This window comes from Schistocerca serialis, chromosome 11 (assembly GCF_023864345.2).
Source record: "Schistocerca serialis cubense isolate TAMUIC-IGC-003099 chromosome 11, iqSchSeri2.2, whole genome shotgun sequence".
In the NCBI taxonomy this organism is placed as follows: domain Eukaryota; kingdom Metazoa; phylum Arthropoda; class Insecta; order Orthoptera; family Acrididae; genus Schistocerca; species Schistocerca serialis.
This window is the reverse complement of record NC_064648.1, coordinates 16,560,551-16,704,729: the sequence shown is the minus strand read 5'-3', so window position 1 is coordinate 16,704,729 and position 144,179 is coordinate 16,560,551.

The window sequence follows — 144,179 nt, the reverse complement described above, 5'->3', positions numbered from 1 at the left end:
CCACCGAAATTGCATCGGAATTAAATTCAAAAGGCACAATGCCGACTTAAGTACAAGAGGACTGACACTTTAACTTTCTATGATTTGAACCTCTCCTGTGAAGTCAGATTTAGATTCCGATGCTTCACTTCAGGTTTACTGTATCCCTTGGACCTTCTTATTGACGATGAAACACAGAAAATGCATCCGAATTTAATACAAACGGCACAATGCCGACTTAAGTACAAGAGGACTGAAACTCTCACTTTCTATGATTCGAACCTCTCCTGTGAGATCAGTTTTAGATTCCGATGCTTCACTTCAGGTTTACCGTATCCCTTGGACCTTCTTATTGACGATAAAACACAGAAATCGCATCGGAATTAAATTCAAAATGTACTATGCCGACCTAAGTAGAAGAGGACTGACACTCTCATTTTCTATGATTTGAACCTCTCCTGTGAGTCCAGTTTTAGATTCCGATGCTTCACTTCATGTTTACTGTATCCCTTGGACCTTCTTATTGACGATGAAACACAGAAAATGCATCCGAATTTAATACAAACGGCACAATGCCGACTTAAGTACAAGAGGACTGACACTCTCACTTTCTATGATTTGAACCTCTCCTGTGAGTCCAGGTTTAGATTCCGATGCTTCACTTCAGGTTTACTGTATCCCTTGGACCTTCTTATTGACGATGAACCACAGAAATTGCATCGAAATTAAATTACAAAAGGCACAATGCCGACTTAAGTACAAGAGGACTGACACTCTAACTTTCTATGATTTGAACCTCTCCTGTGAGGTCAAATTTAGATTCCAATGCTTCACTTCAGGTTTACTGTATCCCTTGGACCTTCTTATAGATGATAAAACACAGCAATTGCATCCGAGTTTAATACAAATGGCACAATACCGACTTAAGTACAAGAGGAGTGACACTCTAACTTTCTATCATTTGAACCTGTATTGCGAGTCCAGTTTTAGATACCGATGCTTCACTTAAGGTTTACTGTATCCCTTGGACCTTCTTATTGACGATAAAACACAGATATTGCATCCGAGTTTAATACAAATGGCACAATACCGACTTAAGTACAACAGGAGTGACCCTCTAACTTTCTATGATTTGAACCTCTCCTGTGAGTCCAGTTTTAGATTCCGATGCTTCACTTCAGGTTTACTGTATCCCTTGGACTTTCTTGTTGACGATGAACCACCGAAATTGCATCAGAATTAAATTCAAAAGGCACAATGCCGACTTAAGTACAAGAGGACTGACACTCTAACTTTCTATGATTTGATCCTCTAATGTGTGGTCAGATTTAGATTCCGATGCTTCACTTCAGGTTTACTGTAACCCTTGGACCTTCTTATTGACGATAAAACACAGAAATTGCATCCGAATTTTATACAAACGGCACAATGCCGACTTAAGTACAAGAGGACTGACTCTCTCACTTTCTATGATTTGAACCTCTCCTGTGAGTCCAGTTTTAGATTCCGATGCTTCACTTCAGGTTTACTGTATCCCTTGGACCTTCTTATAGATGATAAAACACAGAAATTGCATCCGAGTTTAATACAAATGGCACAATACCGACTTAAGTACAAGAGGAGTGACACTCTCACTTTCTATCATTTGAACCTGTATTGCGAGTCCAGTTTTAGATACCGATGCTTCACTTAAGGTTTACTGTATCCTTTGGACCTTCTTATTGACGATAAAACACAGATATTGCATCCGAGTTTAATACAAATGGCACAATACCGACTTAAGTACAACAGGAGTGACACTCTAACTTTCTATGATTTGAACCTCTCCTGTGAGTCCAGTTTTAGATTCCGATGCTTCACTTCAGGTTGACTGTATCCCTTGGACCTTCCAATTGACGATGAAACACAGAGTTAGCATCCGAATTTCATACAAAAGGTTCAATGCCGACTTAAGTACAAGAGGACTGACACCCTAACTTTCTATGAATTGAACCTCTCCTGTGAGTCCAGGTTTAGATTCCGATGCTTCACTTCACGGTTACTGTATCCCTTGGACCTTCTCATTGACGATGAAACACAGATATTGCATCCGAATTTAATACAAAAATCACAATGGCAATTTAAGTACAAGAGGACTGACACTCTCACTTTCTATGATATGAACCTCTCCTGTGAGTCCAGTTTTAGATTCCGATGCTTCACTTCAGGTTTACTCTATCCCTTGGACGTTCTTGTTGACGATGAACCACCGAAATTGCATCAGAATTAAATTCAAAAGGCACAATGCCGACTTAAGTACAAGAGGACTGACACTCTAACTTTCTATGATTTGATCCTCTAATGTGTGGTCAGATTTAGATTCCGATGCTTCACTTCAGGTTTACTGTAAACCTTGGACCTTCTTATTGACGATAAAACACAGAAATTGCATCCGAATTTAATACAAACGGCACAATGCCGACTTAAGTACAAGAGGACTGACACTCTCACTTTCTATTATTTGAACCTCTCCTGTGAGTCCAGTTTCAGATTCCGATGCTTCACTTCAGGTTGACGGTATCCCTTGGACCTTCCTGTTGACGATGAAACACAGAAATTGCATCCGAATTTAATACAAAAATCACAATGGCGACTTAAGTACAAGAGGACTGACACTCTAACTTTCTATAATTTGAAACTCTGCTGTGAGTCCAGTATTAGATTCCGATGCTTCACTTCAGGTTTACTGTATGCTTTGGACCTTCTTATTGACGATGAAACACAGAAATTGCATCGGAATTAAATTCAAAACGCACAATCCCGACTTAAGTAAAAGAGGACTGACACTCTCAAATTCTATGATTTGCACCTCTCCTGTGAGTCCAGTTTTAAATTCCGATGCTTCACTTCAGGTTTACTGTATCCCTTGGACCTTCTTATTGACGCTGAAACACAGAAATTGCATCGGAATTTAATACAAAACGCACAATACCGACGTAAGTACAAGAGGAGTTACACTCTAACTTTCTATGATTTGAACCTCTCCTGTGAGTCCAGTTTTAGCTTCCGATGATTCACTTCAGGTTTAGTGTATCCCTTGGACCTTCTTATTGACTATGAAACACAGGAATTGCATCCGAATTTAATACAAATGGCACAATGCCGACTTAAGTACAAGAGGACTGACACTCTCACTTTCTATGATTTGAACCTCTCCTGTGGGTCCAGTTTTAAATTCCGATGCTTCACTTCAGGTTTACTGTATACCTTGCACCTTCTTATTGACGATGAAACACAGAAATTGCATCGGAATTAAATTCAAAGGGCACAATTCCGACTTAATTACAAGAGGACTGACACTCTCACTTTCTATGATTTGAACCTCTCCTGTGAGTCCAGTTTTAGAATCCGATGCTTCACTTAAGGTTTACTGTATCCCTTGGGCCTTCCAATTGACGATGAAACACAGATATTGCATCCGAATTTAATACAAAAATCACAATGGCGATTTAAGTACAAGAGGACTGACACTCTGACTTTCAATGATTTGAACCTCTCCTGTGAGTCCAGTTTTAGATTCCGATGCTTCACTTCAGGTTTACTGTATCCCTTGGACCTTCTTATTGACGATGAAATACAGAGTTTGCATCCGAATTTAATACAAAAATCACAATGCCGACTTAAGTACAAGAGGACTGACACTATAACTTTCTATGATTTGAATCTCTCCTGTGAGTCCAGTTTTAAATTCCGATGCTTCACTTCAGGTTTACTGTATCCCTTGGGGCTTCTTATTGAAGATGAAACACAGAAATTGCATCGGAATGAAATTCAAAAGGCACAGTTCTGACATATGTAGAAGAGGACTGACACTCCCACTTTCTATGATTTGAACCTCTCCTGTGAGTCCAGTTTTAGATTCCGATGCTTCACGTCAGGTTTACTGTATACCTTGGACCTTCTTATTTACGATGAGACACAGAAATTGCATCCGAATTTAATACAAATATCACAATACCGACTTAAGTACAAGAGGACTGACACTCTCACTTTCTATGATTCGAACCACTCCTGTGACGTCAGTTTTAGATTCCGATGCTTCACTTCAGGTTTACTGTATACCTTGGACCTTCTAATTGAAGTTAAAACACAGAAATTGCATCCGAATTTAATACAAAAGGCACAATACCGACTTAAGTACAAGAGGGGTGACACTCTAACTTTCTATGATTTGAACCCCTCCTGTGAGTCCAGTTTTAGATTCCGATGTTTCACTTCAGGTTTAGTGTATCCCTTGGACCATCTTATTGATTATGAGACACAGGAATTGCATCCGAATTTAATACAAATGGCACAATGCCGACTTAAGTACAAGAGGACTGACAATCTCACTGTCTATGATTTGAACCTCTCCTGTGAGTACAGTTTTAAATTCCGATCCTTCAATTCAGGTTTGCTGTATACCTTGCACCTTGTTATTGACGATGAAACATAGAAATTGCATCGGAATTTAATACAAATGGCACAATGCCGACTTAAGTACAAGAGGACTGACACTCTCACTTTCTATGATTTGAACCTCTCCTGTGAGTCCAGTTTTAGATTGCGGTGCTCCACTTTGGGTTTATTGTATACCTTGCACCTTCTGATTGACGATGAAACACAGAAATTGCATCGGAATTTAATACAAAAGGCACAATGCCAACTTAAGTAAAAGAGGACAGACAGTCTAACTTTCTATGATTTGAACCTCTCCTGTGAGTCCAGTTTTAGATTCCGATGCTTCACTTGAGGTTTACTGTATCCCTTGGACCTTCTTATTGACGATAAAACACAGAAATTTGCATCCGAATTTAATACAAATGGCACAATGCCGTCTTAAGTAAAAGAGGACTGCCACTCTAACATTCTATGATTTGAACCTCTCCTGCGAGTCCAGTTTTAGATTCCGATGCTTCACTTAAGGTTTACTGTATCACTTGGACCTTCTTATTGACGATGAACCACAGAAATTGCATCCGAATTTAATCCAATATTCACAATACCGACATAAGTAAAAGAGGACTGACACCCTAACTTTCTATGAATTGAACCCCTCCTGTGAGTCCATGTTTAGATTCCGATGCTTCACTTCACGTTTACTGTATACCTTGGACCTTCTTATTGACGATGAAACACAGATATTGCATCCGAATTTAATACAAAAATCACAATGGCGATTTAAGTACAAGAGGACTGACACTCTCACTTTCTATGATATGAACCTCTCCTGTGAGTACAGTTTTAGATTCCGATGCTTCACTTCAGGTTTACTGTATCCCTTGGACCTTCTTATAGACGATAAAACAAAGAAATTGCATCAGAATTAAATTCAAAAGGCACAATGCCGACTTAAGTACAAGAGGACTGGCACTCTAACTTTCTATGATTTGAACCTCTCCTGTGTGGTCAGATTTAGATTCCGATGCTTCACTTCAGGTTTACTGTATCCCTAGGACCTTCTTATTGACGACAAAACACAGAAATTGCATCGGAATGAAATTCAAATGATACAATTCCGACTTAATTACAAGAGGACTGACACTTTCACTTTCTATGATTTGAACGTCTCCTGTGAGTCCAGTTTTAGAATCCGATGCTTCACTTAAGGTTTACTGTATCCCTTGGACCTTCCAATTGACGATGAAACACAGATATTGCATCCGAATTTAATACAAAAATCACAATGGCGATTTAAGTACAAGAGGACTGACACTCTCACTTTCAATGATTTGATCCTCTCCTGTGAGCCCAGTTTTAGATTCCGATGCTTCACTTCAGGTTTACTGTATCCCTTGGACCTTCTTATTGACGATGAAACACAGAGTTTGCATCCGAATTTAATACAAAAATCACAATGGCGATTTAAGTACAAGAGGACTGACACTCTCACTTTCTATGATATGAACCTCTCCTGTGAGTCCAGTTTTAGATTCCGATGCTTCACTCAGGTTTACTGTATCCCTTGGACCTTCTTACAGACGATAAAACAAAGAAATTGCATCAGAATTAAATTCAAAAGGCACAATGCCGACTTAAGTACAAGAGGACTGACACTCTAACTTTCTATGATTTGATCCTCTAATGTGTGGTCAGATTTAGATTCCGATGCTTCACTTCAGGTTTCCTGTAACCCTTGGACCTTCTTATTGACGATAAAACACAGAAATTGCATCCAAATTTTATACAAACGGCACAATGCCGACTTAAGTACAAGAGGACTGACTCTCTCACTTTCTATGATTTGAACCTCTCCTGTGAGTCCAGTTTTAGATTCCGATGCTTCACTTCAGGTTTACTGTATCCCTTGGACCTTCTTATAGATGATAAAACACAGAAATTGCATCCGAGTTTAATACAAATGGCACAATACCGACTTAAGTACAAGAGGAGTGACACTCTCACTTTCTATCATTTGAACCTGTATTGCGAGTCCAGTTTTAGATACCGATGCTTCACTTAAGGTTTACTGTATCCCTTGGACCTTCTTATTGACGATAAAACACAGATATTGCATCCGAGTTTAATACAAATGGCACAATACCGACTTAAGTACAACAGGAGTGACACTCTAACTTTCTATGATTTGAACCACTCCTGTGAGTCCAGTTTTAGATTCCGATGCTTCACTTCAGGTTGACTGTATCCCTTGGACCTTCCAATTGACGATGAAACACAGAGTTAGCATCCGAATTTCATACAAAAGGTTCAATGCCGACTTAAGTACAAGAGGACTGACACCCTAACTTTCTATGAATTGAACCTCTCCTGTGAGTCCAGGTTTAGATTCCGATGCTTCACTTCACGGTTACTGTATCCCTTGGACCTTCTCATTGACGATGAAACACAGATATTGCATCCGAATTTAATACAAAAATCACAATGGCAATTTAATTACAAGAGGACTGACACTCTCACTTTCTATGATATGAACCTCTCCTGTGAGTCCAGTTTTAGATTCCGATGCTTCACTTCAGGTTTACTCTATCCCTTGGACTTTCTTGTTGACGATGAACCACCGAAATTGCATCAGAATTAAATTCAAAAGGCACAATGCCGACTTAAGTACAAGAGGACTGACACTCTAACTTTCTATGATTTGATCCTCTAATGTGTGGTCAGATTTAGATTCCGATGCTTCACTTCAGGTTTACTGTAAACCTTGGACCTTCTTATTGACGATAAAACACAGAAATTGCATCCGAATTTAATACAAACGGCACAATGCCGACTTAAGTACAAGAGGACTGACACTCTCACTTTCTATTATTTGAACCTCTCCTGTGAGTCCAGTTTTAGATTCCGATGCTTCACTTTAGGTTGACGGTATCTCTTGGACCTTCCTGTTGACGATGAAACACAGAAATTGCATCCGAATTTAATCCAAAATTCACAATACCGACTTAAGTACAAGAGGGGTGACACTCTCACTTTCTATGATTTGAATCTCTCCTGTGGGTCCAGTTTTAGATTCCGATGCTTCACATCAGATTTACTGTATCCCTTGGACGCTCTTATTGACGATGAAACACAGAAATTGCATCGGAATTAAATTAAAAAGGCACAATGGCGACCTAAGTAGAAGAGGACTAACACTCACTTTCTATGATTTGAACCTCTCCTGTGAGTCCAGTTTCAGATTCCGATGCTTCACTTCAGGTTTACTGTATCCCTTGGACCTTCTTATTGACGATGAATCACAGAAATTGCATCCGAATTTAATACAAAAATCACAATGGCGACTTAAGTACAAGAGGACTGACACTCTAACTTTCTATAATTTGAAACTCTGCTGTGAGTCCAGTATTAGATTCCGATGCTTCACTTCAGGTTTACTGTATGCTTTGGACCTTCTTATTGACGATGAAACACAGAAATTGCATCGGAATTAAATTCAAAACGCACAATCCCGACTTAAGTAAAAGAGGACTGACACTCTCAAATTCTATGATTTGCACCTCTCCTGTGAGTCCAGTTTTAAATTCCGATGCTTCACTTCGGGTTTACTGTATCCCTTGGACCTTCTTATTGACGCTGAAACACAGTAATTGCATCCGAATTTAATACAAATGGCACAATGTCGACTTAAGTACAATAGGACTGACACTCTCACTTTTTGATTTGAACCTCTCCTGTGAAGTCAGTTTTAGATTCCGATTCTTCACTTCAGGTTCACTGTATACCTTGGACCTTGTTATTGCCGATAAAACACAGAAACTGCATCGGAATTTAATACAAAACGCACAATACCGACGTAAGTACAAGAGGAGTTACACTCTAACTTTCTATGATTTGAACCTCTCCTGTGAGTCCAGTTTTAGCTTCCGATGTTTCACTTCAGGTTTAGTGTATCCCTTGGACCTTCTTATTGACTATGAAACACAGGAATTGCATCCGAATTTAATACAAATGGCACAATGCCGACTTAAGTACAAGAGGACTGACACTCTCACTTTCTATGATTTGAACCTCTCCTGTGGGTCCAGTTTTAAATTCCGATGCTTCACTTCAGGTTTACTGTATACCTTGCACCTTCTTATTGACGATGAAACACAGAAATTGCATCCGAATTTAATACAAAAATCACAATGGCGATTTAAGTACAAGAGGACTGACACTCTGACTTTCAATGATTTGAACCTCTCCTGTGAGTCCAGTTTTAGATTCCGATGCTTCACTTCAGGTTTACTGTATCCCTTGGACCTTCTTATTGACGATGAAATACAGAGTTTGCATCCGAATTTAATACAAAAATCACAATGCCGACTTAAGTACAAGAGGACTGACACTATAACTTTCTATGATTTGAATCTCTCCTGTGAGTCCAGTTTTAAATTCCGATGCTTCACTTCAGGTTTACTGTATCCCTTGGGGCTTCTTATTGAAGATGAAACACAGAAATTGCATCGGAATGAAATTCAAAAGGCACAGTTCTGACATATGTAGAAGAGGACTGACACTCCCACTTTCTATGATTTGAACCTCTCCTGTGAGTCCAGTTTTAGATTCCGATGCTTCACGTCAGGTTTACTGTATACCTTGGACCTTCTTATTTACGATGAGACACAGAAATTGCATCCGAATTTAATACAAATATCACAATACCGACTTAAGTACAAGATTACTGACACTCTCACTTTCTATGATTCGAACCACTCCTGTGACGTCAGTTTTAGATTCCGATGCTTCACTTCAGGTTTACTGTATACCTTGGACCTTCTTATTGAAGATAAAACACAGAAATTGCATCCGAATTTAATACAAAAGGCACAATACCGACTTAAGTACAAGAGGAGTGACACTCTAACTTTCTATGATTTGAACCCCTCCTGTGAGTCCAGTTTTAGATTCCGATGTTTCACTTCAGGTTTAGTGTATCCCTTGGACCATCTTATTGATTATGAGACACAGGAATTGCATCCGAATTTAATACAAATGGCACAATGCCGACTTAAGTACAAGAGGACTGACAATCTCACTGTCTATGATTTGAACCTCTCCTGTGAGTACAGTTTTAAATTCCGATCCTTCAATTCAGGTTTACTGTATACCTTGCACCTTGTTATTGACGATGAAACATAGAAATTGCATCGGAATTTAATACAAATGGCACAATGCCGACTTAAGTACAAGAGGACTGACACTCTCACTTTCTATGATTTGAACCTCTCCTGTGAGTCCAGTTTTAGATTGCGATGCTCCACTTTGGGTTTACTGTATACCTTGCACCTTCTGATTGACGATGAAACACAGAAATTGCATCGGAATTTAATACAAAAGGCACAATGCCAACTTAAGTAAAAGAGGACAGACAGTCTAACTTTCTATGATTTGAACCTCTCCTGTGAGTCCAGTTTTAGATTCCGATGCTTCACTTGAGGTTTACTGTATCCCTTGGACCTTCTTATTGACGATAAAACACAGAAATTTGCATCCGAATTTAATACAAATGGCACAATGCCGTCTTAAGTAAAAGAGGACTGCCACTCTAACATTCTATGATTTGAACCTCTCCTGCGAGTCCAGTTTTAGATTCCGATGCTTCACTTAAGGTTTACTGTATCACTTGGACCTTCTTATTGACGATGAACCACAGAAATTGCATCCGAATTTAATCCAATATTCACAATACCGACTTAAGTAAAAGAGGACTGACACCCTAACTTTCTATGAATTGAACCCCTCCTGTGAGTCCATGTGTAGATTCCGATGCTTCACTTCACGTTTACTGTATACCTTGGACCTTCTTATTGACGATGAAACACAGATATTGCATCCGAATTTAATACAAAAATCACAATGGCGATTTAAGTACAAGAGGACTGACACTCTCACTTTCTATGATATGAACCTCTCCTGTGAGTACAGTTTTAGATTCCGATGCTTCACTTCAGGTTTACTGTATCCCTTGGACCTTCTTATAGACGATAAAACAAAGAAATTGCATCAGAATTAAATTCAAAAGGCACTATGCCGACTTAAGTACAAGAGGACTGGCACTCTAACTTTCTATGATTTGAACCTCTCCTGTGTGGTCAGATTTAGATTCAGATGCTTCACTTCAGGTTTACTGTATCCCTAGAACCTTCTTATTGACGACAAAACACAGAAATTGCATCGGAATGAAATTCAAATGATACAATTCCGACTTAATTACAAGAGGACTGACACTTTCACTTTCTATGATTTGAACCTCTCCTGTGAGTCCAGTTTTAGAATCCGATGCTTCACTTAAGGTTTACTGTATCCCTTGGACCTTCCAATTGACGATGAAACACAGATATTGCATCCGAATTTAATACAAAAATCACAATGGCGATTTAAGTACAAGAGGACTGACACTCTCACTTTCAATGATTTGATCCTCTCCTGTGAGCCCAGTTTTAGATTCCGATGCTTCACTTCAGGTTTACTGTATCCCTTGGACCTTCTTATTGACGATGAAACACAGAGTTTGCATCCGAATTTAATACAAAAATCACAATGGCGATTTAAGTACAAGAGGACTGACACTCTCACTTTCTATGATATGAACCTCTCCTGTGAGTCCAGTTTTAGATTCCGATGCTTCACTCAGGTTTACTGTATCCCTTGGACCTTCTTACAGACGATAAAACAAAGAAATTGCATCAGAATTAAATTCAAAAGGCACAATGCCGACTTAACTACAAGAGGACTGACACTCTCACTTTCTATGATTTGAACCTCTCCTGTGAGTCCAGTTTTAGCTTCCTATGGTTCACTTCAGGTTTAGTGTATTCCTTGGACCTTCTTATTGACTATGAAACACAGGAATTGCATCCGAATTTAATACAAATGGCACAATGCCGACTTAAGTACAAGAGGACTGACACTCTCACTGTCTATGATTTGAACCTCTCCTGTGGGTCCAGTTTTAAATTCCGATGCTTCACTTCAGGTTTACTGTATACCTTGCACCTTCTTATTGACGATGAAACACAGAAATTGCATCGGAATTAAATTCAAATGATACAATTCCGACTTAATTACAAGAGGACTGACACTTTCACTTTCTATGATTTGAACCTCTCCTGTGAGTCCAGTTTTAGAATCCGATGCTTCACTTAAGTTTTACTGTATCCCTTGGACCTTCCAATTGACGATGAAACACAGATATTGCATCCGAATTTAATACAAAAATCACAATGGCGATTTAAGTACAAGAGGACTGACACTCTCACTTTCAATGATTTGATCCTCTCCTGTGAGCCCAGTTTTAGATTCCGATGCTTCACTTCAGGTTTACTGTATCCCTTGGACCTTCTTATTGACGATGAGACACAGAGTTTGCATCCGAATTTAATACAAAAATCACAATGCCGACTTAAGTACAAGAGGACTGACACTATAACTTTCTATGATTTGAATCTCTCCTGTGAGTCCAGTTTTAAATTCCGATGCTTCACTTCAGGTTTACTGTATCCCTTGGGCCTTCTTATTGAAGATGAAACACAGAAATTGCATCGGAATGAAATTCAAAAGGCACAATTCCGACCTAAGTAGAAGAGGACTGACACTCTCACTTTCTATGATTTGAACCTCCCCTGTGAGTCCAGTTTTAGATTCCGATGCTTCACGTCAGGTTTACTATATACCTTGGACCTTCTTATTTACGATGAGACACAGAAATTGCATCCGAATTTAATACAAATATCACAATACCGACTTACGTACAAGAGGACTGACACTCTCACTTTCTATGATTCGAACCACTCCTGTGACGTCAGTTTTAGATTCCGATGCTTCACTTCAGGTTTACTGTATCCCTTGGACCTTCTTATTGACGATAAAACACAGAAATTGCATCCGAATGTAATACAAAAGGCACAATACCGACTTAAGTACAAGAGGAGTGACACTCTAACTTTCTATGTTTTGTACCTCTCCTGTGAGTCCAGTTTTAAATTCCGATCCTTCACTTCAGGTTTACTGTATACCTTGCACCTTCTTATTGACGATGAAACACGGAAATTGCATCGGAATTTAATACAAATGGCACAATGCCGACTTAAGTACAAGAGGACTGACACTCTTACTTTCTATGATTTGAACCTCTCGTGTGAGTCCAGTTTTAGATTGCGATGCTCCACTTCGGGTTTACTGTATACCTTGCACCTTCTGATTGACGATGAAACACAGAAATTGCATCGGAATTAAATTAAAAAGGCACAATGCCGACCTAAGTAGATGGGGACTAACACTCTCACTTTCTATGATTTGAACCTCTCCTGTGAGTCCAGTTTTAGATTACGATGCTTCACTTCCGGTTTGCTGTATCCCTTGGACCTTCTTATTGACGATGAAACACAGATATTGCATCGGAATCAAATTCAAAACGCACAATCCCGACTTAAGTACAAGAGGACTGACACTCTCACTTTCTATGATTTGAACCTCTGCTGTGTGTCCAGTTTCAAATTTCGATGCTTCACTTCAGGTTTACTGTATCCCTTGGACCCTCTTATTGACGATGAAACACAGAATTTGCATCCGAATTTAATACAAAAGGCACAATGCCGACTTAAGTACAAGAGGACTGACACACTCACTTTCTATGATTTGAACCTCTCCTGTGAAGTCAGTTTTAGATTCCGATGCTTCACTTCAGGTTCACTGTATCCCTTGGACATTCTTATTGACGATAAAACACAGAAAATGCATCGGAATTTAATACAAAACGCACAATACCGACTTAAGTACAAGAGGAGTTACACTCTAACTTTCAATGATTTGAACCTCTCCTGTGAGTCTAGTTTTAGATTCCGATGTTTCACTTCAGGTTTAGTGTATCCCTTGGACCTTCTTATTGACTATGAATCACAGGAATTGATTCCGAATTCATCACAAATGGCACAATGCCGACTTAAGTACAACAGGACTGACACTCTCACTTTCTATGATTTGAACCTCTCCTGTGAGTCCAGTTTTAGATTCCGATGCTTCACTTCCGGTTTGCTGTATCCCTTGGACCTTCTTATTGACGATGAAACACAGATATTGCATCGGAATTAAATTCAAAACGCACAATCGTGACTTAAGTAAAAGAGGACTGACACTCTCACTTTCTATGATTTGAACCTCTCCTGTGTGTCCAGTTTCAAATTTCGATGCTTCACTTCAGGTTTACTGTATCCCTTGGACCTTCTTATTGACGATGAAACACAGAAGTTGCAACGGAATTTAATACAAAAGGCACAATGCCAACTTAAGTAAAAGAGGACAGACAGTCTAACTTTCTATGATTTGAACCTCTCCTGTGAGTCCAGTTTTAGATTCTGATGCTTCACTTCAGGTTTACTGTATCCCTTGGACCTTCTTGTTGACGATGAAACACAGAAATTTGCATCCGAATTTAGTACAAATGGCACAATGTCGACTTAAGTACAAGAGGACTGACACTCTCACTTTCTATGATATGAACCTCTCCTGTTAGTCCAGTTTTGGATTCCGATGCTTCACTTCAGGTTTACTGTATACCTTGCACTTTCTTATTGACCATGAAACACAGAAATTGCATCCTAATTTAATACAAAAGGCACAATGCCGACTTAAGTACAAGAGGACTTACATTCTAATTTTCTATGATTTGGACCTCTCCTGTGAGTCCAGTTTTAGATTCCGATGCTTCACTTCAGGTTTACTGTACTTCTTGGACTTTCTTATTGACGATGAAACACAGGAAATTGCATCCGAATTTAATACAAATGGCACAATACCGACTTGAGTACAAGAGGAGTGACACTCTAACTTTCTATGATTTGAACCTTTCCTGTGAGTCCAGTTTTAGATTCCGATGCTTCACTTCAGGTTTACTGCTTACCTTGGACCTTCTTATTGATGATGAAACACAGAAATTGCATCGGAATTAAATTCAAAACGCACAATCCCGACTTAAGTAAAAGAGGACTGACACTCTCACTTTCTATGATTTGAACCTCTCCTGTGAAGTCAGTTTTAGATTCCGATGCTTCACTTCAGGTTCACTGTATCCCTTGGACCTTCTTATTGACGATAAAACACAGAAACTGCATCGGAATTTAATACAAAACGCACAATACCGACTTAAGTACAAGAGGAGTTACACTCAAACTTTCTATGATTTGAACCTCTCCTGTGAGTCCAGTTTTAGATTCCGATGCTTCACCTCAGGTTTACTGTATCCCTTGGACCTTCTTGTTGACGATGAAACACAGAAATAGCATCTTAATTAAATTCAAAACGCACAATGCCGACTTAAGTAAAAGAGGTCTGACACTCTCACTTTCTATGATTTGAACCTCTCCTGTGAGTCCAGTTTTAGATTCCGATGCTTCACTTCAGGTTTACTGTATCCCTTGGACCCTCTTATTGACGATGAAACACAGAAATTGCATCCGAATTTAATACAAATGGCACAATGCCGACTTAAGTACAATAGGACTGACACTCTCACTTTCTATGATTTGAATCTCTCCTGTGAAGTCAGTTTTAGATTCCGATGCTTCACTTCAGGTTTACTGTACCCCTTGGACCTTCTTATTGACTATGAAACACAGGAATTGCATCCGAATTTAATACAAAACTCACAATACCGACTTAAGTACAAGAGGAGTGACACTTTAACTTTCAATGATTTGAATCTCTCCTGTTAGTCCAGTTTTAGATTCCAATGCTTCACTTCAGGTTTACTGTATCCCTCGGACGTTCTTATAGACGATGAAACACAGATATTGCAGCGGAATTAAATTCAAAAGGCACAATGCCGACCTAACTAGAAGAGGACTAACACTCTTACTTTCTATGATTTGAACTTCTCCTGTAAGTCCAGTTTTAGATTCCGATGCTTCACTTCACGTTTTTGTATACCTTGCACTTTCTTATTGACCATGAAACACAGAAATTGCATCCTAATTTAATACAAAAGGCACAATGCCGACTTAAGTACAAGAGGACTTACATTCTAATTTTCTATGATTTGGACCTCTCCTGTGAGTCCAGTTTTAGATTCCGATGCTTCACTTCAGGTTTACTGTACTTCTTGGACTTTCTTATTGACGATGAAACACAGAAATTGCATCCGAATTTAATACAAATGGCACAATACCGACTTGAGTACAAGAGGAGTGACACTCTAACTTTCTATGATTTGAACCTTTCCTGTGAGTCCAGTTTTAGATTCCGATGCTTCACTTCAGGTTTACTGCTTACCTTGGACCTTCTTATTGATGATGAAACACAGAAATTGCATCGGAATTAAATTCAAAACGCACAATCCCGACTTAAGTAAAAGAGGACTGACACTCTCACTTTCTATGATTTGAACCTCTCCTGTGAAGTCAGTTTTAGATTCCGATGCTTCACTTCAGGTTCACTGTATCCCTTGGACCTTCTTATTGACGATAAAACACAGAAACTGCATCGGAATTTAATACAAAACGCACAATACCGACTTAAGTACAAGAGGAGTTACACTCAAACTTTCTATGATTTGAACCTCTCCTGTGAGTCCAGTTTTAGATTCCGATGCTTCACCTCAGGTTTACTGTATCCCTTGGACCTTCTTGTTGACGATGAAACACAGAAATAGCATCTTAATTAAATTCAAAACGCACAATGCCGACTTAAGTAAAAGAGGTCTGACACTCTCACTTTCTATGATTTGAACCTCTCCTGTGAGTCCAGTTTTAGATTCCGATGCTTCACTTCAGGTTTACTGTATCCCTTGGACCTTTTAATTGACGATGAAACACAGAGTTTGCATACGAATTTAATACAAAAGGTACAATGCCGACTTAAGTACAAGAGGACTGACACTCTCACTTTCTATGATTTGATCCTCTCCTGTGAGTCCAGTTATAGTTTCCAAAGCGTCACTTCAGGTTTACTGTATCCCTTGGACCTTCGTATTGACGATGAAACACAGAAATTGCATCCGAATTTAATACAAAAATTACAATGGCGACTTAAGTACAAGAGGACTGACACTCTCACTTTCTATGATTTGAACATCTCCTGTGAGTCCAGTTTTAGATTCCGATGCTTCACTTCAGGTTTACTGTATCCGTTGGACCTTCTTATTACCGATGAAACATAGAAATTGCATCGAAATTAAATTCAAACCGCACAATGCCGACTTAAGTAAAAGAGGACTGACACTCTAACTTTCTATGATTTGAAACTCTGCTGTGAGTCCAGTACATTCTATGATTTGAACCTCTCCTGTGAGTCCAGTTTTAGATTCCGATGCTTCACTTCAGGTTTACTGTATCCCTTGGACCTTCTTACTGACGATGAAACACAGAAATTGCATCCGAATTTAATACAAATGGCACAATGACGACTTAAGTACAAGAGGACTGACACTCTCACTTTCTATGATTCGAACCTCTCCTGTGAGGTCAGATTTAGATTCCGATGCTTCACTTCAGGTTTACTGTATCCCTTGGACCGTCTTGTTGACGATAAAACACAGAAATCGCATCCGAAATTAATACAAATAGCACAATGCCGTCTTAAGTAAAAGAGGACTGACGCTCTAACGTTCTGTGATTTGAACCTCTCCTGCGAGTCCACTTTTAGATTCCGATGCGTCACTTAAGGTTTACTGTATCCCTTGGACCTTCTTATTGACGATGAAACACAGAAATTGCATCCGAATTTAATACAAATGGCACAATACCGTCTTGAGTACAAGAGGAGTGACACTCTAACATTCGATGAATGGAACCTCTCCTGTGAGTCCAGTTTTAGATTCCGATGCTTCACTTCAGGTTTACTGTATATCTTGGGCCTTCTTATTGACGATGAGACACAGAAATTGCATCCGAATTTAATACAAAACTCACAATACCGACTTAAGTACAAGAGGAGTGACACTCTAACTTTCTATGATTTGAATCACTCCTGTGAGTCCAGTTTTAGATTCAGATACTTCACGTCAGTTTTACTGTATCCCTTGGATGTTCTTATAGACGATGAAACACAGAAATTGCATCGGAATTAAATTCAAAAGGCACAATGCCGACCTAAGTAGAAGAGGACTAACACTCTCACTTTCTATGATTTGAACCTCTCCTGTAACTCCAGTTTTACATTCCGATGCTTCACTTCAGGTTTCCTGTATACCTTGCACCTTCTTATTGACGATGAAACACAGAAATTGCATCGGAATTAAATTCAAAAGGCTCAATGCCGACTTAAGTACTAGAGGACTGACACTCTCACTTTCTATGATTTGAACCTCTCCTGTGAGTCCAGTTATAGATTCCGATGCTTCACTTCAGGTTTTACTGTATCCCTTGGACCTTCTAATTGACGATGAAACACAGAGTTTGCATCCGAAATTAATACAAAAGGTACAATGCCGACTTAAGTGCAAGAGGACTGACACTTTAACTTTGTATGATTTGACCCTCTCCTGTGAGTCCAGTTTTAGATTCCTTTGCTTCACTTCAGGTTACTGTATACCTTGGACCTTCTTATTGACGATGAAACACAGAAATTACATCCGAATTTCATACAAAAATTGCAATGGCGACCTAAGTACATGAGGACTGACACTCTCACTTTCCATGATTTGAACATCTCCTGTGAGTGCAGTTTTAGATTCCGATTCTTCACTTCAGGTTTACCTTATCCCTTGGACCTTCTTATTGACGATGAAACACAGAAATTGTATCGGAATTAAATTCAAACCGCACAATGCCGACTTAAGTAAATGAGGACTGACACTCTCACTTTCTATGATTGTAAACTCTGCTGTGAGTCCAGTTTTAGATTCCGATGCTTCACTTCAGGTTTACTGTATCCCTTGGACCTTCTTATTGATGATGAAACACAGAAATTGCATCCGAAATTAATACAAAAGTCACAATGGTGACTTAAGTACAAGTGGACTGACACTCTCACATTCTATGATTTGAACCTCTCCTGTGAGTCCAGTTTTAGATTCCGATGCTTCACCTCAGGTTTACTGTATCTCTTGGACCTTCTTACTGACGATGAAACACTGAAATTGCATCCGAAATTAATACAAATGGCACAATGACGACTTAAGTACAAGAAGACTGACACTCTCACTTTCTATGATTCGAACCTCTCCTGTGAGGTCAGATTTCGATTCCGATGCTTCACTTCAGGTTTACTGTATCCCTTGGACCTTCTTGTTGACGATAAAACACAGAAATCGCATCCGAAATTAATACAAAAGGCACAATGCCGACTTAAGTACAAGAGGACTTACATTCTAACTTTCTATGAAATGAACCTCTTCTGTGAGTCCAGTTTTAGATTCCGATGCTTCACTTCAGGTTTACTGTACCCCTTGGACTTTCTTATTGACGATGAAACACAGAAATTGCATCCGAATTTAATACAAAACTCACAATACCGACTTGAGTACAAGAGGAGTGACACTCTAACTTTCTATGATTTGAATCACTCCTGTGAGTCCTGTTTTAGATACCGATGCTTCACTTCAGGTTTACTGTATACCTTGGGCCTTCTTATTGACGATGAAACACAGAAATTGCATCCGAATTTAATACAAAACTCACAATACCGACTTAAGTACAAGAGGAGTGACACTCTCACTTTCTATGATTTGAACCTCTCCTGTGAGTCCAGTTTTAGATTCAGATGCTTCACGTCAGGTTTACTGTATCCCTTGGACCTTCTTGTTGACGATAAAACACAGAAATCGCATCCGAAATTAATACAAATAGCACAATGCCGTCTTAAGTAAAAGAGGACTGACGCTCTAACATTCTGTGATTTGAACCTCTCCTGCGAATCCAGTTTTAAATTCCGATGCTTCACTTAAGGTTTACTGTATCCCTTGGTCCTTCTTATTGACAATGAAACACAGAAATTGCATCCTAATTTAATACAAAAGGCACATTACCGACTTAAGTAGGAGCGGAGTGACACTCTAACTTTCTATGATTTGAATCTCTCCTGTGAGTCCAGTTTTAGATTCCGATGCTTCACTTCAGGTTTACTGTATCCCTTGGACCTTCTTATTGACGTTGAAACACAGAAATTGCATCGGAATTAAATTCAAAACACACAATGCCGACTTAAGTAAAAGAGGACTGACACTCTCACTTTCTTTGTTTTGAACCTCTCCTGTGAGTCCAGTTTTAGATTCCGATGTTTCACTTCAGGTTTACTGTATCCCTTCGACCTTCTTATTGACGATGAAACACAGAAATTGCATGGTATTTAAATTCAAAAGGCACAATGCCGACTTAAGTACAAGAGGACTGACACTCTAACTTACTATGATTTGAACCGTTCCAGTGAGTCCAGTTTTAGATTCCGATGCTTCATTTCAGGTTTACTGTTTCCCTTGGACCTTCTTATTGACGATTAAACACAGAGTTTGCATTCGAATTTAATACAAAAGGCACAATGGCGACTTAAGTACAAGGGGACTGACACTCTCACTTTCTATAATTTGAACCTATCCTGTGAGTCCAGTTTTAGATTCCGATGTTTCACTTCAGGTTTATTGTATCCCTTGGACCTTCTTATTGACGATGAAACACAGAAATTGCATCCGAATTTAATACAAATGGCACAATGCCGACTTAAGTACAAGAGCACTGACACTCTCACTTTCCATGATTCGAACTTCTCCTGTGAGGTCAGATTTAGATTCCGATGCTTCACTTCAGGTTTACTGTATACCTTGAACCTTCTTATTGACGATGAAAAACAGAAATTGCATCGGAATTAAATTCAAAAGGCACAATTCCGACTTAATTACAAGAGGACTGACACTCTCACTTTCTATGATTTGAACCTCTCCTGTGAGTCCAGTTTTAGATTCCGATGCTTCACTTCAGGTTTACTGTATCCCTTGGACCTTCTAATTGACGATGAAACACAGAGTTGGCATCCGAATTTAATACAAAAGGTACATTGCCGACTTAAGTACAAGAGGACTGACACTCTAACTTTCTATGATTTGAACCTCTCCTGTGAGTCCAGTTTTAGATTCCGATGCTTCACTTCAGGTTTACTGTATCCCTTTGACCTTCGTATTGACGATGAAACACAGAAATTGCATCCGAATTTAATACAAAAATCACAATGGCGACTTAAGTACAAGAGAACTGACACTCTCACTTTCTATGTTTCGAACATCTCCTGTGAGTCCAGATTTAGATTCCGATGCTTCACTTCAGGTTTCCTGTATCCCTTGGACGTTCTTATTGACGATGAAACATAGAAATTGCATCGGAATTAAATTCAAACCGCACAATGCCGACTTAAGTAAAAGAGGACTGACACTCTCACTTTCTATGATTTGAAACTCTGGTGTGAGTCCAGTATTAGATTCCGATGCTTCACTTCAGGTTTACTGTATCCCTTGGATCTTCTTATTGACGATGAAACACAGAAATTGCATCGGAATTAAAATCAAAAGGCAGAATGCCGACATAAGTACAAGAGGACTGACACTCTAACTTTCTATGATTTGAACCTTTCCTGTGTGTCCAGTTTTAGATTCTGATGCTTCACTTCAGGTTTACTGTATCCCTTGGACCTTTGTATTGTCGATGAAACACAGAGTTTGCACCCGAATTTAATACAAAAGGCACAATGCCGACTTAAGTACTAGAGGACTGACACTCTAACTTTCTATGATTTGAACCTCTCCCGTGAGTCCAGTTTTAGATTCCGATGCTTCACTTCAGGTTTACTGTATCCCTTGGACCTTCTTATTGACGATGAAACACAGAAATTGCATCCGAAATTAATACAAAAGTCACAATGGTGACTTAACTACAAGAGGACTGACACTCTCACTTTCTATGATTTGAACCTCTCCTGTGAGTCCAGTTTTAGATTCCGATGCTTCACCTCAGGTTAACTGTATCTGTTGGACCTTCTTATTAACGATGAAACACAGAAATTGCATCCGAATTCAATACAAATGGCACAACGCCAATTAAGTACAAGAGGACTGACACTCACACTTTCTATGATTCGAACCTCTGCTGTGAGGTCAGATTTAGATTCCGATGCTTCACTTCAGGTTCACTGTATCCCTTGGACCTTCTTGTTGACGATAAAACAGAGAAATCGCATCCGAAATTAACACAAATAGCACAATGCCGTCTTATGTAAAAGAGGACTGACGCTCTAACATTCTGTGATTTGAACCTCTCCTGCGAATCCAGTTTTAAATTCCGATGCTTCACTTAAGGTTTACTGTATCCCTTGGACCTTCTTATTGACAATGAAACACAGAAATTGCATCCTAATTTAATACAAAAGGCACATTACCGACTTAAGTAGGAGCGGAGTGACACTCTAACTTTCTATGATTTGAATCTCTCCTGTGAGTCCAGTTTTAGATTCCGATGCTTCACTTCAGGTTTACTGTATCCCTTGGACGTTCTTATTGACGATGAAACACAGAAATTGCTTCGGAATTAAATTCAAAAGGCACAGTGCCGACCTAAGTAGAAGACGACTAACACTCTCACTTTGTATGATTTGAACCTCACCTGTCAGTCCAGTTTTAGATTCCGATGCTTCACTTCGGGGTTACTGTATACCTTGCACCTTCTTATTGACGATTAAACACAGAAATTGAATCGGAATTAAATTCAAAAGGCACAATGCCGACTTAAGTACAAGAGGACTGACATTCTCACTCTCTATGATTTGAACCTCTCCTGTGAGCCCAGTTTTACGTTCCGATGCTTCACTTCAGGTTTACTGTATCCCTTTGACCTTCTTATTGACGATGAAACACAGAAATTGCATCCGAATTTAATACAAAAGGCACAATGACGACTTAAGTACAAGAGGACTGACACTCTAACTTTTTATGATTTGAACCTCTCCTGTGAGTCCAGTTTTAGATTCCGATGCTTTACTTCAGGTTTACTGTATCACTTGGATCTTCTTATTGACGATTAAACACAGAAACTGCATCCGAATTTAATACAAAAGGCACAATGGCGACTTAGGTACAAGAGGACTGACACTCTAACTTTCTATGATTTGAACCTCTCCTGTGAGTCCAGTTTTAGATTCCGATGCTTCACTTTAGGTTTACTGTATCCGTCGGACCTTCTTATTGACGATGAAACACAGACATTGCATCCGAAATTAATACAAAAGTCACAATGGTGTCTTAAGTACAAGAGGACTGACACTCTCACTTTCTATGATTTGAACCTCTCCTGTGAGTCCAGTTTTAGATTCCGAAGCTTCACCTCAGGTTTACTGATCCCTTGGACCTTCTTATTGACGATGAAACACAGAAATTGCATCCGAATTTAATACAACAATCACAATGGCGGCTTAAGTACAAGAGGACTGACACTCTCACTTTCTATGATTTGCACCTCTCCTGTAAGTCCAGTTTTAGATTCCGAAGCTTCACTTCAGGTTTACTGTATCCCTTGGACCTTCTAATTGATGATGAAACACAGAGTTGGTATCCGAATTTAATACAAAAGGTACATTGCCGACTTAAGTACAAGAGGACTGACACTCTAACTTTCTATGATTTGAACCTCTCCTGTTAGTCCAGTTTTAGATTCCGATGCTTCACTTCAGGTTTACTGTATCCCTTTGACCTTCGTATTGTCGATGAAACACAGAAATTGCATCCGAATTTAATACAAAAATCACAATGGCGACTCAAGTACAAGAGGACTGACACTCTCACTTTCAATGTTTCGAACATCTCCTGTGAGTGCAGTTTTAGATTCCGATGCTTCACTTCAGGTTTCCTGTATCCCTTGGACCTTTTTATTGACGATGAAACATAGAAATTGCATCGGATTTAAATTCAAACCGCACAATACCGACTTAAGTAAAAGAGGACTGACACTCTCACTTTCTATGATTTGAAACTCTGCTGTGAGTCAAGTATTAGATTCCGATGCTTCACTTCAGGTTTACTGTATCCCTTGGACCTTCTTATTGACGATGAAACACAGAAATTGCATCGGAATTAAAATCAAAAGGCACAATGCCGACATAAGTACAAGAGGACTGACACTCTAACTTTCTATGATTTGAACCTTTCCTGTGTGTCCAGTTTTAGATTCTGATGCTTCACTTCAGGTTTACTGTATCCCTTGGACCTTTGTATTGTCGATGAAACACAGAGTTTGCACCCGAATTTAATACAAAAGGCACAATGCCGACTTAAGTACTAGAGGACTGACACTCTAACTTTCGATGATTTGAACCTCTCCCGTGAGTCCAGTTTTAGATTCCGATGCTTCACTTCAGGTTTACTGTATCCCTTGGACCTTCTTATTACGATGAAACACAGAAATTGCATCCGAAATTAATACAAAAGTCACAATGGTGACTTAACTACAAGAGGACTGACACTCTCACTTTCTATGATTTGAACCTCACCTGTGAGTCCAGTTTTAGATTCCGATGCTTCACTTCAGGTTTACTGTATCCGTCGGACCTTAGTATTGACGATGAAACACAGAAATTGCATCCGAAATTAATACAAAAGTCACAATGGTGTCTTAAGTACAAGAGGACTGACACTCTCACTTTCTATGATTTGAACCTCTCTTGTGAATCCAGTTTTAGATTCCGATGCTTCACCTCAGGTTTACTGTATCCCTTGGACCTTCTAATTTACGATGAAACACAGAAATTGCATCCGAATTTAATACAACAATCACAATGGCGGCTAAAGTACAAGAGGACTGACACTCTCACTTTCTATGATTTGCACCTCTCCTGTGAGTCCAGTTTTAGATTCCGATGCTTCACTTCAGGTTTACTGTATCCCTTGGACCTTCTAATTGACGATGAAACACAGAGTTGGCATCCGAATTTAATACAAAAGGTACATTGCCGACTTAAGTACAAGAGGACTGACACTCTAACTTTCTATGATTTGAACCTCTCCTGTGAGTCCAGTTTTAGATTCCGATGCTTCACTTCAGGTTTACTGTATCCCTTTGACCTTCTTATTGACGATGAAACACAGAAATTGCATCCGAAATTAATACAAAAGTCACAATGGTGACTTAACTACAAGAGGACTGACACTCTCACTTTCTATGATTTGAACCTCTCCTGTGAGTCCAGTTGTAGGTTCCAATGCTTCACCGCAGGTTTACTGTATCTGTTGGACCTTCTTATTGACGATGAAACACGGAAATTGCATCCGAATTTAATACAAATGGCACAATGCCGACTTAAGTACAAGAGGACTGACACTCTCACTTTCTATGATTCGAACCTCTCCTGTGAGGTCAGATTTAGATTCCGATGCTTCACTTCAGGTTTACTGTATCCCTTGGACCTTCTTGTTGACGATAAAACACAGAAATCGCATCCGAAATTAATACAAATAGCACAATGCCGTCTTAAGTAAAAGAGGACTGACGCTCTAACATTCTGTGATTTGAACCTCACCTGCGAATCCAGTTTTAGATTCCGATGCTTCACTTAAGGTTTACTGTATCCCTTGGACCTTCTTATTGACGATGAAACACAGAAATAGCATCCTAATTTAATACAAAAGGCACATTACCGACTTAAGTAGGAGCTGAGTGACACTCTAACTTTCTATGATTTGAATCTCTCCTGTGAGTCCAGGTTTAGATTCCGATGCTTCACTTCAGGTTTACTGTATCCCTTGGACGTTCTTATTGACTATGAAACAAAGAAATTGCTTTGAAATTAAATTCAAAAGGCACAGTGCCGACCTAAGTAGAAGACGACTAACACTCTCACTTTCTATGATTTTAACCTCTCCTGTGAGTCCAGTTTTAGATTCCGATGCTTCACTTCGGGGTTACTGTATACCTTGCACCTTCTTGTTGACGATTAAACACAGAAATTGCATCGGAATTAAATTCAAAAGGCACAATGCCGACTCAAGTACAAGAGGACTGACATTCTCACTCTCTATGATTTGATCCTCTCCTGTGAGTCCAGTTTTACATTCCGATGCTTCACTTCAGGTTTACTGTATCCCTTTGACCTTCTTATTGACGATGAAACACAGAAATTGCATCCGAACTTAATACAAAAGGTACAATGCCGACTTAAGTACAAGAGGACTGACACTCTAACTTTCTATGATTTGCACCTCTCCTGTGAGTCCAGTTTTAGATTCCGCTGCTTCACTTCAGGTTTACTGTATCCCTTGGACCTTCTTATTGACGATTAAACACAGAAACTGCATCCGAATTTAATACACAAGGCACAATGGCGACTTAAGTACAAGAGGACTGACACTCTAACTTTCTATGATTTGAACCTCTCCTGTGAGTCCAGATTTAGATTCCGATGCTTCACTTCAGGTTTACTGTATCCGTCGGACCTTCTTATTGACGATGAAACACAGAAATTGCATCCGAATTTAATACAAAAATCACAATGGCGGCTTAAGTACAAGAGGACTGACACTCTCACTTTCTATGATTTGCACCTCTCCTGTGAGTCCAGTTTTAGATTCCGATGCTTCACTTCAGGTTTACTGTATCCCTTGGACCTTCTTATTGACGATGAAACACAGAAATTGCGTCCGAATTTAATACAAAAATCACAATGGCGGCTTAAGTACAAGAGGACTGACACTCTCACTTTCTATGATTTGAACATCTCCTGTGAGTCCAGTTCTAGATTCCGATGCTTCACTTCAGGTTTACCTTATCCCTTGGACCTTCTTATTGACGATGAAACACAGATATTGCATCGGAATTAAATTTAAAACGCACAATTTCGACTTAAGTAAAAGAGGACTGACACTCTCACTTTCTATGATTTGAATCTCTCCTGTGAGTCCAGTTTTAGTTTCCGATGCTTCACTTCAGGTTTTCTGTATCCCTTGGACCTTCTTATTGACAATGAAACACAGAAATAGCATCGGAATTAAATTCAAAAGGCACAATGCCGACTTAAGTACAATAGGACTGACACTCTAACTTTTTATGATTTGAACCTCTCCTGTGAGTCCAGTTTTAGAATTCCGATGCTTCACTTCAGGTTTACTGTATCCCTTGGACCTTCTTATTGACGATGAAACAGAGTTTGCATCCGGATTTAATACAAAAGGCACAATGCCGACTTAAGTACAAGAGGACTGACACTCTAACTTTCTTTGATTTGAACCTCTCCTGTGAGTCCAGTTTTAGATTCTGATGCTATACTTCAGGTTTACTGTATCCCTTGGACCTTCTTATTGACGATGAAAACAGAAATTGCATCCGAATTTAATACAAAAGGCACAATGGCAACTTAAGTACAAGAGGACTGACACTCTCACTTTCTATGATTTGAACCTCCCCTGTGAGTCCAGTTTTAGATTCCGATGCTTCACTTCAGGTTTACTCTATCCCTTGGACCTTCTTATTGACGACGAAACACAGAAATTGCATCCGAATTTAATACAAATGGCACATTGCCGACTTAAGTACAAGAGGACTGACACTCTCACTTTCTATGATTCGAACCTCTCCTGTGAGGTCAGATTTAGATTCCGATTCTACACTTCGGGTTTACTGTATACCTTGCACCTTCTTATTGACGATGAAACACAGAAATTGCATCGGAATTAAATTCAAAAGGCACAATGCCGTCTTAAGTACAAGAATACTGACACTCTAACATTCTATGATTGGCACCTCTCCTGTGAGTCCAGTTTTAGATTCCGATGCTTCACTTCAGGTTTACTGTATCCCATGGAAATTCTTATTGACGATGAAACACAGAAATTGCATCCGAATTAAATTCAAAGTGCACAATGCCGACTTAAGTGCAAGAGATTTGACACTCTAACTTTATATGATTTGAACTTCTCCAGTGAGTCCAGTTTTAGATTCCGATGCTTCACTTCAGGTTTACTGTTTCCCTTGGACCTTCTTTTTGACGATGAAACACAGAGTTTGCATCCGAAATTAATACAAAAGGCACAATGCCGACTTAATTACAAGAGGACTGACACTCTTACTTTCTATGATTTGCACCTCTCCAGTGAGTCCAGTTTTAGATTCCGATGCTTCACTTCAGGTTTACTGTATCCCTTGGACCTTCTTATTGACGATCAAACACAGAAATTGCATCCGAATTTAATACAAAAGGCACAATGGCGACTTAAGTACAAGGGGACTGACACTCTCACTTTCTATGATTTGAACCTATCCTGTGAGTCCAGTTTTAGATTCTGATGCTTCACTTCAGGTTTACTGTATCCCTTGGACCTTCTTATTGACGATGAAACACAGAAATTGCATCCGAATTTAATACAAATGGCACAATGTCGACTTAAGTACAAGGGCACAGACACTCTCACTTTCTATGATTCGAACTTCTCCTGTGAGGTCAGATTTAGATTCCGGTGATTCACTTCAGGTTTACTGTATACCTTGCACCTTCTTATTGACGATGAAACACGGGAATTGCATCCGAATTTAATACAAATGGCACAATGCCGACTTAAGTACAAGAGGACTGACACTCTCACTTTCTATGATTCGAACCTCTCCTGTGAGGTCAGATTTAGATTCCGATGCTTCACTTCAGGTTTACTGTATACCTTGCACCTTCTTATTGACGATGAAACACAGAAATAGCATCGGAATTAAATTCAAAAGGCACAAAGCCGTCTTAAGTACAAGAATACTGACACTCTAACTTTCTATGATTTGCACCTCTCCTGTGAGTCCAGTTTTAGATTCCGATGCTTCACTTCAGGTTTACTGTATCCCTTGGACCTTCTTATTGACGTTGAAACACAGAAATTGCATCGGATTTAAATTCAAAACGCACAATGCCGACTTAAGCAAAAGAGGACTGACACTCTCACTTTCTTTGTTTTGAACCTCTCATGTGAGTCCAGTTTTAGATTCCGATGCTTCACTTCAGGTTTACTGTATCTCTTTGACCTTCTTATTGACGATGAAACACAGAAATTGCATCAGAATTAAATTCAAAAGGCACAATGCCGACTTAAGTACAAGAGGACTGACACTCTAACTTTCTATGATTTGAACTTCTCCAGTGAGTCCAGTTTTTGATTCCGATGCTTCACTGCAGGTTTACTGTTTCCCTTGGACCTTCTTATTGACGATGAAACACAGAGTTTGCATCCGAATTTAATACAAATGGCACAATGCCGACTTAATTACAAGAGGACTGACACTCTAACTTTCTATGATTTGAACCTCTCCTGTGAGTCCAGTTTTAGATTCCGATGCCTCACTTCAGGTTTACTGTATCCCTTGGACCTTCTTATTGACGATGAAACACAGATATTGCATCCGAATTTAATACAAATGGCACAATGCCGACTTAAGTACAAGAGGACTGACACTCTCACTTTCTATGATTCGAACCTCTCCTGTGAGGTCAGATTTAGATTCCGATGCTCCATTTCAGGTTTACTGTATCCCTTGGACCTTCTTATTGACGATGAAACACAGAAATTGCATCGGAATTAAATTCAAAACGCACAATGCCGACTTAAGCAAAAGAGGCCTGACACTCTCACTTTCTTTGTTTTGAATGTCTCCTGTGAGTCCAGTTTTAGATTCCGATGCTTCACATCAGGTTTACTGTAACCCTTTGACCTTCTTATTGACGATGAAACACAGAGCTTGCATCCGGATTTAATACAAAAGGCACAATGCCGACTTAAGTACAAGAGGTCTGGCACTCTAACTTTCTATGATTTGAACCTCTCCTGTGAGTCCAGTTTTAGATTCCGATGCTTTACTTCAGGTTTACTGTATCCCTTGGACCTTCTTATTGACGATGAAAACAGAAATTGCATCCGAATTTAATACAAAAGGCACAATGGCGGCTTAAGTACAAGAGGACTGACACTCTCACTTTCTATGATTTGAACATCTCCTGTGAGTCCAGTTCTAGATTCCGATGCTTAACTTAAGGTTTACTGTATCCCTTGGACCTTTTTATTGACAATGAAACACAGAAATAGCATCGGAATTAAATTCAAAAGGCACAATGCCGACTTAAGTACAAGAGGACTGACACTCTCACTTTCTATGATTCGAACCTCTCCTGTGAGGTCAGATTTAGATTCCGATGCTTCACTTCAGGTTTACTGTATACCTTGCACCTTCTTATTGACGATTAAACACAGAAATTGCATCGGAATTAAATTCAAAAGGCACAATGCCGACTTAAGTACAAGAGGACTGACACTCTCACTTTCTATGAATTGAACCTCTCCTGTGAGTCCAGTTTTACATTCCGATGCTTCACTTCAGGTTTACTGTATCCCTTGGACCTTCTTTTTGACGATGAAACACAGAAACTGCATCCGAATTTAATACAAAAGGTACAATGCCGACTTAAGTACAAGAGGACTGACACTCTAACTTTCTATGATTTGCACCTCTCCTGTGAGTCCAGTTTTAGATTCCGATGCTTCACTTCAGGTTTACTGTATCCCTTGGACCATCTTATTGACGATGAAACACAGAAATTGCATCCGAATTTAATACAAAAATCACAATGGCGACTTTAGTACAAGAGGACCGACAATCTCACTTTCTATGATTTGAATATCTCCTGTGAGTCCAGTTTTAGATTCCAATGCTTCACTTCAGGTTTACTGTATCCCTTGGACCTTCTTATAGACGATGAAACACAGAAATTGCATCCGAAATTAATACAAAAGTCACAATGGTGACTTAAGTACAAGAGGACTGACACTCTCACTTTCTATGATTTGAACCTCTCCTGTGAGTCCAGTTTTAGATTCCGATGCTTCACCTCAGGTTTACTGTATCTGTTGGACCTTCGTATTGATGATGAAACACAGAAATTGCATCCGAAGTTAATACAAATGGCACAATGCCGACTTAAGTACAAGAGGACTGACACTCTCACTTTCTATGATTCGAACCTCTCCTGTGAGGTCAGATTTAGATTACGATGTTTCACTTCAGGTTTACTGTATCCCTTGGACTTTCTTGTTGACGATAGAACACAGAAATCGCATCCGAAATTAATACAAATAGCACAATGCCGTCTTAAGTAAAAGGGGACTGACGCTCTAACATTCTGTGATTTGAACCTCTCCTGCGAGTCCAGTTTTAGATTCCGATGGTTCACTTAGGGTTTACTGTATCCCTTTGACCTTCTTATTGACGATGAAACACAGAAATTGCATCCGAATTTAATACAAAAGGCACATTACCGACTTAAGTACAAGCGGAGTGGCACTCTAACTTTCTATGATTTGAATCTCTTTTGTGAGTCCAGTTTTGGATTCCGATGCTTCACTTCTGGTTTACTGTATCCCTTGGACGTTCTTATTGACGATGAACCGCAGAAATTGCTTCGGAATTAAATTCAAAAGGCACAGTGCCGACCTAAGTAGAAGACGACTAACACTCTCACTTTCTCTGACTTCAACCTCTCCTGTGAATCCAGTTTTACATTCCGATGCTTCACTTCAGGTTTACTGTATCTGTTGGACCTTCGTATTGATGATGAAACACAGAAATTGCATCCGAATTTAATACAAATGGCACAATGCCGACTTAAGTACAAGAGGACTGACACTCTCACTTTCTATGATTCGAACCTCTCCTGTGAGGTCAGATTTAGATTACGATGTTTGACTTCAGGTTTACTGTATCCCTTGGACTTTCTTGTTGACGATTAAACACAGAAATCGCATCCGAAATTAATACAAATAGCACAATGCCGTCTTAAGTAAAAGGGGACTGACACTCTAACATTCTGTGATTTGAACCTCTCCTGCGAGTCCAGTTTTAGATTCCGATGGTTCACTTAGGGTTTACTGTATCCCTTTGACCTTCTTATTGACGATGAAACACAGAAATTGCATCCGAATTTAATACAAAGGCACATTACCGACTTAAGTACAAGCGGAGTGACACTCTAACTTTCTATGATTTGAATCTCTCCTGTGAGTCCAGTTTTGGATTCCGATGCTTCACTTCAGGTTTACTGTATCCCTTGGACGTTCTTATTGACGATGAAGCACAGAAATTACTTCGGAATTAAATTCAAAAGGCACAATGCCGACCTAAGTAGAAGACGACTAACACACTCAGTTTCTATGACTTGAACCTCTCCTGTGAGTCCAGTTTTAGATTCCGATGCTTCACTTCAGGGTTACTGTATACCTTGCACCTTCTTATTGACGATTAAACACAGAAATTGCATCGGAATTAAATTCAAAAGGCACAATGCCGACTAAATTACAAGAGGACTGACACTCACACTTTCTATGATTTGAACCTCTCCTGTGAGTCAAGTTTTACATTCCGATGCTTCACTTCAGGTTTACTGTATCCCTTGGACTTTCTTACTGACGATGAAACACAGAAATTGCATCCGAATTTAATACAAAAATCGCAATGGCGACTTTAGTACAAGAGGACCGACAATCTCACTTTCTATGATTTTAATATCTCCTGTGAGTCCAGTTTTAGATTCCAATGCTTCTCTTCAGGTTTACTGTACCCCTTGGACCTTCTTATAGACGATGAAACACAGAAATTGCATCCGAAGTTAATACAAAAGTCACAATGGTGACTTAAGTACAAGAGGACTGACACTCTCACTTTCTATGATTTGAACCTCTCCTGTGAGTCCAGTTTTAGATTCCGATGCTTCACCTCAGGTTTACTGTATCTGTTGGACCTTCGTATTGATGATGAAACACAGAAATTGCATCCGAATTTAATACAAATGGCACAATGCCGACTTAAGTACAAGAGGACTGACACTCTCACTTTCTATGATTCGAACCTCTCCTGTGAGGTCAGATTTAGATTACGATGTTTCACTTCAGGTTTACTGTATCCCTTGGACCTTCTTACTGACGATGAAACACAGAAATTGCATCGGAATTTAATACAAAAGGCACATTACCAACTTAAGTACAAGCGGAGTGACACTCTAACTTACTATGATTTGAATCTCTCCTGTGAGTCCAGTTTTAGATTCCGATGCTTCACTTCAGGTTTACTGTATCCCTTGGACGTTCTTATTGACGATGAAACACAGAAATTGGTTCGGAATTAAATTCAAAAGGCACAGTGCCGACCTAAGTAGAAGACGACTAACTCTCTCACTTTCTATGATTTGAACCTCTCCTGTGAATCCAGTTTTAGATTCCGATGCTTCACTTCAGGGTTACTGTATACCTTGCACCTTCTTATTGACGATTAAACACAGAAATTGCATCGGAATTAAATTCAAAAGGCACAATGCCGACTTAAGTAAAAGAGGACTGACACTCTCACTTTCTATGATTTGAGCCTCACCTGTGAGTCCAGTTTTACATTCCGATGCTTCACTTCAGGTTTACTGTATCCCTTGGACCTTCTTATTGACGATGAAACACAGAAATTGCAACCGAATTTAATACAAAAGGTACAATGCCGACTTAGGTACAAGAGGACTGACACTCTAACTTTCTATGATTTGCACCTCTCCTGTGAGTCCAGTTTTAGATTCCAATGCTTCACTTCAGGTTTACTGTATCCCTTGGACCTTCTTATTGACGATGAAACACAGAAATTGCATCCGAATTTAATACAAAAGGCCCAATGGCGACATAAGTACAAGGGGACTGACACTCTCACTTTCTATGATTTGAACCTATCCTGTGAGTCCAGTTTTAGATTCTGATGCTTCACTTCAGGTTTACTGTATCCCTTGGACCTTCTTATTGACGATGAAACACAGAAATTGCATCCGAATTTAATACAAATGGCACAATGTCGACTTAAGTACAAGGGCACAGACACTCTCACTTTCTATGATTCGAACTTCTCCTGTGAGGTCAGATTTAGATTCCGGTGATTCACTTCAGGTTTACTGTATACCTTGCACCTTCTTATTGACGATGAAACACGGGAATTGCATCCGAATTTAATACAAATGGCACAATGCCGACTTAAGTACAAGAGGACTGACACTCTCACTTTCTATGATTCGAACCTCTCCTGTGAGGTCAGATTTAGATTCCGATGCTTCACTTCAGGTTTACTGTATACCTTGCACCTTCTTATTGACGATGAAACACAGAAATAGCATCGGAATTAAATTCAAAAGGCACAAAGCCGTCTTAAGTACAAGAATACTGACACTCTAACTTTCTATGATTTGCACCTCTCCTGTGAGTCCAGTTTTAGATTCCGATGCTTCACTTCAGGTTTACTGTATCCCTTGGACCTTCTTATTGACGTTGAAACACAGAAATTGCATCGGATTTAAATTCAAAACGCACAATGCCGACTTAAGCAAAAGAGGACTGACACTCTCACTTTCTTTGTTTTGAACCTCTCATGTGAGTCCAGTTTTAGATTCCGATGCTTCACTTCAGGTTTACTGTATCTCTTTGACCTTCTTATTGACGATGAAACACAGAAATTGCATCAGAATTAAATTCAAAAGGCACAATGCCGACTTAAGTACAAGAGGACTGACACTCTAACTTTCTATGATTTGAACTTCTCCAGTGAGTCCAGTTTTTGATTCCGATGCTTCACTGCAGGTTTACTGTTTCCCTTGGACCTTCTTATTGACGATGAAACACAGAGTTTGCATCCGAATTTAATACAAATGGCACAATGCCGACTTAATTACAAGAGGACTGACACTCTAACTTTCTATGATTTGAACCTCTCCTGTGAGTCCAGTTTTAGATTCCGATGCCTCACTTCAGGTTTACTGTATCCCTTGGACCTTCTTATTGACGATGAAACACAGATATTGCATCCGAATTTAATACAAATGGCACAATGCCGACTTAAGTACAAGAGGACTGACACTCTCACTTTCTATGATTCGAACCTCTCCTGTGAGGTCAGATTTAGATTCCGATGCTCCATTTCAGGTTTACTGTATCCCTTGGACCTTCTTATTGACGATGAAACACAGAAATTGCATCGGAATTAAATTCAAAACGCACAATGCCGACTTAAGCAAAAGAGGCCTGACACTCTCACTTTCTTTGTTTTGAATGTCTCCTGTGAGTCCAGTTTTAGATTCCGATGCTTCACATCAGGTTTACTGTAACCCTTTGACCTTCTTATTGACGATGAAACACAGAGCTTGCATCCGGATTTAATACAAAAGGCACAATGCCGACTTAAGTACAAGAGGTCTGGCACTCTAACTTTCTATGATTTGAACCTCTCCTGTGAGTCCAGTTTTAGATTCCGATGCTTTACTTCAGGTTTACTGTATCCCTTGGACCTTCTTATTGACGATGAAAACAGAAATTGCATCCGAATTTAATACAAAAGGCACAATGGCGGCTTAAGTACAAGAGGACTGACACTCTCACTTTCTATGATTTGAACATCTCCTGTGAGTCCAGTTCTAGATTCCGATGCTTAACTTAAGGTTTACTGTATCCCTTGGACCTTTTTATTGACAATGAAACACAGAAATAGCATCGGAATTAAATTCAAAAGGCACAATGCCGACTTAAGTACAAGAGGACTGACACTCTCACTTTCTATGATTCGAACCTCTCCTGTGAGGTCAGATTTAGATTCCGATGCTTCACTTCAGGTTTACTGTATACCTTGCACCTTCTTATTGACGATTAAACACAGAAATTGCATCGGAATTAAATTCAAAAGGCACAATGCCGACTTAAGTACAAGAGGACTGACACTCTCACTTTCTATGAATTGAACCTCTCCTGTGAGTCCAGTTTTACATTCCGATGCTTCACTTCAGGTTTACTGTATCCCTTGGACCTTCTTTTTGACGATGAAACACAGAAACTGCATCCGAATTTAATACAAAAGGTACAATGCCGACTTAAGTACAAGAGGACTGACACTCTAACTTTCTATGATTTGCACCTCTCCTGTGAGTCCAGTTTTAGATTCCGATGCTTCACTTCAGGTTTACTGTATCCCTTGGACCATCTTATTGACGATGAAACACAGAAATTGCATCCGAATTTAATACAAAAATCACAATGGCGACTTTAGTACAAGAGGACCGACAATCTCACTTTCTATGATTTGAATATCTCCTGTGAGTCCAGTTTTAGATTCCAATGCTTCACTTCAGGTTTACTGTATCCCTTGGACCTTCTTATAGACGATGAAACACAGAAATTGCATCCGAAATTAATACAAAAGTCACAATGGTGACTTAAGTACAAGAGGACTGACACTCTCACTTTCTATGATTTGAACCTCTCCTGTGAGTCCAGTTTTAGATTCCGATGCTTCACCTCAGGTTTACTGTATCTGTTGGACCTTCGTATTGATGATGAAACACAGAAATTGCATCCGAAGTTAATACAAATGGCACAATGCCGACTTAAGTACAAGAGGACTGACACTCTCACTTTCTATGATTCGAACCTCTCCTGTGAGGTCAGATTTAGATTACGATGTTTCACTTCAGGTTTACTGTATCCCTTGGACTTTCTTGTTGACGATAGAACACAGAAATCGCATCCGAAATTAATACAAATAGCACAATGCCGTCTTAAGTAAAAGGGGACTGACGCTCTAACATTCTGTGATTTGAACCTCTCCTGCGAGTCCAGTTTCAGATTCCGATGGTTCACTTAGGGTTTACTGTATCCCTTTGACCTTCTTATTGACGATGAAACACAGAAATTGCATCCGAATTTAATACAAAAGGCACATTACCGACTTAAGTACAAGCGGAGTGGCACTCTAACTTTCTATGATTTGAATCTCTTTTGTGAGTCCAGTTTTGGATTCCGATGCTTCACTTCTGGTTTACTGTATCCCTTGGACGTTCTTATTGACGATGAACCGCAGAAATTGCTTCGGAATTAAATTCAAAAGGCACAGTGCCGACCTAAGTAGAAGACGACTAACACTCTCACTTTCTCTGACTTCAACCTCTCCTGTGAATCCAGTTTTACATTCCGATGCTTCACTTCAGGTTTACTGTATCTGTTGGACCTTCGTATTGATGATGAAACACAGAAATTGCATCCGAATTTAATACAAATGGCACAATGCAGACTTAAGTACAAGAGGACTGACACTCTCACTTTCTACGATTCGAACCTCTCCTGTGAGGTCAGATTTAGATTACGATGTTTGACTTCAGGTTTACTGTATCCCTTGGACTTTCTTGTTGACGATTAAACACAGAAATCGCATCCGAAATTAATACAAATAGCACAATGCCGTCTTAAGTAAAAGGGGACTGACACTCTAACATTCTGTGATTTGAACCTCTCCTGCGAGTCCAGTTTTAGATTCCGATGGTTCACTTAGGGTTTACTGTATCCCTTTGACCTTCTTATTGACGATGAAACACAGAAATTGCATCCGAATTTAATACAAAGGCACATTACCGACTTAAGTACAAGCGGAGTGACACTCTAACTTTCTATGATTTGAATCTCTCCTGTGAGTCCAGTTTTGGATTCCGATGCTTCACTTCAGGTTTACTGTATCCCTTGGACGTTCTTATTGACGATGAAGCACAGAAATTACTTCGGAATTAAATTCAAAAGGCACAATGCCGACCTAAGTAGAAGACGACTAACACACTCAGTTTCTATGACTTGAACCTCTCCTGTGAGTCCAGTTTTAGATTCCGATGCTTCACTTCAGGGTTACTGTATACCTTGCACCTTCTTATTGACGATTAAACACAGAAATTGCATCGGAATTAAATTCAAAAGGCACAATGCCGACTAAATTACAAGAGGACTGACACTCACACTTTCTATGATTTGAACCTCTCCTGTGAGTCAAGTTTTACATTCCGATGCTTCACTTCAGGTTTACTGTATCCCTTGGACTTTCTTACTGACGATGAAACACAGAAATTGCATCCGAATTTAATACAAAAATCGCAATGGCGACTTTAGTACAAGAGGACCGACAATCTCACTTTCTATGATTTTAATATCTCCTGTGAGTCCAGTTTTAGATTCCAATGCTTCTCTTCAGGTTTACTGTACCCCTTGGACCTTCTTATAGACGATGAAACACAGAAATTGCATCCGAAGTTAATACAAAAGTCACAATGGTGACTTAAGTACAAGAGGACTGACACTCTCACTTTCTATGATTTGAACCTCTCCTGTGAGTCCAGTTTTAGATTCCGATGCTTCACCTCAGGTTTACTGTATCTGTTGGACCTTCGTATTGATGATGAAACACAGAAATTGCATCCGAATTTAATACAAATGGCACAATGCCGACTTAAGTACAAGAGGACTGACACTCTCACTTTCTATGATTCGAACCTCTCCTGTGAGGTCAGATTTAGATTACGATGTTTCACTTCAGGTTTACTGTATCCCTTGGACCTTCTTACTGACGATGAAACACAGAAATTGCATCGGAATTTAATACAAAAGGCACATTACCAACTTAAGTACAAGCGGAGTGACACTCTAACTTACTATGATTTGAATCTCTCCTGTGAGTCCAGTTTTAGATTCCGATGCTTCACTTCAGGTTTACTGTATCCCTTGGACGTTCTTATTGACGATGAAACACAGAAATTGGTTCGGAATTAAATTCAAAAGGCACAGTGCCGACCTAAGTAGAAGACGACTAACTCTCTCACTTTCTATGATTTGAACCTCTCCTGTGAATCCAGTTTTAGATTCCGATGCTTCACTTCAGGGTTACTGTATACCTTGCACCTTCTTATTGACGATTAAACACAGAAATTGCATCGGAATTAAATTCAAAAGGCACAATGCCGACTTAAGTAAAAGAGGACTGACACTCTCACTTTCTATGATTTGAGCCTCTCCTGTGAGTCCAGTTTTACATTCCGATGCTTCACTTCAGGTTTACTGTATCCCTTGGACCTTCTTATTGACGATGAAACACAGAAATTGCAACCGAATTTAATACAAAAGGTACAATGCCGACTTAGGTACAAGAGGACTGACACTCTAACTTTCTATGATTTGCACCTCTCCTGTGAGTCCAGTTTTAGATTCCAATGCTTCACTTCAGGTTTACTGTATCCCTTGGACCTTCTTATTGACGATGAAACACAGAAATTGCATCCGAATTTAATACAAAAGGCCCAATGGCGACATAAGTACAAGGGGACTGACACTCTCACTTTCTATGATTTGAACCTATCCTGTGAGTCCAGTTTTAGATTCTGATGCTTCACTTCAGGTTTACTGTATCCCTTGGACCTTCTTATTGACGATGAAACACAGAAATTGCATCCGAAATTAATCCAAAAGTCACAATGGTGACTTAAGTACAAGAGGACTGACACTCTCACTTTCTATGATTTGCACCTCTCCTGTGAGTCCAGTTTTAGATTCCAATGCTTCACTTCAGGTTTACTGTATCCCTTGGACCTTCTTATTGACGATGAAACACAGAAATTGCATCCGAATTTAATACAAACGGCCCAATGGCGACATAAGTACAAGGGGACTGACACTCTCACTTTCTATGATTTGAACCTATCCTGTGAGTCCAGTTTTAGATTCTGATGCTTCACTTCAGGTTTACTGTATCCCTTGGACCATCTTATTGACGATGAAACACAGATATTGCATCGGAATTAAATTTAAAACACACAATGCCGACTTAAGTACAAGAGGACTGACAGTCTAACTTTCTATGATTTACACCTCTCCTGTGAGTCCAGTTTTAGATTCCGATGCTTCACTTCAGGTTTACTGTATCCCTTGGACCTTCTTATTGACGATGAAACACAGCGTTTGCATCCGGATTTAATACAAGAGGCACATTGCCGACTTAAGTACAAGAGGGCTGACACTCTAACTTTCTATGATTTGAACCTCTCCTGTGAGTCCAGTTTTAGATTCCGATGCTTTACTTCAGGTTTACTGTATCTGTTGGACTTTCTTGTTGACGATAAAACACAGAAATCGCATCCGACATTAATACAAATAGCACAATGCCGTCTTAAGTTAAAGAGGACAGAGGCTCTAACATTCTGTGATTTGAACCTCTCCTGCGAGTCCAGTTTTAGATTCCGATGCTTCACTTAAGGTTTACTGTATCCCTTTGACCTTCTTATTGACGATGAAACACAGAAATTGCAGCCGAATTTAATACAAAAGGCACATTACCGACTTAAGTACAAGCAGAGTGACACTCTAACTTTCTATGATTTGAATCTCTCCTGTGAGTCCAGTTTTGGATTCCGATGCTTCACTTCAGGTTTACTGTATCCCTTGGACGTTCTTATTGACAATGAAGCACAGAAATTGCTTCGGAATTAAATTCAAAAGGCACAGTGCCGACCTAAGTAGGAGACGACTAACACTCTCACTTTCTATGATTTGAACCTCTCCTGTGAGTCCAGTTTTAGATTCCGATGCTTCACTTCAGGGTTACTGTATACCTTGGACCTTCTTATTGACGATTAAACACAGAAATTGCATCGGAATTAAATTCAAAAGGCACAATGCCGACTTAAGTACAAGAGGACTGACACTCCCACTTTCTATGAATTGAACCTCTCCTGTGAGTCCAGTTTTACATTCCGATGCTTCACTTCAGGTTTACTGTATCCCTTGGACCTTCTTTTTGACGATGAAACACAGAAACTGCATCCGAATTTAATACAAAAGGTACAATGCCGACTTAAGTACAAGAGGACTGACACTCAAACTTTCTATGATTTGCACCTCTCCTGTGAGTCCAGTTTTAGATTCCGATGCTTCACTTCAGGTTTACTGTATCCCTTTGACCTTCTTATTGACGATGAAACACAGAAATCGCATCCGAATTTAATACAAAAATCACAATGGCGACTTTAGTACAAGAGGACCGACAATCTCACTTTCTATGATTTGGATATCTCCTGTGAGTCCAGTTTTAGATTCCAATGCTTCACTTCAGGTTTACTGTATCCCTTGGACCTTCTTATAGACGATGAAACACAGAAATTGCATCCGAAATTAATACAAAAGTCACAATGGTGTCTTAAGTACAAGAGGACTGACACTCTCACTTTCTATGATTTGAACCTCTCCTGTGAGTCCAGTTTTAGATTCCGATGCTTCACCTCAGGTTTACTGTATCTGTTGGACCTTCGTATTGATGATGAAACACAGAAATTGCATCCGAATTTAATACAAATGGCACAATGCCGACTTAAGTACAAGAGGACTGACACTCTCACTTTCTATGATTCGAACCTCTCCTGTGAGGTCAGATTTAGATTACGATGTTTCACTTAAGGTTTACTGTATCCCTTGGACTTTCTTGTTGACGATAAAACACAGAAATCGCATCCGAAATTAATACAAATAGCACAATGCCGTCTTAAGTAAAAGGGAACTGACGCTCTAACATTCTGTGATTTGAACCTCTCCTGCGAGTGCAGTTTTAGATTCCGATGGTTCACTTAGGGTTTACTGTATCCCTTTGACCTTCTTATTGACGACGAAACACAGAAATTGCATCCGAATTTTATACAAAAGGCACATTACCGACTTAAGTACAAGCGGAGTGACACTCTAACTTTCTATGATTTGAATCTCTTTTGTGAGTCCAGTTTTGGATTCCGATGCTTCACTTCAGGTTTACTGTATCCCTTGGACGTTCTTATTGACGATTAAGCGCAGAAATTGCTTCGGAATTAAATTCAAAAGGCACAGTGCCGACCTAAGTAGAAGACGACTAACACTCTCACTTTCTATGACTTCAACCTCTCCTGTGAGTCCAGTTTTACATTCCGATGCTTCACTTCAGGTTTACTGTATCTGTTGGACCTTCGTATTGATGATGAAACACAGAAATTGCATCCGAATTTAATACAAATGGCACAATGCCGACTTAAGTACAAGAGGACTGACACTCTCACTTTCTATGATTCGAACCTCTCCTGTGAGGTCAGATTTAGATTACGATGTTTGACTTCAGGTTTACTGTATCCCTTGGACTTTCTTGTTGACGATAAAACACAGAAATCGCATCCGAAATTAATACAAATAGCACAATGCCGTCTTAAGTAAAAGGGGACTGACGCTCTAACATTCTGTGATTTGAACCTCTCCTGCGAGTCCAGTTTTAGATTCCGATGGTTCACTTAGGGTTTACTGTATCCCTTTGACCTTCTTATTGACGATGAAACACAGAAATTGCATCCGAATATAATACAAAGGCACATTACCGACTTAAGTACAAGCGGAGTGTCACTCTAACTTTCTATGATTTGAATCTCTCCTGTGAGTCCAGTTTTGGATTCCGATGCTTCACTTCAGGTTTACTGAATCCCTTGGACGTTCTTATTGACGATGAAGCACAGATATTACTTCGGAATTAAATTCAAAAGGCACAATGCCGACCTAAGTAGAAGACGACTAACACTCTCACTTTCTATGACTTGAACCTCTCCTGTGAGTCCAGTTTTAGATTCCGATGCTTCACCTCAGGTTTACTGTATCTGTTGGACCTTCGTATTGATGATGAAACACAGAAATTGCATCCGAATTTAATACAAATGGCACAATGCCGACTTAAGTAAAAGAGGACTGACACTCTCACTTTCTATGATTCGAACCTCTCCTGTGAGGTCAGATTTAGATTACGATGTTTCACTTCAGGTTTACTGTATCACTTGGACTTTCTTGTTGACGATAAAACACTGAATCCGCATCCGAAATTAATACAAATAGCACAATGCCGTCTTAAGTAAAAGAGGACTGACGCTCTAACATTCTGTGATTTGAACCTCTCCTGCGAGTCCAGTTATAGATTCCGATGGTTCACTTAGGGTTTACTGTATCCCTTGGACCTTCTTATTGACGATGAAACACAGAAATTGCATCGGAATTTAATACAAAAGGCACATTACCGACTTAAGTACAAGCGGAGTGACACTCTAACTTACTATGATTTGAATCTCTCCTGTGAATCCAGTTTTAGATTCCGATGCTTCACTTCAGGTTTACTGTATCCCTTGGACGTTCTTATTGACGATGAAACACAGAAATTGGTTCGGAATTAAATTCAAAAGGCACAGTGCCGACCTAAGTAGAAGACGACTAACTCTCTCACTTTCTATGATTTGAACCTCTCCTGTGAGTCCAGTTTTAGATTCCGATGCTTCACTTCAGGGTTACTGTATACCTTGCACCTTCTTATTGACGATTAAACACAGAAATTGCATCGGAATTAAATTCAAAAGGCACAATGCCGACTTAAGTACAAGAGGACTGACACTCTCACTTTCTATGATTTGAGCCTCTCCTGTGAGTCCAGTTTTACATTCCGATGCTTCACTTCAGGTTTACTGTATCCCTTGGACCTTCTTATTGACGATGAAACACAGAAATTGCAACCGAATTTAATACAAAAGGTACAATGCCGACTTAGGTACAAGAGGACTGACACTCTAACTTTCTATGATTTGCACCTCTCCTGTGAGTCCAGTTTTAGATTCAAATGCTTCACTTCAGGTTTACTGTATCCCTTGGACCTTCTTATTGACGATGAAACACAGAAATTGCATCCGAATTTAATACAAAAGGCCCAATGGCGACATAAGTACAAGGGGACTGACACTCTCACTTTCTATGATTTGAACCTATCCTGTGAGTCCAGTTTTAGATTCTGATGCTTCACTTCAGGTTTACTGTATCCCTTGGACCTTCTTATTGACGATGAAACACAGAAATTGCATCCGATATTAATCCAAAAGTCACAATGGTGACTTAAGTACAAGAGGACTGACACTCTCACTTTCAATGAATTGCACCTCTCCTGTGAGTCCAGTTTTAGATTCCAATGCTTCACTTCAGGTTTACTGTATCCCTTGGACCATCTTATTGACGATGAAACACAGATATTGCATCGGAATTAAATTTAAAACACACAATGCCGACTTAAGTAAAAGAGGAGTGACACTCTAACTTTCTATGATTTGAACCTCTCCTGTGAGGCCAGTTTTAGATTCCGATGCTTCACTTCTGGTTTACTGCATCCCTTGGACCTTCTTATTGACAATGAACCACAGAAATAGCACCGGAATTAAATTCAAAATGCACAATGCCGCCTTAAGTACAGGAGGACTGACACTCTAACTTTCTATGATTTGTACCTCTCCTGTGAGTCCACTTTTAGATTCCGATGCTTCACTTCAGGTTTACTGTATCCCTTGGACCTTCTTATTTACGATGAAACACAGAGTTTGCATCCGAATTTAATACAAAAGGCATAATGCCGACTTAAGTACAAGAGGACTGACAGTCTAACTTTCTATGATTTACACCTCTCCTGTGAGTCCAGTTTTAGATTCCGATGCTTCACTTCAGGTTTACTGTATCCCTTGGACCTTCTTATTGACGATGAAACACAGAATTTGCATCCGAATTTAATACAAAAATCACAATGGCGACTTTAGTACAAGAGGACCGACAATCTCACGTTCTATGATTTGAATATCTCCTGTGAGTCCAGTTTTAGATTCCAATGCTTCACTTCAGGTTTACTGTATCCCTTGGACCTTCTTATTGACGATGAAACACAGATATTTCATCCTAATTAAATACAAATGCCACAATGCCGACTTAAGTACAAGAGGACTGACACTCTCACTTTCTATGATTTGAACCTCTCCTGTGAGTCCAGTTTTAGATTCCGATGCTTCACCTCAGGTTTACTGTATCTGTTGGCCTTCGTATTGATGATTAAACACAGAAATTGCATCCGAATTTAATACAAATGGCACAATGCCGACTTAAGTACAATAGGATTGACACTCTCACTTTCTATGAGTTGAGCCTCCCCTGTGAGTCCAGTTTTAGATTCCGATGCTCTACTTCAGGTCTACTGTATCCCTTGGACATTCTTATTGACGATGAAACACAGAAATTGCATCCGCATTTAATACAAAGTTCACGACTTAATTACAGGAGGAATGACACTCTAACTTTCTATGGTTTGACCTCTCCTGTTAGTCCAGTTTTAGATTCCGATGCTTCACTTCAGGTTTACTGCATCCCTTGGACCTTCCTATTGACGATGAAACACAGAAATTGCATCCGAATTTAATACAGAAGGCACAATGCCGACTTAAGTACAACAGGACTGATGCTCTAACTTTCTATGATTTGAACCTCTCCTGTGAGTCCAGTTATGGATTCCGATGCTTCACTTCAGCTTTACTGAATCCCTTGGACCTTCATATTGACGATGAAACACAGAAATTGCATCCGAAATTAATACAAAAGTCACAATGGTGACTTAAGTACAAGAGGACTGACACTCTCACTTTCTATGATTTGAACCTCTCCTGTGAGTCCAGTTTTAGATTCCGATGCTTCACCTCAGGTTTACTGTATCTGTTGGACCTTCGTATTGATGATGAAACACAGAAATTGCATCCGAATTTAATACAAATGGCACAATGCCGACTTAAGTACAAGAGGACTGACACTCTCACTTTCTATGATTCGAACCTCTCCTGTGAGGTCAGATTTAGATTACGATGTTACACTTCAGGTTTACTGTATCCCTTGGACTTTCTTGTTGACGATAAAACACAGAAATCGCATCCGAAATTAATACAAATTTCACAATGCCGTCTTAAGTAAAAGGGGACTGACGCTCTAACATTCTGTGATTTGAACCTCTCCTGCGAGTACAGTTTTAGATTCCGATGGTTCACTTAGGGTTTACTGTATCCCTTTGACCTTCTTATTTACGATGAAACACAGAAATTGCATCCGAATTTAATACAAAGGCACATTACCGACTTAAGTAAAAGCGGAGTGACACTCTAACTTTCTATGATTTGAATCTCTCCTGTGAGTCCAGTTTTGGATTCCGATGCTTCACTTCAGGTTTACTGTATCCCTTGGACGTTCTTATTGACGATTAAGCGCAGAAATTGCTTCGGAATTAAATGCAAAAGGCACAGTGCCGACCTAAGTAGAAGACGACTAACACTCTCACTTTCTATGACTTCAACCTCTCCTGTGAGTCCAGTTTTACATTCCGATGCTTCACTTCAGGTTTACTGTATCTGTTGGACCTTCGTATTGATGATGAAACACAGAAATTGCATCCGAATTTAATACAAATGGCACAATGCCGACTTAAGTACAAGAGGACTGACACTCTCACTTTCTATGATTCGAACCTCTCCTGTGAGGTCAGATTTAGATTACGATGTTTGACTTCAGGTTTACTGTATCCCTTGGACTTTCTTGTTGACGATAAAACACAGAAATCGCATCCGAAATTAATACAAATAGCACAATGCCGTCTTAAGTAAAAGGGGACTGACGCTCTAACATTCTGTGATTTGAACCTCTCCTGCGAGTCCAGTTTTAGATTCCGATGGTTCACTTAGGGTTTACTGTATCCCTTTGACCTTCTTATTGACGATGAAACACAGAAATTGCATCCGAATTTAATACAAAGGCACATTACCGACTTAAGTACAAGCGGAGTGACACTCTAACTTTCAATGATTTGAATCTCTCCTGTGAGTCCAGTTTTGGATTCCGATGCTTCACTTCAGGTTTACTGAATCCCTGGGACGTTCTTATTGACGATGAAACACAGAAATTGGTTCGGAATTAAATTCAAAAGGCACAGTGCCGACCTAAGTAGAAGACGACTAACTCTCTCACTTTCTATGATTTGAACCTCTCCTGTGAGTCCAGTTTTAGATTCCGATGCTTCACTTCAGGGTTACTGTATACCTTGCACCTTCTTATTGACGATTAAACACAGAAATTGCATCGGAATTAAATTCAAAAGGCACAATGCCGACTTAAGTACAAGAGGTCTGACACTCTCACTTTCTATGATTTGAGCCTCTCCTGTGAGTCCAGTTTTACATTCCGATGCTTCACTTCAGGTTTACTGTATCCCTTGGACCTTCTTATTGACGATGAAACACAGAAATTGCAACCGAATTTAATACAAAAGGTACAATGCCGACTTAGGTACAAGAGGACTGACACTCTAACTTTCTATGATTTGCACCTCTCCTGTGAGTCCAGTTTTAGATTCAAATGCTTCACTTCAGGTTTACTGTATCCCTTGGACCTTCTTATTGACGATGAAACACAGAAATTGCATCCGAATTTAATACAAAAGGCCAAATGGCGACATAAGTACAAGGGGACTGACACTCTCACTTTCTATGATTTGAACCTATCCTGTGAGTCCAGTTTTAGATTCTGATGCTTCACTTCAGGTTTACTGTATCCCTTGGACCTTCTTATTGACGATGAAACACAGAAATTGCATCCGATATTAATCCAAAAGTCACAATGGTGACTTAAGTACAAGAGGACTGACACTCTCACTTTCAATGAATTGCACCTCTCCTGTGAGTCCAGTTTTAGATTCCAATGCTTCACTTCAGGTTTACTGTATCCCTTGGACCATCTTATTGACGATGAAACACAGATATTGCATCGGAATTAAATTTAAAACACACAATGCCGACTTAAGTAAAAGAGGAGTGACACTCTAACTTTCTATGATTTGAACCTCTCCTGTGAGTCCAGTTTTAGATTCCGATGCTTCACTTCTGGTTTACTGCATCCCTTGGACCTTCTTATTGACAATGAACCACAGAAATAGCACCGGAATTAAATTCAAAATGCACAATGCCGACTTAAGTACAGGAGGACTGACACTCTAACTTTCTATGATTTGTACCTCTCCTGTGAGTCCACTTTTAGATTCCGATGCTTCACTTCAGGTTTACTGTATCCCTTGGACCTTCTTATTTACGATGAAACACAGGGTTTGCATCCGAATTTAATACAAAAGGCATAATGCCGACTTAAGTACATGAGGACTGACAGTCTAACTTTCTATGATTTACACCTCTCCTGTGAGTCCAGTTTTAGATTCCGATGCTTCACTTCAGGTTTACTGTATCCCTTGGACCTTCTTATTGACGATGAAACACGAGGTTGCATCCGAATTTAATACAAAAGGCACAATGCCGACTTATTTACAAGAGGACTGACACTCTAACTTTCTATGATTTGAACCTCTCCTGTGAGTCCAGTTTTAGGTTCCGATGCTTCACTTCAGGTTTACTGTATCTCTTGGACCTTCTTATTGACGATGAAACACAGAATTTGCATCCGAATTTAATACAAAAATCACAATGGCGACTTTAGTACAAGAGGACCGACAATCTCACGTTCTATGATTTGAATATCTCCTGTGAGTCCAGTTTTAGATTCCAATGCTTCACTTCAGGTTTACTGTATCCCTTGGACCTTCTTATAGACGATGAAACACAGAAATTGCATCCGAAATCAATACAAAAGTCACAATGGTGACTTAAGTACAAGAGGACTGACACTCTCACTTTCTATGATTTGAACCTCTCCTGTGAGTCCAGTTTTAGATTCCGATGCTTCACCTCAGGTTTACTGTATCTGTTGGACCTTCGTGTTGATGATGAAACACAGAAATTGCATCCGAATTTAATACAAATGGCACAATGCCGACTTAAGTACAAGAGGACTGACACTCTCACTTTCTATGATTCGAACCTCTCCTGTGAGGTCAGATTTAGATTAAGATGTTACACTTCAGGTTTACTGTATCCCTTGGACTTTCTTGTTGACGATAAAACACAGAAATCGCATCCGAAATTAATACAAATAGCACAATGCCGTCTTAAGTAAAAGGGGACTGACGCTCTAACATTCTGTGATTTGAACCTCTCCTGCGAGTCCAGTTTTAGATTCCGATGGTTCACTTAGGGTTTACTGTATGCCTTTGACCTTCTTATTTACGATGAAACACAGAAATTGCATCCGAATTTAATACAAAGGCACATTACCGACTTAAGTAAAAGCGGAGTGACACTCTAACTTTCTATGATTTGAATCTCTCCTGTGAGTCCAGTTTTGGATTCCGATGCTTCACTTCAGGTTTACTGTATCCCTTGGACGTTCTTATTGATGATGAAGCACAGAAATTACTTCGGAATTAAATTCAAAAGGCACAATGCCGACTTAAGTACAAGAGGACTGACACTCACACTTTCTATGATTTGAACCTCTCCTGTGAGTCAAGTTTTACATTCCGATGCTTCACTTCAGGTTTACTGTATCCCTTGGACCTTCTTACTGACGATGAAACACAGAAATTGCATCCGAATTTAATACAAAAATCACAATGGCGACTTTAGTACAAGAGGACCGACAATCTCACTTTCTATGATTTGAATATCTCCTGTGAGTCCAGTTTTAGATTCCAATGCTTCTCTTCAGGTTTACTGTACCCCTTGGACATTCTTATAGACGATGAAACACAGAAATTGCATCCGAAGTTAATACAAAAGTCACAATGGTGACTTATGTACAAGAGGACTGACACTCTCACTTTCTATGATTTGAACCTCTCCTGTGAGTCCAGTTTTAGAATCCGATGCTTCACCTCAGGTTTACTGTATCTGTTGGACCTTCGTATTGATGATGAAACACAGAAATTGCATCCGAATTTAATACAAATGGCACAATGCCGACTTAAGTACAAGAGGACTGACACTCTCACTTTCTATGATTCGAACCTCTCCTGTGAGGTCAGATTTAGATTACGATGTTTCACTTCAGGTTTACTGTATCCCTTGGACTTTCTTGTTGACGATAAAACACAGAATCCGCATCCGAAATTAATACAAATAGCACAATGCCGTCTTAAGTAAAAGAGGACTGACGCTCTAACATTCTGTGATTTGAACCTCCCCTGCGAGTCCAGTTTTAGATTCCGATGGTTCACTTAGGGTTTACTGTATCCCTTGGACCTTCTTACTGACGATGAAACACAGAAATTGCATCGGAATTTAATACAAAAGACACATTACCGACTTAAGTACAAGCGGAGTGACAATCTAACTTTCTATGATTTGAACCTCTCCTGTGAGTCCAGTTTTAGATTCCGATGCTTCACTTCAGGGTTACTGTATACCTTGCACCTTCTTATTGACGATTAAACACAGAAATTGCATCGGAATTAAATTCAAAAGGCAAAATGCCGACTTATGTACAAGAGGACTGACACTCTCACTTTCTATGATTTGAGCCTCTCCTGAGAGTCCAGTTTTACATTCCGATGCTTCACTTCAGGTTTACTGTATCCCTTGGACCTTCTTATTGACGATGAAACACAGAAATTGCAACCGAATTTAATACAAAAGGTACAATGCCGACTTAGGTACAAGAGGACTGACACTCTAACTTTCTATGATTTGCACCTCTCCTGTGAGTCCAGTTTTAGATTCCAATGCTTTACTTCAGGTTTACTGTATCCCTTGGACCATCTTATTGACGATGAAAGACAGATATTGCATCGGAATTAAATTTAAAACACACAATGCCGACTTAAGTAAAAGAGGAGTGACACTCTAACTTTCTATGATTTGAACCTCTCCTGTGAGTCCAGTTTTAGATTCCGATGCTTCACTTCTGGTTTACTGCATCCCTTGGACCTTCTTATTGACAATGAACCACAGAAATAGCACCGGAATTAAATTCAAAATGCACAATGCCGACTTAAGTACAGGAGGACTGACACTCTAACTTTCTATGATTTGTACCTCTCCTGTGAGTCCAGTTTTAGATTCCGATGCTTCACTTCAGGTTTACTGTATCCCTTGGACCTTCTTATTTACGATGAAACACAGAGTTTGCATCCGAATTTAATACAAAAGGCATAATGCCGACTTAAGTACAAGAGGACTGACAGTCTAACTTTCTATGATTTACACCTCTCCTGTGAGTCCAGTTTTAGATTCCGATGCTTCACTTCAGTTTTACTGTATCCCTTGGACCTTCTTATTGACGATGAAACACGAGGTTGCATCCGAATTTAATACAAAAGGCACAATGCCGACTTATTTACAAGAGGACTGACACTCTAACTTTCTATGATTTGAACCTCTCCTGTGAGTCCAGTTTTAGGTTCCGATGCTTCACTTCAGGTTTACTGTATCCCTTGGACCTTCTTATTGACGATGAAACACAGAAATTGCATCCGAAATTAATCCAAAAGTCACAATGGTGACTTAAGTACAAGAGGACTGACACTCTCACTTTCTATGATTTGAACCTCTCCTGTGAGTCCAGTTTTAGATTCAGATGCTTCACCTCAGGTTTACTGTATCTGTTGGACCTTCTGGTTGACGATAAAACACAGAAATCGCATCCGACATTAATACAAATAGCCCAATGCCGTCTTAAGTTAAAGAGGACTGACGCTCTAACATTCTGTGATTTGAACCTCTCCTGCGAGTCCAGTTTTAGATTCCGATGCTTCACTTAAGGTTTACTGTATCCCTTGGACATTCTTATTGACGTTGAAACACAGAAATTGCATCCGAATTTAATACAAAAGGCACATTACCGACTTAAGTACAAGCGGAGTGACACTCTAACTTTCTATGGTTTGAATCTCTCCTGTGAGTCCAGTTTTAGATTCCGATGCTTCACTTCGGGTTTACTGTATCCCTTGGACCTTCTTATTGACGATGAAACACAGAAACTGCATCCGAATTTAATACAAAAGGTACAATGCCGACTTAAGTACAAGTGGGCTGACACTTTAACTTTCTATGATTTGCACCTCTCCTGTGAATCCAGTTTTAGATTCCGATGCTTCACTTCAGGTTTAGTGTATCCCTTGGACCTTCTTATTGACGATGAAACACAGAAATTGCATCCGAATTTAATACAAAAATCACAATGGCGACTTTAGTACAAGAGGACCGACAATCTCACTTTCTATGATTTGAATATCTCCTGTGAGTCCAGTTTTAGATTCCAATGCTTCACTTCAGGTTTACTGTATCCCTTGGACCTTCTTATAGACGATGAAACACAGAAATTGAATCCGAAATTAATACAAAAGTCACAATGGTGACTTAAGTACAAGAGGACAGACACTCTCACTTTCTATTATTTGTACCTCTCCTGTGAGACCAGTTTTAGATTCCGATGTTTCACCTCAGGTTTACTGTATCTGTTGGACCTTCGTATTGACGATGAAACACAGAAATTTCATCCGAATTTAATACAAATGGCACAATGCCGACTTAAGTACAAGAGGACTGACACTCTCACTTTCTATGATTCGAACCTCTCCTGTGAGTCCAGTTTTAGATTCCGATGCTTCACTTCTGGTTTACTACATCCCTTGGACCTTCTTATTGAGAATGAACCACAGAAATAGCACCGGAATTTAATTCAAAATGCACAATGCCGACTTAAGTACAAGAGGACTGACACTCTAACTTTCTATGATTTGTAATACTCCTGTGAGTCCAGTTTTAGATTCCGATGCTTCACTTCAGGTTTACTGTATCCCTTGGACCTTCCTATTGACGATGAAACACAGAGTTTGCATCCGAATTTAATACAAAAGGCATAATGCCGACTTAAGTACAAGAGGACTGACACTCTAACTTTCTATGATTTGAACCTCTCCTGTGAGTCCAGTTTTAGATTCCGATGCGTCACTTCAGGTTTACTGTATCCCTTGGACCTTCGTATTGACGATGAAACACAGAAATTGCATCCGAATTTAATACAAAAGGCACATTACCGACTTAAGTACAAGCGGAGTGACACTCTAACTTTCTATGATTTGAATCTCTCCTGTGAGTCCAGTTTTAGATTCCGATGCTTCACTTCGGGTTTACTGTATCTCTTGGACCTTCTTATTGACGATGAAACACAGAATTTGCATCCGAATTTAATACAAAAATCACAATGGCGACTTTAGTACAAGAGGACCGACAATCTCACGTTCTATGATTTGAATATCTCCTGTGAGTCCAGTTTTAGATTCCAATGCTTCACTTCAGGTTTACTGTATCCCTTGGACCTTCTTATAGACGATGAAACACAGAAATTGCATCCGAAATCAATACAAAAGTCACAATGGTGACTTAAGTACAAGAGGACTGACACTCTCACTTTCTATGATTTGAACCTCTCCTGTGAGTCCAGTTTTAGATTCCGATGCTTCACCTCAGGTTTACTGTATCTGTTGGACCTTCGTATTGATGATGAAACACAGAAATTGCATCCGAATTTAATACAAATGGCACAATGCCGACTTAAGTACAAGAGGACTGACACTCTCACTTTCTATGATTCGAACCTCTCCTGTGAGGTCAGATTTAGATTACGATGTTACACTTCAGGTTTACTGTATCCCTTGGACTTTCTTGTTGACGATAAAACACAGAAATCGCATCCGAAATTAATACAAATAGCACAATGCCGTCTTAAGTAAAAGGGGACTGACGCTCTAACATTCTGTGATTTGAACCTCTCCTGCGAGTCCAGTTTTAGATTCCGATGGTTCACTTAGGGTTTACTGTATGCCTTTGACCTTCTTATTTACGATGAAACACAGAAATTGCATCCGAATTTAATACAAAGGCACATTACCGACTTAAGTAAAAGCGGAGTGACACTCTAACTTTCTATGATTTGAATCTCTCCTGTGAGTCCAGTTTTGGATTCCGATGCTTCACTTCAGGTTTACTGTATCCCTTGGACGTTCTTATTGATGATGAAGCACAGAAATTACTTCGGAATTAAATTCAAAAGGCACAATGCCGACCTAAGTAGAACACGACTAACACTCTCACTTTCTATGACTTGAACCTCTCCTGTGAGTCCAGTTTTAGATTCCGATGCTTCACTTCAGGGTTACTGTATACCTTGCACCTTCTTATTGACGATTAAACACAGAAATTGCATCGGAATTAAATTCAAAAGGCACAATGCCGACTTAAGTACAAGAGGACTGACACTCACACTTTCTATGATTTGAACCTCTCCTGTGAGTCAAGTTTTACATTCCGATGCTTCACTTCAGGTTTACTGTATCCCTTGGACCTTCTTACTGACGATGAAACACAGAAATTGCATCCGAATTTAATACAAAAATCACAATGGCGACTTTAGTACAAGAGGACCGACAATCTCACTTTCTATGATTTGAATATCTCCTGTGAGTCCAGTTTTAGATTCCAATGCTTCACTTCAGGTTTACTGTATCCCTTGGACCTTCTTATAGACGATGAAACACAGAAATTGAATCCGAAATTAATACAAAAGTCACAATGGTGACTTAAGTACAAGAGGACAGACACTCTCACTTTCTATTATTTGTACCTCTCCTGTGAGACCAGTTTTAGATTCCGATGCTTCACCTCAGGTTTACTGTATCTGTTGGACCTTCGTATTGACGATGAAACACAGAAATTTCATCCGAATTTAATACAAATGGCACAATGCCGACTTAAGTACAAGAGGACTGACACTCTCACTTTCTATGATTCGAACCTCTCCTGTGAGTCCAGTTTTAGATTCCGATGCTTCACTTCTGGTTTACTACATCCCTTGGACCTTCTTATTGAGAATGAACCACAGAAATAGCACCGGAATTTAATTCAAAATGCACAATGCCGACTTAAGTACAAGAGGACTGACACTCTAACTTTCTATGATTTGTACCTCTCCTGTGAGTCCAGTTTTAGATTCCGATGCTTCACTTCAGGTTTACTGTATCCCTTGGACCTTCCTATTGACGATGAAACACAGAGTTTGCATCCGAATTTAATACAAAAGGCATAATGCCGACTTAAGTACAAGAGGACTGACACTCTAACTTTCTATGATTTGAACCTCTCCTGTGAGTCCAGTTTTAGATTCCGATGCGTCACTTCACGTTTACTGTATCCCTTGGACCTTCGTATTGACGATGAAACACAGAAATTGCATCCGAATTTAATACAAAAGGCACATTACCGACTTAAGTACAAGCGGAGTGACACTCTAACTTTCTATTATTTGAATCTCTCCTGTGAGTCCAGTTTTAGATTCCGATGCTTCACTTCGGGTTTACTGTATCCCTTGGACGTTCTTATTGACGATGAAGCACAGAAATTGTTTCGGAATTAAATTCAAAAGGCACAGTGCCGACCTAAGTAGAGGACGACTAACACTCTCACTTTCTATGATATGAACCTCTCCTGTGAGTCCAGTTTTAGATTCCGATGCTTCACTTCAGGGTTACTGTATATCATGCACCTTCTTATTGACGAATAAACACAGATATTGCATCGGAATTAAATTCAAAAGGCACAATGCCGACTTAAGTACAAGAGGACTGACACTCTCACTTTCTGTGATTTGAACCTCTCCTGTGAGTCCAGCTTTACATTCCGATGCTTCACTTCAGGTTTACTGTATCCCTTGGACCTTCTTATTGACGATGAAACACAGAAATTGCATCCGAATTTAATACAAAAGGTACAATGCCGACTTAAGTACAAGAGGACTGACACTCTAACTTTCTATGATTTGCACCTCTCCTGTGAGTCCAGTTTTAGATTCCAATGCTTCACTTCAGGTTTACTGTATCCCTTGGACCTTCTTATTGACGATGAAACACAGAAATTGCATCCGAAATTAATACAAAAGTCACAATGGCGACTTTAGTACAAGTTTACCGACAAACTCACTTTCTATGATTTGAACATCTTCTGTGAGTCCAGTTTTAGATTCCGATGCTTCACTTCAGGTTTACTGCATCCCTTGGACCTTCTTATTGACGATGAAACACAGATATTGCATCGGAATTAAATTTAAAACGCACAATGCCGACTTAAGTAAAAGAGGAGTGACACTTTCACTTTCTATGATTTGAACCTCTCCTTTGAGTCCAGTTTTAGATTCCGATGCTTCACTTCTGGTTTACTGCATCCCTTGGACCTTCTTATTGACAATGAACCACAGAAATAGCACCGGAATTAAATTCAAAATGCACAATGCCGACTTAAGTACAAGAGGACTGACACTCTAACTTTCTATGATTTGTACCTCTCCTGTGAGTCCAGTTTTAGATTCCGATGCTTCACTTCAGGTTTACTGTATCCCTTGGACCTTCTTATTGACGATGAAACACAGAGTTTGCATCCGAATTTAATACAAAAGGCATAATGCCGACTTAAGTACAAGAGGACTGACACTCTAACTTTCTATGATTTGCACCTCTCCTGTGAGTCCAGTTTTAGATTCCGATGCTTCACTTCAGGTTTACTGTATCCCTTGGACCTTCTTATTGACGATGAAACACAGAAATTGCATCCGAATTTAATACAAAAATCACAATGGCGACTTTAGTACAAGAGGACCGACAATCTCACTTTCTATGATTTGAATATCTCCTGTGAGTCCAGTTTTAGATTCCGATGCATCACTTCAGGTTTACTGTATCCCTTGGACCTTCTTATTGACGATGAAACACAGAAATTGCATCCGAATTTAATACAAAAGGCCCAATGGCGACATAAGTACAAGGGGACTGACACTCTCACTTTCTATGATTTGAACCTATCCTGTGAGTCCAGTTTTAGATTCCGATGCTTCACTTCAGGTTTACTGTATCCCTTGGACCTTCTTATTGACGACGAAATACGAGGTTGCATCCGAATTTAATACAAAAGGCACAATGCCGGCTTATTTACCAGAGGACTGACACTCTAACTTTCTATGATTTGAACCACTCCTGTGAGTCCAGTTTTAGGTTCCGATGCTTCACTTCAGGTTTACTGTATCCCTTGGACCTTCTTATTGACGATGAAACACAGAAATTGCATCCGAAATTAATCCAAAAGTCACAATGGTGACATAAGTACAAGAGGACTGACACTCTCACTTTCTATGATTTGAATCTCTCCTGTGTGTCCAGTTTTAGATTCCGATGCTTCACCTCAGGTTTACTGAATCTGTTGGGCCTTCTTGTTGACGATAAAACACAGAAATCGCATCCGACATTAATACAAATAGCACAATGCCGTCTTAAGTTAAAGAGGACTGACGCTCTAACATTCTGTGATTTGAACCTCTCCTGCGAGTCCAGTTTTAGATTCCGATGCTTCACTTAAGGTTTACTGTATCCCTTGGACCTTCTTATTGACGATGAAACACAGAAATTGCATCCGAATTTAATACAAAAGGCACATTACCGACTTAAGTACAAGCGGAGTGACACTCTCACTTTCTATGATTTGAACCTCTCCTGTGAGTCCAGTTTTAGATTCCGATGCTTCACTTCAGGTTTACTGTATCCCTTGGACCTTCTTCTTGACGATGAAACACAGAGTTTGCATCCGAATTTAATACAAAAGGCATAATGCCGACTTAAGTACAAGAGGACTGACACTCTAACTTTCTATGATTTGCACCTCTCCTATGAGTCCAGTTTTAGATTCCGATGCTTCACTTCAGGTTTACTGTATCCCTTGGACCTTCTTATTGACGATGAAACACAGAGTTTGCATCCGGATTTCATACAAAAGGCACAATGCCGACTTAAGTACAAGAGGACTGACACTCTAACTTTCTATGATTTGAACATCTCCCGTGAGTCCAGTTTTAGATTCCGATGCTTTACTTCAGGTTTACTGTATCCCTTGGACCTTCTTATTGACGATGAAAACAGAAATTGCATCATAATTTAATACAAAAGGCACAATGGCGACTTAAGTACAAGAGGACTGACACTCTCACTTTCTATGATTTGAACCTCCCCTGTGAGTCCAGTTTTAGATTCCGATGCTTCACTTCAGGTTTACTGTATCCCTTGGACCTTCTTATTGACGACGAAACACAGAAACTGCATTCGAATTTAATACAAATGGCACAAAGCCGACATAAGTACAAGAGGACTGACACTCTCACTTTCAAAGATTCGAACCTCTCCTGTGAGGTCAGATTTAGATTCCGATGCTTCACTTCAGGTTTACTGTATACCTAGCACCTTCTTATTGACGATGAAACACAGAAATTGCATCGGAATTAAATTCAAAAGGCACAATGCCGTCTTAAGTACTAGAATACTGACACTTTAACTTTCTATGATTTGCACCTCTCCTGTGAGACCAGTTTTAGATTCCGATGCTTCACTTCAGGTTTACGGTATCCCTTGGACCTTCTTATTGACGATGAAACACAGAAGTTGCATCAGAATTAAATTCAAAAGGCACAATGCCGACTTAAGTACAAGGGCACTGACACTCTCACTTTCCATGATTCGAACTTCTCCTGTGAGGTCAGATTTAGATTCCGATGCTTCACTTCAGGTTTACTGTTTCCCTTGGACCTTCTTATTGACGATGATACAGAGTTTGCATCCGAATTTAATACAAAAGGCACAATGCCGACTTAATTACAACAGGACTGACACTCTAACTTTCTATGATTTGAACCTCTCCTGTGAGTCTAGTTTTAGATTCCGATGCTTCACTTCAGGTTTACTGTATCCCTTGGACCTTCTTATTGACGATGAAACACAGAAATTGCATCCGAATTTAATACAAAATGCACAATGGCGACTTAAGTACAAGGGGACTGACACTCTCACTTTCTATGATTTGAACCTATCCTGTGAGTCCAGTTTTAGATTCCGATGCTTCACTTCAGGTTTACTGTATCCCTTGCACCTTCTTATTGACGATGAAACACAGAAATTGCATCGGAATTTAATACAAATGGCACAATGCCGACTTAAGTACAAGGGCACTGACACTCTCACTTTCCATGATTCGAACTTCTCCGGTGAGGTCAGATTTAGATTCCGATGCTTCACTTCAGGTTTACTGTATACCTTGCACCTTCTTATTGACAATGAAACACAGAAATTGCATCGGAATTAAATTCAAATGGCTTAATTCCGACTTAAGTACAAGAGGACTGACACCCTCACTTTCTATGATTTGAACCTCTCCTGTGAGTCCAGTTTTAGATTCCGATGCTTCACTTCAGGTTTACTGTATCCCTTGGACCTTCTAATTGACGATGAAACACAGAGTTTGCATCCGAATTTAATACAAAAGGCACAATGCCGACTTAAGTACAAGAGGACTGACACTCTAACATTCTATGATTTGAACCTCTCCTGCGAGTCCAGTTTTAGATTCCGATGCTTCACTTAAGGTTTACTGTATCCCTTGGACCTTCTTATTGACGATGAAACACAGAAATTGCATCCGAATTTAATACAAAAGGCACATTAACGACTTAAGTACAAGAGGATCGATACTCTAACTTTCTATGATTTGAATCTCTCCTGTGAGTCCAGTTTTAGATTCCGATGCTTCACTTCAGGTTTACTGTATCCCTTGGTCGTTCTTATTGACGATGAAACACAGAAATTGCATCGGAATTAAATTCAAAAGGCACAGTGCCGACCTAAGTAGAAGACGACTAACACTCTCACTTTCTATGAATTGAAACTCTCCTGTGAGTCCAGTTTAAATTCCGATGCTTCACTTCAGGTTTACTGTATACCTTGCACCTTCTTATTGACGATGAAACACAGAAATTGCATAGGAATTAAATTCAAAATGCACAATGCTGACTTAAGTAAAAGAGGACTGACACTCTCACTTTCTATGATTTGAACCTCTCCTGTGAGTACAGTTTTAGATTCCGATGCTTCACTTCAGGTTTACTGTATCCCTTGGACCTTCTTATTGACAATGAAACACAGAAATAGCATCGGAATTATATTCAATAGGCACAATGCCGACTTAATTACAACAGGACTGACACTCTAACTTTCTATGATTTGAACCTCTCCTGTGAGTCTAGTTTTAGATTCCGATGCTTCACTTCAGGTTTACTGTATACCTTGCACCTTCTTATTGACGATGAAACACAGAAATTGCATAGGAATTAAATTCAAAATGCACAATGCTGACTTAAGTAAAAGAGGACTGACACTCTCACTTTCTATGATTTGAACCTCTCCTGTGAGTCCAGTTCTAGTATCCGATTCTTCACTTCAGGTTTACTGTATCCCTTGGACCTTCTTATTGACGATGAAACACAGAGTTTGCATCCGAATTTAATACAAAAGGCACAATGGCGACGTAAGTACAAGAGGACTGATACTCTCACTTTCTATGATTTGAACTTCTCCTGTGAGTCCAGTTTTAGATTCCGATGCTTCACTTCAGGTTTACTGTTTGCCTTGGACCTTCTTATTGACGATGAAACACAGAGTTTGCATCCGAATTTAATACAAAAGGCACAATGCCGACTTAATTACAACGGTTCTGACACTCTAACTTTCTATGATTTGAACCTCTCCTGTGAGTCTAGTTTTAGATTCCGATGCTTCACTTCAGGTTTACTGTATCCCTTGGACCTTCTTATTGACGATGAAACACAGAAATTGCATCCGAATTTAATACAAAATGCACAATGGCGACTTAAGTACAAGGGGACTGACACTCTCACTTTCTATGATTTGAACCTATCCTGTGAGTCCAGTTTTAGATTCCGATGCTTCACTTCAGGTTTACTGTATCCCTTGGACCTTCTTATTGACGATGAAACACAGAAATTGCATCGGAATTTAATACAAATGGCACAATGCCGACTTAAGTACAAGGGCACTGACACTCTCACTTTCCATGAATCGAACTTCTCCTGTGAGGTCAGATTTAGATTCCGATGCTTCACTTCAGGTTTACTGTATACCTTGCACCTTCTTATTGACAATGAAACACAGAAATTGCATCGGAATTAAATTCAAATGGCTTAATTCCGACTTAAGTACAAGAGGACTGACACTCTCACTTTCTATGATTTGAACCTCTCCTGTGAGTCCAGTTTTAGATTCCGATGCTTCACTTCAGGTTTACTGTATCCCTTGGACCTTCTAATTGACGATGAAACACAGAGTTTGCATCCGAATTTAATACAAAAGGCACAATGCCGACTTAAGTACAAGAGGACTGACACTCTAACATTCTATGATTTGAACCTCTCCTGCGAGTCCAGTTTTAGATTCCGATGCTTCACTTAAGGTTTACTGTATCCCTTGGACCTTCTTATTGACGATGAAACACAGATTTTGCATCCGAATTTAATACAAAAATCAGAATGGCGACTTAAGTACAAGAGGACTGACACTCTAACATTCTATGATTTGAACCTCACCTGCGAGTCCAGTTTTAGATTCCGATGCTTCACTTAAGGTTTACTGTATCCCTTGGACCTTCTTATTGATGATAAAACACAGAAATCGCATCCGAATTTAATACAAATGGCACAATGCCGTCTTAAGTAAAAGATGACTGACACTCTAACATTCTATGATTTGAACCTTTCCTGCGAGTCCAGTTTTAGTTTCCGATGCTTCACTTAAGGTTTACTGTATCCCTTGGGGCTTCTTATTGCCGATGAAACACAGAAATTGCATCCGAATTTAATACAAAAGGCACATTAACGACTTAAGTACAAGAGGATCGACACTCTAACTTTCTATGATTTGAATCTCTCCTGTGAGTCCAGTTTTAGATTCCGATGCTTCACTTCAGGTTTACTGTATCCCTTGGACGTTCTTATTGACGATGAAACACAGAAATTGCATCGGAATTAAATTCAAATTCACAGTGCCGACCTAAGTAGAAGACGACTAACACTCTCACTTTCTATGATTTGAACCTCTCCTGTGAGTCCAGTTCAAATTCCGATGCTTCACTTCAGGTTTACTGTATACCTTGCACCTTCTTATTGACGATGAAACACAGAAATTGCATAGGAATTAAATTCAAAATGCACAATGCTGACTTAAGTAAAAGAGGACTGACACTCTCACTTTCTATGATTTGAACCTCTCCTGTGAGTACAGTTTTAGATTCCGATGCTTCACTTCAGGTTTACTGTATCCCTTGAACCTTCTTATTGACAATGAAACACAGAAATAGCATCGGAATTAAATTCAAAAGGCACAATGCCGACTTAAGTACAAGAGGACTGACACTCTAACTTTCTATGATTTGAACCTCTCCTGTGAGACCAGTTCTAGTATCCGATTCTTCACTTCAGGTTTACTGTATCCCTTGGACCTTGTTATTGACGATGAAACACAGAGTTTGCATCCGAATTTAATACAAAAGGCACAATGGCGACTTAAGTACAAGAGGACTGATACTCTCACTTTCTATGATTTGAACCTCTCCTGTGAGTCCAGATTTAGATTCCGATGCTTCACTTCAGGTTTACTGTATCCCTTGGACCTTCTTATTGACGATGAAACTCAGAAATTGCATCCGAAATTAAAACAAAAGTCACAATGGTGACATAAGTACAAGAGGACTGACACTCTCACTTTCTATGATTTGAACCTCTCCTGTGAGTCCAGTTTTAGATTCCGATGCTTCACCTCAGGTTTACTGTATCCCTTGGACCTTCTTATTGACGATGAAACACAGAAATTGCATCCGAATTAAATACGAATGGCACAATGCCGACTTAAGTACAAGTGGACTGACACTCTCACTTTCTGTGATTCAAACTTCTACTGCGAGTCCAGTTTTAGAATCCGATGCTTCACTTCAGGTTTACTGTATCCCTTGGACGTTCTTATTGACGATGAAACACAGAAATTGCATCGGAATTAAATTCAAAAGGCACAGTGCCGACCTAAATAGAAGAGGACTAACACTCTCACATTCTATGATTTGAACCTCTCCTGTGAGTCCAGTTTTAGATTCCGATGCTTCGCTTCAAGTTTACTGTATCCCTTGGACCTTCTTATTGACGATGAAACACAGAAATTGCATCAGAATTAAATTCAAAAGGCACAATGCCGACTTAAGTACAAGGGCACTGACACTCTCACTTTCCATGATTCGAAATTCTCCTGTGAGGTCAGATTTAGATTCCGAATCTTCACTTCAGGTTTACTGTTTCCCTTGGACCTTCTTATTGACGATGAAACACAGAGTTTGCATCCGAATTTAATACAAAAGGCACAATGACGACTTAATTACAAGCGGACTGACACTCTAACTTTCTATGATTTGAACCTCTCCTGTGAGTCCAGTTTTAGATTCCGATGCTTCACTTCAGGTTTACTGTATCCCTTGGACGTTCTTATTGACGATGAAACACAGAAATTGCATCGGAATTAAATTCAAAAGGCACAGTGCCGACCTAAGTAGAAGAGGTCTAACACTCTAACTTTCTATGATTTGAACCTCTCCTGTGAGTCTAGTTTTAGATTCCGATGCTTCACTTTAGGTTTACTGTATACCTTGCACCTTCTTATTGACAATGAAACACAGAAATTGCATCGGAATTAAATTAAAAAGGCTTAATTCCGACTTAAGTACAAGAGGACTGACACTCTCACTTTCTATGATTTGAACCTCTCCTGTGAGTCCAGTTTTAGATTCCGATGCTTCACTTCAGGTTTACTGTATCCCTTGGACCTTTCAATTAACGATGAAACACAGAGTTTGCATCCGAATTTAATACAAAAGGTACAAAGCCGACTTAAGTACTAGAGGACTGACACTCTAACATTCTATGATTTGAACCTCTCCTGCGAGTCTAGTTTTAGATTCCGATGCTTCACTTAAGGTTTACTGTATCCCTTGGACCTTCTTATTGACGATGAAACACAGATTTTGCATCCGAATTTAATACAAAAATCACAATGGCGACTTAAGTACAAGAGGACTGGCACTCTAACATTCTGTGATTTGAACCTCTCCTGCGAGTCCAGTTTTAGATTCCGATGCTTCACTTAAGGTTTACTGTATCCCTTGGACCTTCTTGTTGACGATAAAACACAGATATCGCATCCGAATTTAATACAAATGGCACAATAACGTCTTAAGTAGAAGAGGACTGACACTCTAACATTCTATGATTTGAACCTCTCCTGGGAGTCCAGTTTTAGATTCCGATGCTTCACTTAAGGTTTACTGTATCCCTTGGACCTTCTTATTGCCGATGAAACACAGAAATTGCATCCGAATTTAATACAAAAGGCACATTACCGACATAAGTACAAGAGGAGTGACACCCTAACTTTCTATGATTTGAATCTCTCCTGTGAGTCCAGTTTTAGATTCCGGTGCTTCACTTCAGGTTTACTGTATCCCTTGGACGTTCTTATTGACGATGAAACACAGAAACTGCATCGGAATTAAATTCAAAAGGCACAGTGCCGACCTAAGTAGAAGACGACTAACACTTTCACTTTCTATGATTTGAACCTCTCCTGTGAGTCCAGTTTTAGATTCCGATGCTTCACTTCAGGTTTACTGTATTCCTTGCACCTTCTTATTGACGATGAAACACAGAAATTGCATCGGAATTAAAATCAAAAGGCACAATGCTGACTTAAGTAAAAGAGGACTGACACTCTCACTTTCTATGATTTGAACCTCTCCTGTGAGTACAGTTTTAGATTCCGATGCTTCACTTCAGATTTACTGTATCCCTTGGACCTTCTTATTGACGATGAAACACAGAAATTGCATCGGAATTAAAATCAAAAGGCACAATGCTGACTTAAGTAAAAGAGGACTGACACTCTCACTTTCTATGATTTGAACCACTACTGTGAGTCCAGTTTTAGATTCCGATGCTTTAATTCAGGTTTACTGTATCCCTTGGACCTTCTGATTGACGATGAAACACAGATATTGCATCGGAATTAATTTTAAAACACACAATGCCGACTTAAGTAAAAGAGGACTGACACTCTCACTTTCTATGATTTGAATCTCTCCTGTGAGTCCAGTTTTAGATTCTGATGCTTCACTTCAGGTTTACTGTATCCCTTGGACCTTCTTATTGACGATGAAACACAGAAATTGCATTCGAAATTACTACAAAAGTCACAATGGTGACTTAAGTACAAGAGGACTGACACTCTCACTTTGTATGATTTGAATCTCTCCTGTGAGTCCAGTTTTAGATTCCGGTGCTTCACGTCAGGTTTAATGTATCCCTTGGACGTTCTTATTGACGATGAAACAGAGAAATTGCATCGGAATTAAATTCAAAAGGCACAGTGCCGACCTAAGTAGAAGACGACTAACACTCTCACTTTCTATGATTTGAACCTCTCCTGTGTGTCCAGTTTCAGATTCCGATGCTTCACTTCAGGTTTACTGTATCCCTTGGACCTTCTTATTGACGATGAAACACAGATAATGATTCGGAATTAAATTTAAAACGCACAATTCCGACTTAAGTAAAAGAGGACTGACACTCTCACTATTTATGATTTGAATCTCTCCTGTGAGTCCAGTTCTAGATTCCGATGCTTCACTTCAGGTTTACTGTATCCCTTGGACCTTCTTATTGACGATGAAACACAGATATTGCATCGGATTTAAATTTAAAACGCATAATGCCGACTTAAGTAAAAGAGGACTGACACTCTCACTTTCTATGATTTGAATCTCTCCTGTGAGTCCAGTTTTAGGTTCCGATGCTTCACTTCTGTTTTACTGTATCCCTTGGACCTTCTTATTGACAATGAAACACAGAAATAGCATCGGAATTAAATTCAAAAGGCACAATGCCGACTTAAGTACAAGAGGACTGACACTCTCACTTTCTATGATTTGAACCTCCCCTGTGAGTCCAGTTTTAGATTCCGATGCTTCACTTCAGGTTTACTGTATCCCTTGGACCTTCTTATTAACGACGAAACACAGAAATTGCATCCGAATTTAATTCAAATGGCACAATTGCGACTTAAGTACAAGAGGACTGACACTCTCACTTTCTATGATTCGAACCTCTCCTGTGAGGTCAGATTTAGAATCCGATGCTTCACTTCAGGTTTACTGTATACCTTGCACCTTCCTATTGACGATGAAACACAGAAATTACATCGGAATTAAATTCAAAAGGCACAATGCCATCTTAAGTACAAGAGGACTGACACTCTCACTTTCTATGATTTGAACCTCTCCTGTGAGTCCAGTTTTAGATTCCGATGCTTCACTTCAGGTTTACTGTATCCGTTGGACCGTCTAATTGACGATGAAACACAGAGTTTGCATCCGAATTTAATACAAAAGGTACAATGCCGACGTAAGTACAAGAGGACTGACACTCTAACTTTCTATGATTTGAACCTCTCCTGTGAGTCCAGTTTTAGATTCCGGTGCTATACTTCAGGTTTACTGTATCCCTTGGACCTTCTTATTGACGATGAAACACAGAAATTGCATCGGAATTAAATTCAAAAGGCACAATGCCGACTTAAGTACAAGAGGACTGACACTCTAACTTTCTATGATTTGAACCTCTCCTGTGAGTCCAGTTTTAGATTCCGATGCTTCACTTCAGGTTTACTGTATCCCTTGGACCTTCTTATTGACGATGAAACACAGAGTTTGCATCCGAATTTAATACAAAAGGCACAATGCCGACTTAAGTACAAGAGGACTGACACTCTAATTTTCTTTGATTTGAACCTCTCCTGTGAGTCCCGTTTTTGATTCCGATGCTTTACTTCAGGTTTACTGTTCCCTTGGACCTTCTGATTGACGATGAAACACAGAAATTGCATCTGAATTTAATACAAAAGGCACAATGGCGACTTAAGTACAAGAGGACTGACACTCTCACTTTCTATGATTTGAACCTCTCCTGTGAGTCCAGTTTTAGATTCCGATGCTTCACTTCAGGTTAACTGTTTTCCTTGGACCTTCTTATTGACGATGAAACACAGAAATTGCATCCGAAATTAATACAAAAGTCACAATGGAGACTTAAGTACAAGAGGACTGACACTCTCACTTTCTATGATTTGAACCTCTCCTGTTAGTCCAGTTTTAGATTCCGATGCTTCACCTCAGGTTTACTGTATCCCTTGGACCTTCTTATTGACGATGAAACACAGAAATTGCTTCCGAATTTAATACAAATGGCACAATGCCGACTTAAGTACAAGAGGACTGACACTCTCACTTTCTATGATTCGAACCTCTCCTGTGAGTCCAGTTTTAGATTCCGATGCTTCATGTCAGGTTTACTGTATCCCTTGGACGTTCTTATTGGCGATGAAACACAGAAATTGCATCGGAATTAAATTCAAAAGGCACAGTGCCGACCTAAGTAGAAGAGGACTAACACTCTCACTTTCTATGATTTGAATATCTCCTGTGAGTCCAGTTTTAAATTCCGATGCTTTACTTCAGGTTTACTGTATACCTTGCAGCTTCTTATTGACGATGAAACACAGAAATTGCATCGGAATTAAATTCAAAAGGCACAATGCCGACTTAAGTACAAGAGGACTGACACTCTCACTTTTTATGATTTGAACCTCTACTGTGAGTCCAGTTTTACATTCCGATGCTTCACTTCAGGTTTACTGTATACCTTGGACCTTCTAATTGACGATGAAACACAGAGTTTGCATCCGAATTTAATACAAATCGTACAATGCCGACTTAAGTACAAGAGGACTGACACTCTAACTTTCTATGATTTGCTCCCCTCCCGTGAGTCCAGTTTTAGATTCCGGTGCTTCACTTCAGGTTTACTGTATCCCTTGGACCTTCTTATTGACGATGAAACACAGATAATGCATCGGAATTAAATTAAAAACGCACAATGCCGACTTAAGTAAAAGAGGACTGACACTCTCACTATCTATGATTTGAATCTCTCCTGTGAGTCCAGTTCTAGATTCCGATACTTCACTTCAGGTTTACTGTATCCGTTGGCCCTTCTTATTGACGATGAAACACAGATATTGCATCGGAATGAAATTCAAAAGGCACAATGCCGACTTTAGTACAAGAGGACTGACACTCTAACTTTTTATGATTTGAACCTCTCCTGTGAGTCCAGTTTTAGATCCCGATGCTTTACTTCAGGTTTACTGTATCCCTTGGACCTTCTTATTGACGATGAAACACTGAAATTGCATCCGAATTTAATACAAAAGGCACAATGGCAACTTAAGTACAAGAGGACTGACACTCTCACTTTCTATGATTTGAACCTCCCCTGTGAGTCCAGTTTTAGATTCCGATGCTTCACTTCAGGTTTACTGTATCCCTTGGACCATCTTATTGACGATGAAACACAGAAATTGCATCCGAATTAAATTCAAAACGCACAATGCTGATTTAAGTACAAGAGGGCTGACACTCTAACTTTCTATGATTTGCACCTCTCCTGCCAGGTCAGATTTAGATTCCGATGCTTCACTTCAGGTTTACTGTATCCCTTGGACATTCTTATTGACGATGAAACACAGAAATTGCATCGGAATTAAATTCAAATGGCACAATGCCGACTTAAGTACAAGAGAACTGACACTCTAACTTTCTATGATTTGAACCTCCCCTGTGAGTCCAGTTTTAGATTCCGATGCTTCACTTCAGGTTTACTGTATCCCTTGGACCTTCTTATTGACGACGAAACACAGAGTTTGAATCCGAATTGAATCCAAAAGGCACAATGCCGACTTAAGTACAAGAGGACTGACACTCTAACTTTCTATGATTTGAACCTCTCCTGTGAGTCCAGTTTTGGATTCCGATGCTTCACTTCAGGTTTACTGTATCCCTTGGACCTTCTTATTGACGATGAAACACAAAAATTGCATCCAAATTTAATACAAAAGGCACAATGGCGACTTAAGTATAAGAGGACTGACACTCTCACTTTCTATGATTTGAACCTCTCCTGTGAGTCCAGTTTTAGAATCCGATACTTCTCTTCAGGTTTACTGTATCCCTTGGACCTTCTTATTGACAATGAAACACAGAAATAGCATCGGAATTAAATTCAAAAGGCACAATGCCGACCTAAGTACAAGAGGACTGACACTCTAACTTTTTATGATTTGAACCTCTCCTGTGAGTCCAGTTTTAGATTCCGATGCTTTACTTCAGGTTTACTGTATCGCTTGGACCTTCTTATTGACGATGAAACACAGATATTGCATCCGAATTTAATACAAAAATCACAATGGCGACTTAAGTACAAGAGGACTGGCACTCTAACATTCTGTGATTTGAACCTCTCCTGCGAGTCCAGTTTTAGATTCCGATGCTTCACTTAAGGTTTACTGTATCCCTTGGACCTTCTTGTTGACGATAAAACACAGAAATCGCATCCGAATTTAATACAAATGGCACAATAACGTCTTAAGTAGAAGAGGACTGACACTCTAACATTCTATGATTTGAACCTCTCCTGGGAGTCCAGTTTTAGATTCCGATGCTTCACTTAAGGTTTACTGTATCCCTTGGACCTTCTTATTGCCGATGAAACACAGAAATTGCATCCGAATTTAATACAAAAGGCACATTACCGACATAAGTACAAGAGGAGTGACACCCTAACTTTCTATGATTTGAATCTCTCCTGTGAGTCCAGTTTTAGATTCCGGTGCTTCACTTCAGGTTTACTGTATCCCTTGGACGTTCTTATTGACGATGAAACACAGAAATTGCATCGGAATTAAATTCAAAAGGAGCAGTGCCGACCTAAGTAGAAGACGACTAACACTTTCACTTTCTATGATTTGAACCTCTCCTGTGAGTCCAGTTTTAGATTCCGATGCTTCACTTCAGGTTTACTGTATACCTTGCACCTTCTTATTGACGATGAAACACAGAAATTGCATCGGAATTAAAATCAAAAGGCACAATGCTGACTTAAGTAAAAGAGGACTGACACTCTCACTTTCTATGATTTGAACCTCTCCTGTGAGTACAGTTTTAGATTCCGATGCTTCACTTCAGATTTACCGTATCCCTTGGACCTTCTTATTGACGATGACACACAGAAATTGCATCGGAATTAAAATCAAAAGGCACAATGCTGACTTAAGTAAAAGAGGACTGACACTCTCACTTTCTATGATTTGAACCACTACTGTGAGTCCTGTTTTAGATTCCGATGCTTTAATTCAGGTTTACTGTATCCCTTGGACCTTCTGATTGACGATGAAACACAGATATTGCATCGGAATTAATTTTAAAACACACAATGCCTACTTAAGTAAAAGAGGACTGACACTCTCACTTCCTATGATTTGAATCTCTCCTGTGAGTCCAGTTTTAGATTCCGATGCTTCACTTCAGGTTTACTGTATCCCTTGGACCTTCTTATTGACGATGAAACACAGAAATTGCATTCGAAATTACTACAAAAGTCACAATGGTGACTTAAGTACAAGAGGACTGACACTCTCACTTTCTATGATTTGAATCTCTCCTGTGAGTCCAGTTTTAGATTCCGGTGCTTCACGTCAGGTTTAATGTATCCCTTGGACGTTCTTATTGACGATGAAACAGAGAAATTGCATCGGAATTAAATTCAAAAGGCACAGTGCCGACCTAAGTAGAAGACGACGAACACTCTCACTTTCTATGATTTGAACCTCTCCTGTGAGTCCAGTTTCAGATTCCGATGCTTCACTTCAGGTTTACTGTATCCCTTGGACCTTCTTATTGACGATGCAACACAGATAATGCATCGGAATTAAATTTAAAACGCACAATTCCGACTTAAGTAAAAGAGGACTGACACTCTCACTATTTATGATTTGAATCTCTCCTGTGAGTCCAGTCCTAGATTCCGATGCTTCACTTCAGGTTTACTGTATCCTTTGGACCTTCTTATTGACGATGAAACACAGATATTGCACCGGATTTAAATTTAAAACGCATAATGCCGACTTAAGTAAAAGAGGACTGACACTCTCACTTTCTATGATTTGAATCTCTCCTGTGAGTCCAGTTTTAGGTTCCGATGCTTCACTTCTGTTTTACTGTATCCCTAGGACCTTCTTATTGACAATGAAACACAGAAATAGCATCGGAATTAAATTCAAAAGGCACAATGCCGACTTAAGTACAAGAGGACAGACACTCTCACTTTCTATGATTTGAACCTCCCCTGTGAGTCCAGTTTTAGATTCCGATGCTTCACTTCAGGTTTACTGTATCCCTTGGACCTTCTTATTGACGACGAAACACAGAAATTGCATCCGAATTTAATTCAAATGGCACAATTGCGACTTAAGTACAAGAGGACTGACACTCTCACTTTCTATGATTCGAACCTCTCCTGTGAGGTCAGATTTAGAATCCGATGCTTCACTTCAGGTTTACTGTATACCTTGCACCTTCCTATTGACGATGAAACACAGAAATTACATCGGAATTAAATTCAAAAGGCACAATGCCATCATAAGTACAAGAGGACTGACACTCTCACTTTCTATGATTTGAACCTCTCCTGTGAGTCCAGTTTTAGATTCCGATGCTTCACTTCAGGTTTACTGTATCCGTTGGACCGTCTAATTGACGATGAAACACAGAGATTGCATCCGAATTTAATACAAATGGTACAATGCCGACGTAAGTACAAGAGGACTGACACTCTAACTTTCTATGATTTGAACCTCTCCTGTGAGTCCAGTTTTAGATTCCGGTGCTATACTTCAGGTTTCCTGTATCCCTTGGACCTTCTTATTGACGATGAAACACAGAAATTGCATCGGAATTAAATTCAAAAGGCACAATGTCGACTTAAGTACAAGAGGACTGACACTCTAACTTTCTATGATTTGAACCTCTCCTGTGAGTCCAGTTTTAGATTCCGATGCTTCACTTCAGGTTTACTGTATCCCTTGGACCTTCTTATTGACGATGAAACACAGAGTTTGCATCCGAATTTAATACAAAAGGCACAATGCCGACTTAAGTACAAGAGGACTGACACTCTAATTTTCTTTGATTTGAACCTCTCCTGTGAGTCCCGTTTTTGATTCCGATGCTTTACTTCAGGTTTACTGTATCCCTTGGACCTTCTGATTGACGATGAAACACAGAAATTGCATCTGAATTTAATACAAATGGCACAATGCCGACTTAAGTACAAGAGGACTGACACTCTCACTTTCTATGATTCGAACCTCTCCTGTGAGTCCAGTTTTAGATTCCGGTGCTTCATGTCAGGTTTACTGTATCCCTTGGACGTTCTTATTGGCGATGAAACACAGAAATTGCATCGGAATTAAATTCAAAAGGCACAGTGCCGACCTAAGTAGAAGAGGACTAACACTCTCACTTTCTATGATTTGAACCTCTCCTGTGAGTCCAGTTTTAGATTCCGATGCTTTACTTCAGGTTTACTGTATACCTTGCAGCTTCTTATTGACGATGAAACACAGAGATTGCATCGGAATTAAATTCAAAAGGCACAATGCCGACTTAAGTACAAGAGGACTGACACTCTCACTTTTTATGATTTGAACCTCTACTGTGAGTCCAGTTTTACATTCCGATGCTTCACTTCAGGTTTACTGTATACCTTGGACCTTCTAATTGACGATGAAACACAGAGTTTGCATCCGAATTTAATACAAATCGTACAATGCCGACTTAAGTACAAGAGGACTGACACTCTAACTTTCTATGATTTGCACCCCTCCCGTGAGTCCAGTTTTAGATTCCGGTGCTTCACTTCAGGTTTACTGTATCCCTTGGACCTTCTTATTGACGATGAAACACAGATAATGCATCGGAATTAAATTAAAAACGCACAATGCCGACTTAAGTAAAAGAGGACTGACACTCTCACTATCTATGATTTGAATCTCTCCTGTGAGTCCAGTTCTAGATTCCGATACTTCACTTCAGGTTTACTGTATCCGTTGGACCTTCTTATTGACGATGAAACACAGATATTGCATCGGAATTAAATTCAAAAGGCACAATGCCGACTTTAGTACAAGAGGACTGACACTCTAACTTTTTATGATTTGAACCTCTCCTGTGAGTCCAGTTTTAGATTCCGATGCTTTACTTCAGGTTTACTGTATCCCTTGGACCTTCTTATTGACGATGAAACACTGAAATTGCATCCGAATGTAATACAAAAGGCACAATGGCAACTTAAGTACAAGAGGACTGACACTCTCACTTTCTATGATTTGAACCTCCCCTGTGAGTCCAGTTTTAGATTCCGATGCTTCACTTCAGGTTTACTGTATCCCTTGGACCATCTTATTGACGATGAAACACAGAAATTGCATCCGAATTAAATTCAAAACGCACAATGCCGATTTAAGTACAAGAGGGCTGACACTCTAACTTTCTATGATTTGCACCTCTCCTGCCAGGTCAGATTTAGATTCCGATGCTTCACTTCAGGTTTACTGTATCCCTTGGACATTCTTATTGACGATGAAACACAGAAATTGCATCGGAATTAAATTCAAATGGCACAATGCCGACTTAAGTACAAGAGAACTGACACTCTAACTTTCTATGATTTGAACCTCTCCTGTGAGTCCAGTTTTAGATTCCGATGCTTCACTTCAGGTTTACTGTATCCCTTGGACCTTCTTATTGACGACGAAACACAGAGTTCTAATCCGAATTTAATCCAAAAGGCACAATGCCGACTTAAGTACAAGAGGACTGACACTCTAACTTTCTATGATTTGAACCTCTCCTGTGAGTCCAGTTTTGGATTCCGATGCTTCACTTCAGGTTTACTGTATCCCTTGGACCTTCTTATTGACGATGAAACACAAAAATTGCATCCAAATTTAATACAAAAGGCACAATGGCGACTTAAGTATAAGAGGACTGACACTCTCACTTTCTATGATTTGAACCTCTCCTGTGAGTCCAGTTTTAGAATCCGATACTTCTCTTCAGGTTTACGGTATCCCTTGGACCTTCTTATTGACAGTGAAACACAGAAATAGCATCGGAATTAAATTCAAAAGGCACAATGCCGACCTAAGTACAAGAGGACTGACACTCTAACTTTTTATGATTTGAACCTCTCCTGTGAGTCCAGTTTTAGATTCCGATGCTTTACTTCAGGTTTACTGTATCGCTTGGACCTTCTTATTGACGATGAAACACAGATATTGCATCCGAATTTAATACAAAAATCACAATGGCGACTTAAGTACAAGAGGACTGGCACACTAACATTCTGTGATTTGAACCTCTCCTGCGAGTCCAGTTTTAGATTCCGATGCTTCACTTAAGGTTTACTGTATCCCTTGGACCTTCTTGTTGACGATAAAACACAGAAATCGCATCCGAATTTAATACAAATGGCACAATAACGTCTTAAGTAGAAGAGGACTGACACTCTAACATTCTATGATTTGAACCTCTCCTGGGAGTCCAGTTTTAGATTCCGATGCTTCACTTAAGGTTTACTGTATCCCTTGGACCTTCTTATTGCCGATGAAACACAGAAATTGCATCCGAAGTTAATACAAAAGGCACATTACCGACATAAGTACAAGAGGAGTGACACCCTAACTTTCTATGATTTGAATCTCTCCTGTGAGTCCAGTTTAAGATTCCGGTGCTTCACTTCAGGTTTACTGTATCCCTTGGACGTTCTTATTGACGATGAAACACAGAAATTGCATCGGAATTAAATTCAAAAGGCACAGTGCCGACCTAAGTAGAAGACGACTAACACTTTCACTATCTATGATTTGAACCTCTCCTGTGAGTCCAGTTTTAGATTCCGATGCTTCACTTCAGGTTTACTGTATACCTTGCACCTTCTTATTGACGATGAAACACAGAAATTGCATTCGAAATTACTACAAAAGTCACAATGGTGACTTAAGTACAAGAGGACTGACACTCTCACTTTCTATGATTTGAATCTCTCCTGTGAGTCCAGTTTTAGATTCCGGTGCTTCACGTCAGGTTTAATGTATCCCTTGGACGTTCTTATTGACGATGAAACAGAGAAATTGCATCGGAATTAAATTCAAAAGGCACAATGCCGACTTAAGTACAAGAGGACAGACACTCTCACTTTCTATGATTTGAACCTCCCCTGTGAGTCCAGTTTTAAATTCCGATGCTTCACTTCAGGTTTACTGTATCCCTTGGACCTTCTTATTGACGACGAAACACAGAAATTGCATCCGAATTTAATTCAAATGGCACAATTGCGACTTAAGTACAAGAGGACTGACACTCTCACTTTCTATGATTCGAACCTCTCCTGTGAGGTCAGATTTAGAATCCGATGCTTCACTTCAGGTTTACTGTATACCTTGCACCTTCCTATTGACGATGAAACACAGAAATTACATCGGAATTAAATTCAAAAGGCACAATGCCATCATAAGTACAAGAGGACTGACAATCTCACTTTCTATGATTTGAACCTCTCCTGTGAGTCCAGTTTTAGATTCCGATGCTTCACTTCAGGTTTACTGTATCCGTTGGACCGTCTAATTGACGATGAAACACAGAGATTGCATCCGAATTTAATACAAATGGTACAATGCCGACGTAAGTACAAGAGGACTGACACTCTAACTTTCTATGATTTGAACCTCTCCTGTGAGTCCAGTTTTAGATTCCGGTGCTATACTTCAGGTTTCCTGTATCCCTTGGACCTTCTTATTGACGATGAAACACAGAAATTGCATCGGAATTAAATTCAAAAGGCACAATGTCGACTTAAGTACAAGAGGACTGACACTCTAACTTTCTATGATTTGAACCTCTCCTGTGAGTCCAGTTTTAGATTCCGATGCTTCACTTCAGGTTTACTGTATCCCTTGGACCTTCTTATTGACGATGAAACACAGAGTTTGCATCCGAATTTAATACAAAAGGCACAATGCCGACTTAAGTACAAGAGGACTGACACTCTAATTTTCTTTGATTTGAACCTCTCCTGTGAGTCCCGTTTTTGATTCCGATGCTTTACTTCAGGTTTACTGTATCCCTTGGACCTTCTGATTGACGATGAAACACAGAAATTGCATCTGAATTTAATACAAATGGCACAATGCCGACTTAAGTACAAGAGGACTGACACTCTCACTTTCTATGATTCGAACCTCTCCTGTGAGTCCAGTTTTAGATTCCGGTGCTTCATGTCAGGTTTACTGTATCCCTTGGACGTTCTTATTGGCGATGAAACACAGAAATTGCATCGGAATTAAATTCAAAAGGCACAGTGCCGACCTAAGTAGAAGAGGACTAACACTCTCACTTTCTATGATTTGAACCTCTCCTGTGAGTCCAGTTTTAGATTCCGATGCTTTACTTCAGGTTTACTGTATACCTTGCAGCTTCTTATTGACGATGAAACACAGAGATTGCATCGGAATTAAATTCAAAAGGCACAATGCCGACTTAAGTACAAGAGGACTGACACTCTCACTTTTTATGATTTGAACCTCTACTGTGAGTCCAGTTTTACATTCCGATGCTTCACTTCAGGTTTACTGTATACCTTGGACCTTCTAATTGACGATGAAACACAGAGTTTGCATCCGAATTTAATACAAATCGTACAATGCCGACTTAAGTACAAGAGGACTGACACTCTAACTTTCTATGATTTGCACCCCTCCCGTGAGTCCAGTTTTAGATTCCGGTGCTTCACTTCAGGTTTACTGTATCCCTTGGACCTTCTTATTGACGATGAAACACAGATAATGCATCGGAATTAAATTAAAAACGCACAATGCCGACTTAAGTAAAAGAGGACTGACACTCTCACTATCTATGATTTGAATCTCTCCTGTGAGTCCAGTTCTAGATTCCGATACTTCACTTCAGGTTTACTGTATCCGTTGGACCTTCTTATTGACGATGAAACACAGATATTGCATCGGAATTAAATTCAAAAGGCACAATGCCGACTTTAGTACAAGAGGACTGACACTCTAACTTTTTATGATTTGAACCTCTCCTGTGAGTCCAGTTTTAGATTCCGATGCTTTACTTCAGGTTTACTGTATCCCTTGGACCTTCTTATTGACGATGAAACACTGAAATTGCATCCGAATGTAATACAAAAGGCACAATGGCAACTTAAGTACAAGAGGACTGACACTCTCACTTTCTATGATTTGAACCTCCCCTGTGAGTCCAGTTTTAGATTCCGATGCTTCACTTCAGGTTTACTGTATCCCTTGGACCATCTTATTGACGATGAAACACAGAAATTGCATCCGAATTAAATTCAAAACGCACAATGCCGATTTAAGTACAAGAGGGCTGACACTCTAACTTTCTATGATTTGCACCTCTCCTGCCAGGTCAGATTTAGATTCCGATGCTTCACTTCAGGTTTACTGTATCCCTTGGACATTCTTATTGACGATGAAACACAGAAATTGCATCGGAATTAAATTCAAATGGCACAATGCCGACTTAAGTACAAGAGAACTGACACTCTAACTTTCTATGATTTGAACCTCTCCTGTGAGTCCAGTTTTAGATTCCGATGCTTCACTTCAGGTTTACTGTATCCCTTGGACCTTCTTATTGACGACGAAACACAGAGTTCTAATCCGAATTTAATCCAAAAGGCACAATGCCGACTTAAGTACAAGAGGACTGACACTCTAACTTTCTATGATTTGAACCTCTCCTGTGAGTCCAGTTTTGGATTCCGATGCTTCACTTCAGGTTTACTGTATCCCTTGGACCTTCTTATTGACGATGAAACACAAAAATTGCATCCAAATTTAATACAAAAGGCACAATGGCGACTTAAGTATAAGAGGACTGACACTCTCACTTTCTATGATTTGAACCTCTCCTGTGAGTCCAGTTTTAGAATCCGATACTTCTCTTCAGGTTTACGGTATCCCTTGGACCTTCTTATTGACAGTGAAACACAGAAATAGCATCGGAATTAAATTCAAAAGGCACAATGCCGACCTAAGTACAAGAGGACTGACACTCTAACTTTTTATGATTTGAACCGCTCCTGTGAGTCCAGTTTTAGATTCCGATGCTTTACTTCAGGTTTACTGTATCGCTTGGACCTTCTTATTGACGATGAAACACAGATATTGCATCCGAAATTAATACAAAAATCACAATGGCGACTTAAGTACAAGAGGACTGGCACACTAACATTCTGTGATTTGAACCTCTCCTGCGAGTCCAGTTTTAGATTCCGATGCTTCACTTAAGGTTTACTGTATCCCTTGGACCTTCTTGTTGACGATAAAACACAGAAATCGCATCCGAATTTAATACAAATGGCACAATAACGTCTTAAGTAGAAGAGGACTGACACTCTAACATTCTATGATTTGAACCTCTCCTGGGAGTCCAGTTTTAGATTCCGATGCTTCACTTAAGGTTTACTGTATCCCTTGGACCTTCTTATTGCCGATGAAACACAGAAATTGCATCCGAAGTTAATACAAAAGGCACATTACCGACATAAGTACAAGAGGAGTGACACCCTAACTTTCTATGATTTGAATCTCTCCTGTGAGTCCAGTTTAAGATTCCGGTGCTTCACTTCAGGTTTACTGTATCCCTTGGACGTTCTTATTGACGATGAAACACAGAAATTGCATCGGAATTAAATTCAAAAGGCACAGTGCCGACCTAAGTAGAAGACGACTAACACTCTCACTTTCTATGATTTGAACCTCTCCTGTGAGTCCAGTTTCAGATTCCGATGCTTCACTTCAGGTTTACTGTATCCCTTGGACCTTCTTATTGACGATGAAACACAGATAATGCATCGGAATTAAATTTAAAACGCACAATTCCGACTTAAGTAAAAGAGGACTGACACTCGCACTATTTATGATTTGAATCTCTCCTGTGAGTCCAGTTCTAGATTCCGATGCTTCACTTCAGGTTTACTGTATCCCTTGGACCTTCTTATTGACGATGAAACACAGATATTGCATTGGATTTAAATTTAAAACGCATAATGCCGACTTAAGTAAAAGAGGACTGACACTCTCACTTTCTATGATTTGAATCTCTCCTGTCAGTCCAGTTTTAGGTTCCGATGCTTCACTTCTGTTTTACTGTATCCCTTGGACCTTCTTATTGACAATGAAACACAGAAATAGCATCGGAATTAAATTCAAAAGGCACAATGCCGACTTAAGTACAAGAGGACTGACACTCTCACTTTCTATGATTTGAACCTCCCCTATGAGTCCAGTTTTAGATTCCGATGCTTCACTTCAGGTTTACTGTATCCCTTGGACCTTCTTATTGACGACGAAACACAGAAATTGCATCCGAATTTAATTCAAATGGCACAATTGCGACTTAAGTACAAGAGGACTGACACTCTCACTTTCTATGATTCGAACCTCTCCTGTGAGGTCAGATTTAGAATCCGATGCTTCACTTCAGGTTTACTGTATACCTTGCACCTTCCGATTGACGATGAAACACAGAAATTACATCGGAATTAAATTCAAAAGGCACAATGCCATCTTAAGTACAAGAGGACTGACACTCTCACTTTCTATGATTTGAACCTCTGCTGTGAGTCCAGTTTTAGATTCCGATGCTTCACTTCAGGTTTACTGTATCCGTTGGACCGTCTAATTGACGATGAAACACAGAGTTTGCATCCGAATTTAATACAAAAGGTACAATGCCGACGTAAGTACAAGAGGACTGACACTCTAACTTTCTATGATTTGAACCTCTCCTGTGAGTCCAGTTTTAGATTCCGGTGCTATACTTCAGGTTTACTTTATCCCTTGGACCTTCTTATTGACGATGAAACACAGAAATTGCATCGGAATTAAATTCAAAAGGCACAATGCCGACTTAAGTACAAGAGGACTGACACTCTTACTTTCTATGATTTGAACCTCTCCTGTGAGTCCAGTTTTAGATTCCGATGCTTCACTTCAGGTTTACTGTATCCCTTGGGCCTTCTTATTGACGATGAAACACAGAGTTTGCATCCGAATTTAATACAAAAGGCACAATGCCGACTTAAGTACAAGAGGACTGACACTCTAATTTTCTTTGATTTGAACCTCTCCTGTGAGTCCCGTTTTTGATTCCGATGCTTTACTTCAGGTTTACCGTATCCCTTGGACCTTCTGATTGACGATGAAACACAGAAATTGCATCTGAACTTAATACAAAAGGCACAATGGCGACTTAAGTACAAGAGGACTGACACTCTCACTTTCTATGATTTGAACCTCTCCTGTGAGTCCAGTTTTAGATTCCGATGCTTCACTTCAGGTTAACTGTTTCCCTTGGACCTTCTTATTGACGATGAAACACAGAAATTGCATCCGAAATTAATACAAAAGTCACAATGGAGACTTAAGTACAAGAGGACTGACACTCTCACTTTCTATGATTTGAACCTCTCCTGTTAGTCCAGTTTTAGATTCCGATGCTTCACCTCAGGTTTACTGTATCCCTTGGACCTTCTTATTGACGATGAAACACAGAAATTGCTTCCGAATTTAATACAAATGGCACAATACCGACTTAAGTACAAGAGGACTGACACTCTCACTTTCTATGATTCGAACCTCTCCTGTGAGTCCAGTTTTAGATTCCGATGCTTCATGTCAGGTTTACTGTATCCCTTGGACGTTCTTATTGGCGATGAAACACAGAAATTGCATCGGAATTAAATTCAAAAGGCACAGTGCCGACCTAAGTAGAAGAGGACTAACACTCTCACTTTCTATGATTTGAACCTCTCCTGTGAGTCCAGTTTTAGATTCCGATGCTTTACTTCAGGTTTACTGTATACCTTGCAGCTTCTTATTGACGATGAAACACAGAAATTGCATCGGAATTAAATTCAAAAGGCACAATGCCGACTTAAGTACAAGAGGACTGACACTCTCACTTTTTATGATTTGAACCTCTACTGTGAGTCCAGTTTTACATTCCGATGCTTCACTTCAGGTTTACTGTATACCTTGGACCTTCTAATTGACGATGAAACACAGAGTTTGCATCCGAATTTAATACAAATCGTACAATGCCGACTTAAGTACAAGAGGACTGACACTCTAACTTTCTATGATTTGCACCCCTCCCGTGAGTCCAGTTTTAGATTCCGGTGCTTCACTTCAGGTTTACTGTATCCCTTGGACCTTCTTATTGACGATGAAACACAGATAATGCATCGGAATTAAATTAAAAACGCACAATGCCGACTTAAGTAAAAGAGGACTGACACTCTCACTATCTATGATTTGTATCTCTCCTGTGAGTCCAGTTCTAGATTCCGATACTTCACTTCAGGTTTACTGTATCCGTTGGACCTTCTTATTGACGATGAAACACAGATATTGCATCGGAATTAAATTCAAAAGGCACAATGCCGACTTTAGTACAAGAGGACTGACACTCTAACTTTTTATGATTTGAACCTCTCCTGTGAGTCCAGTTTTAGATTCCGATGCTTTACTTCAGGTTTACTGTATCCCTTGGACCTTCTTATTGACGATGAAACACTGAAATTGCATCCGAATTTAATACAAAAGGCACAATGGCAACTTAAGTACAAGAGGACTGACACTCTCACTTTCTATGATTTGAACCTCCCCTGTGAGTCCAGTTTTAGATTCCGATGCTTCACTTCAGGTTTACTGTATCCTTTGGACCATCTTATTGACGATGAAACACAGAAAATGCATCCGAATTAAATTCAAAACGCACAATGCCGATTTAAGTACAAGAGGGCTGACACTCTAACTTTCTATGATTTGCACCTCTCCTGCCAGGTCAGATTTAGATTCCGATGCTTCACTTCAGGTTTACGGTATCCCTTGGACATTCTTATTGACGATGAAACACAGAAATTGCATCGGAATTAAATTCAAATGGCACAATGCCGACTTAAGTACAAGAGAACTGACACTCTAACTTTCTATGATTTGAACCTCTCCTGTGAGTCCAGTTTTAGATTCCGATGCTTCACTTCAGATTTACTGTATCCCTTGGACCTTCTTATTGACGACGAAACACAGAGTTTGAATCCGAATTTAATCCAAAAGGCACAATGCCGACTTAAGTACAAGAGGACTGACACTCTAACTTTCTATGATTTGAACCTCTCCTGTGAGTCCAGTTTTGGATTCCGATGCTTCACTTCAGGTTTACTGTATCCCTTGGACCTTCTTATTGACGATGAAACACAAAAATTGCATCCAAATGTAATTCAAAAGGCACAATGGCGACTTAAGTATAAGAGGACTGACACTCTTACTTTCTATGATTTGAACCTCTCCTGTGAGTCCACTTTTAGAATCCGATGCTTCTCTTCAGGTTTACTGTATCCCTTGGACCTTCTTATTGACAATGAAACACAGAAATAGCATCGGAATTAAATTCAAAAGGCACAATGCCAACCTAAGTACAAGAGGACTGACACTCTAACTTTTTATGATTTTAACCTCTCCTGTGAGTCCAGTTTTAGATTCCGATGCTTTACTTCAGGTTTACTGTATCCCTTGGACCTTCTTATTGACGATGAAAACAGAAATTGCATCCGAATATAATACAAAAGGCACAAAGGCGACTTAAGTACCAGAGGACTGACACTCTCACTTTCTATAATTTGAACCTCCCCTGTGAGTCCAGTTTTAGATTCCGATGCTTCACTTCAGGTTTGCTGTATCCCTTGGACCTTCTTATTGACGACGAAACACAGAAATTGCATCCGAATTTAATACAAATGGCACAATTGCGACTTAAGTACAAGAGGACTGACACTCTCACTTTCTACGATTCGAACCTCTCCTGTGAGGTCAGATTTAGATTCCGATGCTTCACTTCAGGTTTACTGTATACCTTGCACCTTCTTATTGACGATGAAACACAGAAATTGCATCGGAATTAAATTCAAAAGGCACAATGCCGTCTTAAGTACAAGAGGACTGACACTCTCACTTTCTATGATTTGAACCACTCCTGTGAGTCAAGTTTTAGTTTCCGATGCTTCATTTCAGGTTTCCTGTATCCCTTGGACCCTCTAATTGACGATGAAACACAGAGTTTGCATCCGAATTTAATACAAAAGGTACAATGCCGAAGTAAGTACAACAGGACTGACACACTAACTTTCTATGATATGAACCTCTCCTGTGAGTCCAGTTTTAGATTCCGAATCTTCACTTCAGGTTTACTGTATCCCTTGGACCTTCTTATTGACGATGAAACAGAGAAATTGCAACCGAATTTAATACCAAAATCACAATGGCGACTTAAGTACAAGAGCAGTGACACTCTCACTTTCTATTACTTGAAAATCTCCTGTGAGGCCAGTTTTAGATTCCGATGCTTCACTTCAGGTTTACTGTATCCCTTGGACCATCTTATTGACGATGAAACACAGATATTGCATCGGAATTAAATTCAAAACGCACAATGCCGACTTAAGTACAGGAGGGCTGACACTCTTACTTTCTATGATTTGCACCTCTCCTGTGAGCCCAGTTTTAGATTCCGATGCTTCACTTCAGGTTTACTGTATCCCTTGGACCTTCTTATTGACTATGAAACACAGAAATTGCATCGGAATTAAATTCAAATGGCACAATGCCGACTTAAGTACAAGAGAACTGACACTCTAACTTTCTATGATTTGAACCTCTCCTGTGGGTCCAGTTTTAGATTCCGATGCTTCACATCAGGTTTACTGTATCCCTTGGACCTTCTTAATGACGACGAAACACAGAGATTGCATCCGAATTTAATACAAAAGGCACAATGCCGACTGAAGTACAAGAGGACTGACACTCTAACTTTCTATGATTTGAACCTCTCCTGTGAGTCCAGTTTTGGATTCCGATGCTTCACTTCAGGTTTACTGTATCCCTTGGACCTTCTTATTGACGATGAAACACAGAAATTGCATCCGAATTTAATACAAAAGGCACAATGGCGACTTAAGTGCAAGAGGACTGACACTCTCACTTTCTATGATTCGAACCTCTCCTGTGATGTCAGATTTAGATTCCGATGCTTCACTTCAGGTTTACTGTATACCTAACACCTTCTTATTGACGACGAAACACAGAAATTGCATCGGAATTGAATCAAAAGGCACAATGCCGTCTTAAGTACAAGAGGACTGACACTCTCACTTTCTATGATTTGAACCACTCCTGTGAGTCAAGTTTTAGTTTCCGATGCTTCACTTCAGGTTTCCTGTATCCCTTGGACCCTCTAATTGAAGATGAAACACAGAGTTTGCATCCGAATTTAATACAAAAGGTACAATGCCGACGTAAGTACAACAGGACTGACACTCTAACTTTCTATGATTTGAACCTCTCTGTAAGTCCAGTTTTAGATTCCGATGCTTCACTTCAGGTTTACTGTATCCCTTGGACCATCTTATTGACGATGAAACCGAGATATTGCATCCGAATATAATACCAAAATCACAATGGCGACTTAAGTACAAGAGGAGTGACACTCTCACTTTGTATGACTTGAACATCTCCTGTGAGTCCAGTTTTAGATTCCGATGCTTCACGTCAGGTTTACTGTATCCCTTGCACCATCTTATTGACGATGAAACACAGACTTGCATCGGAATTAAATTCAAAACGCACAATGCCGACTTAAGTACAAGAGGGCTGACACTCTAACTTTCTATGATTTGAACCTCTCCTGTGAGTCCAGTTTTAGATTCCGATGCTTCACTTCAGGTTTACTGTATCCCTTGGACCTTCTTATTGACGACGAAACACAGAGATTGCATCCGAATTTAAAACAAAAGGCACAATGCCGACTGAAGTACAAGAGGACTTACACTCTAACTTTCTATGATTTGGACCTCTCCTGTGAGTCCAGTTTTAGATTCTGATGCTTCACTTCAGGTGTACTGTATCCCTTGGACCTTCTTATTGACGATGAAACACAGAAATTGCATCCGAATTTAATACAAAAGGCACAATGGCGACTTAAGTACAAGAGGACTGTCACTCTCACTTTCTATGATTTGAACCTCTGCTGTGAGTCCAGTTTTAGATTCTGATGCTTCACTTCAGGTTAACTGTATCCCTTGGACCTTCTAATTGACGATGAAACACAGAGTTTGCAACCGTATTTAATACAAAAGGTACAATGCCGACATAAGTACAAGAGGACTGACACTCTAACTTTCTATGATTTGAACCTCTCCAGTGAGTCCAGTTTTAGATTTCGATGCCTCACTTCAGGTTTACTGTATCCCTTGGACCTTCTTATTGACGATGAAACACAGAAATTCCATCCGAATTTAATACAAAAATCACAATGGCGACTTAAGTACAAGAGGAGTGACACTCTCACTTTCGATGATTTGAACATCTCCTGTGAGTCCAGTTTCAGATTCCGATGCTTCACTTCAGATTTACTGTATCCCTTGGACCTTCTTATTGACGATGAAACACAGAAATTGCATCGGAATTAAATTCAATTGGCACAATGCCGACTTAAGTACAAGAGGAGTGACACTCTAACTTTCGATGATTTGAACCTCTCCTGTGAGTGCACTTTTAGATTCCGATGCTTCACTTCAGGTTTACTGTATCCCTTGGACCTACTTCTTGACGACGAAACACAGAGTTTGCATCCGAATGTAATACAGAAGGCACAATGCCGACTTAAGTACAACAGGACTGATGCTCTAACTTTCTATGATTTGAACCTCTCCTGTGAGTCCAGTTATGGATTCCGATGCTTCACTTCAGCTTTACTGAATCCCTTGGACCTTCATATTGACGATGAAACACAGATATTGCATCCGAATTTAATACAAAAGGCACAATGGCGACTTAAGTACAAGAGGACTGACACTCTCACTTTCTATGATTTGAACCTCTCCTGTGAGTCCAGTTTTAGATTCCGATGCTTCACTTCTGGTATACTGTATCCCTTGGACCTCCTTATTGACGATGAAACACAGAAATTGTATCCGAATTTAATACAAATGGCACAAAGTCGACTTAAGTATAAGAGGACTGACACTCTCACTTTCTATGATTTGAACCTCTCCTGTGAGTCCAGTTTTAGATTCCGATGCTTCACTTCCGGTTTACTGTAGCCCTAGGACCTTCTTATTGACAATGAAACACAGAAAGAGCATGGGAATTAAATTCGAAAGGCATAATGCCGACTTAAGTACAAGAGGCCTGACACTCTAACTTTCTATGATTTGAACCTCTCCTGTGAGTCCAGTTTTAGATTCCGATGCTACACTTCAGGTTTACTGTATCCCTTGGACCATCTTATTGACGATGAAACACAGAAATTGCATCGGAATTAAATTCAAAACGCACAATGCCGACTTAAGTACAAGAGGGCTGACACTCTAACTTTCTATGATTTGCACCTCTCCTGTAAGCCCAGTTTTAGATTCCGATGCTTCACTTCAGGTTTGCTGTTTCACTTGGACCTTCTTATTGACTATGAAACACAGAAATTGCATCGGAATTAAATTCAAATGGCACAATGCCGACTTAAGTACAAGAGAACTGACACTCTAACTTTCTATGATTTGAACCTCTCCTGTGAGTCCAGTTTTAGATTCCGATGCTTCACTTCAGGTTCACTGTATCCCTTGGACCTTCTAATTGACGATGAAACACAGAGTTTGCATCCGTATTTAATACAAAAGGTACAATGCCGACTTAAGTACAAGAGGACTGACACTCTAACTTTCTATGATTTGAACCTCTCCAGTGAGTCCAGTTTTAGATTTCGATGCCTCACTTCAGGTTAACTGTATCCCTTGGACCTTCTTATTGACGATGAAACACAGAAATTGCATCCGAATTTAATACAAATATCACAATGGCGACTTAAGTACAAGAGGAGTGACACTCTCACTTTCTATGATTTGAACATCTCCTGTGAGTCCAGTTTCAGATTCCGATGCTTCACTTCAGATTTACTGTATCCCTTGTACCTTCTTATTGACGATGAAAGACAGAAATTGCATCGGAATTAAATTCAATTGGCACAATGCCGACTTAAGTACAAGAGGAGTGACACTCTAACTTTCGATGATTTGAACCTCTCCTGTGAGTGCAGTTTTAGATTCCGATGCTTCACTTCAGGTTTACTGTATCCCTTGGACCTACTTATTGACGACGAAACACAGAGTTTGCATCCGAATTTAATACAAAAGGCACAATGCCGACTTAAGTACAACAGGACTGACGCTCTAACTTTCTATGATTTGAACCTCTCCTGTGATTCCAGTTATGGATTCCGATGCTTCACTTCAGCTTTACTGTATCCCTTGGACCTTCATATTGACGATGAAACACAGAAATTGCATCCGATTTTAATACAAAAGGCACAATGGCGACTTAAGTACAAGAGGACCGACACTCTCACTTTCTATGATTTGAACCTCTCCTGTGAGTCCAGTTTTAGATTCCGATGCTTCACTTCTGGTATACTGTATCCCTTGGACGTCCTTATTGACGATGAAACACAGAAATTGTATCCGAATTTAATACAAATGGCACAAAGTCGACTTAAGTATAAGAGGACTGACACTCTCACTTTCTATGATTTGAACCTCTCCTGTGAGTCCAGTTTTAGATTCCGATGCTTCACTTCCGGTTTACTGTATCCCTTGGACCTTCTTATTGACAATGAAACACAGAAAGAGCATGGGAATTAAATTCGAAAGGCATAATGCCGACTTAAGTACAAGAGGGCTGACACTCTAACTTTCTATGATTTGCACCTCTCCTGTAAGCCCAGTTTTAGATTCCGATGCTTCACTTCAGGTTTACTGTTTCACTTGGACCTTCTTATTGACTATGAAACACAGAAGTTGCATCGGAATTAAATTCAAATGGCACAATGCCGACTTAAGTACAAGAGAACTGACACTCTAACTTTCTATGATTTGAACCTCTCCTGTGAGTCCAGTTTTAGATTCCGATGCTTCACTTCAGGTTCACTGTATCCCTTGGACCTTCTTATTGACGACGAAACACAGAAATTGCATCCGAATTTAATACACAAGGCACAATGCCGACTTAAGTACAAGAGGACTGACATTCTAACTTTCTATGATTCGAACCCCTCCTGTGAGTACAGTTGTAGATTCCGATGCTTCACTTCAGGTTTACTGTATCCCTTGGTCCTTCTTATTGACGATGAAACACAGAAATTGCCTCCGAATTTAATACAAATGGCACAATGCCGACTGAAGTACAAGAGCACTGACACTCTCACTTTCCATGATTCGAACTTCTCCTGTGAGGTCAGATTTAGATTCCGATGCTACACTTCAGGTTTACTGTATACCTTGCTCCTTCTTATTGACGATGAAACACAGAAATTGCATCGGAATTAAATTCAAAAGGCACAATTCCGACATAAGTACAAGAGGACTGACACTCTCACTTTCTATGATTTGAGCCTCTGCTGTGAGTCCAGTTTTAGATTCTGATGCTTCACTTCAGGTTTACTGTATCCCTTGGACCTTCTAATTGACGATGAAACACAGAGTTTGCATCCGTATTTAATACAAAAGGTACAATGCCGACTTAAGTACAAGAGGACTGACACTCTAACTCTCTATGATTTGAACCTCTCCTGTGTGTCCAGTTTTGGATTCCGATGCTTCACTTCAGCTTTACTGTATCCCTATGACCTTCATATTGACGATGAAACACAGAAATTGCATCCGAATTTAATACAAAAGGCACAATGGCGACTTAAGTACAAGAGGACTAACACTCTCACTCTCTATGATTTCAACCTCTCCTGTGAGGCCAGTTTTAGATTCCGATGCTTCACTTCTGGTATACTGTATCCCTTGGACCTCCTTATTGACGATGAAACACAGAAATTGCATCCGAATTTAATACAAATGGCACAAAGTCGACTTAAGTATAAGAGGACTGACACTCTCACTTTCTATGATTTGAACCTCTCCTGTGAGTCCAGTTTTAGATTCCGATGCTTCACTTCCGGTTTACTGTATCCCTTGGACCATCTTATTGACAATGAAACACAGAAAGAGCATGGGAATTAAATTCGAAAGGCATAATGCCGACTTAAGTACAAGAGGACTGACACTCTAACTTTCTATGATTTGAACCTCTCCTGTGAGTCCAGTTTTAGATTCCGATGCTACACTTCAGGTTTACTGTATCCCTTGGACCTTCTTATTGACGATGAAGCACAGAAATTGCATCCGAATTTAATACACAAGACACAATGGCGACTTAAGTACTAGTGGACTGACACTCTCACTTTCTATGATTTGAACATCTCCTGTGAGTCCAGTTTCAGATTCCGATGCTTCACTTCAGGTTTACTGTATCCCTTGGACGTTCTTATTGACGATGAAACACAGAAATTGCATCGGAATTAAATTCAAAAAGCACAGTGCCGACCTAAGTAGAAGACGACTAACACTCTCACTTTCTATGATTTGAACCTCTCCTGTGAAGTCAGTTTTAGATTCCGATACTTCACTTCAGGTTCACTGTATCCCTTGGACCTACTTATTGACGATGAAACACAGATATTGCATCGGAATTAAATTTAAAACGCACAATGACGAGTTAAGTAAAAGAGGACTGACACTCTAACTTTCTATGATTTGAACCTCTCCTGTGAGTCTAGTTTTAGATTCCGATGCTTCACTTCAGGTTTACTGTATACCTTGCACCTTCTTATTGACGATGAAACACAGAAATTGTATCCGAATTTAATACACAAGGCACAATGGCGACTTAAGTACAAGTGGACTGACACTCTCACTTTCTATGATTTGAACCTCTCCTGTGAGTCCAGTTTTAGATTCCGATGCTACACTTCAGGTTTACAGTATCCCTTGGACCTTCTTATTGACGATGAAACACAGAAATTGCATCCGAATTTAATACAAATGGCACAATGGCGACTTAAGTACAAGAGGACTGACACTCTCACTTTCTATGATTTGAACCTCTCCTGTGGGTCTAGTTTTAGATTCCGATCCTTCACTTCAGGTTTACTGTATACCTTGCACCTTCTTATTGACGATGAAACACAGAAATTGTATCCGAATTTAATACACAAGGCACAATGCCGACTTAAGTACAAGAGGGCTGATATTCTAACTTTCTATGATTTGAACCTCTGCTGTGAGTCCAGTTTTAGATTCCGATGTTTCACTTCAGGTTTACTGTATCCCTTGGACCTTCTTATTGACGATGAAACACAGAGTTTGCACCTGAATTTAATACAAAAGGCACAATGCCGACTTAAGTACTAGAGGACTGACACTCTAACTTTCTATGATTTGAACCTCTCCTGTGAGTCCAGTTTTATATTCCGATGCTTCACTTCAGGTTTACTGTATCCCTTGGACCTTCTTATTGACGATGAAACACAGAAATTGCATCCGAAATTAATACAAAAGTCACAATGTCGACTTAAGTACAAGAGGACTGACACTCTCACTTTCTATGATTTGAACATCTCCTGTGAGTCCAGTTTCAGATTCCGATGCTTCACTTCAGGTTTACTGTATCCCTTGGACGATCTTATTGACGATGAAACACAGAAATTGCATCGGAATTAAATTCATAAGGCACAGTGCCGACATAAGTAGAAGACGACTAACACTCTCAATATCTATGATTTGAACCTATCCTGTGAGTCCAGTTTTAGATTCCGATGCTTCACTTCAGGTTTACTGTATCCCTTGGACCTTCTAATTGACGATGAAACACAGAGTTTGCATCAATATTTAATACAAAAGGTACAATGCCGACTTAAGTACAAGAGGACTGACACCCTAACTTTCTATGATTTGAACCTCTCCAGTGAGTCCAGTTTTAGATTCCGATGCCTCACTTCAGGTTTACTGTATCCCTTGGACCTTCTTATTGACGATGAAACACAGAAATTGCATCCGATTTTAATACAAAAGGCACAATGGCGACTTAAGTACAAGAGGACTGACACTCTCACTTTCTATGATTTGAGCCTCTCCTGTGAGTCCAGTTTTAGATTCTGATGCTTCACTTCAGGTTTACTGTATCCCTTGGACCTTCTAATTGACGATGAAACACAGAGTTTGCATCCGTATTTAATACAAAAGGTACAATGCCGACTTAAGTACAAGAGGACTGACACTCTAACTTTCAATGATTTGAACCTCTCCTGTGAGTCCAGTTTTGGATTCCGATGCTTCACTTCAGCTTTACTGTATCCCTTGGACCTTCATATTGACGATGAAACACAGAAATTGCATCCGAATTTAATACAAAAGGCACAATGGCGACTTAAGTACAAGAGGACTAACACTCTCACTTTCTATGATTTACACCTCTCCTGTGAGGCCAGTTTTAGATTCCGATGCTTCACTTCTGGTATACTGTATCCCTTGGACCTCCTTATTGACGATGAAACACAGAAATTGCATCCGAATTTAATACAAATGGCACAAAGTCGACTTAAGTATAAGAGGACTGACACTCTCACTTTCTATGATTTGAACCTCTCCTGTGAGTCCAGTTTTAGATTCCGATGCTTCACTTCCGGTTTACTGTATCCCTTGGACCTTCTTATTGACAATGAAACACAGAAAGAGCATGGGAATTAAATTCGAAAGGCATAATGCCGACATAAGTACAAGAGGACTGACACTCTAACTTTCTATGATTTGAACCTCTCCTGTGAGTCCAGTTTTAGATTCCGATGCTACACTTCAGGTTTAGTGTATCCCTTGGACCTTCTTATTGACGATGAAACACAGAAATTGCATCCGAATTTAATACAAAAGGCACAATGGCAACTTAAGTACGAGAGGACTGACACTCTCACTTTCTATGATTTGAACCTCTCCTGTGAGTCTAGTTTTCGATTCCGATGCTTCACTTCAGGTTTCCTGTATACCTTGCACCTTCTTATTGACGATGAAACACAGAGTTTCCACCTGAATTTAATACAAAAGGCACAATGCCGACTTAAGTACTAGAGGACTGACACTCTAACTTTCTATGATTTGAACCTCTCCCGTGAGTCCAGTTTCAGATTCCGATGCTTCACTTCAGGTTTACTGTATCCCTTGGACGTTCTTATTGACGATGAAACACAGAAATTGCATCGGAATTAAATTCAAAAAGCACAGTGCCGACCTAAGTAGAAGACGACTAACACTCTCACTTTCTATGATTTGAACCTATCCTGTGAGTCCAGTTTTAGATTCCGATGCTTCACTTCAGGTTTACTGTATCCCTTGGACCTTCTTATTGACGATGAAACACAGAAATTGCATCAGAATTTAATACAAATGGCACAATGCCGACTTAAGTACAATAGGACTGACACTCTCACTTTCTATGATTTGAACCTCTCCTGTGAAGTCAGTTTTAGATTCCGATGCTTCACTTCAGGTTCACTGTATCCCTTGGACCTACGTATTGACAATGAAACACAGATATTGCATCGGAATTAAATTTAAAACGCACAATGACGAGTTAGGTAAAAGAGGACTGACACTCTAACTTTCTATGATTTGAACCTGTCCTGTGAGTCTAGTTTTAGATTCCGATGCTTCACTTCAGGTTTACTGTATACCTTGCACCTTCTTATTGACGATGAAACACAGAAATTGTATCCGAATTTAATACACAAGGCACAATGGCGACTTAAGTACAAGAGGACTGACACTCTCACTTTCTATGATTTGAACCTCTCCTGTGAGTCCAGTTTTAGATTCCGATGCTACACTTCAGGTTTACTGTATCCCTTGGACCTTCTTATTGACGATGAAACACAGAAATTGTATTCGAATTTAATACACAAGGCACAATGCCGATTTAAGAACAAGAGGTCTGACACTCTCACTTTCTATGATTTGAACATCTCCTGTGAGTCCCGTTTTAGATTCCGATGTTTCACTTCAGGTTTACTGTATCCCTTGGACCTTCTTATTGACGATGAAACACAGAGTTTGCACCTGAATTTAATACAAAAGGCACAATGCCGACTTAAGTACTAGAGGACTGACACTCTAACTTTCTATGATTTGAGCCTCTCCTGTGAGTCCAGTTTTAGATTCCGATGCTTCACTTCAGGTTTACTGTATCCCTTGGAACTTCTTATTGACGATGAAACACAGAAATTGCATCCGAAATTAATACAAAAGTCACAATGTCGACTTAAGTACAAGAGGACTGACACTCTCACTTTCTATGATTTGAACATCTCCTGTGAGTCCAGTTTCAGATTCCGATGCTTCACTTCAGGTTTACTGTATCCCTTGGACGTTCTTATTGACGATGAAACACAGAAATTGCATCGGAATTAAATTCATAAGGCACAGTGCCGACATAAGTAGAAGACGACTAACACTCTCACTTTCTATGATTTGAACCTATCCTGTGAGTCCAGTTTTAGATTCCGATGCTTCACTTGAGGTTTACTGTATCCCTTGGACCTTCTTATTGACGATGAAACACAGAAATTGCATCCGAATTTAATACAAAAGCCACAATGGCGACTTAAGTACAAGAGGACTGACACTCTCACTTTCTATGATTTGAACCTCTCCTGTGAGTCCAGTTTTAGATTCCGATGCTTCACTTCAGGTTTACTGTATCCCTTGGACCTTCTTATTCACGATGAAACACCGAAATTGCATCTGAATTTAATACAAATGGCACAATGTCGACATAAGTACAAGAGGGCTGACATTCTCACTTTCTATGATTTGAACCTCTCCTGTGAGTCCAGTTTTAGATTCCGATGCTTCACTTCAGGTTTACTGTATACCTTGCACCTTCTTATTGACGATGAAACACAGAAATTGCATCCGAATTTAATACACAAGGCACAATGCCGACTTAAGTACAAGAGGACTGACATTCTAATTTTCTATGATTTGAACCTCTCCTGTGAGTCCAGTTTTAGATTCCCATGCTTCACTTCAGATTTACTGTATCCCTTGGACCTTCTTATTGACGATGAAACACAGAAAATGCATCCGAATTTGATACATATGGCACAATGCCGACTTAACTACAAGAGCACTGACACTCTCACTTTCCATGATTCGAACTTCTCCTGTGAGGTCAGATTTGGATTCCGATGATACACTTCAGGTTTACTGTATACCTTGCACCTTCTTATTGACGAAGAAACACAGAAATTGCATCGGAATTAAATTCAAAAGGCACAATTCCGACTTAAGTACAAGAGGACTGACACTCTCACTTTCTATGATTCGAACCTCTCCTGTGAGGTCAGATTTAGATTCCGATGCTTCACTTCAGGTTTACTGTATACCTTGCACCTTCTTATTGACGATGAAACACAGAAATTGCATCGGAATTAAATCAAAAGGCACAATGCCGTCTTAAGTACAAGAGGACTGACACTCTCACTTTCTATGATTTGAACCACTCCTGTGAGTCAAGTTTTAGTTTCCGATGCTTCACTTCAGGTTTCCTGTATCCCTTGGACACTCTAATTGACGATGAAACACAGAGTTTGCATCCGAATTCAATACAAAAGGTACAATGCCGACGTAAGTACAACAGGACTGGCACTCTAACTTTCTATGTTTTCAACCTCTCCTGTGAGTCCAGTTTTAGATTCCGATGCTTCACTTCAGGTTTACTGTATCCCTTGGGTCTTGTTATTGACGATGAAACAGAGAAATTGCATCCGAATTTAATACCAAAATCACAATGGCGACTTAAGTACAAGAGGAGTGACACTCTCACTTTCTATGACTTGAACATCTCCTGTGAGTCCAGTTTTAGATTCCGATGCTTCACTTCAGGTTTACTGTGTCCCTTGGACCATCATATTGACGATGAAACACAGAAATTGCATCGGAATTAAATTCAAAACGCACAATGCCGACTTAAGTACAAGAGGGCTGACACTCTAACTTTCTATGATTTGCACCTCTCCTATGAGCCCAGTCTTAGATTCCGATGCTTCACTTCAGGTTTACTGTATCCCTTTGACCTTCTTATTGACTATGAAAAACAGAAATTGCATCGGAATTAAATTCAAATGGCACAATGCCGACTTAAGTACAAGAGAACTGACACTCTAACTTTCTATGATTTGAACCTCACCTGTGAGTCCGGTTTTAGATTCCGATGCTTCACTTCAGGTTTACTGTATCCCTTGGACCTTCTTATTGACGACGAAACACAGAGATTGCATCCGAATTTAATACAAAAGGCACAATGCCGACTGAAGTACAAGAGGACTGACACTCTATCTTTCTATGATTTGAACCTCTCCTGTGAGTCCAGTTTTGGATTCCGATGCTTCACTTCAGGTTTACTGTATCCCTTGGACCTTCTTATTGACGAAGAAACACAGAAATTGCATCCAAATTTAATACAAAAGGCACAATGGCGACTTAAGTACAAGAGGACTGACACTCTCACTTTCTATGATTTGAACCTCTCCTGTGAGTCCAGTTTTAGATTCCGATGCTTCACTTCAGGTTTACTGTATCCCTTGGACCTTCTTATTCACGATGAAACACCGAAATTGCATCCGAATTTAATACAAATGGCACAATGTCGACTTAAGTACATGAGGGCAGACATTCTCACTTTCTATGATTTGAACCTCTCCTGTGAGTCCAGTTTTAGATTCCGATGCTTCACTTCAGGTTTACTGTATAACTTGCACCTTCTTATTGACGATGAAACACAGAAATTGCATCCGAATTTAATACACAAGGCACAATGCCGACTTAAGTACAAGAGGACTGACATTCTAACTTTCTATGATTTGAACATCTCCTGTGAGTCCAGTTTTAGATTCCGATGCTTCACTTCAGGTTTACTGTATCCCTTGGACCTTTTTATTGACGATGAAACACAGGAATTGCATCCGAATTTAATACAAATGGCACAATGCCGACTTAAGTAAAAGAGCACTGACACTCTCACTTTCCATGATTCGTACTTCTCCTGTGAGGTCAGATTTAGATTCCGATGCTACACTTCAGGTTTACTGTATACCTTGCACCTTCTTATTGACGATGAAACACAGAAATTGCATCGGAATTAAATTCAAATGGCACAATTCCGACTTAAGTACAAGAGGACTGACACTCTCACTTTCTATGATTTGAACCTCTGCTGTGAGTCCAGTTTTAGATTCTGATGCTTCACTTGAGGTTTACTGTATCCCTTGGACCTTCTAATTGACGATGAAACACAGAGTTTGCATCATTATTTAATACAAGAGGTACAATGCCGACTTACGTACAAGAGGACTGACACTCTAACTTTCTATGATTTGAACCTCTCCAGTGAGTCCAGTTTTAGATTCCGATGCCTCACTTCAGGTTTACTGTATCCCTTGGACCTTCTTATTGACGATGAAACACAGAAATTGCATCCGAATTTAATACAAAAGGCACAATGGCGACTTAAGTACAAGAGGACTGACTCTCTCACTTTCTATGATGTGAACCTCTCCTGTGAGTCCAGTTTTGGATTCCGATGCTTCACTTCAGGTTTACTGTATACCTTGCACCTTCTTATTGACGATGAAACACAGAAATTGTATCCGAATTTGATACACAAGGCACAATGCCGACTTAAGTACAAGAGGACTGATATTCTAACTTTCTATGATTTGAACCTCTCCTGTGAGTCCCGTTTTAGATTCCGATGTTTCACTTCAGGTTTACTGTATCCCTTGACCTTCTTATTGACGATGAAACACAGAGTTTGCACCTGAATTTAATACAAAAGGCACAATGCCGACTTAAGTACTAGAGGACTGACACTCTAACTTTCTATGATTTGAACCTCTCCTGTGAGTCCAGTTTTAGATTCCGATGCTTCACTTCAGGTTTACTGTATCCCTTCGACCTTCTTATTGACGATGAAACACAGAAATTGCATCCGAAATTAATACAAAAGTCACAATGTCGACTTAAGTACAAGAGGACTGACACTCTCACTTTCTATGATTTGAACATCTCCTGTGAGTCCAGTTTCAGATTCTGATGCTTCACTTCAGGTTTACTGTATACCTTGGACCTTCTTATTGACGATGAAACACAGACATTGCATCGGAATTAAATTCAAATGGCACAATGCCGACTTAAGTACAAGAGGACTGACACTCTAACTTCCTATGATTTGAACCTCTCCTGTGAGTCCAGTTTTAGATTCCGATGCTTCACTTCAGGTTTACTGTATCCCTTGGACCTACTTATTGACGACGAAACACAGAGATTGCATCCGAATTTAATACAAAAGGCACAATGCCGACTTAAGTACAACAGGACTGACGCTCTAACTTTCTATGATTTGAACCTCTCTTGTGAGTCCAGTTTTAGATTCCGATGCTTCACTTCAGGTTTACTGTATCCCTTGGACCTTCTTATTCACGATGAAACACCGAAATTGCATCCGAATTTAATACAAATGGCACAATGTCGACTTAAGTACAAGAGGGCTGACATTCTCACTTTCTATGATTTGAACCTCTCCTGTGAGTCCAGTTTTAGATTCCGATCCTACACTTCAGGTTTACTGTATACCTTGCACCTTCTTATTGACGATGAAACACAGAAATTGCATCCGAATTTAATACACAAGGCACAATGCCGACTTAAGTACAAGAGGACTGACATTCTAACTTTCTATGATTTGAACCTCTCCTGTGAGTCCAGTTTTAGATTCCGATGCTTCACTTCAGGTTTACTGTATCCCTTGGACCTTCTTATTGACGATGAAACACAGAAATTGTATCCGAATTTAATACAAATGGCACAATGCCGACTTAACTACAAGAGCACTGACACTCTCACTTTCCATGATTCGAACTTCTCCGGTGAGGTCAGATTTAGATTCCGATGCTACACTTCAGCTTTACCGTATACCTTGCACCTTCTTATTGACGATGAAACACAGAATTTGCATCGGAATTAAATTCAAAAGGCACAATTCCGACTTAAGTACAAGAGGACTGACACTCTCACTTTCTATGATTTGAACCTCTGCTGTGAATCCAGTTTTAGATTCTGATGCTTCACTTCAGGTTTACTGTATCCCTTGGACCTTCTAATTGACGATGAAACACAGAGTTTGCATCCGTATTTAATACAAATGGTACAATGCCGACTTAAGTACAAGAGGACTGACACTCTAACTTTCTATGATTTGAACCTCTCCAGTGAGTCCAGTTTTAGATTCCGATGCCTCACTTCAGGTTTACTGTATCCCTTGGACCTTCTTATTGACGATGAAACACAGAAATTGCATCCGAATTTAATACAAAAATCACAATGGCGACTTAAGTACAAGAGGACTGACACTCTCACTTTCTATGATTTGAACATCTCCTGTGAGTCCAGTTTCAGATTCCGATGCTTCACTTCAGATTTACTGTATCCCTTGGACCTTCTTATTGACGATGAAACACAGAAATTGCATCGGAATTAAATTCAAATGGCACAATGCCGACTTAAGTACAAGAGGACTGACACTCTAACTTCCTATGATTTGAACCTCTCCTGTGAGCCCAGTTTTAGATTCCGATGCTTCACTTCAGGTTTACTGTATCCCTTGGGACTACTTATTGACGACGAAACACAGAGATTGCATCCGAATTTAATACAAAAGGCACAATGCCGACTTAAGTACAACAGGACTGACGCTCTAACTTTCTATGATTTGAACCTCTCCTGTGAGTCCAGTTTTGGATTCCGATGCTTCACTTCAGGTTTACTGTATCCCTTGGACCTTCATATTGACGATGAAACACAGAAATTGCATCAGAATTTAATACAAAAGGCACAATGGCGACTTAAGTACAAGAAGACTGACACTCTCACTTTCTATGATTTGAACCTCTCCTGTGAGTCCAGTTTTAGATTCCGATGCTTCACTTCTGGTGTACTGTATCCCTTGGATCTTCTTATTGACGATGAAACACAGAAATTGCATCCGAATTTAATACAAATGGCACAATGCCGACTTAAGTACAATAGGACTGACACTCTCACTTTCTATGATTTGAACCTCTCGTGTGAAGTCAGTTTTAGATTCCGATGCTTCACTTCAGGTTCACTGTATCCCTTGGACCTACTTATTGACGATGAAACACAGATATTGCATCGGAATTAAATTTAAAACGCACAATGACGAGTTAAGTAAAAGAGGACTGACACTCTAACTTTCTATGATTTGAACCTCTCCTGTGAGTCCAGTTTTAGATTCCGATGCTTCACTTCAGGTTTACTGTATCCCTTGGACCTTCTTATTGACGATGAATCACAGAAATTGCATCCGAATTTAATACAAAAGGCACAATGCCGACTTAAGTACAAGAGGACTGACACTCTAACTTTCTATGATTTGAACCTCTCCTGTGAGTCCAGTTTTGGATTCCGATACTTTACTTCAGGTTTACTGTATCCCTTGGACCTTCTTATTGACGATGACACACAGAAATTGCATCCGAATTTAATACAAAAGGCACAATGGCGACTTAAGTACAAGAGGACCGACACTCTCACTTTCTATGATTGTAACCTCTCCTGTGAGTCCAGTTTTAGATTCTGATGCTTCACTTCAGGTTTACTGTATCCCTTGGACCTTCTTATTGACGATGAAACACAGAAATTGCACCCGAAATTAATACAAAAGTCACAATGGTAACTTAAGTACAAGGGGACTGTCACTTTCACTTTCTATGATTTGAACCTCTCCTGTGAGTCCAGTTTTAGATTCCGACGCTTCACTTCAGGTTTACTGTATCCCTTGGACCTTCTTATTGACGATGAAACACAGATATTGCATCGGAATTAAATTTAAAACGCACAATGCCGACTTAAGTAGAAGAGGACAGACACTCTTACTTTCTTAGGTTTGAAACTCTCCTGTGAGTCCAGTTTTAGAGTCCGATGCTTCACTTCAGGTTTACTGTATCCCTTGGACCTTCTTATTGACAATGAAACACAGAGATAGCATCGGAATTAAATTCAAAAGGCACAATGCCGACTTAAGTACAAGCGGAATGACACTCTAACTTTCTATGATTTGAACCTCTCCTGTGAGTCCAGTTTTAGATTCCGATGCTTTACTTCAGGTTTACTGTATTCCTTGGACCTTCTTATTGACGATGACACACAGAAATTGCATCCGAATTTAATACAAAAGGCACAACGGCGACTTAAGTACAAGAGGACTGACACTGTCACTTTGTATGATTTGAACCTCACCTGTGAGTCCAGTTTCAGATTCCAATGCTTCACTTCAGGTTTACTGTATCCCTTGGACGTTCTTATTGACGATGAAACACAGAAATTGCATCGGAATTAAATTGAAAAGGCACAGTGCCGACCTAAGTAGAAGACGACTAACACTCGCACTTTCTATGATTTGAACCTCTCCTGTGAGTCCAGTTTTGGATTCCGATGCTTCACTTCAGGTTTACTGTATCCCTTGGACCTTCTTATTGACGATGAAACACAGAAATTGCATCCGAATTTAATACAAAAGGCACAATGGCGACTTAAGTACAAGAGAACTGACACTCTCACTGTCTATGATTTGAACCTCTCCTGTGAGTCCAGTTTTAGATTCAGATGCTTCACTTCAGGTTTACTGAATCCCTTGGACCTTCTTATTCACGATGAAACACCGAAATTGCATCCGAATTTAATACAAATGGCACAATGTCGACTTAAGTACATGAGGGCTGACATTCTCACTTTCTATGATTTGAACCTCTCCTTTGAGTCCAGTTTTAGATTCCGATGCTTCACTTCTGGTTTACTGTATCCCTTGGACCTTCTTATTGACGATGAAACACAGAAATTGCATCCGAATTTAATACAAAATGCACAATGGCGACTTAAGTACAAGAGGACTGACACTCTCACTTTCTATGATTTGAACCTCTCCTGTGAGTCCAGTTTTAGATTCAGATGCTTCACTTCAGGTTTACTGAATCCCATGGACCTTCTTATTGACGATGAAACACAGAAATTGCATCCGAATTTAATACACAAAGCACAATGCCGACTTAAGTACAAGAGGACTGACATTCTAACTTTCTATGATTTGAACCTCTCCTGTGAGTCCAGTTTTAGATTCCGATGCTTCACTTCAGGTTTACTGTATCCCTTGGACCTTCTTATTGACGATGAAACACAGGAATTGCATCCGAATTTAATACAAATGGCACAATGCCGACTTAAGTACAAGAGCACTGACACTCTCCCTTTCCATGATTCGAACTTCTCCTGTGAGGTCAGATTTGGATTCCGATGCTACACTTCAGGTTTACTGTATACCTTGCCCCTTCTTATTGACGATGAAACACAGAAATTGCATCGGAATTAAATTCAAAAGGCACAATGCCGACTTAAGTACAAGAGGACTGACACTCTCACTTTCTATGATTTGAACCTCTGCTGTGAGTCCAGTTTTAGATTCTGTTGCTTCACTTCAGGTTTACTGTATCCCTTGGACCTTCTAATTGACGATGAAACACAGAGTTTGCATCCGTATTTAATATAAAAGGTACAATGCCGACTTAAGTACAAGAGGACTGACACTCTAACTTTCTATGATTTGAACCTCTCCAGTGAGTCCAGTTTTAGATTCCGATGCCTCACTTCAGGTTTACTGTATCCCTTGGACCTTCTTATTGACGATGAAACACAGAAATTGCATCCGAATTTAATACAAAAATCACAATGGCGACTTAAGTACAAGAGGACTGACACTCTCACTTTCTATGATTTGAACATCTCCTGTGAGTCCAGTTTCAGATTCCGATGCTTCACTTCAGATTTACTGTATCCCTTGGACCTTCTTATTGACGATGAAACACAGAAATTGCATCGGAATTAAATTCAAATGGCACAATGCCGACTTAAGTACAAGAGGACTGACACTCTAACTTCCTATGATTTGAACCTCTCCTGTGAGCCCAGTTTTAGATTCCGATGCTTCACTTCAGGTTTACTGTATCCCTTGGGACTACTTATTGACGACGAAACACAGAGATTGCATCCGAATTTAATACAAAAGGCACAATGCCGACTTAAGTACAACAGGACTGACGCTCTAACTTTCTATGATTTGAACCTCTCCTGTGAGTCCAGTTTTGGATTCCGATGCTTCACTTCAGGTTTACTGTATCCCTTGGACCTTCATATTGACGATGAAACACAGAAATTGCATCAGAATTTAATACAAAAGGCACAATGGCGACTTAAGTACAAGAAGACTGACACTCTCACTTTCTATGATTTGAACCTCTCCTGTGAGTCCAGTTTTAGATTCCGATGCTTCACTTCTGGTGTACTGTATCCCTTGGATCTTCTTATTGACGATGAAACACAGAAATTGCATCCGAATTTAATACAAATGGCACAATGCCGACTTAAGTACAATAGGACTGACACTCTCACTTTCTATGATTTGAACCTCTCGTGTGAAGTCAGTTTTAGATTCCGATGCTTCACTTCAGGTTCACTGTATCCCTTGGACCTACTTATTGACGATGAAACACAGATATTGCATCGGAATTAAATTTAAAACGCACAATGACGAGTTAAGTAAAAGAGGACTGACACTCTAACTTTCTATGATTTGAACCTCTCCTGTGAGTCCAGTTTTAGATTCCGATGCTTCACTTCAGGTTTACTGTATCCCTTGGACCTTCTTATTGACGATGAATCACAGAAATTGCATCCGAATTTAATACAAAAGGCACAATGCCGACTTAAGTACAAGAGGACTGACACTCTAACTTTCTATGATTTGAACCTCTCCTGTGAGTCCAGTTTTGGATTCCGATACTTTACTTCAGGTTTACTGTATCCCTTGGACCTTCTTATTGACGATGACACACAGAAATTGCATCCGAATTTAATACAAAAGGCACAATGGCGACTTAAGTACAAGAGGACCGACACTCTCACTTTCTATGATTGTAACCTCTCCTGTGAGTCCAGTTTTAGATTCTGATGCTTCACTTCAGGTTTACTGTATCCCTTGGACCTTCTTATTGACGATGAAACACAGAAATTGCACCCGAAATTAATACAAAAGTCACAATGGTAACTTAAGTACAAGGGGACTGTCACTTTCACTTTCTATGATTTGAACCTCTCCTGTGAGTCCAGTTTTAGATTCCGACGCTTCACTTCAGGTTTACTGTATCCCTTGGACCTTCTTATTGACGATGAAACACAGATATTGCATCGGAATTAAATTTAAAACGCACAATGCCGACTTAAGTAGAAGAGGACAGACACTCTTACTTTCTTAGGTTTGAAACTCTCCTGTGAGTCCAGTTTTAGAGTCCGATGCTTCACTTCAGGTTTACTGTATCCCTTGGACCTTCTTATTGACAATGAAACACAGAGATAGCATCGGAATTAAATTCAAAAGGCACAATGCCGACTTAAGTACAAGCGGAATGACACTCTAACTTTCTATGATTTGAACCTCTCCTGTGAGTCCAGTTTTAGATTCCGATGCTTTACTTCAGGTTTACTGTATTCCTTGGACCTTCTTATTGACGATGACACACAGAAATTGCATCCGAATTTAATACAAAAGGCACAACGGCGACTTAAGTACAAGAGGACTGACACTGTCACTTTGTATGATTTGAACCTCACCTGTGAGTCCAGTTTCAGATTCCAATGCTTCACTTCAGGTTTACTGTATCCCTTGGACGTTCTTATTGACGATGAAACACAGAAATTGCATCGGAATTAAATTGAAAAGGCACAGTGCCGACCTAAGTAGAAGACGACTAACACTCGCACTTTCTATGATTTGAACCTCTCCTGTGAGTCCAGTTTTGGATTCCGATGCTTCACTTCAGGTTTACTGTATCCCTTGGACCTTCTTATTGACGATGAAACACAGAAATTGCATCCGAATTTAATACAAAAGGCACAATGGCGACTTAAGTACAAGAGAACTGACACTCTCACTGTCTATGATTTGAACCTCTCCTGTGAGTCCAGTTTTAGATTCAGATGCTTCACTTCAGGTTTACTGAATCCCTTGGACCTTCTTATTCACGATGAAACACCGAAATTGCATCCGAATTTAATACAAATGGCACAATGTCGACTTAAGTACATGAGGGCTGACATTCTCACTTTCTATGATTTGAACCTCTCCTTTGAGTCCAGTTTTAGATTCCGATGCTTCACTTCTGGTTTACTGTATCCCTTGGACCTTCTTATTGACGATGAAACACAGAAATTGCATCCGAATTTAATACAAAATGCACAATGGCGACTTAAGTACAAGAGGACTGACACTCTCACTTTCTATGATTTGAACCTCTCCTGTGAGTCCAGTTTTAGATTCAGATGCTTCACTTCAGGTTTACTGAATCCCATGGACCTTCTTATTGACGATGAAACACAGAAATTGCATCCGAATTTAATACACAAAGCACAATGCCGACTTAAGTACAAGAGGACTGACATTCTAACTTTCTATGATTTGAACCTCTCCTGTGAGTCCAGTTTTAGATTCCGATGCTTCACTTCAGGTTTACTGTATCCCTTGGACCTTCTTATTGACGATGAAACACAGGAATTGCATCCGAATTTAATACAAATGGCACAATGCCGACTTAAGTACAAGAGCACTGACACTCTCCCTTTCCATGATTCGAACTTCTCCTGTGAGGTCAGATTTGGATTCCGATGCTACACTTCAGGTTTACTGTATACCTTGCCCCTTCTTATTGACGATGAAACACAGAAATTGCATCGGAATTAAATTCAAAAGGCACAATGCCGACTTAAGTACAAGAGGACTGACACTCTCACTTTCTATGATTTGAACCTCTGCTGTGAGTCCAGTTTTAGATTCTGTTGCTTCACTTCAGGTTTACTGTATCCCTTGGACCTTCTAATTGACGATGAAACACAGAGTTTGCATCCGTATTTAATATAAAAGGTACAATGCCGACTTAAGTACAAGAGGACTGACACTCTAACTTTCTATGATTTGAACCTCTCCAGTGAGTCCAGTTTTAGATTCCGATGCCTCACTTCAGGTTTACTGTATCCCTTGGACCTTCTTATTGACGATGAAACACAGAAATTGCATCCGAATTTAATACAAAAATCACAATGGCGACTTAAGTACAAGAGGACTGACACTCTCACTTTCTATGATTTGAACATCTCCTGTGAGTCCAGTTTCAGATTCCGATGCTTCACTTCAGATTTACTGTATCCCTTGGACCTTCTTATTGACGATGAAACACAGAAATTGCATCGGAATTAAATTCAAATGGCACAATGCCGACTTAAGTACAAGAGGACTGACACTCTAACTTCCTATGATTTGAACCTCTCCTGTGAGCCCAGTTTTAGATTCCGATGCTTCACTTCAGGTTTACTGTATCCCTTGGGCCTACTTATTGACGACGAAACACAGAGATTGCAACCGAATTTAATACAAAAGGCACAATGCCGACTTAAGCACAACAGGACTGACGCTCTAACTTTCTATGATTTGAACCTCTCCTGTGAGTCCAGTTTTGGATTCCGATGCTTCACTTGAGGTTTACTGTATCCCTTGGACCTTCATATTGACGATGAAACACAGAAATTGCATCAGAATTTAATACAAAAGGCACAATGGCGACTTAAGTACAAGAAGACTGACACTCTCACTTTCTATGATTTGAACCTCTCCTGTGAGTCCAGTTTTAGATTCCGATGCTTCACCTCTGGTATACTGTATCCCTTGGACCTCCTTATTGACGATGAAACACAGAAATTGCATCCAAATTTAATACAAATGGCACAAAGTCGACTTAAGTATAAGAGGACTGACACTCTCACTTTCTATGATTAGAAACTCTCCTGCGAGTCCAGTTTTAGATTCCGATGCTTCACTTCCGGTTTACTGTATCCCTTGGACCTTCTTATTGACAATTAAACACAGAAAGAGCATGGGAATTAAATTCGAAATGCATAATGCCGACTTAAGTACAAGAAGACTGACACTCTAACTTTCTATGATTGTAACCTCTCCTGTGAGTCCAGTTTTAGATTCCGATGCTACACTTCAGGTTTACTGTATCCCTTGGACCTTCTTATTGACGATGAAACACAGAAATTGCATCCGAATTTAATACAAAAGGCACAATGGCGACTTAAGTACAAGAGGATTGACACTCTCACTTTCTATGATTTGAACCTCTCCTGTGAGTCTAGTTTTAGATTCCGATGCTTCACTTCAGGTTTACTGTATACCTTGCACCTTCTTATTGACGATGAAACACAGAAATTGTATCCGAATTTAATACACAAGGCACAATGCCGACTTAAGTACAATAGGACTGACACTCTAACTTTCTATGATTTGAACCTCTCCTGTGAAGTCAGTTTTAGATTCCGATGCTTCACTTCAGGTTTACTTTATCCCTTGGACCTTCTTATTGACGATGAAACACAGAAATTGCATCCGAAATTAATACAAAAGTCACAATGTCGACTTAAGTACAAGAGGACTGACACTCTCACTTTCTATGATTTGAACATCTCCTGTGAGTCCTGTTTCAGATTCCGATGCTTCACTTCAGGTTTACTGTATCCCTTGGACGTTCTTATTGACCATGAAACACAGAAATTGCATCGGAATTAAATTCAAAAGGCACAGTGCCGACCTAAGTAGAAGACGACTAACACTCTCACTTTCTATGATTTGAACCTATCCTGTGAGTCCAGATTTAGATTCCGATGCTTCACTTCAGGTTTACTGTATCCCTTGGATCTTCTTATTGACGATGAAACACAGAAATTGCATCCGAATTTAATACAAATGGCACAATGCCAACTTAAGTACAATAGGACTGACACACTCACTTTCTATGATTTGAACCTCTCCTGTGAAGTCAGTTTTAGATTCCGACGCTTCACTTCAGGTTTACTGTATCCCTTGGACCTTCTTATTGACGATGAAACACAGATATTGCATCGGAATTAAATTTAAAACGCACAATGCCGACTTAAGTAAAAGAGGACAGACACTCTCACTTTCTTAGGTTTGAAACTCTCCTGTGAGTCCAGTTTTAGAGTCCGATGCTTCACTTCAGGTTTACTGTATCCCTTGGACCTTCTTATTGACAATGAAACACAGAAATAGCATCAGAATTAAATTCAAAAGGCACAATGCCGACTTAAGTACAAGCGGAATGACACTCTAACTTTCTATTATTTGAACCTCTCCTGTGAGTCCAGTTTTAGATTCCGATGTTTTACTTCAGGTTTACTGTATCCCTTGGACCTTCTTATTGACGATGACACACAGAAATTGCATCCGAATTTAATACAAAAGGCACAACGGCGTCTTAAGTACAAGAGGACTGACACTGTCACTTTCTATGATTTGAACCTCACCTGTGAGTCCAGTTTCAGATTCCGATGCTTCACTTCAGGTTTACTGTATCCCTTGGACGTTCTTACTGACGATGAAACACAGAAATTGCATCGGAATTAAATTCAAAAGGCACAGTGCCGACCTAAGTAGAAGACGACTAACACTCGCACTTTCTATGATTTGAACCTCTCCTGTGAGTCCAGTTTTGGATTCCGATGCTTCACTTCAGGTTTACTGTATCCCTTGGACCTTCTTATTGACGATGAAACACAGAAATTGCATCCGAATTTAATACAAAAGGCACAATGGCGACTTAAGTACAAGAGAACTGACACTCTCACTTTCTATGATTTGAACCTCTCCTGTGAGTCCAGTTTTAGATTCAGATGCTTCACTTCAGGTTTACTGAATCCCTTGGACCTTCTTATTCACGATGAAACACCGAAATTGCTTCCGAATTTAATACAAATGGCACAATGTCGACTTAAGTACATGAGGGCTGACATTCTCACTTTCTATGATTTGAACCTCTCCTTTGAGTCCAGTTTTAGATTCCGATGCTTCACTTCAGGTTTACTGTATCCCTTGGACCTTCTTATTGACGATGAAACACAGAAATTGCATCCGAATTTAATACAAAATGCACAATGGCGACTTAAGTACAGGTGGACTGACACTCTCACTTTCTATGATTTGAACCTCTCCTGTGAGTCCAGTTTTAGATTCAGATGCTTCACTTCAGGTTTACTGAATCCCATGGACCTTCTTATTGACGATGAAACACAGAAATTGCATCCGAATTTAATACACAAAGCACAATGCCGACTTAAGTACAAGAGGACTGACATTCTAACTTTCTATGATTTGAACCTCTCCTGTGAGTCCAGTTTTAGATTCCGATGCTTCACTGCAGGTTTACTGTATCCCTTGGACCTTCTTATTGACGATGAAACACAGGAATTGCATCCGAATTTAATACAAATGGCACAATGCCGACTTAAGTACAAGAGCACTGACACTCTCCCTATCCATGATTCGAACTTCTCCTGTGAGGTCAGATTTAGATTCCGATGCTACACTTCAGGTTTACTGTATACCTTGCACCTTCTTATTGACGATGAAACACAGAAATTGCATCGGAATTAAATTCAAAAGGCACAATGCCGACTTAAGTACAAGAGGACTGACACTCTCACTTTCTATGATTTGAACCTCTGCTGTGAGTCCAGTTTTAGATTCTGTTGCTTCACTTCAGGTTTACTGTATCCCTTGGACAGTCTAATTGACGATGAAACACAGAGTTTGCATCTGTATTTAATACAAAAGGTACAATGCCGACTTAAGTACAAGAGGACTGACACTCTAACTTTATATGATTTGAACCTCTCCAGTGAGTCCAGTTTTAGATTCCGATGCCTCACTTCAGGTTTACTGTATCCCTTGGACCTTCTTATTGACGATGAAACACAGAAATTGCATCCGAAATAAATACAAAAGTCACAATGTCGACTTAAGTACAAGAGGACTGACACTCTCACTTTCTATGATTTGAACATCTCCTGTGAGTCCAGTTTCAGATTCCGATGCTTCACTTCAGGTTTACTGTATCCCTTGGACGTTCTTATTGACGATGAAACACAGAAATTGTATCGGAATTAAATTCAAAAGGCACAGTGCCGACCTAAGTAGAAGACGACTAACACTCTCACTTTCTATGATTTGAACCTATCCTGTGAGTCCAGTTTTAGATTCCGATGTTTCACTTCAGGTTTACTGTATCCCTTGGACCTTCTTATTGACGATGAAACACAGAAATTGCATCCGAATTTAATACAAAAGGCACAATGGCGACTAAAGTACAAGAGGAATGACACTCTCACTTTCTATGATTTGAACCTCTCCTGTGAGTCCAGTTTTAGATTCCGATGCTTCACTTCAGGTTTACTGTATCCCTTGGACCTTCTTATTCACGATGAAACTCCGAAATTGCATCCGAATTTAATACAAATGGCACAATGTCGACTTAAGTACAAGAGGGCTGACATTCTCACTTTCTATGATTTGAACCTCTCCTGTGAGTCATGTTTTAGATTCCGATGCTTCACTTCAGGTTTACTGTATACCTTGCACCTTCTAATTGACGATGAAACACAGAAATTGCATCCGAATTTAATACACAAGGCACAATGCCGACTTAAGTACAAGAGGACTGACATTCTAACTTTCTATGATTTGAACCTCTCCTGTGAGTCCAGTTTTAGATTCTAATGCTTCACTTCAGGTTTACTGTATCCCTTGGACCTTCTTATTGACGAAGAAACACAGAAATTGCATCCGAATTTAATACAAATGGCACAATGCCGACTTAAGTACAAGAGCACTTACACTCTCACTTTCCATGATTCGAACTTCTCCTGTGAGGTCAGATTTAGATTCCGATGCTACACTTCAGGTTTACTGTATACCTTGCACCTTCTTATTGACGATGAAACACAGAAATTGCATCGGAATTAAATTCAAAAGGCACAATTCCGACTTAAGTACAAGAGGACTGACACTCTTACTTTCTATGATTTGAACCTCTGCTGTGAGTCCAGTTTTAGATTCTGATGCTTCACTTCAGGTTTACTGTATCCCTTGGACCTTCTAATTGACGATGAAACACAGAGTTTGCATCCGTATTTAATACAAAAGGTACAATGCCGACTTAAGTACAAGAGGACTGACACTCTAACTTTCTATGATTTGAACCTCTCCAGTGAGTCCAGTTTTAGATTCCGATGCCTCACTTCAGGTTCACTGTATCCCTTGGACCTTCTTATTGACGATGAAACACAGAAATTGCATCGGAATTAAATTCAAATGGCACAATGCCGACTTAAGTACAAGAGGACTGACACTCTAACTTCCTATGATTTGAACCTCTCCTGTGAGTCCAGTTTTAGATTCCGATGCTTCACTTAGGGTTTACTGTATCCCTTGGACCTACTTATTGACGACGAAACACAGAGATTGCATCCGAATTTAATACAAAAGGCACAATGCCGACTTAAGTACAACAGGACTGACGCTCTAACTTTCTATGATTTGATTCTCTCCTGTGGGTCCAGTTTTGGATTCCGATGCTTCACTTCAGGTTTACTGTATCCCTTGGACCTTCATCTTGACGATGAAACACAGAAATTGCATCAGAATTTAATACAAAAGGCACAATGGCGACTTAAGTACAAGAAGACTGACACTCTCACTTTCTATGATTTGAACCTCTCCTGTGAGTCCAGTTTTAGATTCCGATGCTTCACTTCTGGTATACTGTATCCCTTGGACCGCCTTATTGACGATGAAACACAGAAATTGCATCCAAATTTAATACAAATGGCACAAAGTCGAATTAAGTATAAGAGGACTGACACTCTCACTTTCTATGATTTGAACCTCTCCTGTGAGTCCAGTTTTAGATTCCGATGCTTCACTTCCGGTTTACTGTATCCCTTGGACCTTCTTATTGACAATTAAACACAGAAAGAGCATGGGGATTAAATTCGAAAGGCATAATGCCGACTTAAGTACAAGAGGACTGACACTCTAACTTTCTATGATTTGAACCTCTCCTGTGAGTCCAGTTTTAGATTCCGATGCTACACTTCAGGTTTACTGTTTCCCTTGGACCTTCTTATTGACGATGAAACACAGAAATTGCATCCGAATTTAATACAAAAGACACAATGGCGACTTAAGTACAAGAGGACTGACACTCTCACTTTCTATGATTAGAACCTCTCCTGTGAGTCTAGTTTTAGATTCCGATGCTTCACTTCAGGTTTACTGTATACCTTGCACCTTGTTATTGACGATGAAACACAGAAATTGTATCCGAATTTAATACACAAGGCACAATGCCGACCTAAGTACAAGAGGACTGATATTCTAACTTTCTATGATTTGAACCTCTCCTGTGAGTCCAGTTTTAGATTCCGATGTTTCACTTCAGGTTTACTGTATCCCTTGGACCTTCTTATTGACGATGAAACACAGAAATTGCATCCGAAATTAATACAAAAGTCACAATGTCGACTTAAGTACAAGAGGACGGACACTCTCACTTTCTATGATTTGAACATCTCCTGTGAGTCCAGTTTCAGATTCCGATGCTTCACTTCAGGTTTACTGTATCCCTTGGACGTTCTTATTGACGATGAAACACAGAAATTGCATCGGAATTAAATTCAAAAGGCACAGTGCCGACCTAAGTAGAAGACGACTAAAACTCTCACTTTCTATGATTTGAACCCCTCCTGTGAGTCCAGTTTTGGATTCCGATGCTTCACTTCAGGTTTACTGTATCCCTTGGACCTTCTTATTGACGATGAAACACAGAAAATGCATCCGAAATTAATACAAAAGTCACAATGTCGACTTAAGTACAAGAGGACTGACACTCTCACTTTCTATGATTTGAACATCTCCTGTGAGTCCAGTTTCAGATTCCGATGCTTCACTACAGGTTTACTGTATCCCTTGGACGTTCTTATTGACGATGAAACACAGAAATTGCATCGGAATTAAATTCAAAAGGCACAGTGCCGACCTAAGTAGAAGACGACTAACACTCTCACTTTCTATGATTTGAACCTATCCTGTGAGTCCAGTTTTAGATTCCGATGTTTCACTTCAGGTTTACTGTACCCCTTGGACCTTCTTATTGACGATGAAACACAGAAATTGCATCCGAATTTAATACAAATGGCACAATGCCAACTTAAGTACAATAGGACTGACACTCTCACTTTCGATGATTTGAACCTCTCCTGTGAAGTCAGTTTTAGATTCCGATGCTTCACTTCAGGTTCACTGTATCCCTTGGACCTACTTATTGACGATGAAACACAGACATTGCATCGGAATTAAATTTAAAACTCACAATGACGAGTTAAGTAAAAGAGGACTGACACTCTAACTTTCTATGATTTGAACCTCTCCTGTCAGTCCAGTTTTAGATTCCGATGCTTCACTTCAGGTTTACTGTATCCCTTGGACCTTCTTATTGACGATGAAACACAGAAATTGCACACGAAATTAATACAAAAGTCACAATAGTAACTTAAGTACAAGCGGAATGACACTCTAACTTTCTATGATTTGAACCTCTCCTGTGAGTCCAGTTTTAGATTCCGATGTTTCACTTCAGGTTTACTGTATCCCTTGGACCTTCTTATTGACGATGAAACACAGAAATTGCATCCGAATTTAATACAAAAGGCACAATGGCGACTAAAGTACAAGAGGAATGACACTCTCACTTTCTATGATTTGAACCTCTCCTGTGAGTCCAGTTTTAGATTCCGATGCTTCACTTCAGGTTTACTGTATCCCTTGGACCTTCTTATTCACGATGAAACTCCGAAATTGCATCCGAATTTAATACAAATGGCACAATGTCGACTTAAGTACAAGAGGGCTGACATTCTCACTTTCTATGATTTGAACCTCTCCTGTGAGTCATGTTTTAGATTCCGATGCTTCACTTCAGGTTTACTGTATACCTTGCACCTTCTAATTGACGATGAAACACAGAAATTGCATCCGAATTTAATACACAAGGCACAATGCCGACTTAAGTACAAGAGGACTGACATTCTAACTTTCTATGATTTGAACCTCTCCTGTGAGTCCAGTTTTAGATTCTAATGCTTCACTTCAGGTTTACTGTATCCCTTGGACCTTCTTATTGACGAAGAAACACAGAAATTGCATCCGAATTTAATACAAATGGCACAATGCCGACTTAAGTACAAGAGCACTTACACTCTCACTTTCCATGATTCGAACTTCTCCTGAGAGGTCAGATTTAGATTCCGATGCTACACTTCAGGTTTACTGTATACCTTGCACCTTCTTATTGACGATGAAACACAGAAATTGCATCGGAATTAAATTCAAAAGGCACAATTCCGACTTAAGTACAAGAGGACTGACACTCTTACTTTCTATGATTTGAACCTCTGCTGTGAGTCCAGTTTTAGATTCTGATGCTTCACTTCAGGTTTACTGTATCCCTTGGACCTTCTAATTGACGATGAAACACAGAGTTTGCATCCGTATTTAATACAAAAGGTACAATGCCGACTTAAGTACAAGAGGACTGACACTCTAACTTTCTATGATTTGAACCTCTCCAGTGAGTCCAGTTTTAGATTCCGATGCCTCACTTCAGGTTCACTGTATCCCTTGGACCTTCTTATTGACGATGAAACACAGAAATTGCATCGGAATTAAATTCAAATGGCACAATGCCGACTTAAGTACAAGAGGACTGACACTCTAACTTCCTATGATTTGAACCTCTCCTGTGAGTCCAGTTTTAGATTCCGATGCTTCACTTAAGGTTTACTGTATCCCTTGGACCTACTTATTGACGACGAAACACAGAGATTGCATCCGAATTTAATACAAAAGGCACAATGCCGACTTAAGTACAACAGGACTGACGCTCTAACTTTCTATGATTTGATTCTCTCCTGTGGGTCCAGTTTTGGATTCCGATGCTTCACTTCAGGTTTACTGTATCCCTTGGACCTTCATCTTGACGATGAAACACAGAAATTGCATCAGAATTTAATACAAAAGGCACAATGGCGACTTAAGTACAAGAAGACTGACACTCTCACTTTCTATGATTTGAACCTCTCCTGTGAGTCCAGTTTTAGATTCCGATGCTTCACTTCTGGTATACTGTATCCCTTGGACCGCCTTATTGACGATGAAACACAGAAATTGCATCCAAATTTAATACAAATGGCACAAAGTCGAATTAAGTATAAGAGGACTGACACTCTCACTTTCTATGATTTGAACCTCTCCTGTGAGTCCAGTTTTAGATTCCGATGCTTCACTTCCGGTTTACTGTATCCCTTGGACCTTCTTATTGACAATTAAACACAGAAAGAGCATGGGGATTAAATTCGAAAGGCATAATGCCGACTTAAGTACAAGAGGACTGACACTCTAACTTTCTATGATTTGAACCTCTCCTGTGAGTCCAGTTTTAGATTCCGATGCTACACTTCAGGTTTACTGTTTCCCTTGGACCTTCTTATTGACGATGAAACACAGAAATTGCATCCGAATTTAATACAAAAGACACAATGGCGACTTAAGTACAAGAGGACTGACACTCTCACTTTCTATGATTAGAACCTCTCCTGTGAGTCTAGTTTTAGATTCCGATGCTTCACTTCAGGTTTACTGTATACCTTGCACCTTGTTATTGACGATGAAACACAGAAATTGTATCCGAATTTAATACACAAGGCACAATGCCGACCTAAGTACAAGAGGACTGATATTCTAACTTTCTATGATTTGAACCTCTCCTGTGAGTCATGTTTTAGATTCCGATGTTTCACTTCAGGTTTACTGTATCCCTTGGACCTTCTTATTGACGATGAAACACAGAAATTGCATCCGAAATTAATACAAAAGTCACAATGTCGACTTAAGTACAAGAGGACGGACACTCTCACTTTCTATGATTTGAACATCTCCTGTGAGTCCAGTTTCAGATTCCGATGCTTCACTTCAGGTTTACTGTATCCCTTGGACGTTCTTATTGACGATGAAACACAGAAATTGCATCGGAATTAAATTCAAAAGGCACAGTGCCGACCTAAGTAGAAGACGACTAAAACTCTCACTTTCTATGATTTGAACCCCTCCTGTGAGTCCAGTTTTGGATTCCGATGCTTCACTTCAGGTTTACTGTATCCCTTGGACCTTCTTATTGACGATGAAACACAGAAAATGCATCCGAAATTAATACAAAAGTCACAATGTCGACTTAAGTACAAGAGGACTGACACTCTCACTTTCTATGATTTGAACATCTCCTGTGAGTCCAGTTTCAGATTCCGATGCTTCACTACAGGTTTACTGTATCCCTTGGACGTTCTTATTGACGATGAAACACAGAAATTGCATCGGAATTAAATTCAAAAGGCACAGTGCCGACCTAAGTAGAAGACGACTAACACTCTCACTTTCTATGATTTGAACCTATCCTGTGAGTCCAGTTTTAGATTCCGATGTTTCACTTCAGGTTTACTGTACCCCTTGGACCTTCTTATTGACGATGAAACAGAGAAATTGCATCCGAATTTAATACAAATGGCACAATGCCAACTTAAGTACAATAGGACTGACACTCTCACTTTCGATGATTTGAACCTCTCCTGTGAAGTCAGTTTTAGATTCCGATGCTTCACTTCAGGTTCACTGTATCCCTTGGACCTACTTATTGACGATGAAACACAGACATTGCATCGGAATTAAATTTAAAACTCACAATGACGAGTTAAGTAAAAGAGGACTGACACTCTAACTTTCTATGATTTGAACCTCTCCTGTCAGTCCAGTTTTAGATTCCGATGCTTCACTTCAGGTTTACTGTATCCCTTGGACCTTCTTATTGACGATGAAACACAGAAATTGCACACGAAATTAATACAAAAGTCACAATAGTAACTTAAGTACAAGCGGAATGACACTCTAACTTTCTATGATTTGAACCTCTCCTGTGAGTCCAGTTTTAGATTCCGATGCTTTACTTCAGGTTTACTGTATCCCTTATACCTTCTTATTGACGATGACACACAGAAATTGCATCCGAATTTAATACAAAAGGCAAAACGGCGACTTAAGTACAAGAGGACTAACACTCTCACTTTCTATGATTTGAACCTCTCCTGTGAGTCCAGTTTTAGATTCCGATGCTTCACTTCAGGTTTACTGTATCCCTTGGACCTTCTTATTGACGATGAAACACAGAAATTGCATCCGAAATTAATACAAAAGTCACAATGTCGACTTAAGTACAAGAGGACGGACACTCTCACTTTCTATGATTTGAACATCTCCTGTGAGTCCAGTTTCAGATTCCGATGCTTCACTTCAGGTTTACTGTATCCCTTGGACGTTCTTATTGACGATGAAACACAGAAATTGCATCGGAATTAAATTCAAAAGGCACAGTGCCGACCTAAGTAGAAGACGACTAAAACTCTCACTTTCTATGATTTGAACCCCTCCTGTGAGTCCAGTTTTGGATTCCGATGCTTCACTTCAGGTTTACTGTATCCCTTGGACATTCTTATTGACGATGAAACACAGAAATTGCATCCGAATTTAATACAAATGGCACAATAGCGACTTAAGTACAAGAGGACTGACACTCTCACTTTCTATGATTTGAACCTCTCCTGTGAGTCCAGTTTTAGATTCAGATGCTTCACTTCAGGTTTACTGTATCCCTTGGACCGTCTTATTCACGATGAAACACCGAAATTGCATCCGAATTTAATACAAATGGCACAATGTCGACTTAAGTACATGAGGGCTGACATTCTCACTTTCTATGATTTGAACCTCTCCTGTGAGTCCAGTTTTAGATTCCGATGCTTCACTTCAGGTTTACTGTATACCTTGCACCTTCTTATTGACGATGAAACACAGAAATTGCATCCGAATTTAATACACAAAGCACAATGCCGACTTAAGTACAAGAGGACTGACATTCTAACTTTCTATGATTCGAACCTCTCCTGTGAGTCCAGTTTTAGATTCCGATGCTTCACTTCAGGTTTACTGTATCCCTTGGACCTTCTTATTGACGATGAAACACAGGAATTGCATCCGAATTTAATACAAATGGCACAATGCCGACTTAAGTACAAGAGCACTGACACTCTCACTTTCCATGATTCGAACTTCTCCTGTGAGGTCAGATTTAGATTCCGATGCTACACTTCAGGTTTACTGTATACCTTGCACCTTCTTATTGACGATGAAACACAGAAATTGCATCGGAATTAAATTCAAAAGGCACAATGCCGACTTAAGTACAAGAGGACTGACACTCTCACTTTCTATGATTTGAACCTCTGCTGTGAGTCCAGTTTTAGATTCTGATGCTTCACTTCAGGTTTACTGTATCCCTTGACCTTCTAATTGACGATGAAACACAGGGTTTGCATCCGTCTTTAATACAAAAGGTACAATGCCGACTTAAGTACAAGAGGGCTGACATTCTCACTTTCTATGATTTGAACCTCTCCTGTGAGTCCAGTTTTAGATTCCGATGCTTCACTTCAGGTTTACTGTATCCCTTGGACCTTCTTATTGACGATGAAACACAGAAATTGCATCCGAATTTAATACAAAAGGCACAATGGCGACTAAAGTACAAGAGGAATGACACTCTCACTTTCTATGATTTGAACCTCTCCTGTGAGTCCAGTTTTAGATTCCGATGCTTCACTTCAGGTTTACTGTATCCCTTGGACCTTCTTATTCACGATGAAACTCCGAAATTGCATCCGAATTTAATACAAATGGCACAATGTCGACTTAAGTACAAGAGGGCTGACATTCTCACTTTCTATGATTTGAACCTCTCCTGTGAGTCATGTTTTAGATTCCGATGCTTCACTTCAGGTTTACTGTATACCTTGCACCTTCTTATTGACGATGAAACACAGAAATTGCATCCGAATTTAATACACAAGGCACAATGCCGACTTAAGTACAAGAGGACTGACATTCTAACTTTCTATGATTTGAACCTCTCCTGTGAGTCCAGTTTTAGATTCCGATGCTTCACTTCAGGTTTACTGTATCCCTTGGACCTTCTTATTGACGATGAAACACAGAAATTGCATCCGAATTTAATACAAATGGCACAATGCCGACTTAAGTACAAGAGCACTTACACTCTCACTTTCCATGATTCGAACTTCTCCTGTGAGGTCAGATTTAGATTCCGATGCTACACTTCAGGTTTACTGTATACCTTGCACCTTCTTATTGACGATGAAACACAGAAATTGCATCGGAATTAAATTCAAAAGGCACAATTCCGACTTAAGTACAAGAGGACTGACACTCTTACTTTCTATGATTTGAACCTCTGCTGTGACTCCAGTTTTAGATTCTGATGCTTCACTTAAGGTTTACTGTATCCCTTGGACCTTCTAATTGACGATGAAACACAGAGTTTGCATCCGTATTTAATACAAAAGGTACAATGCCGACTTAAGTACAAGAGGACTGACACTCTAACTTTCTATTATTTGAACCTCTCCAGTGAGTCCAGTTTTAGATTCCGATGCCTCACTTCAGGTTTACTGTATCCCTTGGACCTTCTTATTGACGATGAAACACAGAAATTGCATCGGAATTAAATTCAAATGGCACAATGCCGACTTAAGTACAAGAGGACTGACACTCTAACTTCCTATGATTTGAACCTCTCCTGTGAGTCCAGTTTTAGATTCCGATGCTTCACTTAAGGTTTACTGTATCCCTTGGACCTACTTATTGACGACGAAACACTGAGATTGCATCCGAATTTAATACAAAAGGCACAATGCCGACTTAAGTACAACAGGACTGACGCTCTAACTTTCTATGATTTGATTCTCTCCTGTGAGTCCAGTTTTGGATTCCGATGCTTCACTTCAGGTTTACTGTATCCCTTGGACCTTCATATTGACGATGAAACACAGAAATTGCATCAGAATTTAATACAAAAGGCACAATGGCGACTTAAGTACAAGAAGACTGACACTCTCACTTTCTATGATTTGAACCTCTCCTGTGAGTCCAGTTTTAGATTCCGATGCTTCACTTCTGGTATACTGTATCCCTTGGACCGCCTTATTGACGATGAAACACAGAAATTGCATCCAAATTTAATACAAATGGCACAAAGTCGAATTAAGTATAAGAGGACTGACACTCTCACTTTCTATGATTTGAACCTCTCCTGTGAGTCCAGTTTTAGATTCCGATGCTTCACTTCCGGTTTACTGTATCCCTTGGACCTTCTTATTGACAATTAAACACAGAAAGAGCATGGGGATTAAATTCGAAAGGCATAATGCCGACTTAAGTACAAGAGGACTGACACTCTAACTTTCTATGATTTGAACCTCTCCTGTGAGTCCAGTTTTAGATTCCGATGCTACACTTCAGGTTTACTGTTTCCCTTGGACCTTCTTATTGACGATGAAACACAGAAATTGCATCCGAATTTAATACAAAAGACACAATGGCGACTTAAGTACAAGAGGACTGACACTCTCACTTTCTATGATTTGAACCTCTCCTGTGAGTCTAGTTTTAGATTCCGATGCTTCACTTCAGGTTTACTGTATACCTTGCACCTTCTTATTGACGATGAAACACAGAAATTGTATCCGAATTTAATACACAAGGCACAATGCCGACCTAAGTACAAGAGGACTGATATTCTAACTTTCTATGATTTGAACCTCTCCTGTGAGTCCAGTTTTAGATTCCGATGTTTCACTTCAGGTTTACTGTATCCCTTGGACCTTCTTATTGACGATGAAACACAGAGTTTGCACCTGAATTTAATACAAAAGGCACAATGCCGACTTAAGTACTAGAGGACTGACACTCTAACTTTCTATGATTTGAACCTCTCCTGTGAGTCCAGTTTTAGATTCCGATGCTTCACTTCAGGTTAACTGTATCCCTTGGACCTTCTTATTGACGATGAAACACAGAAAATGCATCCGAAATTAATACAAAAGTCACAATGTCGACTTAAGTACAAGAGGACTGACACTCTCACTTTCTATGATTTGAACATCTCCTGTGAGTCCAGTTTCAGATTCCGATGCTTCACTTCAGGTTTACTGTATCCCTTGGACGTTCTTATTGACGATGAAACACAGAAATTGCATCGGAATTAAATTCAAAAGGCACAGTGCCGACCTAAGTAGAAGACGACTAACACTCTCACTTTCTATGATTTGAACCTATCCTGTGAGTCCAGTTTTAGATTCCGATGTTTCACTTCAGGTTTACTGTACCCCTTGGACCTTCTTATTGACGATGAAACACAGAAATTGCATCCGAATTTAATACAAGTGGCACAATGCCAACTTAAGTACAATAGGACTGACACTCTCACTTTCGATGATTTGAACCTCTCCTGTGAAGTCAGTTTTAGATTCCGATGCTTCACTTCAGGTTCACTGTATCCCTTGGACCTACTTATTGACGATGAAACACAGACATTGCATCGGAATTAAATTTAAAACTCACAATGACGAGTTAAGTAAAAGAGGACTGACACTCTAACTTTCTATGATTTGAACCTCTCCTGTGAGTCCAGTTTTAGATTCCGATGCTTCACTTCATGTTTACTGTATCCCTTGGACCTTCTTATTGACGATGAAACACAGAAATTGCACACGAAATTAATACAAAAGTCACAATGGTAACTTAAGAACAAGCGGAATGACACTCTAACTTTCTATGATTTGAACCTCTCCTGTGAGTCCAGTTTTAGATTCCGATGCTTTACTTCAGGTTTACTGTATCCCTTGGACCTTCTTATTGACGATGACACACAGAAATTGCATCCGAATTTAATACAAAAGGCACAACGGCGACTTAAGTACAAGAGGACTAACACTCTCACTTTCTATGATTTGAACCTCTCCTGTGAGTCCAGTTTTAGATTCCGATGCTTCACTTCAGGTTTACTGTATCCCTTGGACCTTCTTATTGACGATGAAACACAGAAATTGCATCCGAAATTAATACAAAAGTCACTATGTCGACTTAAGTACAAGAGGACGGACACTCTCACTTTCTATGATTTGAACATCTCCTGTGAGTCCAGTTTCAGATTCCGATGCTTCACTTCAGGTTTACTGTATCCCTTGGACGTTCTTATTGACGATGAAACACAGAAATTGCATCGGAATTAAATTCAAAAGGCACAGTGCCGACCTAAGTAGAAGACGACTAAAACTCTCACTTTCTATGATTTGAACCTCTCCTGTGAGTCCAGTTTTGGATTCCGATGCTTCACTTCAGGTTTACTGTATCCCTTGGACATTCTTATTGACGATGAAACACAGAAATTGCATCCGAATTTAATACAAATGGCACAATAGCGACTTAAGTACAAGAGGACTGACACTCTCACTTTCTATGATTTGAACCTCTCCTGTGAGTCCAGTTTTAGATTCAGATGCTTCACTTCAGGTTTACTGTATCCCTTGGACCTTCCTATTCACGATGAAACACCGAAATTGCATCCGAATTTAATACAAATGGCACAATGTCGACTTAAGTACATGAGGGCTGACATTCTCACTTTCTATGATTTGAACCTCTCCTGTGAGTCCAGTTTTAGATTCCGATGCTTCACTTCAGGTTTACTGTATACCTTGCACCTTCTTATTGACGATGAAACACAGAAATTGCATCCGAATTTAATACACAAAGCACAATGCCGACTTAAGTACAAGAGGACTGACATTCTAACTTTCTATGATTCGAACCTCTCCTGTGAGTCCAGTTTTAGATTCCGATGCTTCACTTCAGGTTTACTGTATCCCTTGGACCTTCTTATTGACGATGAAACACAGGAATTGCATCCGAATTTAATACAAATGGCACAATGCCGACTTAAGTACAAGAGCACTGACACTCTCACTTTCCATGATTCGAACTTCTCCTGTGAGGTCAGATTTAGATTCCGATGCTACACTTCAAGTTTACAGTATACCTTGCACCTTCTTATTGACGATGAAACACAGAAATTGCATCGGAATTAAATTCAAAAGGCACAATGCCGACTTAAGTACAAGAGGACTGACACTCTCACTTTCTATGATTTGAACCTCTGCTGTGAGTCCAGTTTTAGATTCTGATGCTTCACTTCAGGTTTACTGTATCCCTTGGACCTTCTAATTGACGATGAAACACAGAGTTTGCATCCGTATTTAATACAAAAGGTACAATGCCGACTTAAGTACAAGAGGACTGACACTCTAACTTTCTATGATTTGAACCACTCCAGTGAGTCCAGTTTTAGATTCCGATGCCTCACTTCAGGTTTACTGTATCCCTTGGACCTTCTTATTGACGATGAAACACAGAAATTGCATCCGAATTTAATACAAAAGGCACAATGGCGACTTAAGTACAAGAGGACTGACACTCTCACTTTCTATGATTTGAACCTCTCCTGTGAGTCTAGTTTTAGATTCCGATGCTTCACTTCAGGTTTACTGTATACCTTGCACCTTCTTATTGACGATGAAACACAGAAATTGTATCCGAATTTAATACACAAGGCACAATGCCGACTTAAGTACAAGAGGACTGATATTCTAACTTTCTATGTTTTGAACCTCTCCTGTGAGTCCAGTTTTAGATTCCGATGTTTCACTTCAGGTTTACTGTATCCCTTGGACCTTCTAATTGACGATGAAACACAGAGTTTGCATCCGTATTTAATACAAAAGGTACAATGCCGACTTAAGTACAAGAGGACTGACACTCTCACTTTCTATGATTTGAACCTCTGCTGTGAGTCCAGTTTTAGATTCTGATGCTTCACTTCAGGTTAACTGTATCCCTTGGACCTTCTAATTGACGATGAAACACAGAGTTTGCATCCGTATTTAATACAAAAGGTACAATGCCGACTTAAGTACAAGAGGACTGACACTCTAACTTTCTATGATTTGAACCTCTCCAGTGAGTCCAGTTTTAGATTCCGATGCTTCACTTCATGTTTACTGTATCCCTTGGACCTTCTTATTGACGATGAAACACAGAAATTGCATCCGAAATTAATACAAAAGTCACAATGTCGACTTAAGTACAAGAGGACTGACACTCTTACTTTCTATGATTTGAACCTCTCCTGTGAAGTCAGTTTTAGATTCCGATGCTTCACTTCAGGTTCACTGTATCCCTTGGACCTACTTATTGACGATGAAACACAGATATTGCATCGGAATTAAATTTAAAACTCACAATGACGAGTTAAGTAAAAGAGGACTGACACTCTAACTTTCTATGATTTGAACCTCTCCTGTGAGTCCAGTTTTAGATTCCGATGCTTCACTTCAGGTTTAATGTATCACTTGGACCTTCTTATTGACGATGAAACACAGAGTTTGCATCCGAATTTAATACAAAAGGCACAATGCCGACTTAAGTACTAGAGGACTGACACTCTAACTTTCTATGATTTGAACCTCTCCTGTGAGTCCAGTTTTAGATTCCGATGCTTCACTTCAGGTTTACTGTACCCCTTGGACCTTCTTATTGACGATGAAACACAGAAATTGCATCCGAAATTAATACAAAAGTCACAATGTCGACTTAAGTACAAGAGGACTGACACTCTCTCTTTCTATGATTTGAACATCTGCTGTGAGTCCTGTTTCAGATTCCGATGCTTCACTTCAGGTTTACTGTATCCCTTGGACGTTCTTATTGACGATGAAACACAGAAATTGCATCGGAATTAAATTCAAAAGGCACAGTGCCGACCTAAGTAGAAGACGACTAACACTCTCACTTTCTATGATTTGAACCTATCCTGTGAGTCCAGTTTTAGATTCCGATGCTTCACTTCAGGTTTACTGTATCCCTTGGACCTTCTTATTGACGATGAAACACAGAAATTGCATCCGAATTTAATACAAATGGCACAATGCCGACTTAAGTACAATAGGACTGACACTCTCACTTTCTATGATTTGAACCTCTCCTGTGAAGTCAGTTTTAGATTCCGATGCTTCACTTCAGGTTCACTGTATCCCTTGGACCTACTTATTGACGATGAAACACAGATATTGCATCGGAATTAAATTTAAAACGCACAATGACGAGTTAAGTAAAAGAGGACTGACACTCTAACTTTCTATGATTTGAACCTCTCCTGTGAGTCCAGTTTTAGATTCCGATGCTTCACTTCAGGTTTACTGTATCCCTTGGACCTTCTTATTGACGATGAAACACAGAAATTGCATCCGAATTTAATACAAAAGGCACAATGCCGACTTAAGTACAAGAGGACTGACACTCTAACTTTCTATGATTTGAACCCCTCCTGTGAGTCCAGTTTTAAATTCCGATACTTTACTTAAGGTTTACTGTATCCCTTGGACCTTCTTATTGACGATGACACACAGAAATTGCATCCGAATTTAATACAAAAGGCACAATGGCGACTTAAGTACAAGAGGACTGACACTCTCACTTTCTATGATTGTAACCTCTCCTGTGTGTCCAGTTTTAGATTCCGATGCTTCACTTCAGGTTTACTGTATCCCTTGGACCTTCTTATTGACGATGAAACACTGAAATTGCACCCGAAATTAATACAAAAGTCACAATGGTAACTTAAGTACAAGAGGACTGTCACTCTCACTTTCTATGATTTGAACCTCTCCTGTGAGACCAGTTTTAGATTCCGACGCTTCACTTCAGGTTTACTGTATCCCTTGGACCTTCTTATTGACGATGAAACACAGATATTGCATCGGAATTAAATTTAAAACGCACAATGCCGACATAAGTAAAAGAGGACTGACACTCTCACTTTCTAAGATTTGAAACTCTCCTGAGAGTCCAGTTTTAGAGTCCGATGCTTCACTTCAGGTTTACTGTATCCCTTGGACCTTCTTATTGACAATGAAACACAGAAATAGCATCGGAATTAAATTCACAAGGCACAATGCCGACTTAAGTACAAGCGGAATGACACTCTAATATTCTATGATTTGAACCTCTCCTGTGAGTCCAGTTTTAGATTCCGATGCTTTACTTCAGGTTTACTGTATCCCTTGGACCTTCTTATTGACGATGAAACACAGGAATTGCATCCGAATTTAATACAAATGGCACAATGCCGACTTAAGTACAAGAGCACTGACACTCTCACTTTCCATGATTCGAACTTCTCCTGTGAGGTCAGATTTAGATTCCGATGCTACACTTCAAGTTTACAGTATACCTTGCACCTTCTTATTGACGATGAAACACAGAAATTGCATCGGAATTAAATTCAAAAGGCACAATGCCGACTTAAGTACAAGAGGACTGACACTCTCACTTTCTATGATTTGAACCTCTGCTGTGAGTCCAGTTTTAGATTCTGATGCTTCACTTCAGGTTTACTGTATCCCTTGGACCTTCTAATTGACGATGAAACACAGAGTTTGCATCCGTATTTAATACAAAAGGTACAATGCCGACTTAAGTACAAGAGGACTGACACTCTGACTTTCTATGATTTGAACCACTCCAGTGAGTCCAGTTTTAGATTCCGATGCCTCACTTCAGGTTTACTGTATCCCTTGGACCTTCTTATTGACGATGAAACACAGAAATTGCATCCGAATTTAATACAAAAGGCACAATGGCGACTTAAGTACAAGAGGACTGACTCTCTCACTTTTATTGATTTGAACCTCTCCTGTGAGTCTAGTTTTAGATTCCGATGCTTCACTTCAGGTTTACTGTATACCTTGCACCTTCTTATTGACGATGAAACACAGAAATTGTATCCGAATTTAATACACAAGGCACAATGCCGACTTAAGTACAAGAGGACTGATATTCTAACTTTCTATGTTTTGAACCTCTCCTGTGAGTCCAGTTTTAGATTCCGATGTTTCACTTCAGGTTTACTGTATCCCTTGGACCTTCTAATTGACGATGAAACACAGAGTTTGCATCCGTATTTAATACAAAAGGTACAATGCCGACTTAAGTACAAGAGGACTGACACTCTCACTTTCTATGATTTGAACCTCTGCTGTGAGTCCAGTTTTAGATTCTGATGCTTCACTTCAGGTTAACTGTATCCCTTGGACCTTCTAATTGACGATGAAACACAGAGTTTGCATCCGTATTTAATACAAAAGGTACAATGCCGACTTAAGTACAAGAGGACTGACACTCTAACTTTCTATGATTTGAACCTCTCCAGTGAGTCCAGTTTTAGATTCCGATGCTTCACTTCATGTTTACTGTATCCCTTGGACCTTCTTATTGACGATGAAACACAGAAATTGCATCCGAAATTAATACAAAAGTCACAATGTCGACTTAAGTACAAGAGGACTGACACTCTTACTTTCTATGATTTGAACCTCTCCTGTGAAGTCAGTTTTAGATTCCGATGCTTCACTTCAGGTTCACTGTATCCCTTGGACCTACTTATTGACGATGAAACACAGATATTGCATCGGAATTAAATTTAAAACTCACAATGACGAGTTAAGTAAAAGAGGACTGACACTCTAACTTTCTATGATTTGAACCTCTCCTGTGAGTCCAGTTTTAGATTCCGATGCTTCACTTCAGGTTTAATGTATCACTTGGACCTTCTTATTGACGATGAAACACAGAGTTTGCATCCGAATTTAATACAAAAGGCACAATGCCGACTTAAGTACTAGAGGACTGACACTCTAACTTTCTATGATTTGAACCTCTCCTGTGAGTCCAGTTTTAGATTCCGATGCTTCACTTCAGGTTTACTGTACCCCTTGGACCTTCTTATTGACGATGAAACACAGAAATTGCATCCGAAATTAATACAAAAGTCACAATGTCGACTTAAGTACAAGAGGACTGACACTCTCTCTTTCTATGATTTGAACATCTGCTGTGAGTCCTGTTTCAGATTCCGATGCTTCACTTCAGGTTTACTGTATCCCTTGGACGTTCTTATTGACGATGAAACACAGAAATTGCATCGGAATTAAATTCAAAAGGCACAGTGCCGACCTAAGTAGAAGACGACTAACACTCTCACTTTCTATGATTTGAACCTATCCTGTGAGTCCAGTTTTAGATTCCGATGCTTCACTTCAGGTTTACTGTATCCCTTGGACCTTCTTATTGACGATGAAACACAGAAATTGCATCCGAATTTAATACAAATGGCACAATGCCGACTTAAGTACAATAGGACTGACACTCTCACTTTCTATGATTTGAACCTCTCCTGTGAAGTCAGTTTTAGATTCCGATGCTTCACTTCAGGTTCACTGTATCCCTTGGACATACTTATTGACGATGAAACACAGATATTGCATCGGAATTAAATTTAAAACGCACAATGACGAGTTAAGTAAAAGAGGACTGACACTCTAACTTTCTATGATTTGAACCTCTCCTGTGAGTCCAGTTTTAGATTCCGATGCTTCACTTCAGGTTTACTGTATCCCTTGGACCTTCTTATTGACGATGAAACACAGAAATTGCATCCGAATTTAATACAAAAGGCACAATGCCGACTTAAGTACAAGAGGACTGACACTCTAACTTTCTATGATTTGAACCCCTCCTGTGAGTCCAGTTTTAAATTCCGATACTTTACTTAAGGTTTACTGTATCCCTTGGACCTTCTTATTGACGATGACACACAGAAATTGCATCCGAATTTAATACAAAAGGCACAATGGCGACTTAAGTACAAGAGGACTGACACTCTCACTTTCTATGATTGTAACCTCTCCTGTGTGTCCAGTTTTAGATTCCGATGCTTCACTTCAGGTTTACTGTATCCCTTGGACCTTCTTATTGACGATGAAACACTGAAATTGCACCCGAAATTAATACAAAAGTCACAATGGTAACTTAAGTACAAGAGGACTGTCACTCTCACTTTCTATGATTTGAACCTCTCCTGTGAGACCAGTTTTAGATTCCGACGCTTCACTTCAGGTTTACTGTATCCCTTGGACCTTCTTATTGACGATGAAACACAGATATTGCATCGGAATTAAATTTAAAACGCACAATGCCGACATAAGTAAAAGAGGAATGACACTCTCACTTTCTAAGATTTGAAACTCTCCTGAGAGTCCAGTTTTAGAGTCCGATGCTTCACTTCAGGTTTACTGTATCCCTTGGACCTTCTTATTGACAATGAAACACAGAAATAGCATCGGAATTAAATTCACAAGGCACAATGCCGACTTAAGTACAAGCGGAATGACACTCTAATATTCTATGATTTGAACCTCTCCTGTGAGTCCAGTTTTAGATTCCGATGCTTTACTTCAGGTTTACTGTATCCCTTGGACCTTCTTATTGACGATGACACACAGAAATTGCATCCGAATTTAATACAAAAGGCACAACGGCGACTTAAGTACAAGAGGACTGACACTGTCACTTTCTATGATTTGAACCTCTCCTGTGAGTCCAGTTTTAGATTCCGATGCTTCACTTCAGGTTTACTGTATCCCTTGGACCTTCTTATTGACGATGAAACACAGAAATTGCATCCGAATTTAATACAAATGGCACAATGCCGACTTAAGTACAAGAGCACTGACACTCTCACTTTCCATGATTCGAACTTCTCCTGTGAGGTCAGATTTAGATTCCGATGCTACACTTCAGGTTTACTGTATACCTTGCACCTTCTTATTGACGATGAAACACAGAAATTGCATCGGAATTAAATTCAAAAGGCACAATTCCGACTTAAGTACAAGAGGACTAACACTCTCACTTTCTATGATTCGAACCTCTCCTGTGAGGTCAGATTTAGATTCCGATGCTTCACTTCACGTTTACTGTATACCTTGCACCTTCTTATTGACGATGAAACACAGAAATTGCATCGGAATTAAATCAAAAGGCACAATGCCGTCTTAAGTACAAGAGGACTGACACTCTCACTTTCTATGATTTGAACCACTCCTGTGAGTCAAGTTTTAGTTTCCGATGCTTCACTTCAGGTTTCCTGTATCCCTTGGACCCTCTAATTGACGATGAAACACAGAGTTTGCATCCGAATTTAATACAAAAGGTACAATGCCGACGTATGTACTACAGGACTGACACTCTAACTTTCTATGATTTCAACCTCTTTGTGAGTCCAGTTTTAGATTCCGATGCTTCACTTCAGGTTTACTGTATCCCTTGGACCTTCTTATTGACGATGAAACAGAGAAATTGCATCCGATTTAATACCAAAATCACAATGGCGACTTAAGTACAAGAGGAGTGCCACTCTCACTTTCTATGACTTGACATCTCCTGTGAGTCCAGTTTGAGATTCCGATGCTTCACTTCAGGTTTACTGTGTCCCTTGGACCATCTTATTGACGATGAAACACAGAAATATCATCGGAATTAAATTCAAAACGCACAATGCCGACTTAAGTACAAGAGGGCTGACACTCTAACTTTCTATGATTTGCACGTCTCCTGTGACCCCAGTTTTAGATTCCGATGCTTCACTTCAGGTTTACTGTATCCCTTGGACGTTCTTATTGACTATGAAACACAGAAATTGCATCGGAATTAAATTCAAATGGCACAATGCCGACTTAAGAACAAGAGAACTGACACTCTAACTTTCTATGATTTAAACCTCTCCTGTGAGTCCAGTTTTAGATTCCGATGCTTCACTTCAGGTTTACTGTATCCCTTGGACCTTCTTATTGACGACGAAACACAGAGATTGCATCCGAATTTAATACAAAAGGCACAATGCCGACTGAAGTACAAGAAGACTGACACTCTAACTTTCTATGATTTGAACCTCTCCTGTGAGTCCAGTTTTGGATTCCGATGCTTCACTTCAGGCTTACTGTATCCCTTGGACCTTCTTATTGACGATGAAACACAGAAATTGCATCCGAATTTAATACAAAAGGCACAATGGCGACTTAAGTACAAGAGGACTGACACTCTCACTTTCTGTGATTTGAACCTCTCCTGTGAGTCCAGTTTTTGATTCCGATGCTTCACTTCAGGTTTACTGTATCCCTTGGACCTTCTTATTGACGATGAAACACAGAAATTGCATCCGAATTTAATACAAATGGCACAATGCCGACTTAAGTACAAGAGCACTGACACTCTCACTTTCCATGATTCGAACTTCTCCTGTGAGGTCAGATTTAGATTCCGATGCTACACTTCAGGTTTACTGTATACCTTGCACCTTCTTATTGACGATGAAACTCAGAAATTGCATCGGAATTAAATTCAAAAGGCACAATTCCGACTTAAGTACAAGAGGACTGACACTCTCACTTTCTATGATTTGAACCTCTGCTGTGAGTCCAGTTTTAGATTCTGATGCTTCACTTCAGGATTACTGTATCCCTTGGACCTTCTAATTGACGATGAAACACAGAGTTTGCATCCATATTTAATACAAAATGTAGAATGCCGACTTAAGTACAAGAGGACTGCCACTCTAACTTTCTATGATTTGAACCTCTCCAGTGAGTCCAGTTTTAGATTCCGATGCCTCACTTCAGGTTTACTGTATCCCTTGGACCTTCTTATTGACGATGAAACACAGAAATTGCATCCGAATTTAATACAAATGGCACAATGCCGACTTAAGTACAAGAGCACTGACACTCTCACTTTCCATGATTCGAACTTCTCCTGTGAGGTCAGATTTAGATTCCGATGCTACACTTCAGATTTACTGTATACCTTGCACCTTCTTATTGACGATGAAACTCAGAAATTGCATCGGAATTAAATTCAAAAGGCACAATTCCGACTTAAGTACAAGAGGACTGACACTCTCACTTTCTATGATTTGAACATCTCCTGTGAGTCCAGTTTCAGATTCCGATGCTTCACTTCAGATTTACTGTATCCCTTGGACCTTCTTATTGACGATGAAACACAGAAATTGCATCGGAATTAAATTCAAATGGCACAATGCCGACTTAACTACAAGAGGACTGACACTCTACTTCCTATGATTTGAACCTCTCCTGTGAGTCCAGTTTTAGATTCCGATGTTTCACTTCAGGTTTACTGTATCCCTTGGACCTTCTTATTGACGATGAAACACAGAGTTTGCACCTGAATTTAATACAAAAGGCACAATGCCGACTTAAGTGCTAGAGGACTGACACTCTAACTTTCTATGATTTGAACCTCTCCTGTGAGACCAGATTTCGATTCCGATGCTTCACTTCAGGTTTACTGTATCCCTTGGACCTTCTTATTGACGATGAAACACAGAAATTTCATCCGAAATTAATACAAAAGTCACAATGTCGACTTAAGTACAAGAGGACTGACACTCTCACTTTCTATGATTTGAACATCTCCTGTGAGTCCAGTTTCAGATTCCGATGCTTCACTTCAGGTTCACTGTATCCCTTGGCCTACTTATTGACGATGAAACACAGATATTGCATCGGAATTAAATTTAAAACGCACAATGACGAGTTAAGTAAAAGAGGACTGACACTCTAACTTTCTATGATTTGAACCACTCCTGTGAGTCCAGTTTTAGATTCCGATGCTTCACTTCAGGTTTACTGTATCCCTTGGACCTTCTTATTGACGATGAAACAAAGAGTTTGCATCCGAATATAATACAAAAGGCACAACGCCGACTTAAGTGCAAGAGGACTGACACTCTAACTTTCTATGATTTGAACCTCCTGTGAGTCCAGTTTTGCTTTCCGATTCTTTACTTCAGGTTTACTGTATCCCTTGGACCTTCTTATTGACGATGACGCACAGAAATTGCATCCGAATTTAATACAAAAGGCACAATGGCGACTTAAGTACAAGAGGACTGACACTCTCACTTTCTATGATTGTAACCTCTCCTGAGAGTCCAGTTTTAGATTCCGATGCTTCACTTCAGGTTTACTGTATCCCTTGGACCTTCTTATTGACGAAGAAACACAGAAATTGCATCCGAAATTAATACAAAAGTCACAATGGTAACTTAAGTACAAGAGGACTGTCACTCTCACTTTCTAAGATTTGAACTTCTCCTGTGAGTCCAGTTTTAGATTCCGACGCTTAACTTCAGGTTTACTGTATCCCTTGGACCTTCTTATTGACGATGAAACACAGATATTGCATCGGAATTAAATTTAAAACGCACAATGCCGACTTAAGTAAAAGAGGACTGACACTCTCACTTTCTAAGATGTGAAACTCTCCTGTGAGTCCAGTTTTAGAGTCCGATGCTTCACTTCAGGTTTACTGTATCCCTTGGACGTTCTTATTGACGATGAAACACAGAAATTGCATGGGAACTAAATTCAAAAGGCACAGTGCCGACCTAAGTAGAAGAGGACTAACACTCTCAATTTCTATGATATGAACCTCTCCTGTAATTCCAGTTTTAGATTCCGATGCTTCACTTCAGGATTACTGTATACCTTGCAGCTTCGTATTGACGATGAAACACAGAAATAGAATCGGAATTAAATTCAAAAGGCACATTGCCGACTTAAGTACAAGAGGACTGACACTCTCACTTTCTATGATTTGAACCTCTCCTGTGAGTCCAGTTTTACATTCCGATGCTTCACTTCAGGTTCACTGTATCCCTTGGACCTTCTTATTGACGATGAAACACAGAAATTGCATCCGAAATTAATACAAAAGTCACAATGGTGACTTAAGTACAAGAGGACTGACACTCTCACTTTATATGATTTGAACCTCTCCTGTGAGTCCAGTTTTAGATTCCGAGGCTTCCCTTCAGGTTTACTGTATTCCTTGGACCTTCTTGTTGACGATGAAACACAGAAATTGCATCCGAAATTAATACAAAAGTCACAATGGTGACTTAAGTACTAGAGGACTGACACTCTCACTTTCTATGATTTGAACCTCTCCTGTGAGTCCAGTTTTAGATTCCGATGCTTTACTTCAGGTTTACTGTATCCCTTGGACCTTCTTATTGACGATGAAACACAGAGTTTGCAGCCGAATTTAATACAAAAGGCACAATGCCGACTTATGTACAAGAGGACTGACACTCTAACTTTCTATGATTTGAACCTCTCCTGTGAGTCCAGTTTTAGATTCCGATGCTTTACTTCAGGTTTACTGTATTCCTTGGACCTTCTTATTGACGATGAAACACAGAAATTGCATCCGAAATTAATACAAAAGTCACAATGGTGACTCAAGTACAAGAGGACTGACACTCTCACTTTATATAATTTGAACCTCTCCTGTGAGTCAAGTTTTAGATTCCGAGGCTTCCCTTCAGGTTTACTGTATTCCTTGGACCTTCTTATTGACGATGAAACACAGAAATTGCATCCGAAATTAATACAAAAGTCACAATGGTGACTCAAGTACAAGAGGACTGACACTCTCACTTTATATGATTTGAACCTCTCCTCTGAGTCCAGTTTTAGATTCCGATGCTTCACCTCAGGTTTACTGTATCCCTTGGACCTTCTTATTGACGATGAAACACAGAAATTGCATCCGAATTTAATACAAATGGCGCAATGCCGACTTAAGTACAAGAGGACTGACACTCTAACTTTCTATGATTTGAACCTCTCCTGTGAGTCCAGATTTAGATTCCGATGCTTTACTTCTGGTTTACTGTATCCCTTGGACCTTCATATTGACGATGACACACAGAAATTGCATCCGAATTAAATACAAAAGGCACAACGGCGACTTAAGTACAAGAGGACTGACACGGTCACTTTCTATGATTTGAACATCTCCTGTGAGTCCAGTTCTAGATTCCGATGCTTCACTTCAGGTTTACTGTATCCCTTGGACGTTCTTATTGACGATGAAACACAGAAATTGCATGGGAACTAAATTCAAAAGGCACAGTGCCGACCTAAGTAGAAGAGGACTAACACTCTCAATTTCTATGATTTGAACCTCTCCTGTAATTCCAGTTTTAGATTCCGATGCTTCACTTCAGGTTTACTGTATTCCTTGCAGCTTCGTATTGACGATGAAACACAGAAATTGCATCGGAATTAATTTCAAAAGGCACAATGCCGACTTAAGTACAAGAGGACTGACACTCTCACTTTCTATGATTTGAACCTCTCCTGTGAGTCCAGTTTTACATTCCGATGCTTCACTTCAGGTTCACTGTATCCCTTGGACCTTCTTATTGACGATGAAACACAGAAATTGCATCCGAAATTAATACAAAAGTCACAATGGTGACTTAAGTACAAGAGGACTGACACTCTCACTTTATATGATTTGACCCTCTCCTGTGAGTCCAGTTTTAGATTCCGAGGCTTCCCTTCAGGTTTACTGTATTCCTTGGACCTTCTTGTTGACGATGAAACACAGAAATTGCATCCGAAATTAATACAAAAGTCACAATGGTGACTTAAGTACTAGAGGACTGACACTCTCACTTTCTATGATTTGAACCTCTCCTGTGAGTCCAGTTTTAGATTCCGAGGCTTCCCTTCAGGTTTACTGTATTCCTTGGACCTTCTTATTGACGATGAAACACAGAAATTGCATCCGAAATTAATACATATGGCGCAATACCGACTTAAGTTCAAGAGGACTGACACTCTCACTTTATATGATTTGAACCTCTCCTGTGAGTCCAGTTTTAGATTCCGATGCTTTACTTCAGGTTTACTGTATCCCTTGGACCTTCTTATTGACGATGAAACACAGAGTTTGCAGCCGAATTTAATACAAAAGGCACAATGCCGACTTATGTACAAGAGGACTGACACTCTAACTTTCTATGATTTGAACCTCTCCTGTGAGTCCAGTTTTAGATTCCGATGCTTTACTTCAGGTTTACTGTATTCCTTGGACCTTCTTATTGACGATGAAACACAGAAATTGCATCCGAAATTAATACAAAAGTCACAATGGTGACTCAAGTACAAGAGGACTGACACTCTCACTTTATATGATTTGAACCTCTCCTGTGAGTCCAGTTTTAGATTCCGAGGCTTCCCTTCAGGTTTACTGTATTCCTTGGACCTTCTTATTGACGATGAAACACAGAAATTGCATCCGAAATTAATACAAAAGTCACAATGGTGACTCAAGTACAAGAGGACTGACACTCTCACTTTATATGATTTGAACCTCTCCTCTGAGTCCAGTTTTAGATTCCGATGCTTCACCTCAGGTTTACTGTATCCCTTGGACCATCTTAGTGACGATGAAACACAGAAATTGCATCCGAATTTAATACAAATGGCGCAATGCCGACTTAAGTACAAGAGGACTGACACTCTCACTTTCTATGATTTCAACATCTCCTGTGAGTCCAGTTCTAGATTCCGATGCTTCACTTCAGGTTTACTGTATCCCTTGGACCTTCTTATTGACGATGAAACACAGATAATGCATCGGAATTAAATTTAAAACGCACAATGCCGACTTAAGTAAAAAAAGGACTGACACTCTCAGTATCTATGATTTGAATCTCTCCTGTGAGTCCAGTTTTAGATTCCGATGCTTCACTTCAGGTTTACTGTATCCCTTGGACCTTCTTATTGACAATGAAACACAGAAATAGCATCGGAATGAAATTCAAATGGCACAATGCCGACTTAAGTAAAAGAGGACTGACACTCTAACTTTTTATGATTTGAACCTCTCCTGTGAGTCCAGTTTTAGATTCCAACGCTTCACTTCAGGTTTACTGTATCCCTTGGACCTTCTTATTGTCGATGAAACACAGATATTGCATCCGAAATTAATACAAAAGTCACAATGGTGACTTAAGTACAAGAGGACTGACACTCTCACTTTCTATGTTCGAACCTCTCCTGTGAGGTCAGATTTAGATTCCGATGCTTCACTTCAAGTTTACTGTATCCCTTGGACCTTCTTGTTGACGATAAAAAACAGAAATCGCATCCGAATTTAATACAAATGGCACAATGCCGTCTTAAGTAAAAGAGGACTGACACTCTAACATTCTATAATTTGAACCACTCCTGCGAATCCAGTTTTAGATCCGATGCTTCACTTCAGGTTTACTGTATACCTTGCACCTTCGTATTGACGATGAAACACAGAAATTGCATCGGAATTAAATTCAAAAGGCACAATACCGACTTAAGTACAAGAGGACTGACACTCTCACTTTCTATGATTTGAACCTCTCGTGTGAGTCCAGTTTTACATTCCGATGCTTCACTTCAGGTTTACTGTATCCCTTGGACCTTCTAATTGACGATGAAACACAGAGTTTGCATCCGAATTTAATACAAAATGTACAATGCCGACTTAAGTACAAGAGGACTGACACTCTAACCTTCTATGATTTGCACCTCTCCTGTGAGTCCAGTTTTAGATTCCGATGCTTCACTTCAGGTTTACTGTATCCCTTGGACCTTCTTATTGACGATGAAACACAGAAGTTGCATCCGAATTTAATACAAAAATCACAATGGCGACTTTAGTACAAGAGGACCGACAATCTCACTTTCTATGATTTGAACATCTCCTGTGAAACCAGTTTTAGATTCCGATGCTTTACTTCAGGTTCACTGTATCCCTTGGACCTTCTTATTGCCGATGAAACACAGATATTGCATCGGAATTAAATTTAAAACGCACAATGCCGACTTAAGTAAAAGAGGACTGACACTCTCACTTTCTATGATTTGAACCTCTCCTGTGAGGTCAGATTTAGATTCCGATGCTTCACTTCAGGTTAACTGTATACCTTGCACCATCTTATTGACGATGAAACTCAGATAATGCATCGGAATTAAATTCAAAGGCACAATGCCGTCTTAAGTACAAGAGGACTGACATTCTCACTTTCTATGATTTGAACCTCTCCTTTGATTCCAGTTTTAGATTCCGATGCTTATCTTCAGGTTTACTGTATCCCTTGGACCTTCTAATTGACCAAGAAACACAGAGTTTGCATCCGAATTTAATACAAAAGGTACAATGCCGACTTAAGTACAAGAGGACTGACACTCTAAATTTCTATGAGTTGAACCTCTCCTGTGAGTCCAGTTTTAGATTCCGATGCTTCACTTCAGGTTTACTGTATCCCTTGGACCTTCTTATTGAAGATGAAACACAGAAATTGCATCCGAATTTAATACAAAAATCTCAATGGCGACTTAAGTACAAGAGGACTGACACTCTCACTTTCTATGATTTGACCATCTCCTGTGAGTCCAGTTTTAGATTCCGATGCTTCACTTCAGGTTTACTGTATCCGTTGGACCTTCTTATTGACGATGAAACACAGAAATTGCATCCCAATTTAATACAAAAAGCACAATGGCGACTTAAGTACAAGAGGACTGACACTCTCACTCTCTATGATTTGAACCTCTCCTGTGAGTCCAGTTTTTGAGTCCGATGCTTCACTTCAGGTATACCGTATCACTTGGACCTTCTTATTGACGATGAAACACAGAAATTGCATCCGAAATTAATACAAAAGGCACAATGCCGAATTAAGTACCAGAGGACTGACATTCTATTTTTCTATGATTTGAATCTCCCCTGTGAGTCCAGTTTTAGATTCCGATGCTTCACTTAAGGTTTACTGTATCCCTTGGACCTTCTTATTGACGATGAATCACTGAGTTTGCACCTGAATTTTTATACAAAAGGTACAATGCCGACTTAAGTACTAGAGGACTGACACTCTAACTTTCTATGATTTGAACCTCTGCTGTGAGTCCAGTTTTAGATTCCGATGCTTCACTTCAGGTTTACTGTATCCCTTGGACCGTCTTATTGACGATGAAACAGAGAAATTGCATCCGAAATTAATACAAAAGTCACAATGGTGACTTAAGTACCAGAGGACTGACACTCTCACTTTCTATGATTTGAACATCTCCTGTGAGTCCAGTTTCAGATTCCGATGCTTCACTTCAGGTTTACTGTATGCCTTGGACGTTCTTATTGATGATGAAACACAGAAATTGCATCGGAATTAATTTCAAAAGGCACAGAGCCGACCTAAGTAGAAGACGACTAACACTCTCACTTTCTATGATTTGAACCTATCCTGTGAGTCCAGTTTTAGATTCCGATGCTTCACTTCAGGTTTACTGTATCCCTTGGACCTTCTTATTGACGATGAAACACAGAAATAGCATCCGAAATTAATACAAAATTCACAATGGTGACTTAAGTACAAGAGGACTGACACTCTCACTTTCTATGATTTGAACCTCTCCTTTGATTCCAGTTTTAGATTCCGATGCTTATCTTCAGGTTTACTGTATCCCTTGGACCTTCTAATTGACCAAGAAATACAGAGTTTGCATCCGAAATTAATACAAAAGGTACAATGCCGACTTAAGTACAAGAGGACTGACACTCTAAATTTCTATGAGTTGAACCTCTCCTGTGAGTCCAGTTTTAGATTCCGATGCTTCACTTCAGGTTTACTGTATCCCTTGGACCTTCTTATTGAAGATGAAACACAGAAATTGCATCCGAATTTAATACAAAAATCTCAATGGCGACTTAAGTACAAGAGGACTGACACTCTCACTTTCTATGATTTGAACTTCTCCTGTGAGTCCAGTTTTAGATTCCGATGCTTCACTTCAGGTTTACTGTATCCATTGGACCTTCTTATTGACGATGAAACACAGAAATTGCATCCCAATTTAATACAAAAAGCACAATGGCGACTTAAGTACAAGAGGACTGACACTCTCACTCTCTATGATTTGAACCTCTCCTGTGAGTCCAGTTTTAGAGTCCGATGCTTCACTTCAGGTATACCGTATCACTTGGACCTTCTTATTGACGATGAAACACAGAAATTGCATCCGAAATTAATACAAAAGGCACAATGCCGAATTAAGTACCAGAGGACTGACATTCTATTCTTCTATGATTTGAATCTCCCCTGTGAGTCCAGTTTTAGATTCCGATGCTTCACTTAAGGTTTACTGTATCCCTTGGACCTTCTTATTGACGATGAAACACTGAGTTTGCACCTGAATTTAATACAAAAGGTACAATGCCGACTTAAGTACTAGAGGACTGACACTCTAACTTTCTATGATTTGAACCTCTGCTGTGAGTCCAGTTTTAGATTCCGATGCTTCACTTCAGGTTTACTGTATCCCTTGGACCGTCTTATTGACGATGAAACAGAGAAATTGCATCCGAAATTAATACAAAAGTCACAATGGTGACTTAAGTACCAGAGGACTGACACTCTCACTTTCTATGATTTGAACATCTCCTGTGAGTCCAGTTTCAGATTCCGATGCTTCACTTCAGGTTTACTGTATGCCTTGGACGTTCTTATTGATGATGAAACACAGAAATTGCATCGGAATTAATTTCAAAAGGCACAGAGCCGACCTAAGTAGAAGACGACTAACACTCTCACTTTCTATGATTTCAACCTATCCTGTGAGTCCAGTTTTAGATTCCGATGCTTCACTTCAGGTTTACTGTATACCTTGCACCTTCTTATTGACGATGAAACACAGAAATTGCATCGGAATTAAATTCAAAAGGCACAATGCCGACTTAAGTACAAGAGGACTGACACTCTCACTTTCTATGATTTGTACCTCTCCTGTGAGTCCAGTTTTACATTCCGCTGCTTCACTTCAGGTTTACTGTATCCCTTGGACCTTCTAATTGACGATGAAACACAGAGTTTGCATCCGAATTTATACAAAAGGCACAATGCCGACTTAAGTACAAGAGGACTGACACTCTCACTTTCTATGATTTGAACATCTCCTGTGAGTCCAGTTTTAGATTCCGATGCTTCACTTCAGGTTTACTGTATCCCTTGGACCTTCTTATTGACGATGAAACACAGATATTGCATCGGAATTAAATTTAAAACGCACAATGACGACTTAAGTAAAACAGGACTGACACTCTCACTTTCTATGATTTGAACCTCTCCTGTGAGTCCAGTTTTAAATTCCGATGCTTCACTTCAGGTTTACTGTATCCCTTGGACAATCTTATTGACAATGAAACACAGAAATAGCATCGGAATTATATTCAAAAGGCACAATGCCGACTTAAGTACAAGAGGACTGACACTCTAAGTTTCTATGATTTGAACCTCTCCTGTGAGTCCAGTTTTGGATTCCGATGCTTCACTTCAGGTTTACTGTATCCCTTGGAGCTTCTTATTGACGATGAAACACAGAGTTTGCATCCGAATTTAATACAAAAGGCACAATGCCGACTTAAGTACAAGAGGACTGACACTCTAACTTTCTATGATTTGAACCTCTCCTGTGAGTCCAGTTTTAGACTCCGATGCTTTACTTCAGGTATACAGTATCCCTTGGACCTTCTTGTTGACGATGACACACAGAAATTGCATTCGAATTTAATACAAAAGGCACAATGGCGACTTAAGTACAAGAGGACTGACACTCTCACTTTCTATGATTTGAACCTCTCCTGTGAGTCCAGTTTTAGATTCCGATGCTTCACTTCAGGTTTACTGTATCCCTTGGACCTTCTTATTGACGATGAAACACAGAAATAGCATCCGAAATTAATACAAAATTCACAATGGTGACTAAAGTACAAGAGGACTGACACTCTCACTTTCTATGATTTGAACCTCTCCTGTGAGTCCAGTTTTAGATTCCGATGCTTCACTTCAGGTTTACTGTATCCCTTGGACCTTCTTATTGACGATGAAACACAGATATTGCATCGGAATTAAATTTAAAACGCACAATGACGACTTAAGTGAAAGAGGACAGACACTCTCACTTTCTATGATTTGAACCTCTCCTGTGAGTCCAGTTTTAGATTCCGATGCTTTACTTCAGGTATACTGTATGCCTTGGACCTTCTTATTGACGATGACACACAGAAATTGCATCCGAATTTAATACAAAACGCACAATGGCGACTTAAGTACAAGAGGACTGACACTCTCACTTTCTATGATTTGAACCTCTCCTGTGAGTCCAGTTTTAGATTCCGATGCTTCACTTCAGGTTTACTGTATCCCTTGGACCTTCTTATTGACGATGAAACACAGAAATTGCATCCGAAATTAATACAAAATTCACAATGGTGACTTAAGTACAAGAGGACTGACATTCTCACTTACTATGATTTGAATCTCTCCTGTGAGTCCAGTTTTAGATTCCGATGCTTCACTTCAGGTTTACTGTATCCCTTGGACCTTCTTATTGACGATGAAACACAGAGTTTGCATCCGAATTTAATACAAAAGGCACAATGCCGACTTAAGTACAAGAGGACTGACACTCTAACTTTCTATGATTTGAACCTCTCCTGTGAGTCCAGTTTTAGATTCCGATGCTTTACTTCAGGTATACTGTATGCCTTGGACCTTCTTGTTGACATTGAAACAGAGAAATAGCATCGGAATTAAATTCAAAAGGCACAATGCCGACTTAAGTACAAGAGGACTGACACTCTAACTTTCTATGATTTGAACCTCTCCTGTGAGTCCAGTTTTGGATTCCGATGCTTCACTTCAGGTTTACTGTATCCCTTGGACCTTCTTATTGACGATGAAACACAGAGTTTGCATCCGAATTTAATACAAAAGGCACAATGCCGACTTAAGTACAAGAGGACTGACACTCTAACTTTCTATGATTTGAACCTCTCCTGTGAGTCCAGTTTTAGATTCCGATGCTTTACTTCAGGTATACTGTATGCCTTGGACCTTCTTATTGACGATGACACACAGAAATTGCATCCGAATTTAATACAAAACGCACAATGGCGACTTAAGTACAAGAGGACTGACACTCTCACTTTCTATGATTTGAACCTCTCCTGTGAGTCCAGTTTTAGATTCCGATGCTTCACTTCAGGTTTACTGTATCCCTTGGACCTTCTTATTGACGATGAAACACAGAAATTGCATCCGAAATTAATACAAAATTCACAATGGTGACTTAAGTACAAGAGGACTGACATTCTCACTTACTATGATTTGAATCTCTCCTGTGAGTCCAGTTTTAGATTCCGATGCTTCACTTCAGGTTTACTGTATCCCTTGGACCTTCTTATTGACGATGAAACACAGATATTGCATCGGAATTAAATTTAAAACGCACAATGCCGACTTAAGTAAAAGAGGACTGACACTCTCACTTTCTATGATTTGAACCTCTCCTGTGAGTCCAGTTTTAAATTCCGATGCTTCACTTCAGGTTTACTGTATCCCTTGGACAATCTTATTGACAATGAAACACAGAAATAGCATCGGAATTAAATTCAAAAGGCACAATGCCGACTTAGGTACAAGAAGACTGACACTCTTAGTTTCTATGATTTGAAAATCTCCTGTGAGTCCAGTTTTAGATTCCGATGCTTCACTTCAGGTTTCCTGTATCCCTTGGACCCTCTAATTGACGATGAAACACAGAGTTTGCATCCGAATTTAATACAAAAGGTACAATGCCGACGTATGTACAACAGGACTGACACTCTAACTTTCTATGATTTCAACCTCTCTGTGAGTCCAGTTTTAGATTCCGATGCTTCACTTCAGATTTACTGTATCCCTTGGACCTTCTTATTGACGATGAAACAGAGAAATTGCATCCGATTTAATACCAAAATCACAATGGCGACTTAAGTACAAGAGGAGTGACACTCTCACTTTCTATGACTTGACATCTCCTGTGAGTCCAGTTTGAGATTCCGATGCTTCACTTCAGGTTTACTGTGTCCCTTGGACCATCTTATTGACGATGAAACACAGAAATATCATCGGAATTAAATTCAAAACGCACAATGCCGACTTATGTACAAGAGGGCTGACACTCTAACTTTCTATGATTTGCACATCTCCTGTGACCCCAGTTTCAGATTCCGATGCTTCACTTCTGGTTTACTGTATCCCTTGGACCTTCTTATTGACTATGAAACACAGAAATTGCATCGGAATTAAATTCAAATGGCACAATGCCGACTTAAGTACAAGAGAACTGACACTCTAACTTTCTATGATTTGAACCTCTCCTGTGAGTCCAGTTTTAGATTCCGATGCTTCACTTCAGGTTTACTGTATCCCTTGGACCTTCTTATTGACGACGAAACACAGAGATTGCATCCGAATTTAATACAAAAGGCACAATGCCGACTGAAGTACAAGAGGACTGACACTCTAACTTTCTATGATTTGAACCTCTCCTGTGAGTCCAGTTTTGGATTCCGATGCTTCACTTCAGGTTTACTGTATCCCTTGGACCTTCTTATTGACGATGAAACACAGAAATTGCATCCGAATTTAATACAAAAGGCACAATGGCGTCTTAAGTACAAGAGGACTGACACTCTCACTTTCTGTGATTTGAACCTCTCCTGTGAGTCCAGTTTTAGATGCCGATGCTTCACTTCAGGTTTACTGTATCCCTTGGACCTTCTTATTCACGATGAAACACCGAAATTGCATCCGAATTTAATACAAATGGCACAATGTCGACTTAAGTACAAGAGGGCTGACATTCTCACTTTCTATGTTTTGAACCTCTCCTGTGAGTCCAGTTTTAGATTCCGATGCCTCACTTCAGGTTTACTGTATCCCCTGGACCTTCTTATTGACGATGAAACACAGAAATTGCATCCGAATTTAATACAAATGGCACAATGCCGACTTAAGTACAAGAGCACTGACACTCTCACTTTCCATGATTCGAACTTCTCCTGTGAGGTCAGATTTAGATTCCGATGCTACACTTCAGGTTTACTGTATACCTTGCACCTTCTTATTGACGATGAAACTCAGAAATTGCATCGGAATTAAATTCAAAAGGCACAATTCCGACTTAAGTACAAGAGGACTGACACTCTCACTTTCTATGATTTGAACCTCTGCTGTGAGTCCAGTTTTAGATTCTGATGCTTCACTTCAGGTTTACTGTATCCCTTGAACCTTCTAATTGACGATGAAACACAGATTTTGCATCCATATTTAATACAAAATGTACAATGCCGACTTAAGTACAAGAGGACTGACACTCTAACTTTCTATGATTTGAACCTCTCCAGTGAGTCCAGTTTTAGATTCCGATGCCTCACTTCAGGTTTACTGTATCCCTTGGACCTTCTTATTGACGATGAAACACAGAAATTGCATCCGAATTTAATACAAATGGCACAATGCCGACTTAAGTACAAGAGCACTGACACTCTCACTTTCCATGATTCGAACTTCTCCTGTGAGGTCAGATTTAGATTCCGATGCTACACTTCAGGTTTACTGTATTTCTTGCACCTTCTTATTGACGATGAAACTCAGAAATTGCATCGGAATTAAATTCAAAAGGCACAATTCCGACTTAAGTACAAGAGGACTGACACTCTCACTTTCTATGATTTGAACATCTCCTGTGAGTCCAGTTTCAGATTCCGATGTTTCACTTCAGATTTACTGTATCCCTTGGACCTTCTTATTGACGATGAAACACAGAAATTGCATCGGAATTAAATTCAAATGGCACAATGCCGACTTAACTACAAGAGGACTGACACTCTAACTTCCTATGATTTGAACCTCTCCTGTGAGTCCAGTTTTAGATTCCGATGTTTCACTTCAGGTTTACTGTATCCCTTGGACCTTCTTATTGACGATGAAACACAGAGTTTGCACCTGAATTTAATACAAAAGGCACTATGCCGACTTAAGTACTAGAGGACTGACACTCTAACTTTCTATGATTTGAACCTCTCCTGTGAGTCCAGATTTAGATTCCGATGCTTCACTTCAGGTTTACTGTATCCCTTGGCCCTTCTTATTGACGATGAAACACAGAAATTGCATCCGATATTAATACAAAAGTCACAATGTCGACTTAAGTACTAGAGGACTGACACTCTCACTTTCTATGATTTGAACATCTCCTGTGAGTCCAGTTTCAGATTCCGATGCTTCACTTCAGGTTCACTGTATCCCTTGGACCTACTTATTGACGATGAAACACAGATATTGCATCGGAATTAAATTTAAAACGCACAATGACGAGTTAAGTAAAAGAGGACTGACACTCTAACTTTCTATGATTTGAACCTCTCCTGTGAGTCCAGTTTTAGATTCCGATGCTTCACTTCAGGTTTACTGTATCCCTTGGACCTTCTTATTGACGATGAAACACAGAGTTTGCATCCAAATATAATACAAAAGGCACAACGCCG